The 144179-nt window shown below is 39.3% G+C and overlaps 1 long non-coding RNA gene across 1 annotated transcript; it reads left to right on the top strand.

The window, feature by feature from the left end:
• Positions 1-41987: 41987 nt before the first annotated feature.
• LOC128779500 (uncharacterized) lies at positions 41988-107463 on the top strand. The gene is made up of 3 exons (XR_008425474.1): positions 41988-42051; positions 73755-73850; positions 107239-107463. It is a non-coding gene; the product is annotated as an uncharacterized lncRNA (long non-coding RNA).
• The last annotated feature ends 36716 nt before the right edge of the window (positions 107464-144179 follow it).

Below are 144179 nucleotides of genomic sequence, written 5' to 3'. Positions count from 1 at the left end.
AAGAACATACAAACAGTAACTCTCAATCTAGAATTTTATATAAAGAAAACCTTTTAACAACAAGGATGAAATACATTTTCATATCAACAAGAATACCTTTGCCAAAGAAACTTCTGAAGAACATAATTCAGGAAGAGCAGACCTGAGATACAAGTGGGCACTGGGAGTAAAATAAAGGAACACAGAGCCCGTCAAACAAACACAGCAACACTGAGCAAGTAGGGTTAACACATCACATGCAACATAGAATTCAAATGCGAAACGATTTCAGCTGCATCTCAATGGCAGAGCCTAAGATACACAACCTAAGAACTGTTTCTTTCTAGAGAAGGAAGACATTGTGTAATTTCCAGTTAGCATTTTTAAAGTTAACTGTACATGTTCAATTTAAATAAAGAATATGTCATCTTATTTGGGAGAGGAACAAAATAGAAGTGAGAAAAAACCAAAGAACCTCAAATGAGAATTAAAAGAGAGTAGAAAAAGAAAAAAAAATAACTAAAGAAGTAGGGCGAGTAAGATGGTAGAAATAAACATAAGCTACATTATTTTTATTAAAAGTCATGGACTATCAGAGTGGATGGGAGGAAAGATAGAAAGATTAAAACAACTTTCAGAAAATAGAGGAAGGAGAACATACCTTAAGATTTTATGTGGTTAGTTTACCTTTTTAAGGAAATTTTTAAAGGGCTTCATTGAGATACAATCCACATACCATACAGTTCATCCATTGAAAGTATACAATTAAATGGTTTTTAGTATATTTACAGATATGTGCATGCATCACCATAGTCAATTGTAGAATATTTTTAATTACCTGAAAGGAAGCCCCATGCCCTTATTCCCCACCCAGTTCACCAACTCCACAAAGCAACCACTAATCTACTTCCTGTCTGTAGTTTCCTATTCCAGAATTTCATATGGCTGCGTCAGTTCATTGACTTTTTTTTTTTCTTTTTGCTTTCTCTCTTTGAAGGGTAGCAGAGTGAAATATATCCAAATGAAACCAGTTAATGACCGAGAGGCCAAAATACTCCTCTTCCTAATATTTTAAAGTCAGTTTAATTTTACACACAAAACTTAGTTATGGAAATCAATGCCCCTTCTCCCTGGCCCTCACTTCGATCTGGAGTTCCCAGGATGTGTGAGATTTTATTAGGTTGACCAAAAACATAATGGGTTTTTTTTGTAAAATAATACATATTTCTCATTTTCACCAATAACTTTATTAATTTGGATATTTTGAGTATATTGGCTATCTCCCATGTGGTACAACATTGATTGTTCTTAATTAATGTCTCAATTTGATTGTTATCAACTTCAGCTCGTCTACCCAACATGGAGCATCATCCAGGGCGAAATCTCCAGCAGGAAACTTCGCCAACCACTTTTGACTCGTTCGATCTGTCACAGCATCTTCTCCACACACTGCACAAATCTTCTTTGTGTGTTTCAGTTGAGTTTTTACCTTTCTTGAAATAATACAGCAAATATGCCAAAAGTGTTGCATATTTTCTTCCATCTTCAATATTAAAGTGGCTACACAAAAATTCACCAATTTTGGTAAGTTTTTTTTTTTAATGCACAGTGATATGACAGCTGTCACAATACAATCTAAAAAAATTCTGTTGAATGGAGTTAAAGACAAGTAAGCACTACTAGAACCATCTTATGGAAAAAACCCAAACTTTTTGGCCACCCCAAGAGTTCAGTCTAAGGTAATTATTTTTTGCCATCCTTAGTGAGGATTAAGTGCTAAAAGTTGTGCATTTGCTCTGTGGGCATTAAATAAAATTTAATTGAATGCTCATAGATTCAGACAGAATATTTCTAATAGATTTCAGCAATTTTTAACACCCTTTGCTGTTAAATAATAAAGACTTTTTTTTGCCATGAAGTGGCTGACTAATATTAGCTAAGACTGAATAAATTGTATATCACCTTCTGAGAAAGATCATTAACCTCATTTTAAATGATAAAACTAAGTTTAAAACTAAGTCAGAGAATTTAGGGGATTGGCCGAAAGTAGTAGTAAATGTCAGGTAAAAATAGCATCTCCACATCGTCTAGTTCTCTGCTTTAAATCCCTGGTTTTCTTTAGATTCACATGTATAATTCTACATATCACTTACTCCCTCTTCCCTTTTCTTAAGGAGAAATGCATATGTTTTTAAAGGAACACACATATATTTTTAAATTATGCAGAACTTTGAATGCATGGGTAATGTAGTTAGTGAGGGCTGGAGGATTTGAAATTAACCTAGTTACTTTGGGAAAAAAAGCAGCGGTTATGATTCAACTCCAATGCAGACAATGGACATTCGACTCCAAGTGATACTCCTTCATCTACTTCCACATTTCTCCCTTTAGGGTAATTTGTGCAAAAAGGCAGGAAAAGTCATCATTATCATTACACTGTTTATGCCCTAATTCCTTTTGAGAAAACTTCCCTCAGCCCCTCCTACCTCTCCAAGGGTCATTTGAGCCTTTTCCAAGTGAGAGGAGATGCACGCATTTTTCTGTGGAGGGTAATTCTACCGAAGGGCAGGCTGAGCCCAGTCCCAGGCGGCACAGGCACCTCTCTGAGCAGAAAGGGCTTCTGCTATGGATGGGAGGCATGCGGGCAGCTCTGGGAAGAGCCAAGGAAGACAAAAACTGATGGCTACCGATTCAGCTGATCATCAAAAGGTCAGCAACAAAACAAAACTGGCTCAGAAAAAATCAGGGAAGGAAATAATGGAAATCGAAATGTAAAAAGTAAAGCTTGCGGTAGAGAAGAAAATTGGCATTTGCTTCCTCAGCCTTCTATCCCTATCATGAATATACACTTTTCAGTCTATTTTTGTAAGCTAGTACAGAAACTTGGCGAAAAAGGAAAAAAAAAGAATGTAAATGATCAAATAGTGGTTTCGGGGAAGGGTGTTAAAAGAGGAGAAAAGAAATTGATACATTAAAGTGACTATTCCTGCCCTAAAAGAGTTGGATAAAACAGAATATATAAGTAAGGAAAAGAATTACCCAAGAGCTTAATAAGTCTTATGGTCACTCTTTGAATTGCTAGAGTATAAACTGAAAAGCCTTTGGGGAAATTGGGTATTTAAAACTTTATTCCAGAGATGTTGCTAGAAGTATTGTCTTGATAGATCAGCTTATAAATCATTAACTCAAATCAACTCAAATTATGTGCATTTCCAGTAAGTATAAAAGAAACAAGATGCATGGAATCAACTGTGTCTTTTAAGTGTCCTGACAATATTTTTTAAAAGCAAAACACATTTAAAACGGACACATTTATTTAGACATCAGACATCAGACCGAGAAGACAAATCAGTTCTGTTTGACCCTCTTTCACTGCTATTTCTGAAGATGGATAGACTCATCCAGTCTTAACTAGCGTTACTTAAGTGTTTCATGGCATCAACATCAGTCACTTATTTTATTTAAAAAGTATATTAAAATTGATTAATTCCAGGGGAAATTTGTCGCTATTAATGAGCATTTGGTTAGATATCATTCAACGCCCCTAGAGTAACTGCATGTGTTTTTGGCGGTTACTTCCACATGTAGATTGCCATCTATCACATTATGTGAAAACTAAAACCGGGTCTTGTGTCCAGGAGAGTTCTCGCTGTGCCTCTCTTTTCCCTACAGCCCTCATGGTTTCTGCTGTTACCCCACCTTCTGAAGCTGCGCGTGCCTCTGTCCTAGTCAGCCAGGCTGCGGTCACAAAGCACCACAGTCAGGTGACTTCAACAACAGCAGTTCATTTCTCACAGTTTTGAAGACCGGGAAGTCCAAAATCAAGGTGATGACAAGGTAGGTTTCATCCTGAGTTCTCTTTTGGCCTTCCGGCAGCTGCCGACACACCGTGTGCTCTTCTGTGTGAGTGCAAGGAGAGGGAATACCAGCTGTCTGGAATCTCTCCTTACAAAGACTCGAAGCCCTGGGAACAGGGCCCCGCCCACATGACCTCAGGTAACCTTAATCACCTCCCGCAGGTTTGATCTCCGAATACGAGCACATTGGGGGTTAGGGCTTTGACGCAGGACAGAAACATTCATTTCCTGTCAGCCTCCTAACAGAATTACCAGTGAACAGTTTTTGTCTCACTAGTTCAAGACAATTATTTCCTATGAGTTTATGCCATTTAGTTCAGCACATGCAAATGAAACCTCCGGTATTGTTTATTCTTACTAATGTAAATTAAATGGAGAAAAGCCAGTGTAACCTCTTAATTTCTACTGACCACGTGGCCCATCATCACAAGTAGAGTTGGAAATAATGTAATGTCCAGATGTCATAAAAAAGTTAGCAGCTCCACTGGGGGGAGGAAGAACTAAAAAGGTACCTGTGTTCTAAAATCAGAAAATCGGTAATATCATTTTGAATCAACTTCCTACGCAGTAGGTAATTAGTAACAGGTCTTCTTGTGCCTGGCATAGTACAAAATACTTCCGGGTATAAGAAGTCATATTGTATTACCAGTCTTTTCAGGGTAGATAATCAGAATCACAATGTGGGCAACTTTCCATTTTATTTATCATTGTAAGTTGTTACACATGTCATCTGGGCTATACTAGGAGTATTTAAAAATGAAAATAAGGCCACATGCCAACTAGCCACAGACGGATACTCATTACCATCAATTTACCATTGAGGCCTATGTTCTCTCTCTCCCCTTATTTGTCTGATTACAGAGACCCATATGGAAACATATCTATGTGTGTATATTACATATATTTACATACATACATGTATTTGAGAGAAATATAATATATACAATGCTCCAACCTGTTATTCTTACTTATTAATATATCATAGTCTTCCAAATCAAGAAATAAATATTTTCAACAGAGCTTTTTATATTATTATAGGACATTTAGATTACTTTTGACTTATCTGTAATATAAATAAAAGCGTTATGAACACACTTTTGCATATATATTTACATATTTTAACAGCTATATCCATGCAATAAATACCTAGGAGCCAAGTGGCTCAGATAAAAGAAATTAATATAAGACTGTTCGATATATGTTGCAAAATTCCCTTGAAACAAATTTCAGGATTTATTATATTGGGGTTAAACTCTCAAAATTTTAATTTTTCTACATGTGTAACAATACAACATATGTTAAATTTACTGTTTTTGTTTACCAGTCAAAAGAAAAACACTCGTTTAATTTATGTTGTTTTGACTGCCATTGCAGCTTGATACTTCCATATGATTATCGAGCATATTAGTTTTCTATTTTCTGGAATTATCTTTTCGTGTTTTTTATTACCAATTTCCTCTTGAAATATTTGGGTTTTATATTATTGGTTTTCTCCTTTGTCATTTTTAATGTCTTTTTATTATAAACATTTTCTATCAAATACAAAAGTGGAAGGAATGCTCAATTAATAATAACTGATATGTTATGCAATGCCCCCCCATCTTGAGTTTATTGATGAATTTACAAATTTTTTAATTTAATTTTTGTGTGCAATGAGAGCCCTATTTTATATATGGGGAGCTTTATTTTCCTTATGCTATTTTTGGAGTTTGTGACATACCATTGGCTCTCTGGAGAATATTAAGATGTGACCTTCAAGTTTTTAAAGGAAATCTGCTTATAGTTTTACACTAATTAATGAAGCAGATGCTGATTCACCTGCCTTCTCTAATCTCACTTCATTATCTGTCAATGCTACATACATTTTTCTTTTTCCTGCCTTTCAAAAAATATTTTTCAATACTGAATTGACCTGCGTTTCAAAAATATCTGCGTCCAAACACTGTCATTGAGTCGGGTACATGTGAAGTACTTAAAATTCTACAACCCTACTTAGGGCATTCTAAAATGTGCTGAGAAAAGAGATCTTTGTTATCTAAAGACATAAAAACAGTATGTAAGCAAAGTGAGGCTTATCCCAGATCACTCAGCAGGCAATTAAAGGAACTGATTGCTAGGGAGAAATGCTTTAAATTACATGTTTAAAAGACCTGGGAATCCTAATATATACTTCCTGCCTCTCTCCCATCATGTTGCTTGAAAAGTCCAGAGTTGTGTAAGTTGAGAAACACATGAACAGATGTGTTTACTGAAATGTTTGAGTGGGTAGCTCTCACAGCACTGGCTGTGCTTCCTCCATCATGCTATTGACTGTGTTTTTCTAAATATGTGGACTACTAGATTTTTTAAGTCGGGTTTTTTTTCTTTAAAAACTGACATTTCTAATTTATATCGATGCTAATGGAATTTTTATTATAAAACCATAATCATTAACGTTTTGATTGACACCTAGAATAGATTTTGCAAATTGATTCTCACCCTTGCATCGTCTTTCTGAAGTAGAACCAAGAATACTATGATAAAGAGTAAAGAAGATTTTTTTCAAGTAAATCAACAGTCTACCCACAAATTAAAACAATATAAACTATTTCCAGAATGTTTATGTTTCTCTCATTCTCACTTAAAATACAAAAGAGGGGGTAAAAGAGCTTTAATGACTCGGAGTTTATTCTTTGTACAGCTTTTCCACGTAGCTAACTGGTGGCTGACAGCTGACAGCAACTGGTTCAGCAGTAATACGTAAAGACTCAGAATTACACCCTAACATGTGAAATCAGTGGAAAGACCTCAGTGCATCCGGTATTCTAGAAAACCAGGTCTTTCTGATTTCACTTAACGAAGTCTTCCATGTTCTCAGGTTTTAAACATTCCCTTTTACAGAAATAAGTGGGTCAGCTTTTCAAAGGCTCTGAAGCAGTCAAGTTGATCCGCAGAATTTGTTTCATTAGGTCAACCTGAAACCGCAAGAAATGGACTAAATGATTTGGAACCAAGCATCGTTTCAGTTCTGGATCATACTGACATCTGTTACAACACATTATTAACCGTGAAACTCCACATAGCACTTGATGTAACACAAGGAAAGAAAAATGTCACAAAATGCAAACCTTCTGGGATTTGTCACAAACAAACAATATTTTTAAAAAACCAGTGGATATCGTATTTCTGTATCAAGACAATGAATCTATTAGAATGTGACAATCAGACTGGTAGTTTAATTTGGTAGTTTTTTTCAAAAGTCCTTTTTCTTCATAATTGTTAAGTACATAGTCCTGTTTTCAACATAGACACTCGCACTTCCTCCTGTAGGAAAAGATGCAATACCAGCAGAGGTTGAACACAAAAGGCCTGCAGCAAGGCGTACTATGTTACCAGCAAAAGAATATTTAGTCACAGGCGGACACATTGTCTTCTCCGATCCTTTGCTTATGTGCCTTTTGGAATTTTGTTTGTATCCAGTGAAGTCATGAAAGTAAGAATTCAAGGCAAGATATATTGGAATTTGGCATTAAGTTGTTATAATACTTCACCTCACCTTTCTATTTGATATACGTGGAATTTGGTTTGTAAGAAAACTCAAGTCTAATAGAATTAGAGGTAAAGACCTGATCTCTTGGACAAGGGTATCTGTCTACTAGAGATGCTGGAGGAAAGGGAAAGCTGGTGCACCTCTGCTAGGAACGTAAATCGGTGCAGCTTTCTGTAAGCGTAAGTGATGGAAAACAGCATGGAGATTCCTCAGAAGAGTTCAAAGGAAACCACCATGTGATCTAGCAATCTCACTTCTGGGTATGTATCCAAAAGAAACAAAATCTCTATGTGGAAGAGAGAGTTGCACACTCATGCTTTGGTAGCATTATTTATTAGCCAAGGCATGGAAACAGCCTAAGTGTCCTTGCATGGCTGAATGGACAAAGAAAACACGCTGTACGTATACAGTGGAATACTATTTAGCCATAAGCACAAAGAAACCCTGCCATTTGAAACAACATGAACGAAACGTGAGGGTATTATGCTAAGTGAAATAAGTCAGACAGAGAAAGACAAATACTGTACGATATCACTCATGTGTGGAGTCTTAAAAAAAACACAAATCATAGAAACACAACGGATTGGTGTTTGCCCGATGGAGGGGGTGGGGAGTGGGAAAAGTGGGTGAAAGTGGCGGAAACGTACACATTTCCAGTTATGCGTCTTAGGGATATATGGCATGGTGATGATGGTTAGAAATACTGTATCGTATATTTGAAAGTTGCTGAGAGTGGATTGTAAAATTGCTCATGACAAAAAAAATTTGTATCTATGTGAGGTGATAAATATTAACTAAACATATTGTGGTAATCACTTGGCAATATATACATACATCAAATCATTATGTTTATACATGAAAACTAAGGTATGTTAATTACAGCTCAATAAAACTGGATAAAAATTTTTAATAAAACATATATTTAGGGCCAAGATAAAGGCCAGATTCAGGGGACAACTAATAAGGGTGCCTCCTTTCAAAGGGTGCTGCACTTGGAAATGTAATAAGGTGGGGAAAGTTATTTAGCTGAAATCCCCCCGAGGACTAATAATCATATGAAAACATTACTGAGCCACTGAGGGTTGAGTGTGACTTCCCCATGGGGAGGCTCCAATGCCGGTGGCTGGGTACTTAGTTACTTTTAAAGAAATAAGGATCAGATGAAATCAGTTGCAGACTTTTAAAATATTCCATATATTCTTACACTGAGTGGGGTATATAAGTCTGGCCTGAGATCTAAGAGACTGGTGGTAAAGTGAAGCAGTTCTTTATGCATTTTTACTTTTCCTAACTGTCAGTCTTTCCTCTAAATAACTGTTAAAAAAATGTTTAAAGAATATCACTTAAGAAGCACTCAAAAAAAAAAAAAAGAAGCACTCAATTAATTTCGTGCCTGTGACTCTCACGTGGCTCATACTGGCTGTGGAGATATATAAAAATAAATTTTTAGTGCATTGCTATGAGAAGTGTTAAAAAATGTTGTCACTAAAATATAGGTGGAATGTCAACTCGTGAAGCACATAACGTTTTTCTGGCTTTGACATTTGAACAACCCTATGTGCGGCAGACAGTTGCGTACAAGGGAGATAAAATGGATTTTCTACGTGAACACTCTGTAGGGCAGCACTTCTGCCTGCAATGGGAGTTGGAAATTAGGCATGGGTATAAAATGCTCAGTTTGCTGGCAACTTCCATAGACACAGATAATTGAAACAGCATTCATGAGTCCATAATGCATAAAAATCAACTTACTCCTTGTCTTAAATTAGAGCAAATCGGTTTGATCTGGCAAAAAGTCTCAGGGAGAACACTTAGAAAAAGTCAGCTTTATTAACTGCACAGTGGGACAGTTGGCTGTACAACTTGAGCTGAATATAAATAATTTGTGATTATCATATTTATTATTAAAATAAAAATGCTACTGCTCAGCTGGTATTTGAAAAAGAATATAATCTTTGCTTCTCGATATGTTTGTTATATATTATTTTGATATGTTTATATACAATTTTATTATGTGTTTTTGGATCATTAGACAGTAGTTTTTCTGAGTCCTATTGTGATGTAACATACATATCACAAAATTTATCCTTTTTAAGTTTACAATCCAGTGATCTTTTGGCAAATTTTCAGTTTTGCAACATCACTGCAATCCAATTTTATAACATATTTTATTTCCTTCGAAGACCCTTCATGCCTGTTTTCAGCCACTCTCCATTCCCATTCCTCGCCCCAGCCAGCAAGGTGTGGGAATAGAGACTTTATTGAGCCTATCTCCTGTCTCAGTAAAGTCTCTTTTCTAGATATTATGCTGGGGACTATTTCTGCTCTGTCCTACATTCAAGCAGGGGCAAGGGCAACACCTTTGGGTGGTACTTTAATAAACACCTTGGGTGGGACAAACTTTCTGTTGAGAGGGATTACAGTGCAGAAGGCTTAGAGTTCAAAACGATCTTTCCAGATAACTTTGGGAAAGCAGTATGGTGGCGAAAGTTTGAGCTCTGGACTGAGGCACCCCTGAGTTTAGTTTCTGGCTCTACAACCTCTTCTAAGAGTGATCATAGAAAAACAATTTGAACTCTTTACATGTCAGTTTCCTCATATGCAAAAATAAGTTGTTGGAATATGGCATTAAGTAATGTCTGACGTTTCTTATGTATTGAATAGAAGCTATACTGATACTCATTCCTAGCTTTCTCATCACCAAAAACATGCCCAAGTGTTTGACCCTTGTGTTTGACTTCTGATTTTTTCTGCAATCCACTATGGTATCATAAGTTACCTTTGTATTTAACTCAAGCCTCTGGGGCCATTCACTAGACAATGGCTGGATGCCGTCATCTATAAGGTCATATTATTTCCTGATGCTCTTCTCGCTTCGCCGACAGCACTGGTTTACTGGTACTTGTGCTTGCTCTGTGGGACATACAATGAAGACATAGTCGGGGAGCCAACAACTCGCCTGGAAACAAACAAGTCACTGGAAATCAACAATGGATTAAGTATTTAGAGACACAAACAGTAATGCTTCTATTTGACCACCAATTTTGCTCCTGAATACTATTGGAAGGAAAGAATCTCAAACGCAGAAAAGACTTTTGAGCGGAGAAACATCAATTGCAGCTGGAAACAACAGGAGGTGGCTATTGAGCTATTCTTTGAAGGATGATTGGAATTTCAATAGGCAGAGAATGGCAAAAAAGGCATTTCAGGAGAAGGAACTTCAACTTCACCCATTCCCTCATGTTACCATTCACCAAATGCGTGAGTGCCTGCTTGTACAAATCAACTTTCCTTAAATTATTCTGGGGTAACAACCAATACAAAAATCTCAGTGGCTTATAAGAAAATAGATGTATTTCTTACTCATAATACAAGTCTCTCTCAATTTCTCTTTTTTTTCCTAACTTTTCTCCAGCCTCGTTCTTCACTCCAGGACCCAAGCTGACAGGGCAGCCTCTCTCTGGGATTTATTAATCTCGTGGCAGTGGGTAAAGAACAATGACAGACCCAGGGGCCACACAATATGTCTCAGAGTTTATGGTCCACATCGCTTTTTCTCTAACATCTCATTGGTCAAAGCAAGTTGTGTGGTCAAATATGATGTCCAGGATGGGATTGGTAAAGGTGTTCCTTTAACATTATAAGCAAATAATATAAGAAAGAATGTAAAGGAAGATGAAACTGGAAGCACTATGTCTGGTTAAATCAAGAGAGAGGTCAAACAACATGTTCTGCAGATTAGATTTAGTCTGAGAATTAGTGGTAAGTGACTAAGCTGTCTGAGTAGAACTGTGATGATTAGTTTTCTGTGTAAAATTGGCTAGGCCAGTACTAGTACATGGGTATTAAACACTAATCTAGGGTTCGCTGCGATGATGTTTAATATGTGTGGTCAACACCCACAGTCAGGTGAATCTAAGTAGATTGGCTTGGATGATATGGGTGGGTCTCATCCAATCAGTTGAAGGCTTTAAAGACAAAAACTGGGGTTTTTCTGGAGAAGTAGAAATTCTATCTCAAGACTGCAGCAGAGAAATCCTCTTAGTTTTCAGTCTGCTGGTCTTCCGTATAAATTTTAGACTCATCAGTTCTCACAATTGCATGGGCCAATTTCTAAAAATAAATCTCTTTATATATATAGATAGATAGATAGATAGACAGACAGATATAAAGTGATTGATAGACGTAACCTATTGGTTCTCTTGAGAATGCTTACTCTTATTAAAAGATTCCATTTTTATAGACAGAAGAGATATCGCAAATTAGAATGGAAAATTTTTGCTAACTGCTCCGAGGTCAGAATGAGAAGGGAGAAGTTAAAGATGAACCCTTGGCATGTTTTATTTTATAAATTAACTAATATTACTAATATTATTATTCCTTCAAATTTCTCCAAAGCCTTATTCTTACATTCACGGTGTGATACTATCCTGCTGATGGTATCCTATTTGTTTATTATGTGAAAATGCATTGTAAGTTGAAAATGCAGGTCACTTCACTTCATAACTGTACCGCTGCCCAATTCTCACTAATGGCTCTAAATTTGGATTTTCTCAACAGGTGGAAAAAAGAGGTGTCACCTAGGACCAGGATCCCAGTGAGTCACTGGGAAGGACAAGGCTTTTACTGAACTAACAAACTACTATTATTCGATTTCTTCAAAATGCATTAGAGTGCTCCAAGAAAGTGAGACAATACCATCGGGACTTCTTAGGGATTTCCACCATGATCCCAGGAGGAGTGAGACCCCTTCGCATGTGCGTGGACTGCAGGAGTAGGACAGGCCGTCTTGGTACCCTGAGTCCTTCCTGATCGATTTAATCCTCTTCATCCCTACCCCACTGCTTACCTCTATAGCCCTTCAATTTCTCGCAGTGTCACACGATCCCGATCTATAACTAGGTCAGATATGTTGGTGGAATTATTGTCATTTAGTATTTAAGACTGCATTCGCAACATTAGATGAAGTGATAAAGTGGAGAAATGTAATTCTTGCCATATCCCTGGGAGATAATTTGGGATGTCCTTTGAGTGAGGAAACTAGAGGCATGTAGTTTGACCGGGCCAAGAGAAAGTATGTCACTAAATCTATTTTCTCATGGAATTGTGAAGTGAAAAGAGTGGGTAAAGCTCTTTCCTAGGGATTATCAAACAAAATCAAACAGCAACAATAAAAAACATAGAAGCCATCAGGAAGCTAATGGTCTGGTCTCAAAGAAAATGCTAGTGTAAATTAATCCCCTAAGCACCTTGCTCTTCCATATTTCAGGCCTCCGTTTCCTCCCTGTTGCCGGTAGGGTCATGTGTAGTTCCTCAGTCGGACCTGCTGACCCGGCAGATTTTCTGCCTGCAGAGCTCCTCAGCCTGAAGGTCCTCCCCCTGCTCACACGCTGTTACAGCAGTTCTAAGACATTTTTTGATTTTTACGTAACATCCAAAACCGAGACCAGGTCTTCCTCCCCAAACCCCGATCTTCCTCCCTAAAATGTCCACCCCATCTCAGTTTATTTTTTTTCCCTAGTTTTATTGAGGTATAATTGACAAATAAAAATTGTGTAGATCTAGGCTGTACGATGTAGTTTTTAAGGTGTACGATGTGATGATTTAATATATGTGTACACGGTGAAATGATTGCTACAATCAAGTTAACTAGCACATCCATCACCTCATACAGTTACGTGTGTGTGTGCACAAGTGTGTGTGGTGAGAGCACTTAGATCTACTTTCCCCATCTTAGTTTATAACGTTGTCTTTTCAGTTGCTCTGGCCAAAAAATGTGGAGTCATCCTCGACTACTTTTTTTTCCCCATCCCATATCCAGTCTGCTTGCAAATCCAACTGAATGTGTTTTCCAAATAAATCTAGGTCCCAACCAGTGGTCATCACATTGACTACACAGGTCTGAACCACATGTCTGTGAGAAACATATATTGTGAGGCCCCAAAACAAAGAAACAAATGAATAAATGCCCCCTCCCCCAACCCAAGAGCGCACGGTTGCACCAGATGCATTCAGAGCAGGAGAGGCTAAAGTGAGGCTAAGGTATTCAAGGGCATCTGTTGAGGTATAACCAAGCCTCTCAGGCCCTCACATTTTTCTACATTATTCAAGGTTTTTTATTATGACCTCCTAAATTTGTATTATAAATCTCTCCTTTTTAAAGAATTTATTTATTAGAGAGAGAGGAAGAGAAGAGAGAGAGGGAGAGAAACATCAATGTGTGGTTACAATGTGTGGTTACCTCTCATGTGACCCTACTGGGGCTCTGGCTGGCAACCCACGCATGTGCCCCAGTTCGATTCCCAGTTCGACTGGGAATCGAACCAGTGACCCTTTGATTCTCAGGCCAGCACTCAATCCATTGAGCCACACCAGCCAGGGCTAGTATTCCAAATCTCTTTGGGGGGGGGGTCACCTCTGCATGGACCCAGCAATTTCCTAGCCTCTGGTCCTCTCAGTTGTAGAGATGTCCATGCATGTCATGATAGTAACATCCTCATAATAACAACAGCCTCACTTCCCTTGGGTAGCTGTTATGCTGCTGGTTACTGTACTGCTGGGTACTTATAGGTATTTTCTCTAATTCCCACGAGGTCCCAATGACCATTATTGTTATTCATTGTCAACATTATTATTACTGTTATTATTCTCTTTAATTGATGAAGACACTGAGACCTAAGGTGCTAAGCTGCCAGCCCCATACCATCAAGCTTCTCGCGATGGAGCCGGAGTTCACTCACAAGTTGGTCTGGCACCAGGGCCCACAGTCTTTCCACTAGACTATGCTGCTCCCAGGCATTGAGGAGGGAGCTGGAATGGGTAATTTTAGATCCATGAATACTTAAATTTACATGAATTTAGATAGTTTCTGGTGCTTCTTGGTGAAATGTTCCATGTGCATTTGGTGAAAACTGAAATGACTTTTCATAATGAGCTCAGCTGGGCAGAACCTTGGGCTTTAGTAGGCCACCAGTGTCCTCATTCCAGGGGTAATGTACCTGATGGTTTTCTGAAAGGTCACTGGCCACTCATCTAAATTTAGGAAAGTCTGAAACTTGGGGAAAAGGTCAACTTGGTTGATTCTAGAGACAGCCCGCTGGTGTGTCTGTTCAAGGTGCCTTAACACAGTGGCACAGACAATGGCTTACACAGTGGGGTGGCTCTATTTCCTCATACTTTGGAGGGTCAAAGTCCAAGATCAAGGGGTTGACTTCAGGCAAGACTCTCCTCCTGGCTTTCAGAGAGCTGTCCTATTATTCACTACATCTTCACCTGGCCTTCGCTCTGTGAGCACATGGAGAGACAGATCCCTGGTATGTCTTCTTGTTCTTTTCTTTTCACTATTTTTTGAGGTTTATTTATTTATTTGCCTATTAGGGTGTATTTTTTAAATATATTTTATTGATTATGCTATTATAGTTGTCCCATTTTCCCCCCTCTATTTCCCTGTGCCTTGCACCCCCTCCCACCTCCATTCCATCCCTTAGTTCATGGCCATGGGTCATACATATAAGTTATTTGGCTTCTACATTTCCTATACTATTTTTAACCTCCCTCCTGACTATTTTGTACCTACTATTTATGCTTTTTATTCCCTGTACCTTTTCCTCCATACCCCCTCCTTCTCCCTGCTGATTACCCTCCATGTGATTTCCATTTCTGTGATTCTGTTCCTGTTCTAGTTGTTTGCCTAGTTTGATTTTGTCTTTTTAGGTTCGTTTGTTGATAATTGTGAGTTTGTTGTCATTTCACTGTTCATAGTTTTTGATCATCTTCTTTTCCTTAGATAAGTCCCTTTAACATTTCATATAATAAGGGTTTGGTGATGACGAACTCCTTTAACTTGACCTTGGTGATGGGTCCGAGAGGGAACAGTGCCGGCTTTCAGTCACTTCTCCAGCTTCCCACAAGCAAATTGGGCCCTTCTGGTGCTAATTCCCGGGTGGGTGGGTTTGTGTACATTCTGGGACCCTGTGGGTCTCTCCAACGAACTCTCCTGTGAACCTGGGAGTTTTTCCCATTGCCACAACCCCCACAGGTGTTTTCAGTCACAGGTTTTGAGGCTTTACTTCCCCACATGGAGACCCTGGGTTGCGTGGTCTGTCTCGCTGCCCAGTTGTTCCTTTCGGTTTATCTGCATGCAAATGTGGGACTGCCTGTTCTGCCACCTGGCGTAGTCCTCCAGCTGCTGCCTCACCCACCCTGGTCCATGAGCCGCAGCCTTGCCGCTTGTCCTCGCTACCCAGCTGTCCGTCTCCACCCCTCCTACTGGTCTGGATGAATGTTTCTTCTTTAACTCCTTGGTGGTCGGACTTCCATACAGTTTGATTTTCTGGCAGTTCTGATTATTTTTGTTTTTAAATTTGTCGTTGTCCTTGTTTTGGTTGTGTGAGGAGGCACAGTGTGTCTACCTATGCCTCCTTCTTGGCCGGAAGTCCTTTTTCTTATGGTCACCAGTCACCAGGCCTTACTCTTACCTCTGTTAAAGCCCCACATCCAAATACAGTCATATTGGGGGCTAGGGCTTCAATCTACAGATTTTGGGGGGACACCATTCAGTCCATAAAATTTACCATCATCTTTTATTTTGTTTTTATTAAACTGAAGAGCTACAAACCTAAACCATGTATGAATTTATTATTCATTAAGAAGAATTATTTAGAGGCCTACTGCTTGCTAATTTCGTTCATACTTTCTGCCTAGTATACAAAATACCATTTTCAGGCATCAGGTATAAATGAATCACATAATGAGTAAACTTGAAGTATTTAATTTTAAATGATACGGTACACCTTTTAAGTATAGTAAATTTTGTTTTACTCCTCTGTATCAACAACAACAAAAAAATAAACTACTTTTAAATGTCAGTTAGGTTTTAGTGAAAATCATTTATTAAATATCGTATGCTCTGTTTAAATCTAACTGGGTAACTAAACATTAAAGTAGAGGGAGAAAGCCTATATCAGTCTAATTTGAATTATATGTTCTCCTCAGGAAGGATAATTGCTATTGACTGCCTAAAGCACCATTGTCTAAGTCATGAATAATCATAAAACATTACATTTGGCACAAGAAGAATGGAAAGAAACCCATCAAAAAAAAGCCAAACACAAAATACCAACAAACTCCCCTCCCTTTTCCTGTGCCTGAAAGAATGAAGCCATGTGAAACACAATGACTTTATTACCTGAGAAAATGTGCTACATAATAATCTCAAGGAGCCTCATTTATTATAGATAATATTTCACTTTAGGTTTGACATTTTATTCTGGAACGAAGCTCCCTTGTTACTAAGTGTGCATCATAAAAATAGAGGGTCCCTTAGTACCTCGCTCTCCTTGCTCATTAGCTGAGTCCTTAATTCCGAGAGAGTAATACAGATTTTGCTTTAGTAGAATATTCATCCAGAATGGGTCCAAATGTCACAAGTTCAACATTGAGAAGAGGAGTTAAGGTTTGAAGTCAATAAGCCTCTCGCCTGCCGGGCACCTGTAACCACTTTATCGACTGCTTCGCTGAAGTGTCCCGTAGTCGGTCGTTAGCACCTTGAGAGTGTAGTTTCCAATGCCAGGTAATATTGGAACAACAGAGAACATATGTCATTCCAGGACCTTGGTTATTAGTTGAAAAACACATAGATTAACTTGAAAGTCAGTTTCCTCTAAGTTACAATGTTAGGTTGGTATGTAAAGATCACTAAATGCATATGCATATTAACAGATATGCTAATATTATTCTGTTTCTACAGTAGTGCGTAAACCTTAGGAAAGAGTTTCTTAGGCTTAGCTTTAGCAACATTTGTGGTGGCTAATTTGTTGCTGTGTGGGGCTGTCCTGTAGGCTGTAGGGTGTTTGGCAGCATCTCTGGCCTCTATCCACTAGGTGCCACTAGATGCCAGTAGCAGTCCCCGAGTTATGACTGTCAAAAATATGTCCAGACTTTGCTGAGTGTCCCCTCAGGGTGGGGGGTGAGGAGGCAAAAATCTCCATCCACACATGCCCCTTTCCCAGCTGCTGCCCAGTCCCCTCTGGTTGAGAACAATGCTCTTTGAAGGTAAGTTCATTGCAAGGTGGTAAAAACTCAGAGCAAAGGTAAAGCCCCAAAATGGTGAGATACACTTTGCCCCACTGGGTTTCCCAGCAGCTATTTGAAGCAGCTAGAAGAGGCATCTTGATATTAAAGAGCGGCTTTTCCTGGCCCCTTTGATGGCTCCCTTCCACGACTCTGTGAAGTCCCTAGAAGACCGTTTGAACAGTTCTCCATGACCAATGCTGATTAGGACTCTGACTGACCAGGTGAACAGCAATCAAACACAGGATTTAGGGAACAAAGAATTCTTGGGCAGTGCCGGTGTAAAGGCACTGAAAAGTTAGTTGCTGGTTCCCGGGTTGTTTCTGATCATAAAGACCCTCCATTTCCAGGTGGGAAGTATGTCGTCCACCTCTGTGTTTCTCAGCGATTTTCTGATCCCCACACCAGCTTAACTATGTCACCCTGGATGGTTTGGTGAAGTGTCTCACCCACTGGGCTATGTGCTCTTGATGAGTATGGTGGGTATTTCCTACTTTTCTATTCTCCATGCCCAACATATGGGGATCCCTAAATAATTGTTGGTTAAATAAGTAAATGCTATACTTGATAATTTATTTAACAAATATTATTAAATAGTTTGACAAGTCAGAAATTACTCTAGACCCTGGGAATAGAAAGACGAATTAGTGTTGATGCTCCCTCTGAGAAGTCATGGCAAAATGAAGAAGAGGGGCCTAAAAATAAACAGTTAGAATAGAACAGCTAAAGATAAGGTGCTAAGGAGCAGAGTAAGGCAAAGTGAAGAGTGGCCACTACTAACCCCTGGTTTTCAAAGTCAAGAAAACATGCCTAACTTAGATTCTATTCTGTAAGCCATACACTTAATTTTTTGTCAGCAGAAGGAAATCCTGTATAAAATTATTCCTTAAAATTAATTACAGTTAGAATCATTAAATAAGGAGAAATAGAAGCTGGTTATTCTTTTCTTCGCAACTACTACAAAAAAACAGGAGCAGAATCGCTAAGGAGAGTGAGACCAAGTTCGAGCTCCAGGTTGGTACTACCAGGGGACCTCCCTTAGGCTCCATATTTTTAATGCTCAGCTTCTACTGTTTCTAAAGGACGGGTTTTATTGCTGCCATAACACATTACCAAAAAGTTAGTCGTTTGAAAAAATGCTAACCTAGTATCTTACAGTTGTACAGGTCAGAAGTCTGACATGGGTGTCCCTGGGTTAAATCAAGATGACCAAGGCCGGACTCCATCTGGAGGCCTGTCCAGCTTCTACCTGCTGCTCCCATCCCTCGGCTTCTGTCCCCTTCTTCCACGTCAAAGCCAGAAACACAGCATTTCTCTAACCCTGCTTTGCTGTCCCATCTCTTTTTCTGACACAGGCAGGAAACGTCCTCTAATTTTAAGGACTAATGTGATTAGACGGGACCTATCTGAATAATGCAGGATAATATCTAGATCTGAAGGCTGTATCCTTAATCACATCTGCAAAGTCTCCTTAGTCATGTAAGGTAACATTCACATGTGAGGGGAATTAGGATATGAACATCTTTGGGAGGAGGGCATTATTTTCCTTACCACGTGAGAAAATAGAATTGCCTCAGGTAGTCTTCAAAACAACCTCAGACCTGAGCAGAGAGAGGCAGAGAACTGCTGCTGCCTCATGCTTCCCCCAAGTGAGTGTGCGCAGGTCTGCCCGATGGGGCTGCACTCCTTGTAGCTCACCATCCTCAATGAGTATTAAAAAGTACAAAAAGGGTTGAAAGAAAAATTAGTTCATCACTCCAATGTATTATAGAACTGTACCCCTGAAACCTGTATGATTTTATTAACCAAGGTCACCTCCAATAAATTCAATTACAAAAAAAAGAAAAACGTGTGTTCAAAGACAGATCATGGATTCTCCCTGTCCTTGAGTTTGATGGAGAACCAGTGCAGATCCATAACAATAGCTTCTCATCCATCTGATATGTATAAGATTAAAGAGAAAGACAGTATAGATGATCTTTTGAGGTCATTGAAGGACTAGAAATCTTACCTGATTATTACCTCTGTGAAAAGAAATATTGAACACAATCAGAGTTCCAGGTCCCATATTACCAGAAGCAATTCTTGTATAATAAATACACAAAATATTTTTCAAGTTAAGAAAAAGATGTCATGGAGGAGTGGTCTTTTTTTTTTTTTCTTTTGGATCTTCTTTTTTTTTTCAGTTCTCAGCTTTTTTTTTTCTTTTTTTTTTGTTTTGCATTTAAACCGGTGATAGCAATAGCTGTGCAGGGGGTGGGATGCTGAAAATGTGCATTGCCTACAAAACACTGTTTGGATTGGGGTTAGCTTTTTTTTATGGTGACACGAAGAAAGGAGAAAAGGCGAATGATATGTTGTTTTTTCTATTTATGAAATGGCTTGAACACATAATAGCTTCCTTCCTAGAAAATAAGCAAACAAATAAATACAGTCCTCCACAGTTAGCAATTTTGTAACTGGCAAATCTTGAAACATTCGTTGTGTTTTTCTTATCCTACTCTCTATTTGACAACTTTGTGGGAATTACTATAGTTTGAGAAATATTGTTTGGATGTTTTTACTGCTATGTTTTCTCTTCACAAAAACTTACTTGTTAGAAAGCAGATTGAAGAAAAACTACTGAATCAATGAGATAATTCTAAAGTCTTAGAATTTTAGAGTTTAAAGAACCACACAGGTGATTTAGTTGAACCTGTCATGAAGTATGGATCCAAATGTGACTGGACCTTCACTTCTTCCTCCCCTTGTCAGTTTCTAGAGTCTTCCTTTCTGATGACCCTCACCTGGATGCATTCTAATTTCCTGCTGTTCTGAGCAACAGCCTGGGTGGCGCTCCAAGTTCCTACTGAGATCTGAGCTGGGGAGAGGGAAACAGGTCTGCATTACTTTCTTTATCCTAGACACCCTGGAACTCCCCTCTCTCATGTGCATTGCAGTCACATAACAGTGCCAACAGCCAGTGAGCTTGCAGCCATTGGACTCCCAACTACTTGACCACAGGACGCAGTGTGGTTGTGTCCCTTCACCACACCCGCACAGGTAGCTGGCATTAGTTTGTCTGGATTTCCTCTGTGAAGATGTGAAGACTGAGACTGTGTCATTCAATGTTTCCCATTTCTTCCAATGGGATGACATCCATCACTTGGGAAAATCACGCCTCCTGCGCCATCATCCCAGTGACCGTCCGTCCAGCTGCTGCTGGTGTCCTCGACCATGTGACTTCAAACTTGCTGATGACTGAGGGCCTCAGCGTAAACTCCCCCTACTGTGCCTGGAAGAACTTGTAAGATATGGCCAAGGGCTTGTTAAAATCAAGAAACACGTAATTTTTAGCAATATAGTTTATGGATTTATTTCATTTTTATTTTGTTATCTGGAGTCAGAATGAGAGTTTAAAATGCACTCATGAGGATAAAATGATCAACTATTAAAAGGGCAGATCCAGGTTTTTTACAGGAAAAGCTAGGCTGCTTATTCCACAGTCTGGGTTATAATTCCCATAGGGTCTCCAGCTTGGAGGAAACCCCCTGTTTGTGCAGTGATGCTTTGAATTCCTCTAATTTGTAGTTATTGCTTAATTAGAAGTAAGTTTTAGATTAATGTATGTGGAGAGTTAGCATATTGGCATGATTTGATACCAAAGAAAAACAAGGAATACCAGGTCTGTTCCTGAGCAGATCTGATTCACACGGCAAGGTGAGGGCGAGAGCGGATTGTTCTCAATTTGATTCTGGAAATAGTCTGTGACAATTCATTTATCGGCACAACTGAATTGAGTGATTCAGGGCTAAAATTAGAACCAACATAGCACGTGGCTCACAGTTCCTGAGGCAGCTTCTTCTCAGTCCTTCCAAAATACTTTTGAAGAATCAGAAAGGATGAAAATTCTCCAAGAAAATGGAACACCAAGACTGACATTCCACTAACTGCAAGAATTCTGAAGCAAATTCCACCCACCACAAAGCCGATGGAGAAGAATCAATACAGTCAGAAGCCTCCTCGGATTTTGCTGCTTGTCCCGAGGAGAAGACAAGCTGGAGCGGCACCCCTCCCCCACTGCCTGTGCGCTACCTCCAGAATCTGACGTTCCAACCGGGGAATCCACTGTCTCTGAGCTGCATGGGGGCCACTTTCTGTGTTGACCTGAATACTGTCTGCGCCCGCATTGCGTTAGAAACTTCCTTTCAAGCCATTTGTTAGTCTTGGGGGGGGGGAAATAGAAGAAAAGGATGGGCAGTGGTATCTGGGTGCAGGGGAAATTAGCTGCAATTAATAAAGCGGAGCTGATGGAGAGGAACCTCCAAACTCATTGCTCAACAGCGCCCTCCCAGGGATCTGCGGCAGGATGTCATCTATACCACCTTCAGTGCGCTCTGACTCCATTTCTGTGTGTGCATTTCCCCCAAACTGTGATTTAGTCAAGCTGTACAGAATTTAGTTTTGAGTGTAAAAAACAAGAATCACATGAAATATGATTTTTTTGAGCAACATATTCCCTCCCAAAGACTAGACTAAATATGCAGTTGTCCCCCATCCTTACTGTCCAAATATAAGACACGGGCCTGGACTCGGAAAACAGGGCTGAGCACTGACCTTATCAACCTGTTGTCTAGGTGTAGATCTGAGACCCGGAGGGTCCTGTTGATGTCCTTGGGCTTAACGATCGTCCTCCTACTAATTTTTCCTGGATAGTAAGTAGGAAGAGCAAGGATGAATTAGACACTGTGTTCAGTGAGAAACATAAATGCTGTACACACATCCCCTTGTTTTGGAAAAAAGAGAGAGATGTATATAACAGGGAGGAATTGGTACATCATCCCTAAAAATATCTCTGGAAATGACTTTGCAAAAATATTTTTAATGTACTAAGTGTCTTTGTATCTTCCATAAAAAAAACTTACGAGCTTCATAAATTAAGAAGGGTCTGGATGAGATAAGAAAGAATAGCAATTATAAATCCAGAATCAGTGTTGAAAGCAATAAAGAACAGAACTGTGGAAAGTAGAAACATGAACCATAATTCTGAGATGCTGAAGGAAAAAGATAAATAGAAACAAAATAGTGAGAGAAGATGGTAGATATGGAATATAGAAGAAAAGAGCTACCTTAGATATAACTAATGTGCTTGAAAAAAGGATAAGACAAAACTTAACTAAAACAAATAACAAACTCTTAGCAGTAACTTCCTTGGATTGAAGATATATGTCTTTGGAACCAATAAACTCGGGTAACAATGAATAAAAATAGATTCACCTCTGGCCATATGAGGCTAATTATTCAATGTAAAGACAAAGCGTGCTGAAAACATCTCACATTGTAGAAAAGAAGGCCGCCTCTAAAGGAATACAGCAGCGATGACTCAGATTTCTCTTCTGCAATTTCAATGCCGGAGAACAATGAAGGAATCACTACAGAGATTTGGGAGGGGAGAAAAACATCCAAGAGCCGTGAACCTAAGCAAGCAGTTTCCCACGTGTGATCACACCGGAGGAACTTTTTAGATGTGCAATTAGAGAATAGGGGTGATAGTGCACACTTCACACAACCATTGTGAGAATCACACACGGTCTTAAATGTGAGAACACTTGACCGCCCCGAGTGCTGCATAAATGCAGGTTTCTGTTGCCTCAGTGAGGATCATAGACATTTGTAAAATTGACCAGGAAGCAGGCATATGAGGGACCTGACGCATAACAGGTTCTCTCCTTTATCTTCCATGAGCCTGAAAGGCGGACAACGGGCTACGACCAGAGTCATCTCGTCCTGAGCTAGTGACGTTTGCTGGTGCAGGGACCGACTTTCTGAACTTTTGATTTCCATTTTGTTTCATGAGCTGCTGGGGCTAAAATTTTCTCCTCACTCTACTAATCTATGCCATTTAGAATTTTAAGGGAATAAGCAAGACATTATACTAATAAGGACTATAAATTAATATTCTTTGTTTTCTATGCCTACTTTAGAGACACAAAACCCATTTAGGTAGACAGGCTGGAAAGGTGGGTAGTGGGTTTCAAATAAATAGCATTTTGATTTTATATGTCTGGTCAAAAAGACCAGGGAATGGGCTTCCTTAAAACTGCAAACATTTAAACCAATAAGTTCTGGATGCATATACGCCACTTTGGAAAGTATATTTAAGGCCGGATGAAGGTTTGAAAGGCTCCAACCCACAATACTGTGATTCTCGGGGTGAGGGAGAGGAGATGTGACTGGAACGGGGTTAAAGAGGAGCACCACAAGGTTTGTTAATGGAATCTCTATGTGGACTGCGTAGGAACTTAAAGCTCATTAATAATAAAAGCCCTGCTTTAAAAACTGACCTTGTAGTTGAAAGATATGCACTTGTATCATTACCAATTAATGTGTTAGGTAACATGGCTTGTACTTGGAAAGCAACAAGGAGGAGTATCTAAATGATATTCACACATCTTAATTAGTGTCATTAATAGTTCTTTTGCCATCTCTCTTGAAGGCAATGACATTACATTGCAAGCATCTTGTTAAAAGCCAAACCGGGAAGTCAGATTTCAAGCCAAGTCCTTAACAGTGGTTTTAAGTTATGGTGCCTACATGACTGGAATGTTACTCTGGGGTCCCTTCTTAGCCGCAGGACTTCTGCAAGCAATCAGCAATAGAGCCAGACCTGAAGGTAACGGTGGCTCCTGGGCCACGTTACAGAAGCCCTGTGAAATCAGGATGTGAAAATGTAAGGAGAAATACACAAACCAAATTTGTTCTTACCGGGCCCTCCCCCACGATTGACCAGCGATTTTAACATTGTTGGCGAAGAAGTGTAAATGTTTCCTCTATGGATTCAGTACGCTGCTGAATAGCTGAAACAATTTTGACAACTAGGTTCTGAAAATTACTGAAAAAGGAGGCCCAGGAAATAGCCTTATTATTGAAAAATGTTAGCGCAGTAACTTGCTGTGGGGAACTACCGAACTGGTAGACTTTAGGGCCCATCCTATAAGGTGTGTATCTTAAATTCTTTTGCCTTCTCTGAACACTATGATGTACACTTAGATTCTGTTTTGGGGTTTCCTTCTGACCGTAAAAATACTACATCTTTTAAGTGGTGTTGGAAAGGGACCTGGCAAAGTACAAAACAGATTTAAGAAGAAAAAAAGAAAAAGGTGATGAGCTTACATTCAGTTTATATATACTTTCTTTTCTATATAAATATAATTATTAATACATATTCATAAATTAAATATTTAGTTTAAAAGTATAATTTTTGTCATTTTATATCATGAAAATGTTCAAAGGGATAATAATATAAAATAGTGTACTTTATAGATAAGACATAACTTATTTGACCCATAACTTATAATTGGACATTTGAGTTATTTCTAATTTTCACTACTGAAAATAGCCCTGTGTTAAATATATTTGTTCATAAAATTTATTTACATCTCTATTTTATTAAAATAGATTCCTGGAAGCATCATTACTAAGCCAAAGGCTGCTATGATTCTGAAAAGGTTAAACTGATTTGTCCTCCTACCAACTGTGTATGAAGGGGTCCACCTGGCTAGCTATTTCCTTTTACTCTGAATGTGACTCTTCATTAATAGTGAAGATGAATGTCTGCAGATTTATTCGTTCTTTGTGTTTTCTCTTCTATTAATGATCTATTTGTATCTTTTTTGGACATGAGCTTGTTAATAGTAATTATCTCTTGGAGTCAATTAAGTGTATGTGCATTAATAAGCATTTAAATTTAGGATTTTATAATGACAATAGAAAGATCGAGATTTCATCACACTGGAAAATGAAAACTACGTGCTTAAGTATGAGTCTATAGACAATTAGCCACAAATAACATGAGTGTGGTGGGATCTGCTGACAGTCTGAACAGTGCTGCCTAGCGTTTTGTTGTTTAACCATTGCAGGCCCATTTATTTGTGGGACGCATTAGCGCAGTTTTTAATGTTCAACTGATTAAATCTGCAGAATTAACACGTTTTTAAAATATCATATAAAGGACAAAAATAGAGTGATTATAACGAAGGAACTCTTATAATACTAACTGTGACAGCACTACTTTTTAAAGACAATTTTAATGGCTTTTACATTTATTTCCTCATCTCCTCTGCATCCAATTGGTTTGTAAGTCTGTTTTTTGTTTTGTTTTTTTCAAGTAGAACATTTAGATTTGTTTTCAGGCAACTCTTTTTTTCTATTCCAATTTAAGCCTTCTAGAAACTTAAAATTTTTATAAAAATATTTTTCAGTGTTAATAAAAATACAGAACCAAGTTATGAGGCCTCTGATTCTTTTTGCAGCAGAAGAATGGTTTCATTGCTGAAACCGAACATAACATTACAAAGCTTCATTGATATTTATTTCTTTGACTGGGCCTATTAACCTAGTTCACAACTGAGACAAAAATAATTTCAACTAATAACATTTACACATCTCCTTTAGTTTGTGCATGTAAATGCAGAGTTAACTTTTAGGGTAGTTATTATGGCATAGTTCTATACCACCATGTGGAAATTTTCAGAAACTAGGGCAAGAATTCACTCTTGGAAACAACTCCCTCCAACGAAATGCAGACCCAGTGGAGGAACTTCTAAGGTCAGCGTAACTTTGTGCCTCTAAGTGTGTAGAGTTGAAATTTTTTTCTAAAAACATTTTGAAGTTTACTGAAAATTTGCTTGAAAGGCCCTCAAGGACTAACTGATCTGTTATTGTCATTTTTATTTGCTTGCTTTAAAATATGCCTTTATCACAATTGCCTTTTCTGAGGCCCAGGCCGTCCCCGATGTGAGTTTTGGTCCTAAGGTTCACACAATTTAGCATCAGGAAGTGTTCCTTTCTCCTATTCTGCCATGTACAATGGAAGGTCTAACCTTCCATATATTAGGAAGGCATCTTATTTTTTTTAATTTACACTACTTTCATTATGTAGCAGAAATGAACCAATTTAACAAAATACAAGAAATCTAAACAACCTCATTTTATTACAATTCCAATAACTGATCTTGAAGACATTCTAATTTGGCCACGTCTCTCAGATCTGTTAAGCAGAGCAGACAATTTCAGGAAGAAATGCCATATATAGGACTGAGAATTGCAAGCAGTCTGCCTGTACCCCACACAGAAAAAATTCCAGACAGCTGAACTATATATGAACATTTGGAAATGTGGACTGAGTAGTCAAATGCATTCTTAAGTTGTTTAATTTGTAGTTTACCATATTTGCGTGTTTGAAATTCAGACATTAGGTTTACATGTATGTGTGTGCATGTGTGTACGTGTGTGTTTGCATTGCTTTCTTCCACTTCCACGTTATATGAGGACGATTTACTCGGCTCTTTACCAGTATGGTCGACTTCAATGACCAGCTTCTTTGCTCTTCGTTAGCACTGATTTTTGAACCACCTAACGAAGTGTGCTGGGGGTTTGCTCTTCAAACTGGGGTCCTAAGACCCCCATCGCAGGCCCTGAATTGGCATGACACGTCCCAGGCCCTGAATCAGGGTCTCCATTGTTAGCCAGATCCCCAGAAAATGAGCTCAGGCATTCAGATTTGGGAGGCATCACTGTAGGGCTCGTCAACCTCCCTTCTAAGTACAGCTTCTGCTTATTCCCCTCATCTGGGCAAGGGCTGACAGAGTTCTCCCTCAGGTTGCCAGCGCCTTCCCTTGGCCATTAGGAACATCTCCCCCTTTATGCTGTCGGAACAAATGCATGATCCACACAACAGGACTTACTTTACTTTTTAAAATGCAGTTTAATTGACTTACTAAAACACCTAGCCCTAGAGACTAGGAGAGCAAGCCTCCATGAATAATGTCTAAATCTGTATTAAATTTTTTTTAAAATGTTTTAAACTTTTTAATCAGCTGATCTTCGCAAGCATCTAAAACTAGTACTGTGTGGGATGGTTTGAGGGGTATTGTCTCCAAAGACTGCTCAGTTGTTGAAAAGTCACGTCCTCAAATCAGATGGCATGCCGGGCAATGCCCAACGGTGAAGACTTTGTAGAAATTTGGATATAGGAAGAGTTCATTTGGGGGTGGGTAAGAGCCTTGCCTTATGTTTGGAAATAGATGATTCTTGCTGAACACATTCAAATATAAATACTTGGCAGAGCATTTTCTCTCGTGCTCTGTGTTAGGATGTTCAAAGGTGGTGTATCCCTGAAGTCCCGACGGGCATGAAAAAAGTCTTTCCTTCATTCCCAATAGAGTAGCTGGAGACATATACACCATAGATACGCACCTATGCAATGCAGATGTCCAGTCAGCTAACACACGCACACACGCACAGACGTGCACACAAAACAAACATACGAGAAGCAAACACCTTATAATGGGAAATAATGCTTCTGAAGGAGTCCAGAAGCCTCGAGAACCTACTTTAACATTAATAACAACTTGACAGTGAAGGTTTCAAGCTTCACAATGTGGCTCTAGGATACCTTTGTGTTTCTGTTGTTTTTTCTCCATCTTGCTTGCTACATAGTATAGCAAGCCTAATAAATTCAAATAAAACCTCTGGCTGGATTGGCAGCAGTTTCACGGTCTAGAATAATTTACCGATCTCAGCGACTTCATGTGAGTCCAAATGTTTAGGCTAGAAATAATAAAATGCATTCAATTGATTAAGCTGTTTGCAGACATGTCTGTATTAGCATATTGCATAATTGCAATTATTTTATAATTACTAAGCGAAGCTGATAAAAGGGTGCAGCGTTGTTGATGGCTGGACTGATAACCTTGGTGAGAGGAGAATCTCAATGAAAGGGGAATTCTCTGTGGGTCGAATTCAGAGACAGCCTGGGGCCTTTCATGCCCAGCTTCCTATTGCTCATTCCTGAGTGTGCTGCCGGGGTGCCCTGAAGCCCGGGCACGGGGACCTGAGTCTGACAAAATGCTCCAGTGAGGCTGTAGACCACCCAAGAGTGTACGTTTTTCCTCCTATTCCTCCCAAGAGGAACATGTGATCTTTAGAATTCAAATTATAAAAGCAAAGTGTGGAAGACAGATTGGAAACCTGTCACCCATAATTTTCTAATGAAATCTATTGTGCTTTGGTTTGTTTTTAAATAATAAGTTCCTCATGGATTTCTAGGTATTTTTTGAAGACTTCAATGTAATATTGTTGCTAATACTTTTACTTTCCCAAAAGTAACACATTAAAACCTTAAAACCTCTAATGTTGATCAACTCAATAAATGAAAAGTATAATTACTCACTTTCACCCTAGTCGCAGTTTTCAGAGGCAACTATTTTAAAGTTTTTGTTCATAGTCTTTGAATTTTGTAACCCTAAATAATATGTTTTTAACCTTATATAGATATGTTTTTTGTTTTATAGACTCTAGGCAACAACTACAGTTCTCCCTTTCAAGCTCCCTTCCTTTTTTATTTATTTTTATTTATTTATTTTGTTCAGTTACAGTTGTCCCACCCTTTTCCCCACTGTTCTCCCCTGCCCTGTCACCTCCCCACTCCCACAGTCAACCCCCCTTCTTAACTTTTATAAATTAAAAAACCAGCTTTAGTCCTTTGCTTATTTTTACATTTTAAAGTAATATAATTTCTCTCCTAATTCTTCATCTGTAAACTTAGGGAGGTTTCTTGATTCCCCACCATGTAAGACAGAGAGAATTAATGCCTACAGCGTCAAATTGTGCAGTCACATTTAGTCTGTACGTGTAAGCAAGTCTTCTGTGCCTTGCCTATGGATTTATTCTATAAACTTAAAGCCAGTATAATTAACAAAATTTTAACAACATAATTATACAAATACAATTTATTGTAGATCCATGTTGGGCCACTTCAGGAAACTAAAATCTGAGGTCACTAAGCTTAGTCTTTTGAGTAAAAATATTTTGAGTATCAAAGTTCTTAACATTGTGACATTTCTTAGTTTTCTACACATTTTGATCATTGTTTTTTATCTATGGCTATTTGCTCGCCTAGGGTTTCTAATCATCTTCCATTGTGCCCAGTTTATAAAAGACAGATATGGCTTTTTTCCAAACCACAAAGATATTTCAGATTTGATTTTGTTAGAAGCAATTCTTACCATTTTTCTTCATCTATCAATTTTCACTTGCTGTTCTCACTTGACCTGATTATTTCTAGGCCTCTGTATGTCTGATAGTCTGTGATTTCATTTTATTATACGCTTCAGTTCTACTGTCTCTTTTTTAAAACAACTTTATCGAGATATAATTCACGTGTCATAACATTCACCCATTTAAAGTGTACAATTCAGTAGTTTTTAGTTTATTCTGAAATATGTACCATCACCGAAATCTAATGTTAGAATCTTGTCATCATCCCAAAAGGAAGCTTTGTAATGTACCCATTAGTAGACACTCACAATAACCTATTCTCTCTAGCCCGAGGCAATCTCTAATCTATTTTCTGTCTCTGGTAAGTTTGCCAATTCTGGGCATTTCATACAAATGCAGTAATATAATATGTGATATTTTGTGACTAGTTTCTGTTACTTAGCCTGTGTTTTGAAGATTCATCCATGTTGTAACTTGTGTCAGTACTTCATTCATTTTGATGGTTAAATGATATTCCATTGTATGGGTATTCACTTATTGTGTAGTGCCATTCATCAATGGATGGACATTTGAATTTTTCCACTTTTTGGTTATTATGGATAATGCTGTTTTGAATATTCACATGCAAGTTTTTGTGTGAACATATCTTTCCCCCTTGGGGGTGGTCTGTACCTGGTAGAGTCAAATGGTAACTCTGTTGACATTTTGAGGAACTGCCAAACTGTTTTCAAAAATGGTTGCATTGTTTTACATTTCCATAAGCAATGCATGGTTCCAATTTCTCCGCATCCTCGCTGACAATTGTTCTTATCTGTCTTTTTGGTTTCAGTAATTCCAGTAAGTGTGAAGTAGTGTATCTTGTGGCTTTGATTTATATTTTCCTAATGATTAATGGTATTGATCATTTTGTATGTGTTTATTGATTGTGTGCATTTGCTTTGAAAAAAAGTCTCTTCAGATCCTTTACCCATAATTTAAGTTGTTTTTTTTTTATTACTGAGTGGTAAGCGTTTCTCACAAATTCTGATACAAGTCTCTTGTCAGCTGTATGATTTTCTATCATTTCCCTCCACAATTTGGTTGTCTTTTCACTTTCTTGGTAGTGTCCCTGAAAACACAAAAATTTTAAATTTTGATGAAGTCCAATTTATTTATTTATTTTGTCACTTGTGCTTTTGGTATTATATTTAAGAAGCTATTGCCTAACCCAAGATAACAATTGGTTTATTTGCTTTCTTCTAAGGGCGTTATAGTTTTAGCTTTTACATTTAGGTTTACAACCCATTTTGAGGTAATTTTTGTGTATAGTGTGAAGCAAAATTTTGACTTCATTGTTTTGCATGTGGATATCCGGTTGTACAGTATAATTTGTTGGGAAGATTATTTTTCCCTTATTAAATTACGTTGGCATGGTTATTAAAAATCAATTAACCATAAATGTTTATATCTGGACTCCCAAATTTATTTCATGATTATTATGTCTATTTTTATTCTTTTCAAAAAATATATTTTATTGATTATGTTATTAAAATTGTCCCATTTTTTTCTCCCCTTTATTCCCCTCCACCCTGTACCCCCACCCCACCCACTAGCATTGCCCCACCTTAGTTCATGTCTGTGGGTCATACATATAAGTTCTTTGGCTTCTCCATTTCCCATACTATTCTTAACCTCCCCCTGTCTATTTTGTACCTACCATTTATGCTTCTAATTCCCTGTACCTTGTCCCCCATTACCCCCATTCTCTTCCTCGCTGATATCCCTCCATGTGATCTCCATTTCTGTGATTCTCTTCCTGTTCTAGTTGTTTGCTTAGTTTGTTTTTGTTTGACATTTTTTTTTTTAGGTTCAGGTGTTGATAGTTGTGTTTGTTGTTATTTTGCTGTTCATATTTTTGATCTTTTTGTTTTCCTTAGATAAGTCCCTTTAACATTTCATATAATAAGGGCTTGGTGATGATGAACTCCTTTAACTTGACCTTATCTGCGAAGCACTTTATCTGCCCTTCCATTCTAAATGATAGCTTTGCTGGATACAGTAATCTTGGATGTAGGTCCTTGCCTTTCATGACTTTGAATACTTCTTGCCAGCCCCTTCTTGCTTACAAGGTGTCTTTTGAGAAATCAGCTGACAGTCTTATGGGCACTCCTTTTAGGTAACTGTCTCCTTTTCTTTTGCCTTTTTTAAGATTCTCTCTTTATCTTTAATCTTGGGTAATGTAATTATGATGTGCTTTGGTGTGTGCTTCCTTGGGTCCAACTTCTTTGGGACTCTCTGAGCTTCCTGGACTTCCTGGAAGTCTATTTCTTTTGCCAGTTTGGGGACGTTCTCCTTCATTATATTTTCAAATAAGTTTTCAATTTTTTGCTCTTCTTCTTCTCCTTCTAGCACCCCAATGATTTGGATGTTGGAACGTTTAAAGATGTCATGGAGGTTCCTAAGCCTCTCCTCCTTTTTTTAGGATTCTTGTTTCTTCATTCTGTTCCAGGCGAATGTTCATTTCTTCCTTCTGCTTTAAACCATTGATTTGAGTCCCAGTTTTCTTCCCTTCACTGTTTCTTCCCTGTACATTTTCCTTTATTTCACTTTTCATAGCCTTCACTTTTTCCACTATTTTGTGACCATACTCAAACATTTTTGTGAGCATCCTGATTACCAGTGTTTTGAACCCTCCATCTGATTGGTTGGCTAGCTCTTTATCGCTTAGTTGTATTTTTTCTGGAGCTTTGATCTGTTCTTTCATTTGGGCCATATTTTTTTGTCTCTGCTCACCTGTTACATAATAAGGGGTGGAGCCTTAGGTATTCTCCAGGGTAGGGCAACCCACTCAACTGTGTTGTGGTTCTGTATGTGGGGGAGGGACCCAAGAGGGAACAGTGCTGCTTGCTAGGCTCTGGGCTGGCTTTCAGTCACTTACCCTGCTTCCCACAAGCAAATTGGGCCCTTCCAGTGCTGATTCCAGCTGGGTGGTGGTTTCTTGTGTACTTCTAGGATCCTGTGGGTCTCTCCAGTGAACACTCCTGTGAGGCTGGGAGTTTCTCCCACCACCACAACCCCCACAGTTTTTTTCAGTCAGAGGTTTTGAGGCTTTATTTCCCCACACTGGAACCCTGGGTTTCGCGATCTGTCTCGCTCCCCAGTTGTTCCTCCCAGTTTATCTGCACACAAATGTGGGACCACTCACTCAGCCAGCCACGGCCTCCCCCTCCCCAGTCTTCCAGCTGCTGCATTGCTGTGAGTCTCCGCCCCTCCTACAGGTCTAGATGAATGTTTCTTCTTTAACTCCTTCATTATCGGATTCCATACAGTTCAATTTTCTGGCAGTTGTGGTTATTTTTTGTTTTTAAATTTGTTGTTGTCCTTCTTTTGGTTGTGCCTGGAGTCAAAGTGTATCTACTTACACCTCCATCTTGGCTGGATGTCCCAATCTCTATATGTCTGTTTTTATTCTAGTGCTACAGTATCTTGATTCCTGCAGTCTTTTAGTAACTTTTGAGATTGGAAAATGAGTACTTTAACTTTGTTCTCTCCTTTCCAAAATTGTTTTGGATATTCTGGCTTCCTTCTACTTCCATATGCATTTCAGAATTATCTTGTCAATTTTTTTGGGGGGAAGGCAGCTGGTATTTTGATATAAATTGTGTTAAAACTGTAGGTTAATTTGATATTAAGTCTTGCATTCCATAAATATAAGATGTATTTTATTTATATTTTCTTCAATTCCTTTCTTTTTAAAAGCTGCATAAATTTCTTTTTTAACTTAATTTATTGGAGAAACATTGGTTTCAAGTGTACATTTCTATGATACATGGTCTGTATATTGCATTGTGTGTTCACCTCTGACTCCTTTCAACAATGTTCTATAGTTTTTAAAACTATAACTATTGCACTTTCTTGTTTAATTTATTCTTAAGTATTTGATTCTTTTTGATGCTATTGTACATGATATTGTTTTTTATTTTATTTTATTTTTGAATGGTTTATTGCCAGTGTATAGAAGTACAATTAATTTTTGTATATTGATCTTGTATTCCGTAACCTTTTCATACTTGTTTATTACTTCTAGTGTGTTTTTAAAATATTCCTTAGGATGTTCTATATATATGGACATGTCACTTTAGATACAGTTTTACATCTTCTTTTCCAATCTAGATGTCTTTCATTTCTTTCTTTCTTTCTTTCTTTCTTTCTTTCTTTCTTTCTTTCTTTCTTTCTTTCTCTTTCTTTCTTTCTTTCTTTCTCTCTTTCTTTCTTCTCTCTCTCTCTCTTTCTGTCTCTCTTTCTTTCTTTCTCTCTCTCTCTCTCTTTCTTTCTTTCTTTCTTTCTCTCTTTCTTTCTTTCTTTCTTTCTTTCTTTCTCTCTCTCTCTCTCTCTCTCTTTCTTTCTTTCTTTCTTTCTTTCTTTCTTTCTCTCTCTCTCTTTCTTTCTTTCTTTCTTTCTTTCTTTCTTTCTTTCTTTCTTTCTCTCTCTCTCTCTCTCTCTCTCTCTCTCTCTCTCTCTCTCTTTCTTTCTTTCTTTCTTTCTTTCTTTCTTTCTTTCTTTCTTTCTTTCTTTCTTTCTTTCTTTCTTTCTTTCTTTCTTTCTTTCTTTCTTTCTTTCTTTTTGCCTAATTGCTTTGGCTAGAACTTCTATTAAAATGTTGAATAGAAAGAATGAGAGCAGATGTCCTTGTCTTGTTCTTGATCTTATGGCATACTCCTTTGATCTTTTGACATTAAGTATGATACTAGCTGTGGGTTTTTTGGTAAATGGCCTTTATCAGATTGAGGAAATTCCCTTCAGTTTTATCTTTTTTTTGGAGGGGTGTTGTATTTTGTCACATAACTTTTCTATGTCTAGCAAGATGATCATGTGGGCTTTTTGCCCTTTCATTTGTTAATATGGTATATTAATTACATCATTGTTTTCAAGATGATAATCCAACTTTGCAACTTGTTTGTCCCATTTGGTCATGGTGTATAATCTTTTTTACATGTTGCTGGATTTGGGTTGGCAGTATTTTCATGAGGATTTTTGCATGTAAGTTCATAAGGAATACTGGTCTGTTGTTTTCTTGTGATGTCTTTCTGTTTTTAGCATCATGGTAATAATGTCTCATAGAATGAGTTGAGAAATATCCCCTCCATTTCTATATGTAGGAAGAGACTGTGAAGAATTGACATTAATTCTTCTATATATGTTCGTTAGAATTAGCTAGTGAGGCCATCTGGAAACTGGGCTTACTGGGAAGTTTTAAAATTATGAAGTTAATCTCTTTACTTGTTCTATGTTTCTTATTATTGTAGAGGTAAGGACTAAGATTATACAAATCCATCCAAGATCAATTTCTTTTCACCACAAACTTTTCAGGAGATGTTTGGATAGCTCCCCAGTTACATTGTTTCATTGATCCGGAGCCTCAGACTTCTACTACCTTCACCAAGCACTTCCTAAGCAGCAGGAGGGATTAGGCCTCCTATGGTACTCAGTCACTACCACATACAATCCTGAAAGAACCAGAAGAATAACATCATGCAATGGGTTCTGCTAGCATGGTTACTTGGAGAGCCAATGCCTGTTCTTGCTAGGCAGCCATACTTTAGAACCACACATACCTGGGCCAGCTATTTCTTCCTGTAACTCCTCAGTCTTTTGCTTATTATTTAAAATGTTGTTGTAAAAAAAAAGGGGGGGGACTTTATGGTAAGAGAATCAGAACCTAAAAGTTGAGTTTTGGCCCTGGCTGGTGTGGCTCAGTGAATTGAGTGCTAGCTTGAGAACCAAAAGGTTGCTGGTTTGATTCCTAGTCAGGGCACATGCCTGGGTTGCAGGCCAGGTGCACAGTAGGGAACGCAAGACAGGCAACCACATATTGATATTTCTCTCCCTCTTTTTCTCCCTCCCTTTCCCTCTCTCTAAAGATAAATAAACAAACTCTTAAAAAGTTAAAATTAAAAAAATAAATAAAAGTTGAGTTCTGGTGAGTGTGGGCAAGAAGAAAATCCACGTTTAAATACTCATTAAAATATAACTAGTTATATATTCTAAAGATTGGGAACAGTCTATTGTGGATTCTAGTCCAGACTAAAATATAACTCTCTTGATGGAAACTTTCAGCAGAAAAGCAGATGATGATCAGGATTAAATGCTAAGGACATTGGCAGAATGGGAACTCTCATGAGTTTTTATTGTCTGAATACTTAGACAGACATTGCATACTAAATCTTCACTCTCAGAAGTATCAGAGCCATGCCAAACTTTTGTGTAGCAAAATATGCAAGCTAGAATTGTGGATTCTGTGACCTGAATTTATTTCTGGATACATGTTTGACAGACAGAACAGGCAGAACACATGTGTTCATCCATTCTGAACTCATTAACAAAGCAGGAACATTAGTAAAATATGTCTTTTGCTGGTTTCTGGAATGGAAGAGGGAACAATTAAGCTGTAAGACACTCCAGGGTGGGTATTATGACCTAATAATGACATGCCCTGGTAGTTTTCACTGAGTGCCATTAACTGCAAAGGCATATCATTGCTCGTCCATAATATGCACCCTGGAGAGTCTTATCAGGAGGATATAAATGTTAATTCCTAAGGAAACTCATTCAGCAAGAGAAGAAACCATTGCTCTACAATGGGAAATATGTCAAAATCTCCATGTTGAATTCAGTTTTTTTGAGGCAGATGGGGTCACACTCTTTATGCATTTATCCGGCAAAAAGCAGTGCAGTAAGGTCCGAAGCAGCGGGCAGGAGTCAGGGGTGTGGACTGCGTTCCAGCTGGGCCAGTTCCCACTGACCGTCCCTGTGCTTGCCCCTCTAACACTCATGTTCCCCGTTTCCCTCTCTTCACTAGGCTAGTGATTCTACCAGCTTATTTTAGAGTGCATTTGGGAAATCAAATAACATAGAATACTTTAAAAGTCTTTATAATACGCTATGAGCTGCTCAACAAATGCACAGTATAGGACAAAGTAGGTTTACAGTTGTTCATGTGAAAAATAATACAATATTAATAAATGATAATATAAGAATAAACTCTGTTTCATATGCTCACAACTGTAAACCTACCTACTTTTGCCCTACTCTGTATAATAAGCCATAATAAATAGCATACAACCTAAGAAAATTTAAGACCGCACTATGAGGTGGATGAAGGTTTTATGTCTATGGATGAATTTGATGTGTGTAAAGATTCGGCCCTGAGTTTTTGGTTCAGGTTTGCCTTTGCAATTGGAACTCACTCCCTGGGGTTAGTGCTAGCCTTCCTATTGACATTAAACCTTCCTTCTCAGCAAGACACAGTAAACAGTTCAAGACCACACAGGCATTTTATGAGTAGGAGACAGTGCAGAATTGCTGTTTCCCTTGAAATGTGTCACTTGAGACCCAGGGTGAATATTTTGGTCAAACTAAATCTCTATTTCAGCTCTGCAGCTCAGTTTTTGCTTTTCTTACTTATCTAAATTTTCGTTCTACCGTGAAGGCATTATCTCATTTTCATAACTGTGCGAATGTAATTCTGTCACTTTTAAAGGATTTTAATGAATATTGTCCAACGTGGGTAGATGGTACGGAACAACATGCCTGCACTTTGTAAGGTCTCTCCATTTCCTTGCCTGTGCGGGCTGAATGCATGGCATGAGGAAGCAATTACAGTGTTTATTTTGATCTATTAGCCTTGGTAATATCATTGATAGTAACCCTATCAGTGGCATTAACTTTTACAGGAGATAAATAATAATATCCAATGCTTATGTGCACATGATGTGAGCACAATAAATACAAGATTATTATATATCTGAATCCCTCATAAGTACATGCACAGAAATAAAAGTAAATGGTTTGTCCATTGTTTGCAATTGAGACTTCTCTGAAATACATAAAACAGATGTTATGTTAATGGATAAGAATTTTCTTGGTAGAGATGATGATTTTGTCAACTTTGGGATAATGAAGCAACTTTATTTAGTTTTTGTTTTCCCGTGGATCAGTTGTCTTTTCCTATCCTGTGAACAAACCATGTAATCTTATTGTACTTCTGCCCAGCTATTATGCAAATAGACTAAATGGAGTAACAGGATGAGGCAGTGTGAACAGATTAATGCAAATTTATCGCCGCCACTAAAAACAAAGCAAAACAAGGAGAGTTTCAAGAAAGTGGCAGGCACGTCTCAGGATGGAGTTGGCTAAAACACAGCTATCCTGGTGCATCAGAAAAAAATTGAGAGATGACGATGGGTGCATACGATGGAAGAAGTGACAAGGAAGGTTCCAACAGAGAGGCTGAAAATGTCTGGTGAAAATGGCCAAGTCCCAGTGATAGTGCTGCGTGCTTGAGATCCCCAGGGCAGGAACTCAGCAGGGGGCGCTGTTTGAACGTGTAGGCAGGTGACCAGCACTTGGTAAGCCTGATGGAGGGGACACTGACAAGCATCAGAAGAGCCTTTCTAGACCCAGGTGGCCATGACGCTGAAGCCTTCAAAGATCTAAACACAAAACATAAACTCAATTACTAAGATTGGGCTAGACGATGACAAAGCTGGACTTCCTGATCTAATCTTTATTTTGATTTCTCTGTGATGCCCAGAGATGGGAAACACGAGATCAGTGAGGTGACAGACAGGTAGATCAGGGCTTATGGATGACTTGAGAGTATCTGGTGCATGATGTTTCCTGGTAATTGAAATTACCCTAAAACTTAATGATTTGTTTTTCTAGGTCTTATCAAAAATATTCCTAACAGAATATCACTCTATCAAAATAATCATATTAAAACATCAGGTACCCCAGCATGTGACCATAGTAGAAGCTCTGTTTAGCTGGAATAGAGGTTTATGACAAAAATAGCAGCAATGTCGACTTAACCTGAAATCTCAAAGTGTTAGCTGGATTAATTTAAATCCCTCTTGCCTAGGTAAAGAAGGTCCCCCACATAGGAGCAGAGCTGAGGCTCCCCATGGGCTTCAAACAAAAGCTTCAGTTATAAGCCATTGGTGACTCTGGTTGGGGGCATGTAGCCTAACACCCAGTCAAACCTGAGGAAAAGTACAATTAGGATAAGCCTTGAAAAAAAGCCAGAGTTTATCCCCAAAAGAAAACTTTAAAGAAAAATGGGAAAAGAAACAAACATTTCAACTTCTATGTTCTTATCTCTACAGAGTACAATTTTTAGGTTTTAAGGCAGTATATGCATGAAAAAGGAGGCAGCACTTGTTTCTACCACAATTTTTTGTCTTCTAAAATAATATTAAAGTAAGGAAAAGCACTTACTTCATGAAAAGAGGTTAATACTGATGGAGTGTAGAAATCTCATAGGAATTGGTGAAAACGTACAAGACCTCAAAAATAATTGCTTAGGAACAGCACAAATATATACTGAGCTAGCTGCGCACCAGGAGCTCTGCTACACAGTGCGAAGGGAGACTGACATGACCCATGACCTTCTGAAATATATAAATTTAGCCAGCATACTATGTAAATGGACATTTTACATAAGAAATACAATAATTAAACAAAATATAAAAAGTTTATATTTCTGAATACTAAAATATGAAAAATTTTACCTTAAAAGATATAGTTCTTTTGTGCCAACAATTTGTAGAAAAATAGTGTACTCATATATTATTGGTGGCAGTAAAAATTGGTTTTTTTTGAAAAAAATTTGACAATGTACATAAAAAACCATAACAATTTCATATCTTTGGCTTAAGTCACTCCTGGAAAGTGATCCAAAGGTAATAAAATTTAAGGAAAATCTTATACATGGAATTATTAATTGCATCATTATTTAGAGTAGTTGAAGATTAGAAACAACCCAAAATTTCTAAACATAGATCGAAGAATGGTTAACAGAATTATGGCACATCTGCTAGATGGAAAATTATGCAACTATTAAAATGAAAACTATGAAGATTTTGTGGCCAAATGGAAAGAGATTGTATCTGGAATGCAAAAATATATGCAAAATTGACTCTTAACGAAAATACATTCATGGAACAAACTGATGGTTGTCAGAGGAGAGGCGGGTGGGAGGGTCTGGAGAAAAGAAACCGAAGAGGTTAGCCAAAGAACATCTACGCATAGCCCATGGACACAGGCAACAGTGTGGTGAAGGCCAAGGGAGGGGGACTGGGTGGAGGTGAGCGAAGAGGAGCTAACAGAGGACACCTATAATAGGTCAACAATAAAGTTTTAAAAAATTACATTCATATACATAAGTAAAAGAGAAACACTATAGAAAATTGAAATAATTATATTAGGAAAATAAGATAACATAGTTTTATTTCTTCTATTATTTTTTTCAATAAATTAAAATGGTTAAAGATTCAACAACTTACGTGAAAGAGTACACCAAATCAGATAAAGGAAGCATGGGTTCAGGGACGTGGTACAGGACCAGTGTTAGTTTGTCTCAATCACAGGGTATGAACCGACAAATAGAATAGGTGAATTTATAATGTTATGTTGAATTCAAATTATTGAGAGCCTTCCAACTCTGGCTTAGGAATTTTGATGCCATCACAAAGAAATAATCAAGAGTATAATTCTGTGAAAGCAAATAACAGGATGAGAACTGTAAACCAGAAAAGTCAATTTGACCAGCACTGCAAAATGAATGGAAGAAAAAAGAAGCTGGTGGCTAGGACACTGGAGAAAAGGCCATCTCGATAATTTAGGTGATTGCAATTGGGAAGTGGGAATGGGAGGTGAAGGACTGAGATAAGTATGAATGACATATGGAGGAATTGATAAGCTAGGTTGTGACTGGACACAGGTTTCTGCAACCCGTAGCAGGGAGGATGGCAGTGGCACGAGCAGATGTAGATACACAGAGCAAATGCAGCATCACCAGGGTCTAATACATAGTGTTAGATATGTAACTAAAATATGTTTTCAAATATGATTTCACCAGTGAACTGTGACATTGAAAACTGACTGAGTAGAGATGCCCTTGTTGCAGAGGGAAGTCAGAGCCAGATTGTTTGTAGGTGTCCCTGAATCGCTTGAGAAACCTTCAAATCATGGTGTATCTCTGTTTCCAGAAATGCACAATATACACACCTGTATTTTATGTGACTTTGGCTCAGTGGTGCTCCCAGCTGCCTCTTTGAATATGACATCTCACGATTTCTCGCAACTTCTCTCTCCTTTCCTGTACTAAGCACTACTGGGCCTTCCATGTTTTGACCCATACCTTAGTTTAAATGCAGAGGTCTGTCCAGAAGGCATCCAGCCATGTAATATGAAAAATAGAAACATTTATTGAAGAAGATACAAGATACAAGAAACATTGAGCATAGGACAATGACACCTCAGTCCCCTTCAAAGTAGGCACCTTGGGACCTCACACAGTTCTACCAATCACTGCCTGCTGCCCTGTCATATTTTTCTGAATCTCATCGATGGTCTGAAATTTCTTCTTCTTCAAAGGTGATTTTAGTTTGGGGAAAAGCCAGAAGACACAGGAAACCAAATCTGGGCTGTAGGGGGACTGAGACACCTGGGTAATTTGATGTTTCACCAAAAAACTGCAGGAGACATGATGCATGAATGGGCACATTGTTGTGATGAAGCTGCCAATCACCAGTTGCCCATAGCTGTGGATTTCTGAATCATCCCAATGGTATCTGCAGAGGAATGTTCAAGCTTAAATGCAAAATTTGACACTCATTGCTCTACCCGTTCAGTCATTTTTAATGCGATGGCCACACAATACACAAGCTCGCTCAACAGTGTCTACCACCCACTGACTAGTACAATGAAGTCACATTGTTCATGCACGCACATTCCAGTCCACTCTCCAGTTCACTCCAGTGGCACATAAACCATTCTTGTTATAGTAACAATGGTTGGATTTTTTCCGGACAGACCTCACATGTTCCCTTGTGAGAGCTAACCCCAGAAAGCTCAAAGTGGATCTCCCAGATCAACTGAATCAGAATCTTTGAGGAAGAGGGTTCGAGTGTGACCGAGACACAGGTGAGAACCTTCTAGCCCAGCTCTCCTCTTCCTTCACAGACAAGGATATCAGGGCTGAGTGGTCACTGGCCAAACTCAGGTTCCCAGACTCCTAGTTCAGTGCTCTCTCCATTCAGCTGCCAACACCACAGATATCTCTGTCAGTGGAAATCAAAACCAACAAAGTGCACTGGGAGGGGGATTTCCTTTTCTTTTTTCCTCCAATAATAATAAACACTATTGCACAGTTACTCATAAAATGTTAATTATTCTCTCCTCCCGACATCACCTTGAATTTTAAGCTATTAGCTTGAAGCATTACGTAGTTCAACAATAAAAAGCTATTCCCTTTTCAATATACCTTCAATTTTTTATTTCTTATAAATATTCAATTGAATATTTCCATTTGTGGTGTGAGTTTGCTAATTTACTGGAAGTTGATTCTTTTCCCCGGAAATGTCACTTGGGTGGCCCTGCTGCGCTGCAATGGAAAGGCTCAGTCCTGATTTTTGAACCCGTAATTCTGCACAGGCTTTAACAGCTGTTTGCTTCCTCTAGGGCATTTGAGAATTAACTGCAGCTTCAAGAGTAATCAGAAAAGTCTCCTCTTTGAAAACAGAAGCTGTCCTGAAGGTAGGATTCATATTTTTAAAACATAAAGAAGTTCGCTCTGATGAGATGATTACCTATAATTTATATTTTATTGGTAACCCAGCATGGGACAGTCTTTCATTAAATAAAGCTACAGCATGTTGGTAGATTAAAAACCCACTGTAAGCATTGTGTCGCCCTAGTCAATTATGTAAGGACTCGGCCAACAGCACATTTGTGAGATTGTGTGTTAAAGATATGCTTGCTCTCATTCACCTCTTGTCCGTGAACCCTCAAATAGGAATTAGAAAAACACAAGTGGCGTTACTAATGATAAAGAAAACAGTCTCATCTTCACAGGCACAGGGCCAATCAGCTGACAGTGAATTCTGAGCACAGGAAAGGCATCCCATTCCCTTCTAGAGAGAGGTTGAAGAGCCTGATAGAGAGTTAGGAAATAAGCTCTCAGGAGGTCTGCAATCAGTTTGGAAAGAACAGGCTTTACCTCCTCCAGCAGATAAACCCACCCCAAGAATGACTGAGAGTCCTCTTAAACTCCACACCGTGGAGAAGGCAAAGTTCAATTTGTAAATCACCAGAGTTCTTCGTAATCCACCTAAGAAATTATTAAAGTATTTTTGTACATGCATAAACATTGCCCTGGATCCCAGGGAATATTGGTCAAAGATGAATTCACATCTACTAGCGATTCCTTTGCTTTGACCCAGCACTTCTGAAATGCCAGCAGCCCTCAGCCCCTGGACCTCCAGTTAGAAGTGCAAGGACAGCGGGTCATGAGGCTGCAGGCACCCCGAGTCCCAGTGACCTGGGAAGTGCGGTGAATCTAAGAGCAAATGGGGCGGGGCACCAGCTGTCCGGTAGGGGGACAGCAAGCTCCTGGTTTCTCTCATCTTACGCCAGCATTTTGGAATCCTAGGGAAGGTTTACGCAAGACTCCAGTGAGGTCCTGGGGACACAAGCGTATCTAGAGAGAGTGGGCTGGCTGGGGTTCACAGTCATACACATGCTGGACCTCCAGGGAGCTGCGACTGAGCCGTTGTGGGAGAAGGCAGTGAACGCCACAAATCTGCACTTTAAAACACCTCTGTAGGAGGTTTTCATAGGGCAGCCAGCACCCCTCTCCCCCACCTCGATACACCCTTTTGTCCACAAAAATAAGACTTATTTTGGGTGCAATGTATCCTTCAAAGCGCATTGTCCCTCTTGAGTGTAGAGTACATAAGCTGTTTTTCTTTGTTGCTTAGAACATTTTGTTAAAACAGGAAAATCCCTCTTTATAACCTATTGAGAAAAGTACTTTTTCCTCATGAATCAGCCCATTAATTCTAATTAATGTTGTTTCAAAGAAGAATTAAGACTGTGGTTCTCAGCCCTCACTTCTAGAATTATTTGGGATCAGAAACTTTTGGGAGGAGCCTCAGATACAGGACATTTGTCAGAAATACTCTTAGGTTTGTTGGAATTGCCAGCAGCGCTGGGATCCTCAGCCAAATAATGCCGGCTTGCTGCATTTTCCTTTAGTATCAGGTGGTTTCTTTTTATTATGGCATACCGTTTAGTAAGAATTTTCATTCCACTGTGTTCAGTCCAGGGAACTAGGATGTGGAGGGTGGCTGGCCCGGAGGGCAGGTCCATGTTTCGCATAGGTGACCCATTGCCATTACTGATTCCCTGTGGAGTCTAGAGTCCCACGCGGGCATTTTTGCCTCCGTGTGTAGCCTGCACCCTGTTCTTTCTCACAGTTGCTGTAGTAACAGTAATTTGCCACCTTATTTTAAAGAATACAATTGTGACATAAAAAATAAGGTTCCGCTGTAGGTGTGCAGATGGCTGGCATCTGGGGGAATGAGAAGTTCCGCTTCTCTTTCTGTCTTGTTGAAACTGTATTTGCTACAGGCTCCCATTCTTTTGCCCACCAGTTCCAGTTTTTTATTTACTGCTTTCTGTGAGATAAACACGTATCGGATGAAATCAGAGCGGCTCACCCTACAGGGCAGAATGAGTGACGTAGCTGTAACTTCATTCAAATACTGCCTGAGGAGAATGTGCCTTTTTTTCCGACTGTGGGGCGTGTCTCCATTGTAGAAACAGATGCACAAGTTTTGTTTTGGTTTGGTTTTTTGAGTCAATTACAAGTTTAATCATTGTTAGTAATTATTGTTCATTTATCATTCAGTAACCTGTGATCCAATATCTTCCTGAAGACTGCTCTTGTCGAATGATGATTCTGTCAGCTTCAGCCCTGGGTGCTGAGTGCAAGGGCACTTAGCCATTGTGATGAGGACGCAGCCTGAGCCAAATACAAATATAAAACAGGGCTTGTACCTGAACTTGTGACAAGGGACCAGATGTATGCTGAAGGTCAGGGAAGCCTCTGCAGCCAGATTGTCGCAGCAAAGTGAGGTGTGTGGGACCATGTGATGGTGATTACTGTTAACCTCCCTAGCACAATTATGTGACCGCCACTGCCACCAGCGAGACCCCCTGCAAGTAGAGGTTGAACACCAACTCTGGCTGGACAGTGTCAAATATCTTACTTACCTAATCTCTTTCCCTGCAACTAATCTGTACAAGCAGACGTGGTTTGCATGTTTAGCAGATGGGGACACTGAGGCTCAGAGTGGAAAGTGAGCTCAGGGCGGCCCCCCTGCCATGCTGCCCTGGCAGGATTGAAGCTCAGCTCTGAGTTGGGAGCCCACGCTCTCAGTCACTGCCCTGTGCACTCCAATATGTTTATCTTGAACTCCTTAAGATTCTCTTGCAGATTTTTTGGGGGATAAACATGTGACAAAGTATAATATTTGAGATCTGCTGTAATGTTCATTGCAGTGATTTAACTGAAGAAATTTCTGTCTTCTTTTGGAACACTCACAGACACTTGAGTTTGAAATGATTGTCTTCCTTAAGAAGCACATTCCATTATGTGCTGGGCGGTCAGGGTTTCCTGCAGCCAGGTCCGAAGAACACAGGGCTAATGAGTTCTTTTAAGAAAGGGTAGGAAATTTTTAAATTCCTTTGGAGCTCTGTATATGTCAAAGAATTCAACATACATAATTGGAATTAGAAACTGGATTGGTACAAAGTAAAAGGCATTTACAATTGCTGGGTTATATACCTGCCATTTCACGGAGGTGGAATTCAAAAGCAATCCATGGGAGATCCTCTTTCTTTTCGGCCTTTCTCATCCTTGCTGCCAAGTTTCTTAGGGATGCCCTTTAAAAGCCCTTCACATTTTGTTTTATTCTGCACTGGGCCCTGGCGACTACTACCACTTAGCATCTCTCTGTATGACAGTGTTTCTGTGTCTGTCCCTTGGTCTGACTGTCTCTCTACAGGTCTCTTTCTGAATCCTAAGCCTTTCACATCATAGTTTTTGTTTATTTTTATTTTGTTTCACTCTACTCTTCTAATCTTCACATACCCTGAAATTTCTTCCCTATTATTCTTTGGACTTTTGGACTACTTCATGTTTACACACTTTTTTCTTATGTTCTCATTCGTGACACTACACTCTTCCCCTCCAGCCCCCCGGCTTGTAGTTCCATTTTTAAGATGAACTTCATGTCTGAACAGAGTAGAATTATTTGGAGACTCCTAGAAGGTAAGCCCCATGGGGGCAGGGACCACCACGGTCACCACCGAGTGCTAAGTGTGTGTGATGCCTGCCCCCAACTCACACCTCAGGAACAGTGATAGGATGAGGAAGTGCTCGTGGAGTGATGTACACACTTGGAGTATAAAATAATACCGTTTTCGTGGTCACTCATTGTACCAAAGTTCTTTGGAAGTTAAAAAGATAGACTCTACGATTGTTTTTGAACAATGGGAGTGCTGTTAAAAGACACATTTAGTCTTTAGCCAAACTCTTTTAAAAAGGGTGTCATTTGCTTTCAATGTGTAAGTTTTGGCTAAGCAGTTTTTGAGTAGCAAACTGTTTCAAGCAGCTTGTTTGAAAACATTTGTGTAATCTGGATATGAAAGAGGCTTTCTTTTAAATGTTATTTTAAAGTCGGAGTTGATTAAAATCTACAGCAAAGTAAACAAAAATAATATATAAAATATTCATGTATCTACCAAACCAGATTTAAAAACTATCACCACACTTTCTTCAAATTGGTATTTTTTTTAAAAAAATAAGTGTTTTATGTAGCTAAAGCTCTATCCAATTCTTTTGCTCTCTTCTCAGTGAAGCTTACATTCCGAAGCTGTAAAATACATTTTCTTTCACATTTTGGACTTTAATTTTTATATGCCATATATAGGACATAGTACTGCTCCTTCTGAATATTTTACAAAAATAGTGTCAGATTCTACATTTCCTTTACAACTAACTTAACTTTTTACTTAATATTTTAGGTAGTTAGCCATGTTGTCATGTAGCTATAGTTTACTTATTTTATTTGTATATAGTATTTCATCTTATGAATAAACCAAAATTTATTCCCTTAATTTTTAGATTTTTTATAACGACAATGTTGTCATGAAAATCTTTCATAGCTTACTTATTTATTTATTATGTATTTATTCAATTATGTTTGCATCTAAGTTTTTTAAGGTGAATTTCCTTGGTCCTAAAATATGCATATATTCAGCTTTACAAGGCTCACCTTGTTTTATTTATATTCTTTTTTCCTATACTTTCTAAGTTACCTTCTATTTCACTTATTCTAAGAATTACGGTGAAATTTTTAATCTGCCAACTTGAATTTTAAAGGTTTAATTCAAACAATGAAAAGTGTTCAGACACTTTAAATTCCAAATATTCTTCTCTCTTTTTAAACGTTCATGTCTGGTATTTGAGTTCTGTCCTACTTTTTAACTCCCAAAGGTAATTATTACCACTGTTGCTTTAATCACTCAATATTTGTTTCTATTTACCAAATACATATTAATTTTCTAAGTTCAATGTTTTTCTGGAATACTAGTACTTCATTCATTTCTTTTCTTTACTTTTGGTAAAGAACTGTAGGCCGTAAAGTGTCACAGTTTTTATCTTAAAAAAATATGAACCTCACATAATAGTTATGCAAAGTAGAGAATCCGGTTTCCCTCAAAGCTTTCGGCACGACTCTGGTTTTGGAATCTGTGTTGTGTCTGTTGGCACGTCTAGTTATTCTAGTTCCTAATCTATTAGATGTAAACTGTCTTATCTCTGGTTATTTGAACATATTTCTTTCACTGTTTTGAGAGTTAAGTTTATTTATCCTTTTCAGGACTTAATATGATTTTTGAACCTGATGATTCATACATTTTAATTCTAGAAAATTTTCAGAACCATGCCTTTGAATATTATCCCTCCTAAATTTTTATTTTTATATCATTATAAAACTCATTAGCTAGGTTATGAACTTTCAGTTCTGTTTTCCATATCCTTTAACCACCCCCTCTTCAATATTTTCTATATTTTTTCTTGTGTTTTGTATTTTAGGTAATTACCTCAAATTAATCTTCTGGATTAGCAATTCCTTCCTCATTTCTATTATCTACTGAAATGCCAATTCTTTACATTTTGCTGGTGACAGTTTAATTGATATGACAATACATCTTATCGGCAATATATTTTTAAAAGTTTTGTGGCAATATATATTTAAAATATATGTGGTAATATATATTTCAAAAATTTAATGTTTTTATCTATTTGAATTATGCAAATAATCTTTTAGAAGTCTTCTAGGGAAGTCATTGGACAATTCACTTATTGTATTATTATCACAGCAGCATTCACCTTAGTGTCTCTAACTGTGTGAAATGGAAAATGCCTCTTAGGAAGGAATAGGCAATAAGTTAGTCACTATCCATGACATTAGATACCATTTAAACAATAATGTTACCCAACACAGTATTATAGAAAATATTTCATATATTTAAGTAAGGTAAAACATTAAAAGGAATATGTATAATACAAACACAGTATTGTGAAAGGAAAACATTATATTAGCAAATAAAAATGCTTTTAGAATATAAATCATCCTGCTAACATCGATCATTTCTGGTTGATGGGATTAAGAATAAGTTTTATCATCTTTTTTACATAATTGCTCATTAAAATTTCATACAATACTTAAAATTTCTTTATAATAATAAAAGAAAACAATTTTTTTAATTGGGTTTCTCTTTTGATAGGACACAGAGTAATTTTAAGCAAAGCAAAAATCAAGCTCATTGAAAGAAGCTAATGTAGCAATTAAGACATTTTATAGTACAGTTTCAGTGCAGGTAGAGGCACGCAATTTGAAAAAATGAAAATAAGATTTATTGCGAAAAAAGACAAGTCTCCGTTTGATTATGTGGAGGGAGAATCCAAACCAAAAGATCCCCAAGTTTTGTGACTGGGAGAACAATGGCACAAGAAACTGAGAATAATAGAACTATATTTGAGGGTACATAGAGCTGAGAAAAAAACCCCACAGTATTCCTTAGCCTTAAGGGTCTGCCCTCCTATGAAAATCTGCTTCAAAAAGTCAACGGCAAAGTGACCTCCTTCCTCGCTGGCATCCTTTGATGGCTAAAAAAGAAAAAAACAAAACAATCATTTATTCAGGGCGAAAACAAACATGCATTCGGCTAATCTCTGGCACAAACTGTTCGGTCCTAGGATGCTCTCTATAAACAAACGTTTTAACAATACTCATGTAGTCATAATTCACCCATGAAATTATCTGTTCTCTGGTCCAATCTTCTTCCTTCAGCTCTGTCAAATTGTTATCAAAACTGACTTTCTGGGGAAACCTTCCTTTATCACCAACAGCTCCTTAGTAGATTCCATTTCTAATGCTGAGTATAATCAGCTGCTAGGGGCTGTTGGAAGCTTAATGAGCAATCTGCTCTTGGCTCAGTGGGAAATGATGCCCCTCTTGATTGGCTAGACCTCCAGAGGGCGGAGCCTCAGCTGCCGCACTATCCTCCCACCGCCTCCAGCCAACCGCAGGTGCAGACTACTTTGATTAATGATACACTTTTCAAAGCACGACCTAAAAAATGTTCCCCCCTCACAGGGTACCATATTCAAAATAATACAGACATAATACAGGTGGACTGAGAAATACTGCATTCGTACTTTATTTTCTGAGAGCATTTAAGAACCCAAACCTCTTAAGAACTACAGTGTTTCATCTTACGCCTTTTTCTCTGTGAGCATGAAAAGGGATGATGGATAAAAGACTACGTATCCTATAAATGTTCTCCCGATCTGTCAGGTTGTCTTCTGTGGTCACTGGTAGTGGAGGCTTTGACACAGGGATCTTGGCTGAGGCTCCAGATGGTTCTTCCATTGGTCTCCGCCTCCTGGGCCTGACCCGGTCTCAGGCAGGACTGCTGTCACTCCTTCCCTTCCCGTGAGCAGGCTGCAGCTCGTAGATGAAATGGCTGATGTGCGTGTGTGCCAGTGCCTCTGTGTGCCTGTCGTGTGCGTAGAAGGGGAGTATTCTGAGACTTCATGAAATAAAACTACTGTTTTGCTATTATAGTGAAGTTACATCAAATGTAACCTTTTGGAGAAGGGGGGAAATTGAACCTCCCTCTTACTATCTTTGCAACGTCATGTAAATCTATAGTTATTTCAAAGTAAAAAGTTAAAAGTAACTACATAAATAAGAACTTTTTAAACACTTTGACCCTTTAAGTACCAGCGTCAATGGAAGAAAAACAGGGGCTCTCGGAAGAACAACACGGGTTTGCAATGACCCTCTACAGAGGGAAGCTCCTGACACGGGCCTGGGGATGCAACCCCACATTCTAATTCTGTGCTGCAAAAATAAAATACATCAAAGAGAGGGGCTAGACATTCCAACCCATTTTTCTTCTTTAATCAACTCGTGTAAAAGTGTTTGTCTACTGTCTCTTTCTAGTGACAGAAAGAGTTGCCAATCTCAATGCAAAGATTCAATGATACCTCAGTTTTCTCTTTGGAGTTTGAAGAACCTATGAAACCTTCACTAGCTCGTTACTACGAACACGTTCTGCATTCCTCTTCACCTCTACACGGTGCACAAGACCCTCTTGAATGTTGCAGAAGTGCAAGCTCACTTATGTCAAAATGTGTGCATATTTTTACTTCCACAAACCTCAGTACATTTTAGTACTGATTAGAGCCAAGGTCACCGTCCATGATTTCCCTCGTTTTGATGGTACAGGTATCAGAGGTTCTCCGGAAAAACGTTTATTTTTCCTCCTCCCCTCTCTTCCTCTGTTATATTACACACTATTTTCACAACATTACAAGTTGTGAATTGATTTTGTTTAACCCTCCAGTGATCCTCAACTCTTACTAACAGCAATGTTGATTGAGAACTTACTAAGTAGCAAGCGCTGTGCCAAGCACTGAACAAGGCTTTTGTCGTGCAATCCTCAGCCACACTTTGAGGAAGGCGCTCTCTCATGCCCATTGGACATCTGCGGTAGCTCAGGGGTTGAGAGGTTCAGTGTCCTTCCAAGGCCCCATAGTCAGCCAGCAGAGGAGCCTTCCCCATGTCTCCATTATTCTCTTCTTCTTACTCTTAGGGGACCGTTTTAAAAGTTAGTATAAGTTTTGAAGAGTTATGACATCATTTCCCCCCTGGTCTCCCGGTGAGGCTCCCTGGCTTCATGGGAGCCGGTGGAAGGCCTAAAGGAACGCAGAGGGGCTCCCTGAAATTCTGCTACTCCTCGTGTGCAGGCCTTCAGACCTGGTGTGTGCGTCCCCATGTTAAACAGCAGCAGTTCTGCTCTGGGAGAGAGCTGACTACAGAGTGGGGAGCTGGGGGCTGAATTCGAAGCTGACCAATAAAAGCACACAGCAGAGTGTGTTTGCACACATGGCCTTCTCATCACTGTATGAAGTTGTAGCTGAAAGACCAGATTCACCAGAATTTCATATCCACCACTTCCTGCTAACAGATTTGGAAAATACTAGTTTCTCTCAATCTTGTGTATTAGTTTTCAAAACTCAAAATGAATATGCTTGGTAATGCGAGAAAGCCCTGTGGTCAGTACAGAGGCGGGTGGGTTGGGCACATAAATATTTAAAATCTTCAGGCACAGCCTCCTGCTGGAGCGCTGCCCCTCTCGTCCTCCAGCCCTTGAAGTGCATTTCAGGACCCTCTCACTACCTCTGGTTCTGACCTTCCTGACCCCTGCCTTAGCAATTCTGCCCAATCAACTGTGTCCCACCCTCGCTTCCTGCTTCTGCCTCTGCTGCAGGCCAGGACCCCGCCACTGGCCTTCCCATCAATCTAGGTAATGCACAAGCCTCTGTAACTTCAGGACTTCTTGGTCCTCGACTGAATTCCGTGTTCCCTCTGACCAGAGGAACCTCCCCCTGAGAGGCCTAAGATACTCCCCTCAACGCCTGAAAGAATGCAGAACAAGAAGAGAGTTAAGTTAGAGTAAGAAGAAAAAAAAAAATCTCTTACGTTTCCCCATGCCGATTCCAGTAAGTCCCAGTTCTGATTCGGACATTTTTGTTTGAGAATCTGGAGGACTCCCTTCTCCGTGAACTTCTGAGACTCTGCAGCTTTTACTGTGGAATACAGGACTAAAAATACTTGAGTCCTCCTGGAAACATGTTTCCAAACGTCTGTTTCCAGCCCCGTGCAAATCCATGGGAAAGGAGCCCACCTAAATAACAATGTGGGAGAGGGAGAGGAAGGGAGAACCAAACCCGAGCTCGGCAGCGTCTGCTCGTGCTCTGCGAACTCTCCTCCTATCAGGGTGCTCCCCTTCCTGGGAGTATAGGCGTTTCCTGGGCTCAAGGAGATATATTAGAAAACGTATTACCAAGAGAAACGTCTGAGACCTCACTCAGGGGTGCGTCTCTGCTGTATGTGGCCCCTCTAACCTCTTTGAGAATTGGCTGTATATTACATAAAAGGCTAAGCTTAGGAACAAATCCAATTCTAAAGGCTTCTTCAAAAATTTTTATTGAAATAATTTTACATTGATCTTAATTTCCAGCACTAATGTATAAACCTGGATTATTTCATAACATAGTGGAAGCACTGTCAAACTCAACCAGTTTAAACATTTTGTAATGGGGCGGCCTGGCCGAGACTGGTGCTAATAGCTTTCTTTTGCTTATTTACTCATCTGTCCATTCATTCATTCAATGTTCATTGGGTGAAGTGGACAGAGTGTCCATTCAAGGGGCTTATGGAGTAAAACAAGAGAAAAGGCGTGCCACGAAAAACAGGGTGTGGATGAGGAAACTGTGGCACAGAGAGGTTAAGTAAGTTACCCCAGGACACACAGCTAGGAAGGTAGTGTGAATCCTTATTCAAACTCAAAGAAGTGGGTTCCAGAATCTATGTTTTTAACCATTATGAATATGTGCTGCCTTTATTTCATGTAATTCAATGTGCCATTTTATGTTTTTATCTCTTATTAATTTGCTTCCACACCATCTAAAACATTCTGTAGTCTTCTTGTTAAACCATGCCCACCGAATTCATCCACCAATATATAGCCAGTAACCAAAACGGACACATTAATTACCCCCCTACAGATGGCATGATTTTTAAACAGTTGCTACGGGCGGTCAAGAGCACGTGGCTCTCTAATTGAGCAGAGAGGTCCATACAAAGCCGGGGGAGCACATGGGAAATCATGGATGAGTCAAGGAGACTCGGTGACTTTTGTGTTCAAGCTTGGAAGTGTGAGTACAATGTCGCCGACGGAGGAAGTGAGGCCTCCCTGCAGAGGGCACAGCTTGGTCAAATGGAAAATACTCTTTGGACCCAATGTCTTCTCTCATGAATATAGGAATAAACCACGTAGGGACGCCGCAGGGACCAACAGAAGCCTGTGTCTGAGCACAGTGAAGAGAATGCTGATGCAGAACATCTCAGGGAGATTATTAATGAGTGTGTCGTAGGAGCCAGGATCTACACTTTGCTGAAGTCAAGATAGATTATGCCCATTGTTTCTCGTCAATCCAGCAAGCCCTGCCATCCTGTCATAGAAGATTAGCTCAGTCCAGACCAGTTCATAACAATGCCAGTGACCTGTTCTTCTGTAGATGTCTTCAAATTGATTTTTGGATGATTAATTATGCAGTCTTTTCTGTGTACAAACTACTAGCTAATAATTCTTTGGGTTCCCTTTTCCCTGCTTTTTAAAAAAGAAGCATTATAGGTTATAGTAGCGCCTTCTTGGTGTAGGACATCTCTCTAGGAATTCTTCACCACGGCAGCTACAGGTTTTAGGGTGACATTCACCAATTCTTGGAGTTCCTCGATGGCACGTCGTCAGGGACTGTTAATAGAATAGATGGTGCTTATCGAAGTAATATGCCATCTGTTTTTATCTAGACTAACGTGGTTTCTTGCCCTTCAATCTACACACTACCATTTCTGTCCAATAATGCCTTGCTTATAACTATCAGTGCCCTCTGTTAAGATCACCATTATGATCAATGATACCTATCATGCATCAGCAGTCAATTTGAGGAATTTCATGATTCCTACCAGTTACTATGAAAACATCAGAGAAGGAAGCCTTGTATTCAGCTATATTCTAGGGAACAAATAAAGGAGGAGGAGAGCCAGCAGTAAATTAAATAGGAAATGTGGCATTAGAGGTGACTTGACTTTTTTCTCAGGGAAGTAGAAGCATGCAAGAGAATGATTTTGAAACAGGGAGAACTGCAGGCCTTACTGATGAGTGAGACAGAAGGAGCTGTCATTCAAATTATCCGAGCCACAGTCTAGCTACAATCAGGAACTGCCTTTCCTGTTCATCACCGGTGTCACACTCAGGACAGTGTCATAAGACTGAAAACCTGGCTGGCTGTCAGCAAAATTGCAAGGCAGGTCAGTTTTGTCTTTAATTCTAAAACACCACCCATATTTGCAGCTCCCCCAGATTCACGCTCCCCACGTTCACCCCTTTCCCCTTCTCTTTCCTCCCCAAGTGATTCCTCTCCTGACCCTTTGGGACTCTGTTTGTTTATCTAATGCTCCAGCCCCTGAGATGTGAATGAGTAACAAATGAGATTTCACCGGACATCTCTGCATGTTTTTAAGCTCATGCAAAATCTTAAGTCAAAGGAATAATGTCAGCTAACATTTTTCATTGTTAATATGAGACAGTCTCTATTTTAAGTACTCATGCATGTTAACTCATTTAATCCTCTCAGCAACCCTATGTTGTGGGTGCAGTTGGTGACCTTATATTACAAATGAAAATACTTCTTCTTTTGTAACTTGCCCAAACTAGTCTCATAGCTGGTCTGCAGTGGGCTTCCCAGAATTCTTGTGATTGAAGAACTATTATATTTCCTTATGTCTAGGAAGTTCTACAAAAAAAAAAAAATTCTGTTGGCTGTGTTTCTCCTCTTAGCCTTTTAAAAATGTTATCTTATCAATTTTTCCATGTCAGATTTTTATTTCATATAGAACTTTGCTACAATAATTTCTCCAAGTATGGTTATGTTATGTTCAAAAATATTTCTACTCATCATTTTCTCGTTTGCATCCTACTTATGCCAAAGGCACACACGGTCATATTTTGGGGCTACCACCTTTGGCTGGGGCCACCATTGCTCTAAACTTTGGGAAAAAATATAGATCCGCTCAGGACCTTCAAATATGTTATTGTTCTAATGTGGTGGAGTACACCGCCATCTTCCTTCCCCACTGATGTGCTGATATGATCAAACAGAGAAAGCTATCATTATTATCCACAAATGGTTACTACGGCACAAAAAGAGAAATCAGACTCATCGGTTGAAAAGGCCTCGCCTACTTGTCATAGTCATATTTTCATCTTGATAGGTGGTACATGGCATTTATATGAGAATGATCTGGTGAAAACCTCATTTGGTCTTATTCAGTCCACATCTGCATTCATGCCTTTGAGAAAGGGTAGCGCAACCCTAACTTGCATCTATGCCATTTGGTGTCAGTGGTATGGGATTAGAGCTAGCTGGACAATTTCTGTGAAGGAGCATTTATCCTCTATTAGTTACTTACAATTAGAGTTTACATAGAAAAATAGTAAAAATGCTAATTCTTCCTGGAATTAGGATTAAAGAGTTGGTGCTCCATTTATGTATCATTGGTATGTAATTGTAGGTATGGTTTTAGAATCTTTTTTTGTTTTTTTGCTTTCTTTCTCTTTTTTATCTGAACACATAGGTTTTTGTGTAGTTCTGGTGTTTCAAGCAATTGAATTTATTATTTTCATTGATGTTCAAACCGTTACAACTTCGGCCCATGGGAGGCCCTAAATTTATTTTTTACGTGACTCGTTACTACTTGAAAGCCTTCTTGCTTTGGGGCACAATAAAAGGTCCCAGGATCATCTTATACTTTCCCTGCCCAAACCAGATGAGACCAGTCATTCCTCCAAGGAGGCCTCGATGTTTTAGGGGAGAAGTGATCTTCAGAATCCAAACTCTAGGTCTGGTTAATTACTACTGGGTTGTCAATTTCTTTCCTCAAGACTTTCAATGGACAAAGCTAGTGTTTTTAAAAAGAAAATAAATGACTTTATTGTCATATTTGTATCTCAAATTTAATATTACAAAAATTACTTTTTATAATCATCTTTTTCCTCATGATAAAACATTATATTACTAACCACATTAACTTAATTTTGTATTTGCATTATTCTATAGTATATATTTCAACTAAAATAATATTACCATTATTATCACTAGCAATTACACTTCCAAAAATACCTCAATTTCTCTTGCATCTATACAAGTCCCTAAAATACATATGACTTAGGATATACGGACTGCTGTGCTTTAAAGTGACTTGGAATAAGCATTTTCTCGGTGGCTGTGACATTAGTTCGATGCGTGCTTATGCTCATTTATTTCAGGTTTTTGTAAATTTTAAGAGACTGCTTTTCTCCTTTGGATTTATTTCTTTTTAAAATGGGCTAAACTATGTAACAGAGGGTTTCTCCTTCTGGCCAAGTTAGGAGAACAGGGACTGGATTTCCTTCCTCCCAGAACAACTGGAAAAGAGTCGACACTCTGATCAGATGCTGCCTTTACACATGTGCTGTTTATTGTGGGTTAATTATACCTCGGTAAAGATGTTTCAAGCCAAAAAATAATTGATTATTTCCAGAAAAGTCTCCTTCATCCAAGTCCCCTCTACTCTGTTCCAGCCTCCTCCTGAAGGTAGTCGTTTGTAACCGTTTTTTTGTGTGTGTATTTTCATGCTCCTTTGCACAGATATAAGCAAATGTGTGTTTTTCCACCTACTTTACTCCCCAAATGCCATCCTTAATATACTTTTGTGCATTTTTCTTTCTTCCCTTAACCAAATATCCTTGGAGATCATGCCTCATTGGTGCACAGAGATTTTCATTGTCCCTTCATTTTACATTGGTATACGAAGATTTGCATCGTTCATAGAATTTCTTCTCAGGGTTGTACCAGGGCTTATGGATTAATGTTCCATGGAGGGGCATTTGTGCTCTTTCCTCTCTTTCACTGATAATCGTATCCACAAATCATTTTTTATTTTTGAAGGCTTATCTTTGATAGAGATTCCAAGAATAAGGATTGATGATAAAGGTAAGAGGTAAATGCTTAGCTAAATGTCCTAAATATCGGTATTGGCAAACATAACATTCTTGATTTTCACTATTCTGGGGTAACCTCAAAAGAGTATAATATAATCATTATTTTGATGCAGCTGACTGTTGAACAATGCAAACGCTTAGGTTTATGTCCCTGGGCAAATATATCAGTATAGCCTGTCTTACCAAACTGTATCAACATAGTTTTATAGTCCATGTGTTGCAGGATTCAGGAACAGACCTCAAGGGTCCTGAACCTGGGCCCTCTAGCAGGTACTTCACCTTCAAAATCAAGCTCAGACTAATCTCAGGAATGTGCTGGGGTTGTTACCCCCTAATTGTGCCTAGTGAACAGGCAAACTGTTAGGCAGAACCCCTAGGAGAGTTTCCAGCTGACAGCAGAGTGTGAAGGTCCTGGAGACAGTGTTTAGATGAACATTTTTTTAAAAGATTTTATTTATTTATTTTTAGAGAGAGGGGGCAGAAGGGAGAAAGAGAGGTAGACAAACATTGATGTAAGATAGAAACAGAGATTGGTTGCCCCTTTATGTCCCCAGCTGGGGACCTGGACTGCAACCCAGGCATGTGACCAAGCTGGGAATCCAAATGGCGACCCTGTGGTTCCCAGGCTGGCGCTCAATCCACTGAGCCACCCCAGCCAGGGCTAGATGACCTTCTTAAAGGACCAGATAGGATCATTGCCTTTGTGGGATCCTTGTGGGAACTTAAAGGAGAAAGAAGCTTGCCCCAGAACCCATGAGAGTGCTCCTGGATCCTTTACTCTCCATAGCTGTTGGTGCCCGAGTACATTTTCATCTCCTTTTTCTATAATAAGGAAAGTTTTGTTCTTTTCGTGAGTCTGCGGGTAACTTTCTGGCAGTGTGTGGTGGGCGAGAGTTTAGCATCTGAGGTAGACTGTGTGAATTTGAAACTGGCTCCACCACTCTCTAGTTGTATGACCGTGGGCACATTACTTAACTCATGTAGAATTTTCTCTTTTATAAAATGAGAGTAATCATAGTACCTACCACACAGGGTTGTTGTGCACATTAAGTAAAATATACAAAAAAATGCTTAGAATAAATAATGCCAGACACATGACAAGCATTCAATAAATCCATACTATTATTTTCATAATGAGCATAACCTTGGGACAACTACTCATTGATTATGTATTATATAAATTTAAAGATCATTTTTTAGGGATGTTTGAAATTTATGGCATTGTCTAAGCTTGTGAAGAGGCATCATTAGAAGTGTAGGAGCCCTATTACACACACAATAAATATGAACATTGAATTATGAAGGATGTACAGTGAGTCTGATATTAGACATTGTTTCTCCTTCCCTCGGGGGCTACATCATCCTGAGTAAGTGGGGCCTGTCCCTACCTGTGGCAATGTAAAGACTCTTTTCATGGCTTTCAGCAGAGAGAGTAAATACCTGCTTAGCATCTTTCCTGAAAATGTAATTCTGCACTGTGTAACACCATGGCACTTCCTGTTCAACCCCATTAAACATCCCTAGCAGCAGTAGCGTGGTGGGTTGCTGCTAAATACTTAATGTCCCTGTAGGTAACCCATTATTCTCAGAGAGGACAGCCCACTGGAGACTTGAGAAGATTATGGTTAGTTTGATCAGAAGTGTATGTGTGAGTGTGTATGAGTATGTATGTGCAGGTAGAATACTGATTAGGGTCCAAAGACTGGATAGATAGGTAGATAGATAGACAGATAGACAGACAGACAGACAGGTAGATAAGCTACTCCATTTAAAAGGCCTCTTTTTAGGTCCTATTAAATTCTAATTAAAGATGGTTCTATTGTTTTCACTTAAGCATTCCACTCTGGTGGAGTCAGCAAGAACTCTCTGTAAGATGGAAATTTTAATACACGTGTGATGCATTTTAATCAGTTCACTTTTAAATACCTGCAAAATATGTAAATGAAGGCTGGAAAGAAGAGGTAAGTGCATGCAGACTGTGAATACTAACACAATGCTCTTTCTACTACATGTCAAGAATCTTAATTTTATTTTAGGTGTCTTAGAGACACCACTTGTTTTGGAGGAACTGAAGCCTCAGTTTATAGTGGAAGTTAACAGGAAAGTGATCTATCTTTAGAACGATGGCAGGCACAGAGTAAACACCGGAAAAACGCAAAATATAATAGTTTCTGTAATAACCATCACCTTGGGACAACTACCCATTGAATATGCGTGATATTAATTAAAAAGATATTTTTTCAGTGTTTCTGAATTTGGAAAAGTGTTAATTCATAGTAATTTATATTGTGTACAAACTTATAGGATTTATCTAATGATAAAATATAGAATAAAATTGGAGTGGATATCATAAAACCTAGGTGGAGATCCAAGTCTACCACGGTGTGTGACGTGGAGCTGCCTGGCGCTTTCTTCTCTCATCTGCACTGGCAAGTTTAGAAGAAATGACCTCTATGGTTGTTTACATCTGAAATTCTGATTATTTGTAAATTGGAGTCAATCTGCATCCGGAAACCAAGACTCCTACATGATTCATTCAAAGTCTCTTGTTTTAACTACAGACCTCACCCTCATTCTCATGAATGGTCCCAGAAAAAAATCCTTTGTAATACAGATACGTGAAACCTACCTCCGCAAGCTCTTTCCCAGTGAGTCTTCCTGTATCATGTTGCATGTTGGATACTGTTCAATGACTCTCTTACTTGGGGCCTAAGGAGAGCTGAAACTCAGCTGGAGCAGGGGCTGCATCCTGTCTGTTGTCTGCTCCCAAGTCATAACTCTGATGTAGTTTGGCATCACCCCAAAGGAAAGAATTCCTCCTTCCTCCATATAAGCTAATAGAGATCCTGTTTTTCCCCCAACACCAACCCCAACTTAGGGAACCCTTAGGTTGTTCAATAAGCTAGGTGCTTCTTGTTTCCGCAGGAGTACGCAACTTGAATTCATAAATTCAACCCTTCTTATAAAGTATGCAAAGTTGCATGAAATATTCAGAATGATTTTCAACCCACAAAAAAGATTTAATTATACCCACATCAATGCTTTTTCCCCCAGCTTCTTAGTTCCCCTTTCCTACTTGGCTTTCACAGTATGGCCAACCAAACACACTATAACCTGCACCTTAACCCCTTCCTTTTGTCCTTCAGCTGTAGAATTCTCACAGAGTCCAGCAGCCCCATGGAGAAAGCCAGGGTTTGTGGATGCAGAGGGAGATGTACAGAAAATTTGAGCAACCGGAACGTTCTAGCTACTAGAGAGCTGTTCTGTGTAGTGGAACAGGAACGATGCTTTTGACCCCAGCATAGCCTGAATGATTTACACATAACACTTCTTTGTACACCAGAGAACCTTCACACCACTGAGGTGATTTCCCAGGTACTGCGAAATCCCGAAAGAGCTCACTGTAAATACAGGAACTGGGCCCTCTGGTCCCCCAAAAGGTAGAGTTCTCCATTGTAAATCTATAAATGAGAATTTTGTGATTATGCTTCAGTGAATTATGAATTTAATTAGTGTCTCTCAGTTGACTTCGATCTAAGTAACCCTAAGGCTCCGACAAGCTTAAGTCTTTGGACCTGAAAAGCTGAGGATTAGACCCAGAACCATGGTCAATTCAACAAGATAATGTCACATTGGAGGTATTTTGACAGTCAGCTCCTCTTAGCAATACTTTTATCTTCACAGAACCCCAAAATGTGGGGAGTGAGGGCCACCAAGGTAGGAGTTCTATTGTTGTGGTTTCTTGAGCAGTTTTAAGCACCGTCCCACACCACTGTGTTGTCCAGTATTGTTGAGGACCCTGTAAATGGTTTAGGGGGCTAGGGTATCTATTATTAAAGTAATGAAATAACAATACCTCTTTACCAACTCTCTGCCGATGCCCTTTATAATAACAAAACATGCATTATTCCATCTCAGTCTAATTAATATCACGCTTAATTGGTATTTCACTTCATGCTAGGTTCCAGCACTCTTTTCAAAAGCAGCAAGCTTAAGAATTTTTACTAATTTAATTGAGAGCAGTCTTAAATTAATTGTATAATTAATCTTGTCAAATTAAGTAACATTTCATATACTACCTTATTAAAGAAACTTGAATATTTCAAATTACCATGCTATTAGGCATTAATAAAGAACTTCTCCTTCTGCATTGTTCTGCTTTATAACACCAAGGAGGTAATTGCAATATAAATTGCAATATAAAAGCTAATTTCTATAGTATATTAATAATTAGATACACATTATTCCCCATTATATCTTTTTTAAAAATTAAATGGATGATCTTTTTTTAAAGAAAAATTATCCCCCAAATGCCAGGATTTAACTATTGTATTAATGATTAACTTCAAAACTGGACCACGGAACGCTTTTAGAAGTGGTCTTGTTAAACCTAAACCACACTGGCTGCAAACAGCCACCGTGTCTGCTGCCAAAAATGTGAACGTCTGGAGCAACTGGTGGCTCTGATGTTTGCAAGTACGCAGCAAAGCTACTTCTTAGATGTAAGTCAAGAGCTCTGATCTTTGACAAGTCCTTGTGGGCTCAGAAAACACAGTTTCCTCACATCTGAAACCGGAGATCTCTCGTCCAGAGACAGTCAGGTGTGACCACGGGGATGGCGTGTAGACACGGAGATGCTAAAGTGGTGATGAGTAGTGGGGTGGGCAGGAAGGAAGGAATGCATAATGACTTAGCATCAATATTTCATGAAAAGATAGAACTTATTTCAAGGTCAAAAACTATAGCTTCTTAACTACTGTGAGCACACACATTTTCATAACTATTGGTTCTGAATTTTAAGTTTCTGACACAAGTGCCAATAATAACCTCAGTGAGCTATGCTCTGAGTGTATACCTTACACTGGGAATCTATGCTAAGTAACCCGGCTTTCGAATTTCAAAATAAAGCTGGCTCATGCACATTTCCAGGCATATTTTGGTTGCATCTTATTTACTGATGATGCTTAAATATTAACATTGGTCACAAGGGTTCAAGGGTTAACATGGAATATCTGTGCCTGGCAAAATCCACAGCTCTTAGTAGGTTCAAAACTACTTTGGTAAAGTCAATAAATATAACGAAATAAATGAACCAGATAAATGAAAATATTCCCCAAAATCTTGTTAATGGCAGTACTCTGGTTGAACCTAAAGAAAATCATTTTTTTTCTGTAATACTTTTGTACTTTTACTTGGTAGTGGCTGATATCTGAAAATAGCTAACTGCTGTTCTCATTTTCTTTAGAGAAAAGTGAACTAATATCTGTCAAGTTCCTTTCTTAAGAACAACAGTTTTGGGGCACTAGAAAAAGTATATATCATGCAACTTAAAACAAATCCATTATGTGAAAAATGTGATTTTAATGAGCTAAATTCATTGGACTCCTACGGATGGCAGCTGTTTCTTATCCTATGATTCTGACTATGATTGACATTAGTTTTGTTCATCCAATGTCCTTGGCCTTTCTTCTACAGAGAAAATAGTAGGATTTGATTATTCCATCCCTTGGTGGCTAGGTATGGTCATTTGACTTCCCTTCACACAGGAAATGTGGGAGGAAGTGACTCAGGCCGCTTCTGGAAGGAGTATTTAAAATCCAGTAATGTGACTCATCACCCTCCTTTTCCCCAACAAATGTGGAAGCTCAGAGGCGGAGCCTCCAGCAGCTCGGGCTCCTGAGTGAAGAGGAGTTGGGGCAGAATTCTAGGAAACCATTAGTGGGCATGTAGCATTGACTAGAAATTCATGTGTGTTCTTTGAAGCGACTGAGATTGAGGTTGCTCCTTATAAAACCCTAGTTCAGCATGTCCTGACCGTGTGGTCACATCACTGAACTACTAACTGCGAACCGCAAATAGCTAGGATATTGGGGAGGAAGGTGGGCTCACGTGTTATCAGTTAAATAATGGGGAAGTGAAAGATATTTTTAAAATTAGAAAGATGTTTCTAGTCTGTTCATAAGTTTGGAACAAATCTCTAACATTTCTATAAGCCCTTTTGATATCTTGGGTTTATCTAATTTTAAAAAGTTTGGGATAAGAACATGTGTAGGATGGAATTTGTAAAATAAACTTAGTTCCCAATAAAAATGGAGGTGTTCTATAATAAAGGTATTATGGTGTATATAAATTTATTCCATTCAACAATAATTTTAATAGTGTTTTGAAGAGTTCGATTTATTTACTGTGTAAATTTTGGTAATAGAAAATTTTGGTAACACAAAGAAGAAGATAATATTTAATCTCATCTTATCAGACTAAGAATCAATGCTAATATCTGACATACATAATTTGGCATTTGCTTCCCTGTTAACAGAAATGATAGGTGCGCATGTTTAGATTTAGGATGGGAAGTATTTCCTTAAATTATGAAAAACGGAAGGCCTTCTTTCCCCTTCACATTCCCTGCAAGTCAGCCACTGTCACCATAAGTTCCTTTACAGTTGTTTTCCCTGTGCTTGAACACACACACACACACCTCAATCTACATAATCTATATGTCTATGTCATCATATATATACAGATAGATTCACACAGAATTATTTTTTGTTTGTTTTATTTACTGGTGTTCAGTTATAGTTGTCCTGCCTTTTTCCCCATTGCTCTCCCCTACCCAGTCCCCTCCACTCCCACAGTCAATCCCTGCCCCCCATTGTCCATGCCCATGAGTTCTCTATTCGTGTTCCTTTGCTGGCCCTGCCCCTTTCTTTCTCTGGTTACCCCCCTCCCCTCTGGTCATGGTCAGTTTGTTCTTTATTTCAATGTCTGGTTCTATTTTGCTCACTTGTTTGTTTTGTTGATTAGGTTCCACTTATAGGTGAGATCACATGGTATTTGTCCCTCACTGCCTGGCTTATTTCACTTAGCATAATGCTCTCCAGTTCCATCCATGCTGTTGCAAAGGGTATAAGCTCCTTCTTTCTTTCTGCTGCTTAGTATTCCATTGTGTAAATGTACCAGTTTTGGGCCCACTCATTTACTGATGGGTACTTAGGCTGTTTCCAGCACTTGGGAATAAATAACGCTGCTATGAACATTGGGTTGCATAGGTTCTTTTGAATTAGTAATTCAGGATTCTTAGGGTATAGTCCCAGCAGTAGGATAACTAGGTTGAAATTATTTTTTAACAGAAAGTGATTCATTTAGAACACAATGCTCTTCAGACAATATAAAGCTATTAGGCAAAATCATGCCAATATCTAAAGAGTTGTCTCATTTGTTTTAATGGTACATAATACTACATATTTATACACTGCCTCTAAGTTATACACTTTATATGAAAAGTGTCTCTTTTGTTTTTTATTTGTTTTTTTTTACTGAGTGAGATTATGCTTACCATGCTGCTGTTTGGCTTTTTTTTTTATTCCACTTAATAATTTAGACTTGCTCTCACTTCACTACCTATTTGAAAAGTGAGTATGCCCCACATTAAAGCCTTAGGCCATCCTGAGACCTCTGTCTACCACTTCCCCATTGATAGATCAGGTGAGACAATTCCACAGGTGCTTCCTAATTTTAAAGCGAAAGACCACAAACAAGCCTGCTGACTTTGGTCAACTCCACCTCCACGCAAAGCTGAGATGGTCATATCTTCATAGTGCTGTTGGTATTAATTCAAGATGTTTCTGGTAACAACAGCTTGTTATTTTTTATGGCTTAGCAATATTCCACTGTACCGATGGACCACAACTTGCATATTCATTCAATTGAAGGACTTTTTTCTTTCAGTTTTAGAAGTTAATAAGTGAAGCTACCATAGCATTCACATACCATAGCAGGTGTTTGCATGAACATTATTTTCATGTCTTTAATGTAAATGCCCAGAATAGGATTCCTTAATCCTATAGGAAACTTAATTTTGACTTTATGAAAACTTGCCAAATTTTCCCCACTTCAGAGTGCCGTTTTGCACCCCACCCGCAATGCAGGAGAGTTCTAGTTGTCCGTGTCATTGTCAGCACTTGGTAAGGTCATTATTTTTTTTAGGCATCCTGATAGGTGAATAATGGTATGTTTTCATGACTGAACTTTGCATTTCCCTAATATCAAATGATGCTGACCATATTTTTACAGGCCTAATAATGGGCACTTACTGACGCCCACAGCTTATATTTTTCTTCTATTTTCTTGGTGCAATGTGTCTAAGCCTTTGGCCCATTTTTTAAGGTTTTGAGAGTTCTTTATATATTCTGGATATAGTTCGTTGACTTGCAAATATTTTCTCCCACTTTGCAGATTGTTTCCACACAACAAAATGTTTAATTTTGAAGTCCAATTTATCAATTAAATTACAGTTTGTGTTTTTGTTTATGTCTAAAAGCTCTTTGCTTAACTCTATATGACAAAGATTTTCTCCTATGTTTCCCTCTAAACATTTTATAGTAATTAGACTTCATATGTTCATCTCTGACCCATTTTATGTTAAATTTTGCATGAAGTGTGAAATTTAAATGGAGGTTCACTCTTTTGCATACTAATTTGCATACCAATTTTGATTTCCAATTTAATTTGTTGAAAAGACTATCCTTCTCCATCAAATAAAATTTGCACTTTTGTCAAAAATCAATTGGCCATATTGCTGTGGGTCTAAATCTAGACGATACATTCTGTTCCATTGATCTACATCTCTTTGCCAATATCCCAGTGTGTTATTTACTTTGCTTTATAGTTAGCCTTAAAGAGTGATCTGAATCCCCCAACTTTATTTTCCTCTTTGAAATTGCTTTGGCTATTCTAGTTCTTTCACTTTACATATAAATTTTAACATCAACATTCTTATATTACAAAAAAAATCCACTGGGAATTACATCAAATCTGTAGATCAGTTTGGGAAGAATGAACATCTTTACTATGTTGAGTCTTCCAATCCTTGAAAAATGAATGCCTTTTTTTAATTTAGACCTTTTCTGATTGCAAAGATTCGTAAAGGTTTGTACAGATATTTTGTAAAAGTTTTGGCATACAGACTCCATACAGATTGTCTTAGATTTATACAACAAAAAATTGTTTGGAAATGATGGTAAATTAATTTTTAAATATTAGTTTGCAATTGCTCATTGCTGCTATAGAGAAATACCTTTGATTTTTATTGTATGTTGGACTCACAGCCTGTGCCATTAATAAACTTAGTTCTAGGAGTTTCTGTGTGGGATTTTTGTGTAGAAAATCATGTTGTCTGATAATAGGGACATTTTATTTATTGCCCTTCAGTCTGGATGCCATTTATTTCTTGTTCCTTCCTTATTGCACTAGTTTGGATTTAACTACAATGTTTAGCAGAAGTTGTAAGAAAAGTTATTGCTCTTCAATCTGGATGTGATTTATTTCTTGTTCCTTCCTTATTGCACTGGGTTGGATTTAACTACAATGTTTACCTTACTCCTGACTTTAGCAGAAAAAAAATCTGTCTTCCACCATAAAGTATCAGGTTAGCTGTGGGTTCAGTAAATACCAATTATCAGGTTGAGGAATTTCCCTTCTATTCTTGGTTTGCTGAGCTATTTTTAAAATCATGAATGGACATTCAACTTTGTCAAATGTTTTTTCCACATCAGTTTATTTGCTCATGAGGTTTTGCTTCTTTAGGTTACTAATATGGTGAATAACGTTGATTTATTTTGTTTAATGTCAAGCCATTCTTCTTTTATTAAAGATTTTATTTAATTAATTTTAGAAAGAGGGGAAGGTGGCATCGATGTGAGAGAGAAACATCTATCAGTTGCCTCTTGTACACACCTGAATCGGGGACTGAACCTGCTACCCAGACATATACCATAACCGGGAATCGAACTGGTGATCTTTAGGTCTGCGTGATGACGCCCGACACTGAGCCAAACCAGTCATGAGAGTATTGGTTTGTAATTTTTTTTTCTTGTAATGTCTTTCCTGATCTGTTATCAGGGTAATGCTGTCTTCGTGAAATGAATTGTTAAATGTTTCTTCTTCTTTTGTCTTAAAAATTATGCAGGATTGGTTTTATTTCTTTGTTAAGTGCTTGATCAAGTTGGATGTTTTCAACTATGAGCTCAATTTCTACTATAGTTAAAACGCTATTCAGGTTATCTCTTTGGTTTAGGTGAGTTTTGGTAGGTAGTGGTATCCAAGGAATTGGTCCATTTCACTAAACTTGCGACTTTATGTGCACAGATTTGTTTGTGGTATTTTTTAATTGTTATTGTAAGGGCTGCCAAGTTTAGTAATACCCTTTCTTTCATTCCTGATATTGGTAATTTGTGTCTTTTTATTATGTGTCAGTATTGGTAGATTTTTTCAATTTTATTAATTTTTCCAAAGAACCATTTTTTCCCATTGATTGGTCCTGTTGGTTTTGTATTTTCGTGTCATTATTTTCTACTCTAATCTTTAAAATTTCTTTTCTCCCACTTACTTTGGGTATATCTGCTCTCTTTTTTACTTTCTCTTTTGTTTATATGTGTTGTTTTCATTAAAACTAAATTTATTCATTTTAAAGAATTGCTTTTTTGCATAAAATTAAGGCCTTCCTGTGTTTTTAGGTGTTAAAAATCCTTGTATAAAATGATTATTAATAATAATGTTTTTACAATCCAAAAAACAGAATCCTATGTTGTCCTCAAAATATTTTCATTGTATTCATCCATTAGCATTTATCCCCCCATACCCTCTTCCACCTCTACTCACCCCTTCCCCATCCCCATAATCACTGCACTATTCTCAATGTCCATAAATTCTTTCTCTCTTTTTTGCTCAACCCCTCCACCCACTAATTCCCTCCCCCAGAGATGTCAGCTTGCTCTCTATCTATAAGCCTATCTATATTTTTCTTGTTAGTTCAGTTTGTTCATTAGATTCCACATATGAGTGAAATCATATGGTATTTGTCATGCTCTGACTGCCTTAATTCACTTAGCATGATGTTCTCCAGGTTAATCGATGCAAAGGGTAAAATTTTCTTCTTTTTATGGCTGAGTAGTATTCCATACTTTCTTAAGATGGAAATTTATTGATTTAAGACTTTTCCTTTTCTAACATAAGCATTTTAGTCTATGAATTACCTTCTACACATTGATACAGATATCACACAATTTTGATATATGTATTTTTATTTTATTTTAATATACTTTCTAATCTCTACTAAGACTTTCTACTTGGCATGTGGATTAGTTAGAGGTGTGATTTTAATTTATAAGTGTTTAAAGATTTTCTTGTTATCTTTTTATTAATGATTTCTAGTTTGTTTTTTAAAGATGAGATAACCTACTTTTATAATTTTAATTATTTCACATGTTAAAATGCTTTTTCCTCCTAGGATATGGTCTATCTTGGTGAATATTCCAAGTGTACTTGAGACAAATCTGCTGTTGTTGGTAGAATATTCTAAAAGTGTCAGTTAGATCCCACTGGCCAATGGTGATATTATTTCTTTTGTACGCTTGATGATTTTCTGTCTCCTACCTCTACAGATTACTGCGAAAGGAGTGTTGATTTAAAAACATCAATAGCCTCCTTTTAATTCTGCCAGTGTTTGCTTTATGTGTTCTGAGATCTGTTGTTGGCTGTATACAGATGGAAGACGTTATGTCTTCCTGCTAACGTAGCACTTTATCATTGTGCCAGGTTCCTCTCTGTTGCTGGTTGTTTTCTCTGCTCCAAAGTCTACTTAGTCTGATATCAACGCAACCACTCACCCTTGCTTTTGCTGAGTGGTTGCACGGTATGTATTTTCCCATTTTTTTCCTTTTTACTCACCTGTATCCTTCTATTTCAAATCAGTTTCTCATGGACCACATATAGTTGAACCTTTGCTTTTATCCATTTGGCAATCTGTATTTTAATAAGCAATTTAGGCCCTTCACATTTAATAGAAATATTTGTATGTTTAGATTCAATTGTAACATTTTATTATTTGTTTTGTGTCTGTTCATTATGGATTTTGTTCCTCTTTTGCCTTAATCCAACCTTCTTTATGTGTATTTTGAATATTTACAACATAACATTTTAATTTGTCTATTGTATTTTTTATCGTATCTTTTTCTACAGATGGTCAGTGGTTATGCCAGCTTACCTGGTATATTCTGACTCACGGTTACAGTCATCCTATGACTCAACTGAGGTAGAAACTTCTGCTTTCAAACTCATTCCTGTGGTTGTTGGCAGACTTTGGCTCATTATGAGCTGTTAGAGGGCCTCAGTTTCTCATTGCGTGGGATTATCCACAGGGCTGCTCGCAATCTGTTAGCTTTCTTCCCCCAGAACCAGTGATGAGAGTCAGACAGACAGGCAAAGGGAGAAGCTGCAATCTTTGTATAGCTTACTTCCAGAAGCAGTGTGCCATTACTTTATAACTTTATCCCTGTGGTATTGATCACACAAATTAACCTAATAATGTTTGAGGGGGACTACAAGGGTCTTTTGGGGCCATTTCGAAGGCTGACCGTCATGTAATTGCTCAGTCCACAATACGTTCTCCCAGCTGATATAAACATTCCTATCCCAGGCCAAGTCAGTTTACTTACCACAAGATTAACACTGTACCTGTAATCCTGGAACTCATCCTCCTGGGAAAAATCGTGTGGTTTATAGTTATCTAAGGTTTCTCAGTCATTCAGAAAAGTCCAACCTTGAAGCTTACAAAATAATGAGAAACTAAAAAGAGTAAAAGATTTACGAAAATTGTGGTATACTTTAAATGTCTATATTTAATTGCTTACTTCCTAAAACAAATGCACATAAATGTAAAGATTATATTTGTCACCTCCTTTGAAGATAATCTGACAAGTCTAAATATGAAGATTTTCATGACTGTAAAAGCCAAAAGAAACAGCCATATGCTTTGCCCTCCTCACCACCCATAAAGTCATTGGGAAGCCACTCTACTTCTTAAAGTCTACCAGCGAGGCTCACAGATTCATTGGTCTGGAAGCCACAGCAGTTCTGGTTTGGGTGTCCTAAAAAATGTGGGATCTAAGAGATGAACTGCTTTGCAGCAGCTTTTCTAGTGAGCATAAAACCCAGGTGTGCTTGTCTGAGCCAGGAGCTCAGCGTGGAAGTGGGACCTGGCAACTCACCGGTCCCTCGGCTGCATTTGTTGAGTTCAGTCCATTCTACTGGAACTTCAAATAAAAATAGAAGGGAAAAAGACAGTCATTAAGGTTTTGGGTCACAGTTGGTGACATTCATGATGCTGTAGCAGCGCATTTTGGCTCCTTCCCATTTCATTTAAGCCTTGTTATACGGCATGCTTGAATGAGATGTTTATGAATGAAGTTTCTCAGGCCTTAGTACCTAAATATTTACACTCTTTCTGAGCAAATGCTTTGTTTATACAATGCATTCTATGAACTCAACATCGGATTGTATTTTTCTGTTAGTTGCAGAAGCATGTAACTCAGAGTCCAACTGCAGCCTCACTGCGCTACATACATGTCCGAGACCCCGTGCCTGGCTTTTTTCTTACTAAGCCAACCTTAAGATTCATCTTATTTTCCCTTGTTCTGTTCTCTTCTCACTCTTATTTTGTCACTTAACTTCCAGTAATTATTTTCTTAAATGACTTCAATTTATATTTGGATAAAGAAGGTTAAGATGGAAAGAAGAGAGGAAGAAAGGGAGGAGTCACATTCATAAGCCTTGTAAGAGAGACTTCAAGTAAGAATATATTTTGAATAATTAGAGTTATCCAAGCTGGAAAGCAGTGTGTTGAGTTGACGGGTCGTCCACCACAGCAAGAGAGGCTCTGTGGCCGATGTCATTTGGATTTTAAACAAGGTTCAAACTTTGGGTAGAAAATATGTGTCCATTTATCCATTAACTAAGGCTGTGACTCACTTTTAAGGATCTTAAAAGTATATTAAATGAACCCCAGTGATTTCCTATAGTGAGAAATACCATACACATGTTATTTAATTTTCTAGAATTTGGTTGATCTAATCCTAGTGAGGGGAAACTTTCACACACTTCTGTGTGTAATAATTCCATAATAAGCAGTGAAAGACCCAATATACCTTTTGAGTCAAAAACCAAAAAAACCACAAACCCCTAAACCAAATGTCTAGTGTGGTCCCAAGTACCTTTTAATCATCTACTTAATTAACATTAGTGATACAGTGCATTAACATTAACCTGAGTGTCCTTGCTCAACTACTGTTATAGATAAAGTAGGGTTTATAGAATTACATGTCAGAGTTAAAACCTCGTTATGATTGTGGGTGATTTGGTTTTGTGTATGAAGAGCAGATATGTTTTTCTAAATATCAAACTGCTCATCAGAATCTCCTTTTCTCTATTCTGGGAGCAATAATGAAAAGCTTTTGGGGAATGCATTTAAAATGTAATATTGGGCTTCTGAAATGGATGAATACCTGTCGTGTAAAATAGACATTAAGAGGCTACTCATGGAGTAGTGTATTCTAGTTCAGTGACACATGTCACTTGTACTGGCATTTCTCCTGCCTCTTTTCTGAAAAGAAGGCATTTCACAGGAGTTAGAAATTTCACTGTCTTTTTTTAAAGTCAGTTCCAGTTATTGTGTTCATTTTATATATTTTCATTATAACCACAGTTTCATGAGCTCCGAAGGGTTGCAGTTCAGTGAAGATTGCTCATTCATTTCTCATACTTGACATGTCACCGGCAATTAAGGAAAGATCCAATCTGTCTGTCATTAGACATCACAGAGTCAACACACCTCAAAACCCAGGGACACAAGGAAGAGCAAAGAGGTGCCAGGCTAGAAACAGATCGAGGTGAAATGCCATGGTGCCAGAGCTGCTCCTTGATTGCAGCACCCACTGCCAATCATACCGTCACCATCCGGGTACTTCCTCAAAACTGGATAGCAGGGTTTGCTCTCTTTTGACTTTGGGCCTGGTTATTTTGTTATTGTTCTTATATAGTGTGTGTGTTTATAGTGGAATAATAATAACTTACATATACTTCTGTGGTATTTTAATTGACTTCAAGAGGCGAAGGAGAAATTATTCTTACAGACTTTTTTCTTTCCTCTGACAAATCTTTTCAAGACTCTAATGGACCAAAAGAGAAGTTCTATTACCACTTCTCTTTGCGTTAGAAACTAACAAAGAAACCATGAAATGAGTTCATACATGCTCAGAAATTCTGGAAGATTTGTGAAAGGCCATGAAAATCTCGTGCAATGAATACTTCTGATCCCTCATACTCTTGTAAGGAGAGTTTTGAGGTTACAGATACTAGGAGAAAACCAGGTTGGAGTGAAATTGGAAGCTGCATTTCATAACTATTTTGCACATGACTATATTCTTAGTATCCCTTGCATATATGATACAAAGACGCTCAGCTGAAACAACAGAAAACTTCCAGCTTCTGGGTTCAGTTTTCTCTGAAATCTTTTGGCAAAAGAATGAGACTACCGTTAGCAATGTAATAATTGACCTGTATGGCCCCCGAGCTTCTATGGGAGACAGCATTTGACAGCAAACATAATTCAACAACAGGACGAGAGCTATACAACTATTTGGGCTAGGATTAAAAACTATAACAAAACATATACAGATAACTTTCTACATAAATGTTATTAGAAGGAGTAGAAAATTGCCAGATGTATGAGAATGTTGTGGACTTTTTACTTTCCTTATATTTTTGCAGATTTGATTAGTAATCGTAAGTTACATGTCTGAAGGAATTTGGAGTTCCTCACATAGGACCTAATTTGATACTTACAATTCTGCGTGAGTAGGTGTTATCATTACAATTTTACAGATGAAGTGAAACAGTAATTTAAGAGACTTACAATGATAAAATTGTAGGCTCGCATGGAATTTAGAGACCATCGCAGAGTTCTCAAATACGTTCTCCTTTTTCTCCTTTTGTTTCTTACTGCACAAGCAAGATGTTTTTTGTAACCACAATGTTCATGCAGAACCTCATCTATGAAACAGCTTAAAGTGTAATTTTATTTATTTTGAATTCAGATTTATAGCATTTTCTATTTATAAATCAATGTGAGACGACTTTGACAAGTCCAAACTTTCAAACTGGTTATTAATGACAGGAAGCATATGATATTTACAGAATCCTCTTTTAGTTCCTCTATTTGTAAATGAAATAGAGGAAGTCAATTTATTTTCTACTTTGTTTATTTCTGTATTTGTGCTTTAGTTGTGCAATACTGGAAGTAATTGCCATTCATATTAATTAGTACTGTATCTAGTAACATGTATTTTTCTTTTAAATACTGCCTTGTGATTTCAGTGTATCCATAAATTAAAATTATACCAAAATCCAGAATATGAGTAATTGAAAAACTGTATTTTAAAGTTGAATCACTAAAAATTTCTAACTGCTGCTTTAGTCTTTATTATCAATATAAAAATTAGACAGAGCCTCCCAAACTTACAGTAAAGTTTATAACCATGCATAATTTGATGGAATTATAACACCGTTATCAGTTGCCCACTATCACACAAGTTACTATTAAGATCACATCACTGTACAAGTTACTATAAGGTCCTACAATAAATAGATACCCCCTAAGCCTCTTTTGGCAATTAAAAATATGTGCTGGGACTGCCAGTAAAAGATGGCCAATTGAGCACATGTCTTTACATATATTCTTTCATGGAACTCCACTAACATTACAAGTAGATAATTTTTTAAAGATTAAGCATTCAGAAACAGAGAATAGAGGGTATTGGTTTAGAGACAAGAACCATTAAGAGATATCACCAAATTCGGAGAAGATACTGAAGTTTAGCAATTGACATAGCAGAAGCAAACACAGGGAACCCTATTATTTTACAGAATAAAAATCAGGATGACCCACTCCCCAGGCACAGATGGGTTTGGGTGAGGGAAGAACCACGTGAACTGGGAAGTGGGGGGAAACTCCAGGCTGAACCTAGAGAGGCTGACTGGACATCTGCGTACAGAATGGTTAGTTACTCAGATACCTTTTCCCCCTTGACACATTCAGTAACAAACATGCCCTGAACACTGTGGCAGATCATAACTTTACACCTGGGAAAATGGATCTCCTGAGAGCCTGGATTTGGGGACGACCAGTCTTGCGGAGTCGGGACCTTCATACTAGGTAGCAATGATTCTTCTTGGAGAAACTGAATTGCCTCAGAGTGGACCTACAGAAATCAACATGTATATGCCTCCCTGGAAGTATCACCTTGTTTTTTCTAAATTTTCTTTATTGTATTTTATTTTTTAATCTTCACTTGAGGACATTTTTTCATTGCTTTTAGAGAGAGAGCAAGAGAGAGAAACATCTATATGAGACAGAAACAATGATTGGTTGCCTCCTGTTTGTGCCCAGACTGGGGATGGAACCCATAATCCAGGTATGTGCTCTGACCGGAGTCAAACCTGCAACCTTTCACTTATGGGACAACGTTCCAACCAACTGAACCGAGACTCGTCGTCAGTGTTTATCCCTCTGGAGCACAGCTCCCTGATAACAAACTCTGCGTGTGTAAATAGACTTTTCTGGTTATTTTTAGGGCCTTTTCTTTAATATGAATGGTGGTCAGGATCATCATGGATTGTACGGACGGCTTCAACATGAAAGACAGAGAACAAAATAAACGAACACTAGGAAGGGTCTCAAGAAACAGACAATCCAGAAACCAGAAAAAAAGCTTCTAATATACTCACTACTTTGGAGTAGGAAAAGAAACTACAATCCAGAAACCAGGAAAAAAAAAAGCTTACAATATCCTCACTGATACTGGAGTAGGAAAAAGAATATTAATTCATTGAATGAGAAAAGTCTGATAAAAGGAATATTCAGAGAAAATTTATAAATAGTCATTTAACAGATAGGTTGGGAAATAATTTTAATAAGTGTACAGAAAACTAGAAAAGTTAAAAAAAAAAACCCATAACCAAAGTAATTGCTAACTCCAGCAGGATAAGAGGAAGTAAGAGGAAAAGGCAGGTGAGAGGAAGAACAGCAAAAGGAGACCCGGAAGGCCCAGGAGAAAGAGCGCAGGTGATAATAGTTCCACAAGAACAGAAAGTAGTACACTCCTTGGCTCAGTGGGAAACAATATCTCCAGGCCAAAATAAATTAAACCTTTAACAATGTTTCAAACACAAATAGTGATTGGAACTGTTTAGAAGAAAAGATAGGTAACTGGAGAGAGTATTTTTCCTCTTCTTGTAAAACAAGTCAGTAGTAATGTCTAAAATAAATAATTATAAAACAGAAACAGTATTTAAGGTATGCTTCTAGGGCATCGTATTTGGGTCTGGGGAAGGGTGACGCAGAGCTTACTCAAATTTGTTATAAGATTTCAGTGCTATTTGTTTTCCTTCCATCTTCCTTTTAAAATTACATGCATGTATTGCATATAGACACATAAACAAACTTCCAGATGTGAGGGCCAGTTTGGATGCTAAAAATGTTCTCTTTTCTGAGACATTTATGTGCTCGTAGAGATTGTGAAACAAAATATTGGAGAAGAAAATGTTTGAGAAGTATAGTAAACAGAGTTACTGAAACCTATGAACAGCATCTGGTACAATTAGAATCTTCGTGGTTCTTCTGTACCCAACATCCTTCCTTTATCTTGTGTGCCAGCCTGGTGGTCTTTCAGCTGCTTACAGGGGGGGATGGAAGATTCTAAAATGTTCCATGGACCACTGTTCTTGTGCTTACAAACTCACAACCTATTATAAAGATTCTATATTAATGCCACGTCTTAAGGCAAACGCCCTGATTTTAGTCTCTTGGCTGCAGGGCGGCAGTTTGCACTGGACATGAATCAGCAGTCCTCTAAGTATCAGGCCTGTGGACTCAGACATAAATTGTGACAGGCAGACTCCAGCTAACTGCAATAGAAAAGAGTATGTGTTATTTGTTGTTACATTATTATAACGGACGAATCTGTCCACTTAGCTGGTAGGAAACCAGCACTGTAAGAGAACGAGGCGAAGCATTTCTGAACATTGCTATGCGGGGAGATCCTGGCCAATTCAGTGGGAGACTGGACTAAGTGCAGGAAGAAGGAAGGCGATAGGGCATGTGGAAGGAATGGGGTTACTGAAAAGCAAGACAGGAACTCAAAACAGAAGTACGATCAGGTAGAACCCAAGACAATCTCCAACTAGTTTCTAATTTCTACTAAGACTTGCTCTAAACAGCTAATTCAAAACAAAATTTTTATAAGTCTGGGTTTTCATACTAAATAAGCAAGATAAGTACACTATTCCAAACCCCAAAACGTGCCCGCCAAGCCTGCGTGTCAAATATCAGAAGCGTACACCGGGAGGGGCAAGAGTCGCTCCAGGCTGTCCTCTGAAGCATTATCCATTAGTACGAGCTTCCTGTACTTGCAGTAAATTGGGTCATTCCCAGGGGCTAACTGAACAATTTCCTGGAGAGGGGGAGAAGTTGACAATAATAATGAGCTATAACTTCTCAAGAAAATGCATTTCAACATTTTGTCGAGAAGACAATCTGTTAGTAAATAATAGAAATAATATAAGAGATTTAAAGTGAGGCTGAAAGGTGTAAATTATTAAGATTTGTTCTTGATTTTTCAGGAAGCCACACAAAGAGAACAAATGACAATTTGCCCAAATAGTCCACATTTGCTCAAGTGGACAAAACTGATGTGCATGTCCAGATCCCGGGTGGACGGGAGCGTTGAAGTACTGGGCTCAGGGCCAAGGGTCCTGCCAGCATCCCCTGCTCTGCAGGGTGCTGCCTCTGGGGGACCTTGGGCATAGCGTTCCATCCAGACAACCAATAAAAGTTTATCCCATGCCTTGACCATCAGATGCATTGAAATCCCACCTTTATATTTTATTGTAGTTCCTACAACTGGAAATTTTGATCTTTTGCAACCTTCCTGTTTCGAAAAATTAACGAGCTATTTCTGACTGCTCCTAATTCTGGAATGGCACAGCCGTTAGACTAAGCCTCAAGACTCCCACCAGAGTGATTGTCTTAGCTCCCAGGGAAAGCTGTTACAGACACTTTGCTTCATTAAGTGTACCCATTCGGTAGCCCAGAGGACTAATCTCTGATCCAGTACTCTTTACTGTACTTTTGCATGTGCTGTATAATCTCAAATACTTAGGGGTCTGTCTTTTGTCCCTATCTGACTTTAGCTTTGGGAAAACAGAGGCAGTAGGAAATAATTATAGATTCCAACTACCTAAACCCTTATTCAGTATTATTGAGTAGTACCAGACTCAGCAAATTTAAAAAGGAAACATGAATTGTTCAACAGCACCAACCGGGTGCTTTTTCAAATGGTTGTCCTCACAACCCAGGGGGGTGTCATTGTCAACAGTGAACATGGGTCCCATTCGCTACCATACTTTGTCACATTGTTGCGTTCCAAGATTGTCTGGGGCCCAGGAGCTCTGTCCCCTAACAAACCCCATGGAGGCTGAATGCCACGTGCAAGATGTGGACACACAGTCTTATTGGTAGTAAATTTTAAATTTTAATGCTGACTAGTTTGCCCATACTTCTAACCCTATTTCATCAGATCTAAGAAATCATTCAATATCAGAGTTGTTAAAACGTGTTGGGGGAAAAGCCTCTGAAAATTGCTAAAATACAGTATGTGAAAACAGTTCTAGCACATGGCGCCCCACTCACCATGGGTCACTAGTGGTCTTCTTCAAAAATGAAAATAAAGACCAAAACATGGCCACCTAAATTCTTTGGGATTCAGGACTCTTATGAATGACTTTAGCAATGGCTCAGGCAGATGCCATTTTAAGATTTCTCTACTGTGACAAATCTCATTTCAGTTTTAAAACGCCTGGTGATTACACAGTGCTTGCTATTTGCATGATGACCCTTTTAGCTTTTAGGTCACTTTTATTTTGTCAGTCAGTCTGACAGTGTTATTTATTTATCTATCGCTTAATAACCATGCATCAGAGAATAATTTCTCTGGCCTAGCATGGCAATTTGTGCTATAATTTCACCCCTGCTGCTGTAAACTTGAATTCAGCCACAGCTTTGATTGCTAAAATTAAGATTTCTAGGTCAGTTTTCAGCCTCTGCAGTTCCTGTCTTTCATCATTTCATCCCACTGCGTCTTCTTCGGTTGAAGTTCATCAAACATATGAGCAATGAAGAGATGTACCAGTTGTTTCTTTCAAAATGTGGCGTGTACTTGACAGAGCAGATCACATTGACGTGCTTATGCAAACTTGAGTTTTATGGAGCGGTCCTGTGAACTCTGAAGTTAAATTCAGGGAAACGTGAAAGGGAATATTTTTAGAATCACAGTCAGTTTACCTCCTAGAAGCTTTCACACTAAGGAAAACATAAAGAGAAAGAAATCAATATTATTAATTGGGAAAACCAAGTACATTCCAGCAATAAATAGCTGTTGTCTGTTGCAGGGTTTCTCAATGTTATTTTTGTAAAATCCTATGAAAAGAAGTATTTTCCTTTTTTTTTTAAAGGAAATAATCTTTGAATTTTGCCAAATGAAGTAGAGTGTGGATAGTGGTTGGCCAAGTGGGAAGAGTCTTTTCAAACTCATTCTTATGAATATTTGAGGGTCTGGGAGCTTCAGTGGGAGTTTGTAAAAGAATTCACCCCCAAGATGGGGACACAAGCCTGAAATATCTAAGCCGTGTCCTCTGTTTTTCTAGGATCATTAGTTTTCAGTTGGTATTTTAAAAGTAACTCTGAATACCCTTCTTCTCAAATTCTTCAGTATGGTCATGTATTTCTCCTTATTGTTGGTTTTTCTCTTTTGAACCAAGTCTTTAATTGTTTCCACCATTGTGGGGTTTTAACTGGTTGGAATAACTTTATTATGAGTCAGTGTTCTTACCCAAAGAGACAGGAAACTCATCTGTAGGGTAATTGAAAATAAGGGACATTTCCTTCTTTAAAGTCACAGTCATGGTTTTTATGAACTCCTTTGCTGTGGGCACATAGAGAATGGAGTGAATCAAGTTTTTTTGGGTGCGTTTGATGCTAAACACAAAGACTTGGACCAGAAAACCCTGCCATGTTGCCTTTTTATAAGTTGCAGATGTTGGGCATCTTAAAAGCTACCTCATGACTTAGAGACAGCCCACGCGGGATAGACGCAACCCAGCAGACTGAATTCTGAATTAGAAACTTAGTTTCAGCACTTCTGAATGTGATTTTAGACAATGTCCTCACAGTTCCTAATATCTGTTTTCTCATCTGAAATATGGGAGAAATAATGCCCATCTCTTAAATATATCAGAAGAAGTAAATTTTTTATGCCTACAGCCTCCTTGCTCTGGAAGTGCACGTAGTAAGCATACGATAAAGGCTGGTTTCCTTCTCCCTAAGTAAGAAAAACTGCTTAATGAATTATAAAGGCTTCATGTGAATTCAAGACATTTTTATTAATATTGTGTTGCTTAAGGATTCAGGTTTTTACAAAAGAGTTTGATAAAGGGAAAAAGAAAACTAGCTATTGTATTACAATTCCTGGCATAATACAAGTACACAATAAATCATCTTTTTCACCATTTTCCAAATTTTTTGGCACTTATTATCACAGACATGGTATGTTGAACAAAGGATTTTTTGACATCAAAGCAATTTCTCTTTCTGTATTTTGTCTTTTTCATGTAGCATCAAAAATATCCTCGTGTGGGGTCATAAAAATGGTAGAAAAGAAATACTAAATCTAAATCTCTTCTTTCTTAGACAAGAATCAAAATGTAACCATCTGAAATACAAAGGAAATAATCAAAAAAACTGTTTTTATCTGTCTAGTGGAATCCCTAGCCCATGTGTGCACTTTTCAAAGTGGGTATGCGTCTCTGTGTCTGCAAGTACTGGTCATGTTTTCATTTCCCCTCCTTATAGGACTTATACAGGGCCGGGCTACAGTGACTACCTTGTGCAAAGTTCATGTGGGTGTATGTGCTCTTTAAGCTATTGTCTTGGCTCTACATCGCTGTTAAGATCATAAATCTAAGATTCCCAATCCACGTTAATCCTTTGCTGAATTATTTTAAATCAGTTATTTGACCTTCAAGTTACAGAAACAAAGAAGTTACTAGGTGTAGTTTTCAGGTAAATCTATCCATGTTTATTTTGTGTACTTTTTATGTTAGCATTGTAGGATACATACTTTCAAAACAAATATTTAATTTATTATTTATCAATTGGCTTGCTCAATGGCTTTTTATAAATGGAGATATTTTAGACGGATATACACATGTAGTCTTTACCTCGCATCGGCCCTTTCCACATAATTCCCTTGTAATTTCAGCCACCTGCTCCGAGATGCAGCATTGGGTTTCACTCTCCTCAAGGACAATTGCAAAGTTTTAAAGTTGATTTAAATTTAGAAAGTTAGACCAGATGATTTTTTCATTAATTATGGCTCAGAAATTTATAGCCATGATAAAATCATAGAGATTTTTATCTAGATAAGATATTTAAATACTTAGTCTATCACCATATACTTTTAAGTAAAAAAAAAAATATTCAGTGTCAAGATGCACTTTTCATGTGTAAGTTATTTTGATTTTAGGAACACTCACAGAATATGTCACACAAATTGCAAGGATAACAAAGGTAAATTAGGATCTTATGGGACTAAGAAGTACAAGAAATAAAAATGAATTATAACTAATCTAGACATATTATCATTTATTAGAACATCTATGGGATATACCAGCTATTGATCTGGGAAATTCAAGTTATTTAGAAAATCTACTTGAAACCTAGGACAATGTTTAAAGTAGATTTTCCTTACAGAAGAGTCTTCATATATTTTTACAGATTTTTCAGAATTGCAACATGAACTGAAAAACTCATATATAAACACTTTGGGTATAATAATCACACTGCCCAGCTAATTGATGCATTTTAGCTTATTGTATCACATACCTCCCGCATAATAAAACATGAGGTTTCATAAATGCTTTTATTGTATCTGAAATACTTCAAGTTCTTCACCTTTTGTTAGTGACTATATGAGCCGTGAAACATGATATTAAAGCAAGCAGCCACGAACCTGCCACCTGACCGAAGGAACACCTACGCAATGGTCTCACGGGCTCCTTCCTCAACTCACTCTCCTGCCTCCTTTTCCAAGGTAGCTGCTCATCTGAATTTTGGCTTATTAGCATTCTTCAGCTTTTCTTTAAAATTTCACTGCATGTATGTATAAACCTTTGCCAGTATATTGTTCTGTTTTGAAATTTAATAAAAATGTGGTATGTGCTCTCAGCATCTTTTCCACTCAATATTATGTTTCTAATATTGTTTCTAAATTTATTGAGGTCAATCAGTGTGAGTACAGTTGACTAATTTTTCACTGTGTGTAGAATCGCACTAAATGACTATATCACTATTTATTTATCCATTTTTCCATTCATGGCTTTTAGTTGTTATTTTTTTCCTTACCACAATTCATGCTGCTAGAAACAGTGCTGTAACTATCTCTTGGTACAGGCATACACAAATTTCTCTAGGGTATGTATCTAGGAGAGGATCTGCTAGATCCCAGGATGCTGTAGTTTGGATTCCACCAAACCCATGTCCAGAGAGAAGGATTTGTGTGCATGAGTTTATCTGGTTCTTTCAGAGGCACAGTGAGGGCATGGGGACATGAGGGAAGGAAGGGATGCCAATGAATGGTGTGTGTGTGAGTGCTGTTTGCTGTAAGCAACTGCAACACAATTTCTACTGGGGACCAACAGACTGACAGTTGTCAGAGGGGAGGGGGGCTGGGGACCGGGTGAAAAAGGTGAAGGGATTAAGAAATACAAATTGGTAGTTACAGACTAGTCACAGAGATGTAGATTACAGCATAGGGATACAGTCAAATATCATGATAACCATGTGTGGGACCCGGTGGCTACTTGGAGCATAGAGGGGACCACTCTGCAAAGTACATGATTCTCTAACCACTTTTCTGAATATCTGAAACTGATACAGAATAATATTGAATGCAAATTGTAATTAAAAAATAAATATTTAAAAAAATTTTATTGTTATTCAGTTACAGTTGTATGCCTTTTCTCCCCATCCCTCCACCCCACCCCAGATGAACCCCCCTCCCTCCCCCACCTCCACCCTCCCCCTTGATTTTGTCCATGTGTCCTTTATAGTAGTTCCTGTAATCCCCTCTTCCCACTGTCCCCACCCCACTCCCCCCTGGCTATTGTTAGATTGTTCTTAACTTCAATGTCTCTGGTTATATTTTGTTTGCTTTTTTCTTCTGTTGATTATGTTCCACTTAAAGACTATGGTATATTTACACAATGGAATTCTATGCAGCAGAGAGAAAGAAGGAGCTTATACCCTTTGCAACAGCATGGATGGAACTGGAAAGCATTATGCTAAATGAAATAAGCCAGACGGTGAGGGACAAAGACCATATGATCTCACCTTTAAATAAATAAATTTTTTAAAAGACAGAGAGACAGTTAAACCTACCTCAAGTTATCCCTTCAAGGGGCAAGTGAGAAAGCTGGGCTATTTATCTATTGCTCAGGGCTGTTTTGGGAAGAAGGAACACATTGGGGTTTCCAGCCTGACCCCAGAACAGGATGAGCAAGTTCCTCGCTGATACTTAAGAAGCCACCAACATTGGGGGAGGGAGGTGAGTTTGGCTGGGGTAGGGTGGAGGGATGGGGAGAAAATGCAGACAACTGTAATTGAATAACAATAAAAATTAAAAAAAAAAAAGAAGTCACCAGCATGTCTGGAGCCTGTTCAGCTAGTCTGCACCTCACCTCCAGGGTTGGCCAAGGGGAGGAGGGAAGGGCACTGTCTCTACTACATGAAGTATATACCAGTTTAACTTTGCAAAACCATGACAAATGGCTGTGTAAGGCAGGTGTATTGGGTTAACTTTGCATCAGCGGAGTATCAGGCCTCCCCTTGCTCATCGTTCCATTATATTGTCAGAGTTTTAAACTTTGGGTAATCTGATGAATGTTACATGGTATTTTTAAAAAGCACTGCATTTCTTTGATTGCTAATGAGGTAAAGATGTTTATATAAACTAATTATATGTTTGCACTTTCTCTCCCCCTACATGCCTCGCTCTTGCCTTCAGCTGTTTTAAATAGCATTTTATAATTTTTAGAAGTTCTTTAAATATTTCTAATACTAAATCTAACAGTTATATATGTGTAAAAAGTTCCTAATTTTAACAAGGTTGAGTTTACCAATCTTTTATGGGCACTACTTTTTACACTTTGTTGAATGAATCCCTTTCTACCTCAAGAATACAAAGGAATGTTCTGATGTTATACTTTGATCTTTTAATATTTTCTTTTTCATATATATTTAGTTCTTCTGGAATTTAACTCTACTGATGTTGTAAATAAAGGTCACATTGTGTGTGTTTCCTATAAATACTCAGATTCCCCAGCACTGCTTCTGAAATGATCCATGGTTGCTATCACCTGCCGTGCTGTTCTGTACCACGCTGTTCCTTGTCTGTGGCTGTTTTCCCTGCATAAACACCTCATTGTTTCCATTACCACACCTTGGTAGCTACTAAGCCAAAATCTCTTACCTTTTCCTTCTTACAGAATGTTTTCGCTCTTATTCTTTCCTTTGTTCTTCTCTACCAACTTTAGAATATGCTTTTGAGGCAGAAAGAGCTTTGGTGAGATTTTGACCACAATTACATTGAATCTGGAAATCAATGGAGGATAATTGACATCACTCTGTGTGAACAAAGATTCTCCATTTTTCTTATTGTCTTTTAAATAAAGTTTTATCATGTTTGCTATGCTTTTCTTTTTCCTTCTACACATCTTATGTCAGTTTAAGAAGCTTTCTTTCTATCCTAGTTTACTGGAATTCTTTTTATCATGAATGGATGTTCAATTTTACCTGGTGTTCTTTAGTCTTGAAAGTGATCATCATATGGGTTTTCTTTTTTTATTCATTAATGTGGTGAATTGTATCAATAGATTTTCCAATGTGAGACAACATTGAACTTATTGTGGTAAACATAGTTTTTCTAGGTAATAAGTTTATAGCAGCGAGTAAAACAGCAAATGTCTTTGCTCTTATGGAGTTACATTCCAGTGTGAGTCTGGGAAAGAAAATAGTGATAAAAATATGAACACCTGGATGTAGTACAAAATATCACATACTTGTATTCAGGAAAAGACATACATATCAATCACCCATATGCCACAACACCAAAAAGGTATCTGCTAATCAACTGAAGTTAAAACAAAAGGGAAAAATCTTGCACATGTATATGAATACGACACTGTGCTAGAAATCACTGCACGTGGCATGCCTGGTCTCACAGACCATTCATTATAAGTGTGGACGAGCATAAAGAACACAGAGAAACAACACGACAAAAGTGCCTGAACCAGGAAAATAGGAGTAGGAAGAGTTGCACATTTTATCCTGTGACATGGTGGCCAAACTAAGTCAGAATTCCTGAAGTTACTTTTTGGCTTCATGCTTCTTAAAGGTGTTCTTTGGACATTTTTCTTCACAGTTGCAGTATGGATATAAGCAATATTACATAAAAATCTGTTGCATTATTTTCATGATATCACTTTTTAAAACAAACCTAGAGGGGAAGTTATGTAGTCTCATTGAGAGTACTCAGTAACAAGACATCGTTATCTATTAATATTTATAAACAAGTTTATCCAGCCAAAATTAGCTATAAAATAAGTATCCCTGGGGCTCCGCTGGCTGTGGTAGACAAACCCAGCATATCTTTCTGCGCCGGGGCCCAGGATTCTGGGGCTGCCTTCAGAGTAAAGAGCAGCAGTTCACCACAGAATATAGCCAAGCAGTCTTGTAACAGGGTACAGAGCATGGGTCCCCTGATAATAGGAGAACGTGCCTTCAGGCAGGATTGGGGGGCAGGAAGGGGGCAGGAGGGGTACCCATGAAGCTGAAAGTACAGTATTTAAGACGCATTGTACAACAAAGGCAAGTTAACAGCCCAGGTCTCCAAAGCTGCAGGATTGTGTGCGTGACTGTGGGAATGTGCAGTGATTCGTGCCATAGCGGAAGGCGGATGCCCTGCCCGGATGCCCGTGTGTTGCTGGGAACTTGTGCTCTGACTAAAGCTGGCAGCAGAAAGAGGGCCGCAGACACTGGGGAGCTGACAGAAATGGCGGACATTAACACACCGGATATTAGATCACACAGGCAGGTCTAAACTGAACGTCTACATTAGAGTGGGCTGCCATGAGGTCTAGAGGTAGGAGGTCTGCCTGTAGATCTGTCTGTGGATCTGCCAGGGAGTCAGCCACGGGGTCTGCAGGGAGGTCTGCAGGGAGGTCAGCCATGGAGTCTGCCTGGAAGTCTGCCTGGAGAAGATGGCGGCAGAGCTGGCGGTGCATCAGGGACCTGCCTGGCCGAGCACACAGAGATGTGAAAGATGCTTGGAGCTGAACTGGGACCGGGAATGCTGAGCTGCAGACTTCTGCTTTTCTGAAAGATGGTGCCTCTAAATGGTGTATTCTGAAACTGGCCTGGTTTGGCAGAAGGAAGACAGGAATATTTGTTTTGGGGTGTTTTTAAAGGGAGTGGGACTTAACGGCAGAAATCTGCCATTATTCTAAACCTGTATAACCTTTAAATAAACAACCCCTTTCCTTTTTCACTAAACTCTTGCCTTGGGAGTCATCCTTCTTGGCGGCGGGCAATCGAACCCCACAGCTGTTCCCACAGAACACCATTGGTTGGTTCTGCAACAGTCCCCCTGAAGAAAACGTGAGCATTTGAACACATCTACTCACATGGCAGAAACCTGAATTTCCAGGCAGCAAGGCAACATGCAGTTGCGACAGTGGAAGTGGACCCAAATGGAATTCCACCTACAGCTGCCTGTCTCCTCAATAAGGAGTGAATCTGAGTGCCTTAGTGACAAGGGTCTCCTGCCTTGGGGAGCACGGGGGTGACTGCAATGTCCTTCAGAGGTGGTCTGTGGACGAAGGCACAGCTGAAGGTTAGCTCTGGCTGGAGTGGCAGAGATGGCTACCACAGAGAAGGTGAAAGGAGGCAGCACTGAGTGTCTTGTCTTCAACCCATGGGCCTGAGCTGCCAGAGCCCCTTGGAGAGACAGTACGGTTTGGACAGCTGTGGATGCTGCTGGTGGCTGGGAATTAGATGCAACACTTGGACAGAGGTGCTTGGAGTCTTCTGACGACTAAGCAGGAGGAGTATCAGCAGTAGGGAGAAGGGCGGTCCGTGTTGGGCCGGGACAGAGAGGAGGCTGGGGAGGGGCTTAGGAGCATAGTGCGTTCTGGAGCAACTCCCGAAACCCTGAGAGCATTCATCGGCCACCGTGGGGTATTATTATACGTGTTATTTTGAAGTCAGACCAAACTGGGAGTAGATATTTGCTTTGCTTTTTTGCTAGTGGTGTGGCCCACCATGCATTAGCCAGCCTTCAGCCTGCTTCCTGGTCTGTAGAATCCCACCTCCTTGGGTAGTTTGGGAGTATGAACTGAAGCAATTCACATCTCATGCTTGACCACTTCCCATAATCCTCAGCAGAAAATAATAATTAAACATTCAGTCCAGGGTAGCTCATGGTCATCATCTCAGCTCTGGAGGCAGGAAGGGTGCACACTGAGATGTAGAGGTATCCATGAAACGGACGGAGAAGTGGCCAGGGGACTTGGGATGTGGTCCCTGGGTCTGCAGTGCAAGGTACGCTAGGGGAGCACTGAGCCAAACAAACATCCATCTGTATACTTCCCCTTCCCCTGGCCCTGCTTCATCAGCAGCAGATGAGGCTGCTGAGACCTGAGAGAGGTGAGGTCCGTTCAGATTAGGAAAAACAGTCCGAGGTCCCCTAGTCTGATCCCTAACTCAATGTCAGGCCCTAGTGCCCGGGCTGTTTCTTCTCCTCAGTTTGGGTGTCTCTAGGGAAAGGGAGTTTATAAACTTATTACACAGCCATCTCCTACTGATATCCATCTTTAATTATAGAGATAGTTCTTGTTTAGATGAGCTAAATCCACTCTCCCATTACTTAGTTCAGCCTCCCCGCAGCAAAGGCAAATAAATAATCTTCCTGCTTCTGCACATGCGCTGAGTGCGCGCGAGGCTCTGTCCCTGATTGTCGGCGATCATGAGGAACTGGATCACAATAAAAAGGAAACCGTGGGGCATACTCTTATTACTGGCACTGTTTAAATTGATTTATAGGGGACATTTAATGAGAGTAGGAAGTGAAATTACCCTTGACTCAATTCAGAGCAGTGAATTTTTATTAAGCAGCCAGAGGTGTGCAAGATACTTTAAAGAATAAAGAAAAGATGTAAGCCCTGCCCTTGAGGAGCTTAAAATCTGATTAATTTAGCCATGCTAATAAGAGCGCAAGAAAGTCTGGATGAGCAAAGAACACAGTTCAGGTACAAAAAAAAAATCTTTCCTGAAAGTCTACATTTATGAAAGGTAAAAGGTAAATTTTTTAATTAATGTGATTATGTCATTTTAAAGCAATTTATAGCCATAGTAAAAAATTGAGAAAATTAACAAAAAGGAGAAAACTACAAATATGTATACCTCCACTACCCAGTTATAAGCAGAGTTAATTTTGTAGATTTAAACCAAAGGAAACTGTTTTACAAATCTATGTATATTTTTATATGGAATTATACTGTGCATGCTACTCATAAATTGCCTTTCTCTAAATTTATTATGAGTATTTTTGTTGATAAATATTAATTTGCAAGGTGTTTAATGGCTAATTGCTATTTTATTAAGAGACTATCATCTTTTGCTTAATAAATTGCCTATAGTTTGACATTTTGGTTGCTTTCAAATTTTGATAGTGTAAACGGCATTTTTGTGGCTGAATCTTGGCCTATTTATTTCCTTAAGACACATTTCCAGATGTGGAATTGTTGGGTCAAAGAATATGCACATTTTTAAGACACAGAATTCTAGAAATATTATAGTCCAACAAGGTTATGGTGCTCATTTCTCTATCACTTGCCACTGATGTATTATTATTGTTTTAACATCTGCCAGCGTCACAGGTGACAAATCATATGCCATTGTCTTAACCGGATTTCTTTGATTAGTAAACGGTAAAAAGTCTTGGAAAGTGATCATCAGTCACCTTCCTTCTTACTGAAATGTCTGTTTTTACATAGGATATTAATAATTTTCATTCAAAAAATATTGTCTGAACATCTCTTAATGTGCCACAAAGTGGTCTAGGTGCCGGGCATACATTAGTGAACGAATCAAGTCGACGAATCAAGTCAAACTCCTTGCCTCCTGGAATGTACTTTCTAGCACGAGTCTGTGTTCTAAGAGGCTGAACTTGGAAAGGATGCTGACAATTTCATCATAGTGTGTAGCTACTTTTCGTCCCCCGTTTTTCATTTGCCGGCTGATGTACGTATTCAGAAGGGACGAGCAAGTGGGACCAGAGTGGGGCGGAGTATTAGAGGTGGATTAGACCTCTAGAGTGAAAGTCCTCTGCTTCATACACGAGGAACCAGAGGAGGACCAAAGAGAGAAAAAAACTCGTCCAAGCTCACAACAGACTAGTACCCAAGAGAGAGACCTGATACCAGGACGGTATCTAGTTCAGATAACTGGAGGTAAAGTCCACTTTACTTCACTATCTTCATTTCGTTCTTCGATACTAGGCTATAGAAATAACAACTAACATTTACTGGGGTCTTTTTGTGCACCAAGCATTGTGCTAAGCACTTTATGTGCATAAATTCTTTGACACCTCCTGTGAGACAGGTGCAAGGATCATCTGATGCAGATCCCAGCCAGTGGGATCCGTGTATTGTGGCAGCAATGGAGAAATTCATGTGTACTACGGAGTCCTGTGGAGGAAAAGGGACCCCGCGGCTACTCTCTCAAGAGGAGAGCTCTCTGACCCTTGCCTTGACAGGCTTTTATTGCTTTTCTGGGCACATTACATTGAGGATGGTCCTCATTTACTATGCACTATGCTTTAGGTGGTTACAGAAAACAAAGGAGAGGATGTTGCTAATTACATCAAAAAGGAAGGATATTTACAAATGCAAAGGGAAAAGTGGTTGAACTGGTTACACTCATCCTTGGAAGGTTTAGCATAGATTTTTAGGAAGTTACTTTAAAGATATGCAGTAAAGGTTTGTTGTCTCAGTTCAGAGTGGGGGAGTTTTAGCAAAAAGCAAGTCTCAAAGCGGCCTAGGTACAATGCAGGGCTGATTCCCCACAGGAGAATCAAGCGGTGGGCGTGGGTCCTGTGTGTCAGACCTCGCTCCCCACTGGCTTTTCTAGAGCTGGGTCCAAAGCGGTCCCATATAGAACAGTCTCCTATATTCTACTACTGAACAGAGAGGTAAACTGAGGCTCAGAATATGTAAGTGAACCAAGGTCTTAATAACCAGTCCTTGGCAAAACCAGTGTGCCAGTCTCCAAAGGCCACCACTACCCGCATCTCTGGCACACTCTCAGCACTTCTGCTGATTCAAGAAGTGTGCAGGGAATGGAGGGAGAGGTTCAAGGACAAGGAGAAGCAAGGTGGTCACTTCTGAGATGCTTCAGATGGTGGCTGCTGTTTCAGCAGGGGCGCTTCTGGTGATGGAGGAGGTGGACGTTCAACCCCAAGATAACATGTGAAAAGACGGGAGCCTCTTCAGTGACCTCACCACTTCATTCTGTTCCAACTCTGTTCACCTTTCAGCTGCCCAGTACCCCCAACTTTTCCCCTCCCTCCACCCAAACTGTCTTTCTGATTCCTGTGTCATATTAAAGTGGAAATGACGTGACGATAAAGTACAGAGTCATTCAAGCAACCCACATGTGACATTTTCATTTTTAAACAAGTCAGGATCTCAGACTAAAGGGATTAAGCACTAATTACAATTCGAAGCATCCCCTTAGTTTCATAAGAGACTTGCACTTTCTTTGTTTTTGTTTCCTCCACCCTCCCTGTCTCTTTTTGGAGTGGAGCATGTAACTGAGACCCAGGTCTACCTTTAGGACTAGTCCTTTTGCCAGAATTTTGATGTTAACTGGCATACATGTCCAAATGCGGACAATGCAAAGATCAGGAGAGTGGGCAGACCTGGGACATTAGAGACCATCTCTTCCTGTCTAAAGACATGGAGGAGTGCCTACCTGTCTTCCTTCCCATTTATGTCTCTTTTCAGGCCAGGACAAGGGAATGGGGGCTCCTTCTGTTCTCTTAGTCACCCAGTCCTTCACTTCTGTGTGCCACCTGGCATGGTAGAACCCGCAGCTCTCAGTGATGGACAGGAAGAGTGGCCCTTCCTAGTTACCTGTCCACAGAAGTATGCAGTCAGAATGGTCCCCCTGGGAAACCAAAAATCACAAAGGCCTCAGCCCGGAGGACTGGAACCTGTCGTTAACGCTGACCTCCTTCACACCAAAGGGAGAAGAGAAGGACCTGTTGGGTAATGGAATTGCACACAGATTTGTCAGTTTTACCACAGTCTTATAAAAAGTTATTATTTCTTTAAGCTTAATTATTGGCCTTATTTTGTTCATGGTGCATAAAGGACTTTTGGAGCTTATAAAACCTAATGTTGATAAATATTTTAGTGTATTTTTATCACTATAAATAAGTATTTATTAAGCGCTTAATTACCTGGGGTATGTTCTCGGGTCTTGTGTGTGAGGTGAGTCAAACTGATCCATTCCAGGCACTCAGAAAGGGATAATTTTAAAATGCACTAACTCAGAGGACATTCAGGCAGTGGAATAAAAGTGGAGAGAGGCCAGGGCGAATGATCTCGAGCACACATGCAACTTGTATGCGATGAGGCAGAAAGGACTGAACTGATGGAAAAGTGCTGAAACCCCATGTTGCCTTGAAAAGCAACAATTAATGTTTAAGGTAGTTTTTGCTTATTGATGTTTCTTGGGAGAAGAAGGACAGTTTTATATTTTTCTGAGTCATCAGAAAGAAGGAGAAGAAGGAGAAGGAGGAGAAGGAAGGGAGGGAGGGAGGGAGGGAGAGAGGAAGGAAGGAAGGAAGGAAGGAAGTTACAGAAAAAAATTATCTGTTCTTAGAGGATAGTGTCCTAGGGGGAATATCATAGAAATTAGTCTGCCTACTCAAAAATCTTGAAGGGGCCGTCTACTCTCTCTCACAGTGTCAGACAACCTTCTCAATGGAGCCTGATGGCCAGGGCATCAGAGAAGACGACTAGACCGTCCATGGCCATTATGGTTAGTTGGAGCTCATGGAACTGAGAGGGACAAAAGGAAAATGCGGCCAGAAGGAAGTTCACCAAAAGAATGACATGAAGGTAGAGGTAGAGTTCCTAGAACAGAAGACAGGCTGGCCAAGTAGTTAATAAAAAATATGGGCTTGATAAAAGCAAAAAGAAAAAAATAAAAGACCCAGAGGGCAACTTAACACAGTGCAAATGAGAGAACGTGCATGTGGGACAAGCCACAGACTAGGAGCAGGGATTCTCCAGCGCAAATTTTCAGGAATTTGTGACCTGAAGATATAAAGAAGCACTTTAAACAACATTAATAAAAAGACAACCCAATAAAAAATAGACAAATAATATGAGCATGCATTTCACAGAAGAAGAAATCACAGTTCACCATAGAAAGAGAAAGTTAAGAACCTGGAGCAGCTGCAATGCTTGTACACAGCTGGTGTGAGTTTGAATTGGTAGACCCATTGTGGAATGCAATTTGGCACTATATTTTTGAAGTTATATAGATGCACACCCTTGACCCAGGAATTTCCTTCCTTAGTATATAGCCAATAAAAACCCAAACCTGAACATGTGAACATGCGAGTCAAATGGATATCAAATAGATATTTATTAGAAGATCCTACATTGTTCTTTATAGCAAACATTGGGGGGAAACACCAGCAAGAAATGAAAGTATATATATAAAGCTGTGAAATATACATGAGATGGAATATTAAACAGGAGTGAAAATCAATAAATAATAGCTATATGCAACAACCTGGATGCATCTTGGAAAAATAAAATTGAATGAAATAAAGCAAGTTGCTTAAGTTTCCATATTGTATGGTACTATTTTTTAAAAGCTCAAAAACAAGCCATGGATGCATATATTGTAAAACCATTTTTTTAAAAAAAGCATGGGACTATCCTGAAGCTTTTTGATTTAGAGGAATAACTACCATGGGCTTTAGAGAGAGACAGACTGACCTTAAAACCTAACGTGAATATGTAGTCCCCTTGTTTCTGTGAGCAAGTCCTTTAATTCCCCTGAACATCCATTTACACATAACAAACATAACATGACATAACATAACACAACATAACACAACAACATATAGCACAATGTAACATAACAAAACTCAACAGTTCTAACAACAGTTGTTGACCCAATTTAGTACTTAAAACTCATTAGTAAATTATGTTGCTCACTGTGGAATCATTACCATAACACAGAAGATGGCCATTTGGCTGCAGCATCCAAGGACAGCATGAAGAAGACCTAGAAGAGGACTGAGAACTTGCTCGTGGACACTGGGGTTATATGCATTTCCCGGTCCTCTGGTGGAGCGGTGCCCATGACCGAATTGAATCACCCCGAAGTAGACATAATGTAGTGGTAGACGTGAAGGCATTTCCTGGATGGAACACTCTAAGATATGTTTCCTGTGGTATTATCTTAGTGCCCAGTCTTTTGTTTACAGGGTCCCAAGTTAAAGACCTCCACTGAGGGTGAGAACAGAGGCACTAAAACCCAGGTGGATCAAAAGACCACCTGGTCACAACTTTGGAGCCAAGACTGAGTCTGTCACTTCTGGGGTTTTACAGCCCGTGTCCAAATGGAGAGTATTTATGATTTATGTGTTGTCAGGTAATTCATAATTACACAAGCAAACAAAAAATTCAATATAATGTAACTCATATTGATTTTGGGGCTATGCTGTAAGAGCTTGATGTTAATATATAGGATAGAAATTCTCAATATTCCCCAAACATTTTGTTGTTCTAATAAATGGTTCTTAATATTTTGAAATCACCTGATTGTTCCCATAGGTCTTAGGTTGTTGAAATCCATTTTTATTAGGAATTATGACTCAGGGTCCTAGTAGACAGTTTTGTGAGCATAATGACCTCTATAATTATTACTGGCTGAGTCAGAACTAAGTGGAAGAAATGAATAGACTTGTGGTTTTCTCCATAGAGACTTTAGAAAACTCTGGGTTTTATATTAGTCTAATTATAGATTTTGACTTTTTTAAGGTACATAATCAAAGTTTACTCTTACAGCAAACAAGCAGAGCCAGGTCTCAAAGGCCACAGACTCAGGCAGGTCATTTAAAGTGCCCCGGATTCCACGAGTGTAGGTTCATGTACCTGCGCAGGCCAGCAGTACTTTCTACCCAGTGAGGGCCGGAAGCGATGAGGTGTCACAGACACAATGAAAGTCTGATGCCAAGAGGATCTGAACACCAGCTAGTCTAAGGGAAACATATTGATAGTACAGTCTCAGGTGAAGAAACGAACAGAAGAGCAGAAACAGTAATCACCTTGCACTGACAAAAGAAAACAACTCTTAGGATTCTTCTGAGAGTAAAGCAGTCCTGGGACCCTAAAAAGCTGGTCCTTCTGAATCACACCATGGTTGACGGCATGATAGAAAAGCAGGTGTTTGGGCCCAGATGGTAAAACTCAGCTGTCTGGGAACATAAGGCCTGAAGGCAAGGGGGGAGGGACATTGGTGATGAGTTCTAGTTTGGGTCAGGGTATGACTTTTAATTCTAGTAACTTGACTTTGAGGAACTTGCATATACATATGTTTTGAAGTAAAATAGAAACATATAAATTATATAGTATATAATAAGATAATGACACATAATACATAATGTATAAGGTATAATGTTCAAGGTATAACGTATAGGCATAATGTATAAGGTATAATGTACAAGGTACAATGTATAACACATACATAAATCACCATGTGAAGAAGACACAATTAGGAGTACTTAACATCTCTTAGGCAGGTTGTGGGGTTCTTTAAAGGCTTAGTTTCTCACATAATTCATATCTATTTAGTGAGACTTTACTAATTTTCTTTTGTTTACAATGTCCTTTATTCCCCCTTTAGCAAGTTAGGCTACATCTTACTTTTCTTTTTCTTACCATAATTGAAGTCACATACCAAAAATTATTTTGTGACTATCACCTAGATTCTATAGTTGTCGTCAATAGCTTGTCACTTTCTGACAAAACACGTGTTCAGGAGCAGCCTCTCCCTTTTTGGAAATGAGCCAACATACTGTTGTTTTAGACCGTTGTTTATTCAGCATTTCCCTCAAAGACGCAAACCTAAAGGTTCATTTATGATACTAACCATAGTTGATATCAACGATCATAATTTTTTATTCAAACGGTTAGCTCTGCTGTCCTTCAGGCAGAATGACTTTCTTTTAGACGATGGTAAGTGAGCGAACAAAGTTGTCAAGAAAACTAAAATCTATCCTGTCCAGACTCCGTGGGAGAAACGACGCTAAGAAAGAACTCTGCGCCTTCCACAGAGGTAAAGAGAGCGAAGCTCCCTGTCTTAACCCAAATCCTCTGAATCATACCTCGTTTTCCATAATTCATAGACGTGCTCTGTAGCGTCAGATTTGTGGCCATGCACCAAAGGTCAGAGCTAGAAGAGTACACAATGTGTAAATCTCCGGGTGGAAATTCTTTTTCCCTATTTATTTATCAAACAGGTTGATGGCAGATAGAAAGCCTGAGTATTGTTTTGCCTTTGTTTCTCTTGGGCAAATCATCATCCCCGTGTCCTACCTTGTTAACCTTTTCTGTTTATTCCATTTCCCTGCGATTTCTTATTACAGTTGCCAGTTAATCACAAACGTATTAGAAGAGTTCTTTGTAATCTAGCAGCCTTCGTGGCTTTGTGGCGTCTGTGCGCACAGTGGCACCGCTGCTGAGGAGCGTCCAATTATGCTCGCGGCAGGGAAAACCGAGAGTTCGGCAGTCGACTTTGCTTTTGTCTAAGGTATCAAAAGTGAAAGCAAATTAGGTATCTAAAAATAAAAATTAAAATTAAGACTAATAAAATGGAGCTTTGACTTTTCTCATCACAGACTCATTTATACTTAATGACACAGACCGACTGAATAGGTAATTATTATAATCTCTCCTGAAATGGATTTAAAAAAATGGCTGATCCATCCCTCCTTTCAGGACAGGCAAATGGGCATCCAGACAATAGAGAAATGAGAGCCTGTTTACTCTGTTATACACTAATTTGTTTGTAACATTGGCTTGCACCAAGGTTAGAGAGAGAGATGCCAGCCAGTGATGCTTAAGACGTGTCAGCATATAAATTCAATTGTGCATTATTTGGATCACAGGGTCCTGCCAGATCAAACATGTGAGACATCAACACCTAAGTTTTCTTTCCAAAAAACAATCCATTTTACTTTCACCAGAAAAAGACGATTTTAGTAATGCAGTTTATAGAACCTTCTCTCTCCTTGGATATTGATATTTTCTCTCTCTGTTTACAGACACTACCCCAAGTTCCAACATACACTTTGTTAATATTTCCTATCGGATGAGTACTTCTTACCTTTACCTTCCTCTCACCACACCTGTTTCTCTTTCTTACCCTCACACTCCCCTCCTTCAGCTCAGAGCTACAACCAGCTGGACAGGAACTTAATTCTGAAGGGATCACAGCGCCACCTGAAGGCTGGTCCAGGAAAGGAACTTACCCATTGTCTTCCTGCCATCTCTTCTTCCCTCCTCCCAGGATTCTGTCTCTAAACATATTTTAACATATTTTCTAAGCTCTTTATCATTCAAAGTTGTAGCCCTCCCCACTCACAACTCGGAACCAGAAGGAACTTTAACAATCACAAGAAATAGAACAATTTTATTCACGGAACATTTCTTTTTCTTGCAGAGGCTCTAAGCTATATTTCAATTATGCCTTTTTTGTAGTAATAATAATAACACTTTACACTGATTAAGTGGTAGATCTTCTTACACTTTAAATATGTTAATTTACTCCTTCAAATGAAATTATTTAAATGAGCAATTTATATAATTCATGTAATCTCCCCAAATTTTACATATGGGTGGATAGTGTATTTGAATTTATTACAAATTTTGGTGAAAACCAAAGATAAATGCAATAGCTCAGGAAGTAAACATAACTTATAACATGACGCACACGCAGAGAAAACTGTCTACTGCGGTGACATAATTTGAAAGGCCACCGTCTTCTGTCTCGCAAATAAATAGGTTAACAGAGTCCTTCGGTGGAGTGAGTCAGCTCTGCAGGTCTGTCCTTGGTTATTCTTCAGGTCCAGCTCCAGAGCACTCAGATCTCTTTCGACAAGTGTTTGTAGAGGAACCACAACCAGCGTGTGCATGCAATCCCACAAGCAGAAGCCCCACCCTAGTTCCCCCGCAGTGATTACACGGTGGAAGAGCTCTTCCTGCCCAGCCCCCACCGGCACGCTCACCCCCACCACACACTCACACCTGCCACAAGCTACGGTCAGTACCTCCTCACTCACACCCAAACACAGGGTGTGCTGTGCCGCCATGGCATTTGAATGTTGACTTTTAAAACTCTAAAAAAAAGACACAAGTAAAATCTTACCAACTCTTCCACATGATTGTATTATTTTCTTTAAAAAACATTTATATATACATTTGATCTATAAAACACTATCCTAAGAATTACAGTTCTGTAAAGCTTGCATTTGGGCAAAAGTATAATCTCTCAAGAAATGGCATTCCCCTAATCTAAAAACGAGAGAGAATTTAAAATGTACTTTTGAAGAGAGACGAGTCTCAAGTTATGTGCTTTAGTGGCAGGTTTGTTTGAAACTGGATCATCTCTGTGGGTCCCATGATTATTTGTGTTGTGTCAGGTTTGGGGGCAAAGCCCACGTGGGGGGAAGGGGAGACTCAGGGACACTCCTTGGAGTGTTGCAATTGTCCTGACTACTGGATATGCAGGGGGCCAGGGCTGTCCCTTGTCAGAAAGCATGCCTGGGGCCACCCGTGCCTGTTTTCTGCAGAGGAGGAGGACCAGGCAGTCCTCATCTGAAGACACGCACCCCTGATTGCCCCAAGGGTCTTGGATGGGAGGAAGAAGTGAGCGAACCTGAGTAGACTGGTGTGAATGTCTCCTTTCAGACGGAGGCCAGAAAAGCATCGAGTGGGGATCGCGCTGCCCGACGCCCCATTTGGAAAGCCGCTGGTAATCTGCCGAACACTCAGGGTTGTTCTTGGGGCTTTACCCTTCGTGTAATGTAAGAAATCAGTTCATTGTGTTCCGATATTTAGATTTTTTCCTTTCAATTCCTTATTTTTTCTCTAAAGTCTATTCTCTGTGAAGAGCACAGTTGGACCTGTTTAGATGTTCATTGGTGGCCTCCAGCTTTGTTGTTCTTGGTGATGCTTTATAAAAATCTACCCTTTTCTAAAGATGATTCTAGAACATCACATCTCTTTTAACATAGTTAAACTTTTGGAAAACTATATTATTTTTCTTTCAATTAGTCTAAGTTGTACAACAAGATTTTTTTCTCTCTCTATAATTGGTTTTAACTGAATAAAAGTTTCTGCTCTAAAAAAAAAGAAAAAAGAAAAGAGAAAAGGAAAGAGATGGATACAGTTTCCAGTAATTCCTATCCATGCTATCATTTCTCAAGAAAATGCACAGACGTCGGGATGTACAGCCACAGCCTTGAATGAGAGGTTCTCTGGGAGGCGCTGTGTACAGCTCTGAAGCCGCCCACAGCCCCCCCATGGTTCCAAAGCCCACCAAGATAGAGCTGCTGTGGGGAACCACTGCCACAAAACCATCAAACATTTACCAGCCTGCAGGAAACAGACCTACATACACATGTCTTTCTTCATGAAGTGTCTATCTAAGAATGTTCTCCCTCTTTTCTTTAACTTAAATATTTCTAAAATTTCAGACTCATAAAAAAGTTGCAAGAGGAGTATATAGCCCTACTCATAAGGGCCAGCCTCTTGTTGGACTTCAGTCTCCACTCTGGCTACTCGGAAGTTTAGATCTCCCAGCTCTGTCCGAAAGTTAGATCTTTATTTTTCTAGTTCGTAGTTTCCAAATAGCTGTTCTCTACTAAATCTCATTCCACACATGCTCAGCTCAGCCTTTGGCTAAAGATTCAAGGGAACCCATGCAGTGTTTGGAGGTTCCTTCTTCGTGCGTCTTCCTTCTCTCTGGGAACCTGCCCCTTAGCAGCTACCTCGCCTCCCTCAGGACCACTGTCTGATTCCTCCACCCAGAGACGCCATTGCTCTCTGTCTGGGCTTCAAGCCCCGAGCTGGGTTTTCAAAGAACTCCTAGAAAGAAAGCTGCAGTTAGTGTTGAGTTTACCTTATGTTTCCCTTTTCTCAAATATCACAACCGTGCTTTGCCTGAACACAATTGTTCAGTATATGTTGTACAGTTTTATAGATTTTTTTAATGGTAGGTAAGTTCTATGACCAACTTCCTAATACAGGTTGAAGTTATTTTTTTTTAATGAGTTGGCCTGTGTGTGCTTTGGATTTGGTATTGCCAACTAAAAATTTTATGTTATAAAATCTGGAAAAATGAACAGAAAAGCGTAGAAAAGAAAATAACTGGTAATTCCAACATTCAGAGATAACTACTATAACACTTTTATATCTCCGTCTTTTTAATGTGTGCATGCAATATATATGTATGTATATATATATATATATATATATGTATATAAATAAAACTGGACTCACATAATACATATTGTTTCTATAACCTGTTTTTACACTCCAGCTTTATTATGAACACTTTTTCATGTCATAAAATAATTTTCCACAACCCATAACCAGTATAGTTTTAGACTGCGAAATCCTTCCTGAAATGCAAATACCACCAATAGAATCATAAGTGGTTATAATCAGATATTGATTTGACAAAACTCTGAAGCTGTCCTTCAAAATTTAAAAGACAAAATTTCAAGTAAATTAATGTAAAATTTACACATACCTGTTTTGTTTTTTTCCTCATCTGATCTAGTCCTTCCTATAAGCCATGCATTCTAATTGCATTGGGAAAATTAAGTTAAAAACATTGTAATTGGGGAGCCTCTGATGCCAGGCTGGTAAAGCTGCAGAGGTTTATGACACACGGCTCTACACATCAAACAGCCTGGTTTGGGTTCATTGCCTCAGTTGCCGTGGTATCTTTCAAAATCATAAAAACCTGCAATATAATTGAAGCTTTAAAGGGAGGAAGCTGTCCTCAATTCAGAAGTAATAAAAGGTTGATCTGTTCCATTGCTGCCTCCTTTAAAAATCCTTCAACTCTACTGAAAAGTATCTTCTCTCTCCCTTTCTCCTCCTCTTCCTCTCCCTTACACACACATACACACAGACTTAGATGCTGAAATCTCAGCAAATGGGTTTTTACCTGAGTCCACATTTTCCCTTGTCTACAGGGAAGTGCAAAGGAAAGAGAGCTGAGGGTTCGCTGTGCAGAAGCCACCTCGGCACTGATTTTATAGGCAAGACCACAGCTGCCGCTCACCCAGCTTTGAACGGGCCCAATATGTCCTGTCTGTTTGGGGGGATGTTCCTGACTTGCCGCATTTGTCTGTGCTAACAGGACGTTTTTGAAGAAGGGCAAAGAGGGAAGGAGAGCAGATGGAAAAAAAGAAGCAGAAGGAAAAAAAATAGTAATTTGAAATTGTTATCCAGATCCAGCAGGTCGTTCCCATTGGTGTGTCTGTTTCAGTTCAACGTTCGGGCCATTCATCTGTGTGGGTTTCCTGCACCAGACGCTACTGATTACCTTAAGGAAAACATTCCGTTTCGCTTGCAGGGACATACCCCGTGCCCCAATCGGTTCATCTCTTTTACCTCAGTTGAGGTAATTTGACTCACATTTAGGTTTCTATTCATTCAATGTTCACTCATGGCATTTTGTTCCTAAGCACATTGTCATAAAAGGCTGCATATTTCACCATTTAATTTTGCTTTGCACAAAGAAAATATCAACCCAAATTACTGAAAATGACAAGGTGCATTATCTAAGTTTAAAGAAGTCTCCGTTGACTCAGGCAAAAAGACCCATATTTTTGTGGTGAAGATTAAATTTGTCAGATATTACTGTCTTGTTCAATCATAAATCAGATGATGACATGCACAAGGCTGTCAGATCGATAACATCACCCTAATTCCCATTTCAAGCTATGATGTAAACCCAATATCTCTAAACATCTTCTATGGGCTCTAATTAATTCCTGCAGTAGAATCAAGTGAACCACAATGGATCACTTTTCTTAGGCTTTTTATTTAAACTTGATATAAATATTTTGTATTAGACAAATGTACACGCACGTTATAAAAAGGAAACCAGTAACCCCATACTTGGGTCACTGAGATGTTGACTAGAATGACCTGCCCTTTAGGACAGACAAGAGATGGATCAAATTTTATCTGGTGTAATTTGGAAGAAGTCCATGCATTTCCTGAAAACTCTGCCAGTTCCCAGGAACGTTAGGATGTTATGACCACCTCTGTTTTGGTGACTTGGGCTTATTTGACCACTTTCCCATTCCACACAGATGGCATCACACACTTATGGAAGCCATTTACCAACCCATCTCAGCTCCCCTCTCCTGTTTCTAGATGTCCGATGCCCCGAAACTCCCTGTCTGATCTCTTCTCCATCTACACTCATTCCCTGGTGATCTCATCTAGTACATGCCCTTAAACATTGTCCACATGCTGATGTAGTAGGGTCCTATGTCTGCTGTAACAAATTAACACACGTTTGGTGGTTTAAAACAACAGAAAGTTCTTTCTCACAGTTCTGGAGCCCAGAAATCAAAGTCAGTATCACTGGGCTGAAATCAAGTTGTTGCCAGGCCTCTGTTCCCTCTGGAGGCTCCAGGGGAGAGTCCATTCATTGCCTCTTCCAGCTCCTGGGGCTGCCAGCATTTCTTTGCTTGTGGATGCCTCCCTCCAATCTCTGCTTCCCTAGCCACACTGCCTCCTCCTCTTCTGTGTGCATGGGAAATCTCCCTCTGCCTCTCTTGTAAGAACACTTGTGATGGCATCTAGGGCCCACTAGATAAGCCCTCCATCTCAAGATCCATAATAACATCTGGAAAAAACCATTTTTCCTTAAAGGGTGACATTTACTGGTTCCAGGAATTAGGAACCAACATTCTGAGGGGCATTTTTCAGCTTCCTAGACCTGACAATTCAAAAGCATGTATCTACAACCCTGTGTCTCAACCCTCAAGTTAGAATAAGCTGTAGCTCACCAGGTGTCTTGGGACGCCTCTGACCTCATTCCCCACCATCCTCCCATCTGTCCCCTGTGCTCCAGCTGTGCTGGGTTCTCTGCTTTTCTATTTACAGGGACTTAGAACTTGACTTCCTCATCTTATTCGGGTCTCTGCTCACGATGTTACCTTCACTGAGAAGCCATCTCTGACCACCTACCTTCTCTCCCTCTTGATCTCCCTCTCTGTACCTCCATATCTCTCTGCCTTCTTTTCCTCTCTCATCCCCCTCTTTTCCCACCATCACTCTGCACCTGCTGTGCACACCATCTTCTACAACATCACTTTCATCTCTAAAAGGAAACATCTCTTGTTAGATTGTTCTTAACTTCAATGTCTCTGGTTATATTTTGTTTGCTTTTTTTCTTCTGTTGATTATGTTCCAGTTAGTGAGGAGAGGGGATTACAGGAACTACTATAAAGGGCACATGGACAAAATCAAGGGGGGGAAGGGAGGTGGGGTCGGCTGGGTTGGGGTGGAGGGATGGGGAGAAAAGGCATACAACTGTAATTGAATAACAATAAAAATTAAAAACAAATAAATAAAAGGAAACGTCTCACTTTACAGTAAGCATTTCACAATACGCCAAATACACAAAAGTTATGTGACCATGACCAGAACAATTGGAGGTAGGTATTACTGGCTAATTAACAATTTAATTAGCATATAACATTAATGCACTTATAAAAGTGAAATACATATTCCAAAAAAAGTCACAGGCATCATTACAAGAAATAATTAGTCTCTCAAGTTGATTTAAGGAAATATTTCTCTCTTAAGAGAGCCACTCCTGGGCACGGCGGAGGTAGGCAGGAATCGAAGGGTGCCGGGGGTGCCTCCTTTCACCTTTCTCTGGGCTCCTTTTCGGTTACAGGGCTCTTCTGACTGGGGACTCTGTTGGCTTCCAAGGTCACACGCCCACAAAGTAGACCTGGACGACAGGCTGTTTCAGGTTGTTTTCTTAAGTGTTACATTTTTTATGCTGTTTGGGATTTTTTGAACTTTTTTATTTTGAAATAGTTATAGAGTCATGAGAACTTATAAAAATAGGACAGAGAGGTCTCCCTGTAACCTTCACCTTATTTGGTTTTTAATAGGATATTTTTAAAAGTCAGTATCTAAGGGAATGATTCTCCTTGTTGTTGAGTGTAGGGCACCTGGAACTTAGTGAAGTCATTTTCATTCCCACAATGCATCAGGCTCAGGAGGCCTTCCACAAGCAGCACACAGCGGTGCCCTTGCTCCGTGCGTCTAGAACGTTCTGAACTCACTTTACCAAAGCATTCAAAAGGCTGCGGCACACTCGCTGATTTGCTCCCCTCCATCATTGGCACATTACTTATGTGGGGAGAAGGAGCGTGTCTGTTCTTACCTCAGACAATTTCAAGACTCTGGCAAATGCCTGGTGCATAGAAGGTGCTCAATGAGCAGACACCAGCAAGCAAGTTACCCGTCTAGCTGGCTATTGTGAGAGGCCAGGAAAGGCCCAACGTCGTGCTGCTTTTCACTGTTCTTGCTTTATGGCAGCCCAGATTTGCAAGCATTCTTCCTAGGCAGTCTATACAAGTGAGGCTGGATGTATGTTAGTAGTGTGAAACTCACAAATGAAGAGACCTAGCGGGTGTTCAGAATTTGGATAGTGCAGGGGGCTCTACTGTCCATATCAGGTCCTAGTCACCAAGCTCAACAGAGCTTCTCTTGCCGAAGCCTGCCGTGATGGCTCAGCGCAGACTGGGGCAGGTGCTAGGAGTAAAACAAGATCTGTGGTTCTTTCGGTGGCTTAAAAAGTACAGAAAACCTGATTGAGAAGCAGGTTTTGAGGTTTGTAAACTGTTGTCATGCCTGAGCAGGAAAAACGACTTTCACAAGACGTAGGTTAACTTCCTCTTATTGTGAGAGAAATAAATAAAAATTCCATATTCTCAAGGTGAATTCATAGTCCTTATCTACCTATTATCCAGAATGAAGCCCAGCCATCTCACTTTTGCACGAGTCCTAGGAGACCCACGTGAGCTGGGTCAGGTCCCTGGCTGAGCCCCACACAAAGGAAGCACAGGGAACAATCACAGCTGCCGTTGCGGGAGAATCACTGCGATCTTTTGTCTTTAGGTCAGTGCTGTTTTGGCTAATCTTGCAGCTATCCTTATGTGACTTCCAGCCGGGCAAATCTGAGTTTTCAAGAATTGATTGTTGCTTTGACGTTTTAGAGCTATTCATTTCTAAAACCCAGAGCAAGACCCTGTAGTTACAAACTTAAGTGAATCAGACAATTGGATAAATATACACACAAAGAACCAGACCCACTGGGAACTAAAATGGCTACATTTTGAAACAATATAATTTATAACTTGTATGGCTACCAAAAGAGGCAGTGGATCCTAAATTATCCTTTAAAAAAAATATATCAGTGCATGGGTCATTTCTTATACTGAGAAGAAAGTGAGTGGCTGACGTTACTTTTTCTGATGTCAGGGAGAGTTTTTGCCGAGATTGCTCTGTGACCTCCTGGCCCTCACACTGCTTCGGGCCTTATCCGCCCTTTGCTGAAGCTCTGTTGCCACTCCCAGCCGCTCATGGTTCCTCATTCCTGCTGCATGATCAGCATGAGGTTTGGGGGGAAATGAAGCCACCCTATGGCTGATTGCTGGGCACTGGCACCTCCTATCAGCTCCACCGCCTCCCAGGTAATGACAGCTATGCCACCCTTCCCCAGACTGCGTCCTTGAGGCCCGTTTCCTGCTCCATCCGCAGCCACAGTGCTCCTGCTGGTAGGGTCCTGGAGGCACAGCACTGGGCAGCCAATGGCACGCTTCTTCGTTTGTGACTGTACGTGTCTCCTGCTCTTTTTTTCTCCACCGACTTCCTAGTTTATAACAGGGCTGTGTTTCAGAGTGAATTTGTGAATCTGTTGGAACATCGACAAAATTTTTCTCCAGAAACAAGGTAAGAAACTTTGGTTAAGAAGTCCTCAGTTCAGCCTATAAAAAGGGCAGGTGGTAGACGTGAAATAATATAGATCGGCAGTGAAAAAAAGGTCCTGACATTGATACAAATGTATCATAGCTCAAGCTACACGTGATGGGTTTGGAGCCCCAGACCCTCCAACCCCATTCACAACAGCCGGGTGGGAGCTGGGAGGGGCCAGGGGGAAACTTTCAAATCTCAGGCCCATAGGCCCACAGAGACTTGGGAGAGAGTCTAGTGAGCCTGAGAGAATGCAGTATGGTATCATATCTGGAGGGAATGAGAGAGCTGTACGGTCCAACATGAATTACTCTGGCCGCGCCAAAGATGAGGATGCCACAGACCCATAGATGACCTCAGGCCAGCTCCTGCCTGCTGACTGCACACGCGGTGGCCAGCGATTGGAGCAGAGTAGAAATGGCGCTGGGTGCAGAAAGGGTTGGTGATGCAAGAAGTCCACCCCTCAGTGGTGACCCCTTAGAAAGCCAGTGTATTCTTTCTGGCAAGAAACATTCTCTAGTCCAAGCCTGTTGTGAGTGCGACCTTGCCCAAACTTTCCCGATCAGAACTGTTTGAAGCACTTGCCAAAACACAGATCAGCATGTCTTCCTTTGAGACCTCCTGGATTAGAACCTCATAATCAGGAGAACTGCCCCTCGGGCACAGGTGTCCCCTGAAATGCCGACACCCAGCCTATGCCGCAAAAGTAGAGACGAGACCTGTCTACGTGATGCTCACAGAAGCCTTGGGGGAAGACCACAGAGCAGCGGAGCAGACCCTGGAGGGGTCAGGGAGTGTGCAGAGATGCGGTGTGACAACCTCCTCTGCAGTGACAGGTGGAAGGTGTCAGAGACAAGGGAGCACTCATTCAGTTCTTCCTGCAGTGAACAGTTTCCAAGTTCTTCTGTGCAAGATATGTGTGTGTCCCCCGATGGGACTTTGTAATGATCATCTTTCTGTGTTAATTACTTCCTGTGGAATCCCCAGGTTTTGTTTTTTTTTTAATGTTTAATCTGGGTTGTCTGTTTTTACATTGTAATTTATTCTGAATGACATCATGTCACTGTTTCTGCTGAGTTAAATATTAGCACAACAGCACACCAGTCAACAAACATTTACTGAGCACCTATTATGTTCGAGCTCTGGACTGAATGCTGATGAAGACAGCAATGACTAAGAACACAGATATTATGGATTTTGTAATTCATGTAGAAGAGAGGATAGAAACTAAGAAGTCAAAAAGGGGCAAAGGAAGCGTGTGATAACAGCGACTGATGGACCAGGAGTTCAAAGCCAGGAAACACCACTGGGTTGTGGCAGTCAGGGACGACTCAACAATCTATGGGGACCCTTTTCAAAAATTAAGAATTCCAAGACAGAGACAGCAGCATGTCCAATCAAGCATGAGCCTTTCTAAAGGAGGAGCCCTGTGTGATGGCACAGGTCACACACCCATGAAGCTGTCCCAGGCTGCAGGTGACAACTCTCTCTGAGAATTTGAAGACTTCAAACTGGTCTTTGAAAGAAGGATTGAATTAATAGAAGAGCAAGAGGAAACGAGGTCGGCTCTGTTTAGGATGTGCGAGAGACTAGGCAGAACATGATAGGCCAGGATTCTCTACTTCGGCTGCCTAATGGGATCATAACAATCAGCTGGGAAGTCAAGGCTGGAATCAGCAATGAGAAGTCATGTTGATAGAAGGTAGCTTTGACGTGCTGTGATGAAAATGCCACCTTACTTTGCAAAACTATCAAGGTTACCCAAAGCTAGGGGAGTCTGAGAAACCGGTTTCTTGTTGACAGCATACAGTTGGATCTTGTTTTTTAGCTCACTCTAAGGATCTCTCTCTCTTTTTGTGTACTTAAACCATTCACATTTAAAGTGGTTGTTGTTCTATATCTATTAATGCCTATCATGCTTGTAACTTTTTTAATTCATTTATTTGATCTTTCATTTTGCTCCTCTCTTCTTCTATCTTCTCTGGTTTTAATTGAGCATTTTCCATGATTTTATTTTATCTCCTCCTAAGTATATCAATTAGGCTTGCTAGAATTTTTAGAGAAACTTCATTTCTATGTCTGCAAAGTGGAATTCTTTTTAGATTATAGGCTTTTTGTGAAAATTAGAATAATGTATAGGGTTATAATTGCTGTATTCCAGCCTCTGGTTCCTTTTGTTATAGATAATGCTTCTCAGCATTGGGTGCGTTTAAGCGGGAACTCTGTGTTGGCTCACTTTGTCTACCTAAAGCCTATTGACAAAGATACTAATTCCTTGTAAATAAAAACATAGAGGCACAGAGAAATTAAGTAACTTGTTTCAGGTCACATAGCTCGCAAATAATATCGGAGCGCACTTTTGAATCCAGGCAATGAGGCCCGGTACCTACAGCGTCTTCTGCACACTGAGGGGATTTCCACAGTGTTTGCAGGAGGCAGCGAGTAGGCTGACTTTGTGGCTACGTGGTTTGTGTCGGGCTGACGTTGGAGAAAGCTAGCCTATTTCACAATAAATTAAGTGGAACAATAATAAAGGATAGAGATCTTTCTCCTTAGAAGTTATGTCTGTATGAACTAAACGAGCACAGCCATTTACAAATCTGTGGATGTGGGACTTACACTCAGGTGAAATGAACTGACCTCCAACTGGAAAATTTACATGGCATACAAGTTTTCCCCAGTAAATCCAATTTGGGATCCAGACTTCTGTGCAATTTTTCTTATATAATCTTATGTTTGTTAGAATAAATTGTGTGTTGAATTTGCTTAAAATACTCTAAATCTGATTAGCTTCCTTTATATAACTATTTAACCTGAATACCTGGTTTGAATACATTACTTAGGGAAAAATATTTTATTCTATTTGGTCATTTTTCCTGATATAATAGCAATAAGTCATTTGAATTAGTTAGTAAGTGTTTGAACCATGAGGCTATCTTGCAAAGGGTAAATGATATAACTTATGTAAGGCTAATGAGTAATTCTGGCTTTTAACTAAATATTTAGAAACCAACTACACAAAATCAATTAATTATACCTCTAATTTCAGTATTAGCACATGACAACACATTATTTGCTGCTTATATAACAGTATCTAATTATCTATTCATTATTTGTTTAATAGTTTATTGAGGTGAATATTTATTATTAAAGCATTCTCTAATGGAATCCAAAACTCAAGACTACATGATTTCAAGAACTACCTTAAATGCAAAGAAGAATTTTATTAAATATTCAGAATGAAAAACTATCTGGCAACAAATTGCCAAAACTGCAATTCCCTTGCAGTGGCTGTTTACATTTTATTTGCTATCCCACCATAAATTACGGCGAAGCCAAAGCTAATCAGATGGCAAGAATAATAATGTATTTAATGTGTTTGGATTCGAAGTATGTGAAGGCTAAAATAGGTTTCAAAAGTACTCTGAATAATTAGTTAAAATCAAAATGCTTTTTGTGCTTAATGGAATAACATTCTACTAATGGAATCTTTTGATGTTCCTGCCGAGGAAATTCCAGAAGACTTTCATATGTCCAGAACACTATTGGAGTTCCTTCGTGAGACCTGGGGTCCGGTCTGTTCAGATACCTTTATTACACAAGCGTCGTCGCTGCAAAATGGACAGCTCCATCATAACCTAATACGACACAGAGATTTGCAATATGGTGATTACCACTGCGATTTGATTCATTAATTCTCAGTAACAGTTGTTAATCAGCTCATTAAGCAAGCATTGTACAGAAGCTTTCAACCAGGGGAAAACCTCTTAGAAAACCGCTAAATATCTTCTTTTGTAGGGAGAGGGAAAAGGAAACAGGTTTAATGCCAGAGGAGCAGTCTATAAATATGGCAGTTTTTCAACTATGGCAGTGTTTTAAATAATTATACTTTTATAACACTATAAACACTATAACACTGCAGACTCTGTGCCTTTTCTAAAAGAAAAAAAAATAAGTTTGCAGTCAGAAAACTCCTCTTATTTGGCCTTTCTGGATGTTGCAACTATTTTATTATTAAGATGTAGAAAGGAATTCCGGCCGTGCATCTCACACGTTAACAATATGCTCACCCTTTGTTTTGCTTTTACAGCACATAATTCAATAATGCATTTCAAATATTTGAGATCTTGAGGATTAAACTTAAATATAATTTTAATATTGCATTAGTTGATTTTCAGCAACTTATTTTATATTGAAATATGCCACATGGAAATGCCTATGAGTGATAAGCAAGTTAACGAAAACAAAACTTCACGGCCTCCTTCGCAGTTTACAAAGACATTTCAAATGCATGACTTAACTCGATCTGCACAAAAGCTAAAAGGATGTTGCTGTTAGCCTGAAATTACCCACAAGAAATCTGAAGCTCAAGTTCAGTGACTTGCCCAAGGTGAAAAGTTTGTATGTTCAGTTTCTGCAGGGACAAATCCATGCTTTTTCTATTCAAACACTGATTTTCTCAGGAACTAGCCAAACATTAGCAGCCACCCTGTGGGAATTTGTCTTATCCATACCTAGCAGGAGGTTTAAGCACAAAGGTGAAGGATATCTGGTTCACGCTTAGAAGTAAGTTGTATAAAATCAAAGTTCAAGAAAAGCTTCTATGCAATGGCTGCTTTTGGAAACACAACTGCATCCACATCTTCCCAATACACTGTAAGTCATCTGTCTAGGGCCATGCAAACTAATGACTGGGCAGGCTCATGGACTTAGAGCCGACCAAGCATGTGCCTGAGATTCGTGCCTGAGAAAAACTCCGAGACCAGTGTCTTCTGCCATGCCAGGCGCAATGGCTTGTGAGGCATGATAAGCACTTGAAGTGTTTCCCTGCTGAAATGAGAAGACAGCCCTTTCCAATGGCTCACCCATGCATGCCGCCCATATGTCCTTCCTAATCCACCTGGCCTCTTCCATCTCCTAAGTGGTCCAAAGACTGACACCAGAAATAAGCTGATGACATGCATGAAAAACAGGATATTGATGACTTCCAAATCAACCCACCCTCTTATATAAACCAATCCAAGGAGGCATTTACTAATTCAATTTCATTTAATTTCAAGTTCCCTTGCATTGATTGAATTGATCAGTATTAATTCAGAGTTGTCTGGTTGGAACTACTTTGTATTAGTTCTGCTCTTTGTTAGCCTGTTAATTTCAGTAAATTGTGCCTCAGACATTGCAAATGGGGAAATTAAAGTATTAATTGGTAGTGATATAAATATGCAGTGTTATTTTTATAATTGCTTTAAACAAACAAGCAATATCACATTTATAAACTTATATACATTCCCTTTTTATAAAAAACTTTCACCCTGCTGATACAAGGCACAACTTTCCGGTTAATACCGTGGAACTAGGGACAACATTGTCGGGAAAATTAGCCACTCTGTGTTGATGAGGACCATGTTTCTACCACCTTTTGAAATCATACCATGTTCAACTCGATCCTCAAAAATAACTTTAATGGAGCAATGAGACCATGTCTTCTTACAAGGCCCCGATTTCTAAAGGGGGAAAAAAGATAGTGTAAAAATGTCCTGAGTGGCTCCTGTGCATTTCCCCTGTATTTCTGTATTCCATTTCTGTGCTTTTACTGCAAGTTATGTTTTGCCCTCCACCTTATAGGTATGTTGTTCTCTTTTACTCCTGATCAAACCAAAAGCTAGCATGCCATGCAGTGTACTTTGGGAAATTCTGTCTTAGAGAAATAGTTCATCAAGAAACCTTTTTTTTTTTTTTTTTTTTTTTTTTTTTTTGCTCCGTATGGTTATAGAGAAGCTGCTGGCCCCAGTTCTCGTGTGCGGGACACATGGAGCTGCTGAGCACGTGGAACAGATAGAGTTCTGAGGACTGCCACATTCAGAGCAGAAACCTACACAACTTTTTCTGCAACCCAGTGAATGGGACAAAAGATTAAAGCATTTTTTTTATTATTCTGGGAAATTAAATCAAGGGGGCTTTATGAATGTAAAGGCTCAGAGATAGTTTTTCCTCACATGGACGTTCAGCGTGCTTTCCCCTTGAATCGGGACAGGAAAAGGATTAAAGGACAGGGAGTCGGAAAAATTTTCTTTAGTTTACTTTAACCTCTATCTCTCGAAGGCAAATCTTGTCGCCTAAATGATGCTAGTGGGAAAGATGCATAACATTCTGAGCCTTTTCCTGGCACCTTGCAGGAGAGCAGTCCTTGTCATCAAGAGCCATATTCCAGCTTGTCTATCACCCCTAGAAAGATGCCATGATTTGACTTACCAGATAGCATTATAGACTCACATAATATAATTATGTATTTATTGCAGATGCTTGAGTAATACCACTAAAACTTGCAGGCCCATGTCACATGAGCTGTTATTCAGGGTCTGGCAGAAGTAAGGTCTGCGTAAGTGTGGTTGGTAGGGTACATGGATGCCTCACACAAGATGGACAGCAATTTGAGCATTTCACCTAAAATGTGGCATGCTTGAGTGTGAAATTATTATGTTACAGAATTACATGCTTATGATTTTGTAATAAAAAGGGGTGTTATTTGTGCCGGACCCTGTATATCACAACTGACCACTTTTTATTATTGTAAATCTTTTAGACCAAGCTGTGTGCAAAAGGCCAGTTTAAGCCTCAATGGACAAATGGCATACTGTTGCTAGAGATCCTGGGTTTGAACTTGGGGGACAAAAAGCCCAAGGATCTTAGACTCAAGAGCAGGATTTAGAAAACCTCACTCTATAGAAGAGATTAGAAGTACTATCCATTGCTGAGATGGAGATTGGCCAGATTACACCAGGGAGAAAAAGTTCTCACTCAGAAGGATCCTCAGGGTGGAAGGTGTAGAATAAGTAACCAATAAAAATGTTACTCAGATAGTGTTATTGGGGGGGAATCTAGTTTAATCTAGGCTCCAAATCAGACTTCTCTGGTGTAACCTACTTGTCAAGTAGGCTCCTTCAGGCTTCAGCGAGTCACACATAGGTCATGTAGGACCACGTAATGATACCCGCCTCAATGTCAGAGAAACAACTAAGTATTGCTTAAACGTATCTAGTGCGTTTAGTCATTTACTGGGATGGTTATATGTAGGAAGGGATTTATCAACTAAAACCTTCAATGAATCAGAATTCACTGTGCTTCCACTTTTATGAAAAATAGGACACTCATAAGAAAACAAGTTGAGATCAAAGACTTAGTTAAAAAAAAACTTTTAGAATTTACGCTATGTTTTTCTAAATCGTCAAAAAAGAATTCATTTATACCAAAGTATATTTCTCCTCAGACAACAAAGTTTCCTAACATATTTTGAATGATTTTGCACAAGGGAAGAAGCACGATGTTATGTTAGTGAGGACCCTTTTGGATGCAAGTCACAGAAAACCCAACCCGAATTGGCGCATGTAACTAAACTCCAGGTGTCCAGGAACAGTTGGATTCAACTCATCAAGACTTACCCTCTACCTCTTAGCCCAGCATCTATCCATTTGACTTACTCCTCAGACTTTGCATTGTGACAAAACCTGCTGCCAGCAGCCCCATAACCAGATCCTCCCCCCAGGTTCTGCCTCGGCAGTCCCAACAGCCCAGATTACATCTGATTGGCTTTAATTGAGTCCTTATGCCTTGCACATCGTGACTTCTTATGGGCCCGGCCTGAGACAGCAAAACAGTAAATGTCCACTGAAGTTACTGTTCTTTGGGCCTAATGATAAAGGAGCTCATGGTACTTGGTTCTCAGGGATATTTTTTATCACTTACACCATTTACACAATTTCTGACCCATTGTAAATACCCAATCAAAATCTCTCGTACTAAAGTGAATTTGAATTTTTTCGTTAACTCATAATTATCAATAGGCTAAATCTATGGGGAAAAATTTTGGACTTTACCGTTGATAACAGTAAATTCAAAAAGAAACTAATGAAACACAGTGATTGCACGGGATCAGCGCACTGCTCCTGAAGGTGTTTTCCACGGAGCTCTGGGTCTTTGAAAGGCTGTGTGAGGAAATGAAAAGGGGGAGGGCAACTGCCCCATCCCTCTCTTGTTTATTAAAAAAGAATTCTAGCCACATGAAGAACTCTAAGAACGTGGGTAACAAAGACTGCCTACTTCGTTATTTGTCTTTGCCAAGTTTACATGCCAAACGGTCTGTTTGTCATCTTGGGAGGCAGCAGGGTGGAAGTGTCCAAAGTCGGGCTGTCGGAGTGGTTGCTTGGGTGGGAATAGTGGGTTTTCAGACACGTGATGCCATTAAAGAAACACTTTCAAGTAACATAAATGTCCCTACGTAGGGAATTGTTTAAATTAAGTATTAAAGAATGGGATACAATAAAACTGTACAAATTATAAACATCTATATTGAATGACATGAAAAGAAGTCAGTGATATATGATGTATATAAAGCAGGTTGTAAAATAAATGCCTATTGTCACATTGCATTTTCTTTATAAAATATAAAAAGTTGGTATTTTTATGCAAAAATATCTTTAAAGTTGTACAACAAAAAATTACAAGTGGAGGTTCATGGTTGATTTTTATTTTCCTCTTTGAACCTCTTTGCATTTGCAGGATGTGTCTCAGCATAAAAAATTTTTTGTTATTATAATTTTTCCAAAAACTTACTGTTAAATCTTATTGTACAACTTTTCATGCCCTTCCCTTTCTAATTTGAACATTAGTTGATGCACTTTTAACATCATGTAAAATTTCAAACTCATAAGCCTTTATTCTTTTCTCAAAAATAAAATTATTTCTCGGGACTACAGAAGTCAAAAAGAAAGGCTTGTAGGCAGAGCACTTCAAAAAGCCCTCGACTGATTCGTATTTCAGCTGCCTCATTACTAGATTTCAATAGAGCACATGAATCAGGACAACTTGACATTAACATCAGTCCAATAGAGATGTCAAAAGTATAGGGTGCAATTAGGAGCTGAAAAATAACAAAGTGATGGAATATCATCAAATCATAGCAGAAATTATAATAGCACTTGACACCAGCCACCTAATGAAGCTGATTGAACTACTCAACAGCTTTTATTTCAGGAATGAAGGGGTGGGGGTGTGGTGGGAAGGACCTTCCTGGGCAGTGGGAAGATGGAATCACTAATAGGATACCCTTAAAAGCAGCACTCTGCGAACTGCTGAGTTGGAATAATGCTGTCACGTTCTGTGGTCAGCATAGGCCCGAGCTGTGCATTATCAGGCCCAGGATGCTGCAGGCAGCCAGACTAGACGTTCGCATCTAGACCTGGGAGGTAAGGTCAGTTCTTCATCATCCACTGTAATGGACAGTCCCAGAGAAAATGGACACTCCCCCACCCCTGTCTCAATCTTTTTTCTCTATCTGATGTTGTATCTGGATAAAGAAAGAATTCCCAGGTATGAGAGATTCAGGCAGATACTAGCATGGAAGTTACCTTGGATTCATTCCAAAGGAAAAGAAAATGACAAAGCCTGGATAGGAAGCAGATCAGCAAGTGTGTTGGGATCCATTCTTAGCTGGAGGTGTGATGGCTGTTGGGTGGGCAAGTGCTAAAAGGGTTTTTTACTTTGATCTTTTATTGAGAAAGTTTTCAAACATATAGCAAACTTGAGTGGATATTATAATGAACATTCACACAGCCATCAACCTAGATCCAGCAATCATTTACATATGATATGTGACATTTAGACAGCTATCAAATCTCTGTATATTTCTCTGACTCACTTGAAAATGGGTTACAGTATGCAGTTCCAAAAAGAAAAAAAAAGGTTTTTAAGTAAAATATGATCATTAAACTTGCTCAAATTAACCAAAAAAAATCCCAATATTACATAATCTTATTCCCTATATAAATTTCAATTTTTTTGCCTTAAAAATTTTTTTAAATCTGGTCTTTGGAATCCAAATTCAATCAAAGTTCTCACACTGCATGTGGTTACATCTCTTTATTCTCTTTTGATCTAGAAAAGGCCCCTGCATTATTTACCATCATGAAATTAACTTTCTGATGAGTCTTGACCAGTTGTCTTGCAGAATGTATCATATTTTGGATTTACTCCATTGTTTCTTTCTGATATTTAACTTGTTGGTGTCCATTATATTTTTTGTTAGCTGGCTAAAAGTTAAATTAGATTCAGATTAAATATGATTTACAGAATACTTTTAGAGATGAAACTGTGCTTCACGTCATATCAGGAAGCATATAACATTGTCTCTCATTGCTGGTGACACTAGTTAGACAACTTGAGTTAGGGGTGAAGGTCATTTCATTGCAAAGTCCATTTTTCATTTTGTAATTAGCAAGCAATCTGTAGGCCTCTATATAAACCTATGCAATTATTTTAATACAACAGATCTATCATCCATTGATGATTGGTTCCTGAATCACTTATTTATTAGGAGTTGCAAAGAATAATTTTCTAATTTTATCATTATTTATACAATTATTGGATAATGGAATTTAAAAATATAACACACCCAGGGTCTCTACAATGTAGCAGGAACACTGCCCAGAGCATAGTTCAAAATTAGTTGATGTGTAGAAACAGAAAATGTGACTCAAACTTATGAGGAAAGGAAGTCATGGAGATCATCCCTGAGATCCTGTAATTAGCAGACAAGAATTTTAAAGCAACTAATATAATTATGTTAAAAATATAAAAAATTATATACTGATGATAAACAACTAGAGATCTCAGCAGAAAAGTCATAACGATTAAAAGAATAAAAAACCAACAGCTCCCAGTTTCAGACCTTACTACAATCAAGAAAGTAGGGTAGTGTCATGTGACTGACACAAAGGGGGTGTAAGAAAAGGTAGAGTCCAGAATGAAAGCATTCCTTTTATGGTCAGTTTTTCAACAGATGTGCTGCAGCAATTCAATGAGGAAAGGACAGTCTTTTCAACAAATGATGCTGAGACAATTGGATATCCACGTGCAAAAAAATAGCTAGAACCTTATCTCATAGAATAGACACAAATTAATTCAAAATGAAACATAGATTTCAATGTGAGCACTAAAGTCTTAGACAAAAAATAGGAGTACATCTTCATCACCTAGAGTTAGGCAAAACTTAGATATGACACCAAAATTACAAGCAATAAAAGAAAAATGTTAATAAATTAGACATAATCAAAATGACAACTTTAGCACTTTAAAAGATATTATTAAGACAGAAAAGATATGTCACAGACCTGGGGGAGGGAAATGTTTGCAAATTATATATCAGATAAAAGACCTGTATCCAAAGTATATAAAGAACTCTTATACCTCAATTATAAGACAAATATCCCAATTTAAAATGAGGGAAATGTTAGGATGGATATTTCACTGAAAACAAGATGTATGAATGGTCAATAAGAATATGAAAAGTGTGTGGGGGCTCCACCCGCAGATCCCCCCCAACCCCGTCCACCATGGATGAGAATAAGTTTATCAAGACATGATCTGCTTGGGGAGGAAAGATGGCCAATCTCTCAAAGGAGAAGGGCCAGGAGCCTGTTCTTCAATGGGCTTTTATTGGGTTTAATTTGCATAGGAATACAGGTAAAGCTCATCAGTCATTGTCAGGCAGTAATGATCAAACAATAGATAACATTCAAAGAACTCTGAGGGTTTATTCTGAGTCAGGGTCAGATAGCTAAAGGGCCATAAAACTTTGGGGAACAAACTCATTTCATGCTTGGACCCTTATCATTTAAATTGAGGGTATTAGCAAAGTAGGTTTCACAGGATTTTATGCATTCTTTCTTAGGCCTGATGCCCCAGGGATCCCGCCCTTTCCAGCACAGGGCCACACCCACCTGCAGCCTTGTTTCAGGTTTACAGCATTGTTTCAGGCTTAAGTCAGGCAACAGAAGTAGGCAGCCAAGAGATTAGGAGACTTCTTGCAGACAGAATGAGGACTCAGGCCATGTCAAAGCTGAGGGGTGAGGGTCCATCATCCCCTTTTTCTATAGCCCCCCAAGTCCTTCCCTGAGGGCCTTTTTGTGACCATGCCTGTCTTAGGTCATCCCTCCCTTGAGGAAACTTAACCATCATTGGCTAACCAGTCATACACTGGGGGCCAGGCAGGGTGAAGTAAAAGGGGGCAGAAGTGGTCCCCCTGCCAGGAAGATAAACTTTGTCCCAGTGGCTTATGGTCCTAAGGTCTCTCACTCGGCCTTAGCCATGGGGGATTACAGCTTCTGAAACCAGGCAGGGCGGTTCCTAACAGAAAAGATGTTCAATATTATTAGCTATCAGGGAAATGCAAAATAAAACCATAGTGTAATATCACTTTGCATCCACAAGAATAGTTGTAATTATAGAAAAACTGATAATATAGCAAGAGTTTGAGAGGACATAGACAAATTATAAACTTCACTGTGAATGGGAACAGAAAATGGTATAGCCACTTTGGAAAACAGTTTGACAGTTTCTTTAAAAGGTTAAAAATAGATATACCATATGGCTCAGCAATTCTACTCCTAAGTATCTACTTCAGAGGAATGAAAACATATGCCCACAAGAAGAGCTCAAAACAATATTATTCATAATAGCCAAAGAGTGGAAACAACGCAAGTGTCCACCAACTTGAGAATGGATAAATAAAATGCAGTATGTACATTGGATCCTGTTTAACAATCAAAAGAGATGAAGTACTGATACATACACAGTGTAAATAACCTCACACCTTACGTTCAACCAAAGAAGCCAGAGACAAGAGACCACACACCATATGGTCCCATTTTTTCCAAACGTCCAGAATAGGCAAATGTATGAAGACAGGAAGATTAGCGTTCACCTGGGGATGGGAATGGAAGCAGGAGTAGGCTGCAAACGAGCACCAGGTTTCTTTGGGGGGATGATGAAATGTTCTACAATTAGTTCGTGGTGATAGTTCCACAACTCTGTAAACTTGCTAAGAAACATTATCTTGTATTGCTCAAATGAATGGATTTTATTGTCCACAAACTGTATGTAAATAAAGCTACTTGAAAAGTAACTAAATGTAAGTTTTAGAACTAAAAATGCAACTTAATAATTGATATATTGGTAATAGCAAAAGACTTTGAGATTGACCAATAGCAATTATCTAACCGAATAGTAAGAAAGGAAAAAGTTAAAAAAAATGAACAGGGATTCAGTAACCTGTGGGATAACAGCAAAAGGTATACTTGGAGTCTCAGAAGTGGAGGAGAGAACAGTGGGTGAAATTATTTTTAAAAAGCCATAATTTTATAAATATGATAAAAGAAATAAATATACAGATTGAAGAAGCTGAGTGAATCCCAAGAAGGCTAGAAGCATAAACACAAAGAAAGCCACATTACATCCTAGACACATCATAGTCAAACCACAGGGAAGCACAGAGAAGAACTTGAGAACAGCCAAAGATAAAGGACATATTGTCTAGAGAAGAGCAATAGCAATGAGCACAGTCTTCTCACTGGAGCCATTTCCAACTGGTGTGCCGCAAGAATTTTTCAAAGCATGCAATGCCTAACTGTTTAGTTAGGACCTCAGCCTCTTTTCCCTTCAATGGTCACAGAAAAAAATGACAATAGTCAACAAAACAATAGCTGTTTACTGTCAATAAATCAAAAGTATACCTATTTTTTGTCAGATCAACAAAAAATGTAATACATTGTTTGCGGTGTGCCACAGCATCGTAGTCATTAGTTTTTGTGTGCCATGAAATAAAAAGGGTTGAAAATCGCTGCATTAGATGGAGAAGGCCGGAACACAGTGGAATGGTCCGTTCAAGATGCTGGAAGAGTAGAGGAGGCATCATCAACTCAAAATTTTATGCCCAACAACATCATTCTTTATGAATGAAGAAAAATTTAAAAAATTGCAGATAAACTGGGGCTAGGAAAATTCATCACGAGCAGACATGCACTACAAATAATTATAAAAGGAAGTTGTTCAGGCTGAAGTGAAAGGAAGGAAAGTTACACTTTCACGCACTCACACAAATGTGTCTAAACGTCAGCTACCCACACTGATTTCAGTTATTAAAGGATTAGCTAAAACATACAACGAGAATTTATTCCTCCAAATCTCAATGTTGCTTCTTGAGATAAAAGGGTAGTCTCTCGAGAGCGTATGGAACCCAGAGAGGTCTAGAACAAAGTAATGTATTTCCGAACTAATTCCACTGTGAGTATCATCTTAGTGATTAAATGCTGAGAGGCACTGGTTTTGCTGAGATTTTATTCCCACAAAGTCTGCACTGAGAAGACTGCATCCTTTTGAGTCTTTTCTCCATTAACAGCTCTCTGATTTTTAAAGGCGAGTATCTATTTGTATGAAAATATTTTTACAATTATGTAAAAAAATCTTGTGGGACTGTTCTAGAAGGTATTACACTTACATTTCTAATCAAGGTGACAGTATTACTGGTTACTTAATAACTAATTTTTATTCACTTCCATCCTTGAGAAAGTACATTTAGACTTGGTTGAAAATTATCATTGATGCCTTAAAATCTACTAAAAGTATCAACTCTGTCGACAAGGGGCCTTTCCATGCACACAGCAACTCATTTAACAAGTATTTGTGGAGAGCACTGAGCCAGGCCCTGGGTTCTAACTCTGACCCCAGACACTTACCACCTGAGGAAGTGGTAAGAAGGAGCATGGCGGCAAATAAACATAATGACAATAATAATGCAGTGAATGTTACAGCAACTAAGAAATTTGGGTTTTTTTGGTTTGTTTCTTTCTTTGTTTTTTTGTTTTTGAAAATACCATCTAAATAGTTACCTCTAACATAGCAGGAATGATCTGGCCAACAGCGATAATTTTCTTATAAATGGGGTGACTCATAAATTTTCTTCTATTAAATCTCCTACATTCTCTAAATTCCCCACGTATGGGTAATGGTTGTATTTCATACTCTCAGAGAAAAGAGAAACAAATAATTACTTCTTGTCATCCTCAATTCCACTAACCCACCTGCATCAGGAGCCAGATAGCCCACCCTAAATGCATGCACTGGAATCCAACCCCTCTCCCTTCCTCTCCTGCAACATCAATCATATCATCTTTGCTAGATCCTTCCCCAGGACTGCCAGTCATGTCTTATCCATGAGCACCAAAATCTACCTTATTATATTCTCTTTCTAGATTTTACATATTCTGTGTCTTTCACTGTTGTAACAAAATTCCTCAAAAGAGTTAACGAACTCACTGCTTTCTCTTCCTTACCTCTTATTATCTTAATCTATTTTCATTGGTCTTTTGTCTCCACCACAATACAGAAGCATCTCTTATCAAGGTCACAATAACCTGCATCTTATTAAGTCATAGCCTTCGGTTACTTCTCAGCATCAGGTGACATTGTTGACCACTCCCTGCTTCTCTGGGCTCCCCGACACCACAAAACCCCTTTCTTCCTCTTCACCAGTCCCTGCATTTATTCTCCTTTGCTGGTTTCTTCGGTACCATCTTCCTAAATGTAGTAGTATCTAAGGTTTGACCCTTGCTTTGCTTTTCTGTCTACAGCTTAAGTAATCTCATTAATTCCTATGGCTTTAAATGCCACCTATATGAGTATGTATATGACTTTATACCATGACCAGCCATCTCTCCTGCATGCCAGACTCTTGTATCCAACTTTTAACTTACTGTGATCACTTGGGTATTCATTCACCCCTGCAACGGATGAGCAGACAGTCTCCAGTTCTAGTACCGCCCCACTGGGATGAACATCACTGTATGTGTGTTTTCTGGGCCTTTGCGAGAACTTCTGTGGGTTGTATATTCAGGAGCGGGATTGCTCCATCATGCGGTTAGTGTGCCCATTGTTCTGCAGAATGGCTACATAGGCACCTGTGCCCGTGAGAGGTTTTCTGTTTCAGTGGAGCTCAAGCCTGGCTGCATATACAGGTAATGTGCAGCCAGGCTTGAGCTCATATTAGCTATATGTGCAGCCATAATCCTTATTAATTAAATCAGAATCATCTGGAGTGGAACTGAGGCAGCTGCTGTACTTAAAGCTTCTTGGGTGGTTACAATGGGCAAAGAAAATCGAGAAGCACGGCTCTATTTCCACATCCTCCTGATCTTTCCCCAGCTTCCTAATTTTGTCAATGCAATAGGTTACCTGTGGCATTATTATTATTTGAATATGCATTTAATCTGTAGGAATCTTTATTATTTTTAACATAAGGAACCAGTTCTCCCAATACCATCTTCTGAACAATTAGACTTTTCCTCGTTGATTTACGGTTCTGTAGATTGCCAAGCTGCTTGTACCAGAATCTAGGAAGTCCATTTACTTCACACTCTCTCACCAAACATTTAATTCTGTCATAACTGTTAACATATTGGATACACATACTATGTGTGTGTATTGTGCATACATAGGCAGTGTGTTTATGTACATTGTAGCTTTGCAGTGAAATTGATTTGGAGATGGTATCGTCCCGTGTTTAAGAGCTCCCCCTTTAGTGTCCAACAGACCAGACTGAATTCCAGCTTTGCCATTTACTAGTTCCGTGACTTTGGACACATTGTTGAATCTGTCCCTGAGTCTCAGGTTCTTGCTGGTAGAATGATGATGATTACTTAGACCTCATATGTTTGTCGTGGAGATTAAATGAGAAAATGGAGATAAAGCATGAAACACAATGGCTGACACATTATGAAATGCCCTGTAACAGGTGGTTTTTGTACTAGTTCTTCCTCATTTCTAATCCCCTTGCTGTGTTTGGTGCTGCATTATAACTCTGGGAGTTTGGGGCACTTGCTTATGCTGTTGCTGGAGCACACTGGTCCTCTCCTTTTGAGGGAAAAATAACGCATACATATTTTGCCAATACCCCTGAAGCTCATTTTGGTTGACAGCAACTTGGCATTCTATTCAGGTAACAATAAAAACACAGTCTTACATTTTTCACACCAGTATGACAATTGTGCAACTTGCATGTCTCTGATCTATAAACAGAAGTTACTTCTGGAAAACAAGTGTTAACACTTGGAGACCAGCAGAGAATTTTCCCTCATGTGAATCTGCTCCACGAATACCACAAGTTGACTGGAGAAGAGTGTGGGAGACCATCCAGGACACGGGTTTCCAACCCTAGACAATGCACACATGCAGCCGACGGCTGTGTGGTCCAGGTCTTCTGATTTCCAAAGAAGCCAGAAGGGCAATTTTTAAATAATTTTTGAAAGTTTAAATGGACCAAAAAATGCTAAGTCATTGTGTGAGCAATGATTGGCCCACTGAGCATTGATTTTCAACCTCTTCTTTGTTGTCTGGATCTAGGCTAGTACTGCTCACTTACCGGGAAGGTTGTAACTGAACTATAGATTTTAGCTTCCATTGAATCTTATCTTAAAACATATCCTAATGTGATAGCCTGAGTTATGGTCCATGTTTCCCAGTACTTTATTCTTTTTTATTATTATTGTAGCTCTCACATTTTATGGTAATATCCATCTCATGAGTTGTCCTCTCACTAATCAGAGAGTTCTTTAAGGAGAGGGACTGCGTCGAGGCCTCAGCACCTTGCATAGACCCTGACGCATGTTAGGCACTTAAAAAATTCGGTGAGATGAAGGAATGACTAAATCTGTAATGTCCTTGATATCCTTTCAGGAGGTATTTAGGAAATGACAACTGGCAAAACATGTCAATGTCTTTTGCAAAAGTCATTAAAGAAACTAGCAATTTGGTTTCTTGAATATATATTAAGTTCACATAAAAGCTCACATTAAGGAGCAAATAAAAATTTTTACAGGTTTTATTTTAAGAGAAAATACTACTCTTCCGGTGACGTTAAATGCCTTCCCTTTTCTTCAACACCAACCATAACTTCTTTTTTCCTTGGCTGCCAGTAAGCTCAGAGGTATATTTAAAACTCAATTGTAATAATTAACTCATCGCTGAAAGTATATCTTTCCATATCCTTCTTTTTTTCCTCTACCATTTTCCATTTTGTTTTAATTGCCCTGCTTTATGCTTGTTAGTTGCGTCACTCCAATAAAATATTTTATGGAAGCAAGCAACATAGAAATCATTAGGAAACAATTATAAAGTAAAATATACAGCCATTTGCCTCAGGACAAACACACTCCAGAGGCTTCATCCAGTTGGCAATCAGCATCCAGCAGGTTTTAGCACCCATTCGCCACCTGTTCAGAGTCTTCACTTGGCACTTCGGAGCACTGCCTGTTCCAATGAAGGCTTGGTTTCTACTCGAACAGTGAGCCAGGTGCTGGGGCTTGGAGGACAGATAAGAAAAATACAGTATAAGGACCCTGCCTTCAAGGAGGTTACCATCTCATTGAGTAAAACAGGACATTTATACAAAACAATTAATAAGGAATCATGGTAGGTATGTGAGTTCCCTAGGACTGCTACAACAAAGCCACAAACTTGGTGGCCTAAAACAATAGGAATGTATTCTCCTGCAGTTCTGGAGGCCAGAGTCCAAAATTAAGGTGTCTGTAGGGCCGCGCGCCATCTGAAAGTCCCAGGGAAGAATCTGTTCCCTGTTTTTCTCTTAGCTTCTGGAGTTTCCAGCCATTCTTGGGCTCCTTGGATCATTGACTCACCGCTACAATCTCTGCCTCCGTCGTCACATAGGGTGCTCTCCCTTTGTCTCTCTGTGTCTGTCTCTGTGTCTCTTCCCTTCTCAGAACACAGGTGGCAAACACAAGGCCCACAGGCCGAATCTGGCGCTCAACCTTGTTTTATCCAGCCCGGCACCTTGTTTCGACTTGGTGGCAGCACCGAGCTTTCTGTTAACTGTTAAGGAGTAGTCACATTTATGCAGTCCTAAAATTACATTCGGCCCTTTGAAGGCAACCATGAGGCTGATGTGGCCCCCGGTGAAAATGACTTTGACACCCCTGTCCTAGGAGGACACCAGTCACAGTGGACGAAGGGCCAACCCTACTCCAGTATGGCCTCTTTACTTATGTATTAATTACATCTGCAAAGGCTCTGTTCCCAAATGAGGTCACATCCATAGGTTTCAGGGATTAGACCGTCAACTTATCTTTTGGGGGACGCAATTCAACCCACACAGTTCGCATATGAATAAGTACCAAGAGGTGTAAAATTGGAAAGATTCTCAAAGTGGTAAGTTGTGTCTTGCTGAGGAACCCTTCTGACTGGTTTGCATCTTAGCGTTGCTTCAGAAGCTGGCCCCGTCGCTGGGAACTTTCTGATGTTTGTCTCTGTGTTGCTTTTCCAATAAGGACACTTTCCTGTTATCCTGCTCGCTCACTGTGGCTCAACCCCTGTTACAAACCGGCTCTCCTGAATATCACTGTCTGGGGAGCAATCTCATTTCTGCCCTCAGCATCCTTGGTGAGCTCCGCAGGTAGAGGTGTTATCAGTTTTGTGTGATGAGAAAATTCTAAGGCACTTTGTACGGTAGGGCCTTCCTTCACTCATGTTCTTATCGCTCACTGCTATCGCCAAGCCTGTGTGATAGAGTTTGCCGGCCTTAAATTCGCCGGTTCTCTGAAGTAAAGAGAAAATATACACACTTGGTTTTGTGTGTGTGCCGCTAATAGCATGTGGGCAAATATAGAGAGACCATCAAATTGTGCTCCCAGCTTTCAGTCTCACTGCAGTTTATGTGGGTTTGAAACAAGGCTTTATCTCCCTTTCCTATGGGGATTTTTAAAATAGTCCTTGCTGGTTTTCTTTCAGGGATAAAATGTCCACCTTCTCCTTATAAGGTCTCCTAGTCATCTCCATTCCCTTACCTGGCCAGAGAGAAGAGCCCTAAAAAGTGCTTCATCTCTCCCCATGCCATGTCTGATGAGCAACCTAGATTTGGAGATTTTCCTTACTGTCCCCCTGTCAATGGAAATAAAGAAACTAGAGCATTATTAACTTATTACTATTTGGGGTGCATTTCAGCTAATTTTAATCATGAGAACCTTGTTAGAATGAGTATTTTTGTTAGACATAATCACAGTTGTCATCAATTAATATTTTATTGAATGTTAGGTGTGTGGCGTTTTTCTACACAATAATTGAACAAATTATGACAAATGGCATTATTATATGAGATACCAGCTAATGCAGAGTCACAACTTTATGACCTGAAGTATATTTTGAGATTAATAAATGAGAAAAGATATTTGCCGTATTAGCTGGAAACCAGAATTTAGAATACAGCAAGATTACATAATTCATTTCCTATATCTAAGTTTTCAGTTCCACTCATGTTGTTAATAAATGCAGTCCAGGCCCTTGTCCCCTCACACGTGAATGCTCTTAATGACTGCTTCTCAACCTTCTCTACTCCCATCAACACTGTAATAATAAAATACTACTACCTGATGTGCTTGTAGTGATTTATAGTTCATTAGACACTTCTACAGCCTTTATTCACATTGCTCGATGCCAAGGTATTAGGTAGCTCTTCCTATGGATTCTGGTCCTAATGTCCAAACATGGAGGACCATTCTGACTTCGGGATTTAAGTCTGGGATTGGTCCCATGACTCTGCTTTTCCTCCTTCACCCACTGTCATCCTGTTTTTCTCCTACTCAAAAATCTTCCCAGAGTCCCTTTTACTTCTCACATCAAATCATGTCCTTGGCATTCAAGGTCCTCCTAACATTTCTTCTCCAAAACCTCTACCTCTCCCACCCTTCTGCAGCATCAGTACGCCTCCCTCACGCCTTCATTACCACCCCCAAAAGCTGTCCAGGTAAATGCTCCCCCTCCTCCTCCTTTCCAATTCCAATCTTGCCATCCTTCTGGGCCCTTTAAATCCTTAGTCCTCCATGACACCCTCCATGACAACTTTAGGCCTTACTGACACCTTCTTTTTTAGAATTTATGTCCCTTTAGCATTTACATTTCTTACGAGACTATTTAGCACTTAGGCTTATGCCTACCTCATTATCATTCAAATGTTGGCTATGAGTGTTAATTTTATTCTCCTCACCAGACTGTAATATCTTTGAAAAAGGGATTTTGTGATATACTTCTTTTCTATTTTTCACATTTAAATATATGCTTTGACGATTGATAATTCCTATTTCTTAAGTTCCTAACCTTTTGGCTTTAAAATGTAGGTGAATACCGTGAGGAGTAAAACATTTCATTGCAAGCCATGTTCTCATAATTACGCTAGGCTAATATTAACATTCTCATCTCCAAAATTTGAATTGAAGTAACACTATGAAACTACTAATGTTAGTATGTTTTTGACCCCATATTTTAAATAGCATTTAAGACAGAGATAATTATAGGTATATATACCACCCAGGGTATTTTTTTCACAGTTTTATATAGAAGAGAATTGTTGTCCTTGCCCTTTCTGCTTTATCTGACTGAACATTTCCCATAATCATTAATCTTTACGAGACTGTATTTACGGGTGGTCCAGGAAAGTCTAGGTTCGGCATATTTTCTCTGCTCTTCATGCATTGTTTATCAGGCTCTCCCATTTGGGATTGCACCATTCTACTGAGGCAAGAAATTGAGATCTCTGTTTTGTTGATGCCTCTGAGGGGTAGTGAGGAAAAGGCTCTTAAGTGGAATGACCTTAACGAGATCGGAGTTCTTTGGGCACCAAAGGGGAAAAAAAGTTAGTTTCTACCCGAAGCATCATTAAGCGAACTCTTTGTAGGAAAGGCTAATGAAAGTATGGTGATCCCATTAGATTCGGGGGAACTCCATGCTGCAGTGCCTCAGACAGAGCTGTTGGTCCTGCTTTATCAGTAAAGCATCTTCGATGCCCAGTTAAATGGGACTTCTTTCTCTGGCTGTAATGGCTGCTGTAGGGATTTTAGACCATTACCCAATGGCTGACTAGCTTTATGGGATTTATGCACCACTGCAGGCACAAAATCAAGTTTCACCCTCGGAATGTGTGGAAGGTCCCTAATAAATTAAAGTTTCTTCTTTCCCCTGTTCCTACAGTCTTGACGATGTCAGTCTTCAAATATTAACATTTGGAAAACCATGAAGAAACAAAGCTGTGTCTGGATATTGGAATATGGTCTCAGATAGTTTCCTTTAAAGTCCATTTGATGTTTTCCTTTATTTTCCGCTTGAAGTCTGGGTTATACCCAGTGAAATGCGTTGGTCAGTTAGTCTGATAAATGCCCACACACCTATCACAATCTAGAATTTCGAGAATTTCCTTCTGACCTTTCCAGTTCATACCACCACTGTGTCCCACCCCCCTCCCACACACTCGTGTCTCCAGGTACATAGGACTAAGGGCTTTCGGATTTCAGAAGAGGATCTGCAGGCTCAGTTAATTCATAATCCACCTGCAACAACGTGTTGATGTCGGAATGCTTCAGCAAATAATTTACCAAGATAACTTCCCAACCATGCACTGAAAGGTTATTTGCATTTTTGAGAATGACATACTGCAGATCTGACTCCCCCCTACATGTGTATCTACCCTGACTTCCTTATTCTAACAGCTAGATAAATGAGTATGCAGATAAGTCTTCTTCTTATTTATCATATTACTTTGAAATAGTGGAACATGTGATGATTCAGCTTCAGATTTATGTTTCCAGCAGCCATATGCCGCAAGAACCAATTCTTATTGTCAACAAGCTACGGCATATAAGTTTCGAGTTTTTAAACTACACTGTAAGTCTGCTTATTTTATACATGGCATCATCAAGTTGGTCTTTTGTTAAGAAGTCCAAATGCTTATATGCCTAGTGATTAAAAATTTTTAAACATCGAAATGCACATATACTTAGATACAAAATACCATGTCTATGGAAGGCCTAAAGCAGGCACGATCCTTAATTTAGCAAAGGGCTTATACAAAAGCAACAGAAAAGTAGCCTTTTTGAAAGACACCCTTATGATGGTTAAAAAGAAAAAGGAGGAAGGGCTAACCCCATTCCTGGCTCCCTGCAGTGTGCAGGAAATCAGAAGAAGTAAAAGGAACACCATTGAACCACAGCCCCACAAACCGGGGTCATGGGAGCTCTCTCCAAATATTTGCAAGACTGTCATGTGAAACAGGAGTTAATTGGATTTACTCTGTTTACTCCACAGGACAGCACAAAGAGCAATAAAAAGAAGTTTTAGGGGAGGCTAATTTTTTGCCTTGATCCAGAGAAGTCTTGAACAGTTAAAATTCTTTTTATATAAAAATGGTTGGACTGAACTGCTTTGCTAAGTAGGAAGCTCCCAGTTTTTAGAAGTGTTCAGACAGAGTCGAGGTGACCTCTATCCAGAATAACGTAGATGGAATGGTTGTTCTAGTGCAAAGATTTGCTTCTCTGTCCTCATAAATTCATTCCATTCCAAGATTAAGTGACTCGTTGTACTTGGTTGATGAGAAGGTATAATAGCTTCTAAATCAGCTTGTTTATTTTTCAGATTCTCTGGTGGTTAAGAAAGAATTTTACTCTTATTTCTAGCTGCCCTCTATATTCCCCCGAATAGGAAAAAAAATGAATTTCAGAAGAGCTCTTCAGTATTTTCTGTGATATGATTACCTCAGGCAGTGTTACAAATGTAATTAAAATTCTGTTTGCATCCCTTGAAATGTAGATAAGCGCTGCCGAGTGTGATCACTCTAAAACAGCAGATCCGGGTAGTTATCCAATCCGGCCTGGTGAGAGTCTGAGTTATTTTGGATCCGTGATTTTGAGATGAAGACTAATTTCCTATAATCACTGTTAAACTTCAGGCTACAGGATTACACAGGTTCTAGACCAAACTGGTGGTCTGGCAGAAAAAAAATAAAATAAAGCTGAGGAGCTTGTGGCAAGGACTTAGCTATTTACTGTGTGTAGATGCTTGTTCTAACAAAGCAATCTGGATTTTATTTTAAAATAAACATTACGAATGCATGTTCCAAAGTCAGGCAGAGACCCACTTCCATAAAAATTGAGTAAAACACAGCTGAGAGCTGTAAAAAAAAAAAGAAGAAGAAGAAGAAGAAGAAGAAGAAGAAGAAGAAGCAGCAGCAGCCTATTGCTGACTTCCAAGAGTCAGTAAGAATAATAACTCACATTATTAGAAAGGGCAGAACAAAATTACTCGTGCAAAGGACAAGTAAAGACTCGTGCTCTTCCTCTTTGGCTTTCTTGCTACCAATTTAAGATCAAGATCTTAGAAGGATTTTAGGTAGAACTGACAGAAACACATTTTCAATTACCAGCAGGTGACAATATAACCGCAATGTCCGTGGTTTTTAAACAGGGTTATTTCTTGCTTTGTACAGGTGACTATAAATTTCTGAACAAGATCTCTAACAAATAATATTATTCTTTTCAAAAATATATAAATGCTATCTCTTTGGGTACTGGTACATTGAATTTGTATTTTTCTGGTTCTTCAGGGTTCCAAAGGGAGAACAAGTCACTCTAACAGAATTATTTCATTTAAAAATATTAAATATTAAGTACAACCCAAGGGGACTTATTATGATAAAGATAGTTAACATTTATTTCTATTTTAGGAAAGCAGAGTTCATGATTTCGTTTCATTGTTGCTATCATCACTGTTGCAATGGTCACAATTCTTAGGGCATTTATATACTTGGATGTGAATGAATGAATGAATGAATGAATGAGTGAAATGTAAATAAAATGATGAATGAAGTCAATATAACTAAATGATGCGGGTTCTATGATGCAGCTTCAGGGCCTAACCCCATAATTTTATTTCTGAACCATTTCCATCTCTCATTTCAACAGCCCTAAGTAATATCCAGAGATATATTTCAATGATTCAGATGAAAAAACTCAGTTTTTCCCAAGTTAGTCTTCAAATTGGACTTGTACTCATATTAGTACCAACTCATTTTCTTTGTGTAGACTTGGATTTTCAGTCGAGTTATTTGTAAGTTAAAAGCAGATTCACCAGAAAAGGACTTAATTATCCTTTTAAAAGACATGTAGAAAAACTACTCTGTGCTCTTCTTTGTCTTGGAATATTTTTCCTAACAACTCCCAATTGTTTGGAGCATTTTAAAATATGAGTTAATGTTCACACAGTTAACTAAGATCGCCTCTCATCTAAGATGAAGATTTTAACGATGCCAAATTATCTCACCACTTTTTCCCTCCCTTGATTCCATTAACTTTAGGATTTCAAAGCAATCTAATTTTGGATAAATTGCTTTCCTGTGTTTTGGCTGCTAGCTTTTGACAAACGTGTTTTATGTTTCACTCAAAGGCTAATTTTTTTTAAATTTTAAACACTGAATGCTTTACAAATTATGCTAGCAAGATGTCTTCTTATTTCTCAAGTTTTAGTTAATTACTCAGAAATTATAATTTTCCAAAAATAAAAAAGCTTGAAAACTTGATACTGATCTAAATATCATTGACTTGATTAAACTGTTAAGAATTTATTATTAGGAAAACTTGTTTTGAGTTATTTTTTAACTGATAATGCTCTAAAATACTGGCACATTTAATTACATTTTGTTTATTGGTGAGAATGACCAATCTTTAGAAGAATTCATATTTTTGCTATAGAACTGCAAAGGTAGCTGACTTTCCTTTCTAGAAGTTGTCTACCACTCATACACACTAGCACAGACACACATTTGGGTAAGAAAGGAAAATAGTTGTGTTTCTTTATTCTTTTCTTTTTTTTTAACTTTATAAATAGACATTTATGGTACTCACAAAAGAAGCTAACAATTAAGAAATATTTATTAAGTACCATAATATCGTACTATACATTGTGATGGACAAAAACAAAGATATGTAAGATACTGCTTACCATAACCATCCTGTTAGGAAAATAGACTTGTTCTCTCCCAAATAAATCAATTTGTCATGGATGAAATGTGAGGAGTGAAAATGTAACACCTACTAATCTAGAGCCCTTTCTACTGGATTAATACTAGACCAAGGCATAAGCTTCTTATTTGATAGTCACCACAGTAATGGGAACATGGCTACTTCCATCTTACAGACGAGAAAATAGAGTCTGAGAGGTCAGGGAGTTTGCCCAAGGCCATATAGCCAGTGCTCAGCTACAGTTTCAATCTAGGTCTGACCTCAAAGCCCATGTTGTTACACTTTTTGCTAATGCTACATTTCAGAGTATTCAAAGTATAGCCTTTTGTAGATGAGAGACATCACCGTCAGGGACAACTGCACAAAGAAGCTGGTATTTGTGCTGAGAAATGAAGGGCAGGCATACGAAGAACCATGGTAGGCACAGATCCTGGGGAAAAAGTCTGTTACATTTTTCTGTAGGATGGCTCTAGTAGCGCTTAGTTGTCTTTAACTTCATTTGAAACAATTTTGTTAGATTGTATTGTGACAGCTGTCACATCACTGTGCATTAAAAAACACCGAAATTGGTGAATTTTTGTGTAGCCATTTTAATATTGAAGATGGAAGAAGATATGTGACATTTTCAGCATATTATGTTTTTTTTTATTTCAAGAAAGGTAAAAACACCAACTGAAATGCCAAAAAAAAAAAAAAAAAAAGATCTGTGCAGTGTGTGGAGGAGGTGTTGTGACTGACCGCACACATCAAAAGTGCTTTGTGAAGTTTCATGCTGGAGATTTCTGGCTGGACGATGTTCCGTGATCGGGTAGAACAGATGAAATTGACAGCGATCAAATTGAGACATTAATTGAGTATAATCAACGTTTTACCACGTGGGAGATAGCCAACATGCTGAAAATGTCCCAATCAATGAAGTTATTGGTGAAAATGAAAGATGTGTCTTTTATTTCATGGAAAAAACTAAACAGACTTTTTGGCCAACCCAATATTTCAGGCAGCTGGAAATACACACACCGAAGCCTGAGGTTAGAAGTGGAGAGCTGTTCAGGGCCCCACAGCTGGGCCAGGGCGGTTAGAGTGCAACAGACTGGAAAACCAGAATGGGACGGGAGGAAACACAGCAGGTAGCTTCTCACGTGTGATGTGTGCTTGTTTATTAGGAATTTAAGAAATTAGAGATAGGACATGAAATATAATTAATAAAAATGTAGCCCTATATAACTGGGGTTTAGAGAAATCTGTTATCCTCCGAGGCCAATTATGTTTTTAATGTTCTTTGTTTTTCTTCTCAAGTGAGCAGTCATTACTGTAAGGAGAGATCTCCAAAGTAATTTGTATTCTTTGTTAAGAGAATATAAAATTTTTAAATGCTTTAGTAAATCAATCAATTCTTAATTGTGTACTATTTTAGAATATTAAAAATGTATTTAATACACCTAAAAATATGGCACTAGAATGAAAAATAGATTGTTTTTTCACATAATCTCATTATTTATAATTGCCCAGAAAGAATTTGTTCATTCATTTAGTACCATGCTTTGTTTTCTGTTTTAAAAGGTTTACATAAATACTAGGGAACAGTATTTTATTCACGGCAAGATTGAAGTCAATTCTTAGTGACTGTGTGGACCTCTTGAATATTCAAAGCCACTTGGAGCTACGTGATTGCCCTGTTTGGCCCCTACAAAGACATGGTTTTTTTCAAGTGTTAACATTGCGGTGGTTCCGGCCAAGATGGAGGCATAGGTAGAGATTCTTCCTCACACAACCAAAGGAGGATAACAACCAATCTAAAATCAATAAGCAACCAGAAGTGCCAGAAAATCAAACTGCATGGAACTCTGACAACCAAGGAATTAAAGAAATAGTCAACCAGACCAATCAGACCCGTGTTCCAAGACAAAGAACTGTGGATCAAATGAAAGAACAGAGCAAAACTCCAGAAAGAGAGGAGGAGATAACCAACCTATCTGATGGAGAGTTCAAAGCCCTGGTAATCAAAATGCTCACAGAACTGATTGACCTTGGTCACAAAATGAAAGAACAAATGAAAGATACCCAAAGTGAAATAAAGCAAAATATTCAGGGAACCAACAGTGACAGGAAGGAAACCAGGACTCAAATCAACGATTTGGGACAAAAAGAAGAAATAATCACTCAACCAGAACAGAATGAAGAAACAAGAATCCAAAAAAATGAAGAGAAGCTTAGGAACCTCTGGGACAACTTTAAACATTCCAATATCCAAATTATAGGGGTGCCAGAAGGAGAAGAACAAGAGCAAGAAATTGAAAACTTATTTGAACAAATAATGAAGGAAAATTTCCCCAATCTGGCAAAGGAAATAGACCTCCAGGAAGTCTAGGAAGCCCAGAGAGTCCCAAAGAAGTTGGACCCAAAGAGGAACACACCAAGGCACATCATCATTAAGTTACCAAGATTAAAGATAAAGAGAGAATCTTAAAAGCAGCAAGAGGAAAGGAGAGAATTACCTACAAAGGAGTTCCCATAAGACTGTCAGCTGATTTCTCAAAAGAAACCTTGCAGGCAAGAAGGGGCTGGAAAGAAGTATTTGAAGTCGTGAAAGTCAAGGGCCCACATACAAGATGACTCTATCCTGCAAAGGTATCAATTAGAATGGAAGGGCACATAAAGTGCTTCCCAGATAAGGTCAAGTTAAAGGAGTTCATCATCACCAAGCCCTTATTGTATGAATTGTTAAAGGGACTTATCTAAGAACTTGAAGAAGATTGAAAACTGTGAACAGTAAAATGACAACAAACTCACAACTATCAACAAATGAACCTAAAAAAAAGAAAGAAAGAAAAACAATGAAAACAAAAACTAAGCAAACAACTAGAACAGGAAGAGAATCAGAGAAATGGAGATCACATGAAGGGTTTTCAGTGGGGAGGGGGAGGGGAGGAATAAGGGGGAAAAGGCACAGGGAATAAGAAGCATAACTGGTAGGCATAAAATAGATGGGGAGAGGTCAAAAATGGTATAGGGAACAAAGAATTTGAAGAATTTATAAGTACAACCCATGGACATGAACTAAGGGGGGGAAATGCTGCAGGGTTGGGGGTACATGTCAGAGGGAGGAAAGGGGGGAAAGCTGTAATAGCATAGTCAATTAAATATACTTAAAAAAAATAAAGTGTTAACATCGTTAGCCTCAGTAATAGGAGGCTGTTGTGATAGGAATCACAAATATACAGATGGTTTTGTATATACAGGGTCCAGCAGAAGTAACACAGTGTGGTTGGTGTAGGGTATGTGAATGTCTCACACGAGATGGACAGCAATTTGAACATCTCACCTAAAATGTCATATGGCATGCTTGAATATGATGTGATGTTACAGAATTACATGCTTATGATTTCATAATAAAAGATTTTTACATAATAAAAAGGGGTGTAATTTGGGCTGGGCCCTGTATTATTTTCTCAGTGGGTTACTGGTGATTGTTTCAAAATGCTAAATTATACCTAAGAATTTATTCGTTCCTAAAGTGAAAAAAGTCTGCATTTTTGATACTTTTATCCTCCTCTTTCCCCACTCTGAATTACTTAGAAATTATTTTGTGAGGATACAACTTGTTTGCCATACCACCAAGTGAAGGACAGATTTTAGATATATGTAGTTTGATCAGGAATAAAGAACATAAACAAGCTCAATCATGCTTGAAAGCCTCTAATGGAATTCAAATATAAATGCAATTTACTGGCACCAGAAGTGCAAAGTCTGTGTAATTTGCATGGCGATTGCAGGGTTAATAAACAAAGGAGAAAGCAGGGAAGCAGCTTTCAGAGAGGAAGAGATGCAGGCAGGAAGCATTTCACTGAGTCTCTCAGAGATTGGGCTTGATCAAGCAATTAATATAGTTAAAAACACAAAAGTACGCTTGGATCTTAATCTACCTAAGGAAAGTGATCCAAACCAAATATGTAAAATTGATTGACTAAGACGACTTCCCAGTGAGGTGGAAAAGTCTCATAAAAACCCAGACATGGAACAGAAGGAGCAAGGTCATTTGGCTCATCTGGTCTGTCCTTGCTGAACTACCTCGTAGCGATTAAACTCAGTTCCGTCGACCAGGGAGGTAGTTCGCTTGCACTGATGAGTCCACATTGCAACTCTGGCTACAGCAATAAACTTTCTTTTCTTAAAAAAACCTCTTTTATTCAGTCTCCCTTCCCACCCACCCGAGCCAACCCAGGCGAACATGTGTTGTGGTGGCGGTGTGAGACTGAGTCCTATTACCGATTGGAAAGACCATTGAATGGGTGGTTTCAGAAGACTCAAGTTTTTTAATTTTCTGAGCTTCAGCTATTGGAATTACAAAATGGCATTGTATTGTGTGATTCCAAGGAGACAACACTAGCCTTACCTCAACCCCTCGTTGTGGGCGATGCTAGACTATATACTATACAGGCTTTGGGACTCTTGGAACCGGCTCAGCGTTCGCTCACTTTGCATCCCCAGGGCGCTCAGCGTGTTGCCTCCAGACAGTCAGTGCTCAATTAATACTCCTCGACTTTAGACATTGGGTGTACGTGTTATATAAAGTCGCAGGATAAACATCTTTCTTGAGGATCAAATTTCCTGAATGGCTTGAGAGGAAGGTCAAGTAATATAATGGGGCTAATTAAAATAGATCTACATGAAAACCAATCTGGATTATTTATGGAAAGAATGCAAAATTCATGAATTTATGAGATTAACTTGAGACTTCAAAGCAATTGCACCAGGTAGCTGCTTCCAGCGTTGTCCTCAGATCTCTTCCTCCACCACAAAACAACCTTTGGGGGGAAGTAGCCTGGGCCACAGAGTAGATGAACATCGTATGAGACCTACGGTGAGAGACTCAAAGAAAACGGATTTACAATCATTTGACAGGCGTTTGATAACCCGCCACACATTTCAGGGTGGAGAGCCGATCTTGCTCGAGCATCCGGTAACCTGGCAACAGCTTGCCCTTGTCCATGGAAGCCCCCAGAGGCACCAGGTTACGTGACTTGGGAGACAGTGCAGCGAAGGAATGACATTCTTGTTCCTTCTGCCTCGCTGGCTAATCTGGTCTTGTAAAATTAGACGGACAAAGGGCAGATTAGTAAGAGAAAAACAGCTGATGAACGTGGCAGTGTGTAGCTCGTGGGACAAACCTGATGACTACCTCACGTGGCGGTTGGAACTTGGGATTATGCAGCAGTTTAGAAAAAATCTTTAGAAAGTTGACGAGACAGAGGAAAGCGTGTAGGCTTCCCGGTGGCACTCTGCAGAAAGGTAACTGGGTGGGTGGGGATCGGATAGAGCAAGGCCTGTTTTTGCAGGTCCATCACGATGTCAACGTGCCGTTTTCTCTCCCCGTGGCTGTAAAGCTTCACCTCCCCCCCCCCCCGGGGGATGAGTTTTATGGCAGTCTCCAGTTTTCAGAAGTTTCTGCTTTTATCGGATAGGGGAAACATTTCTTGATTTTCACTTGCCACCAGCTCAAAATAATCCTTATGCTAAAGTGGCGTATTTGGGATGGCATCCAGGAGGAGCAATGGTATGAGTTCAGATAGGGTTTGAGGGCTGGGATGTATCTAATATAAAATGGACCAGAATATGTGTGTTTAGTGGGAGTCTTAAAGAAAAAGCTACTCATTCTTGCTATTCCACTACTGGGCCTCGGCAGGTACCACGAGCCTGGTGGGGGAATGTCCACCTTCACAGTCTTTGTCATCCGAGTGCTGAGCACACGTGAGTTTACAAAAGCAGTACTACCTCCTGGTAGCGTGAAGGGCAGCTGGGACAGGGGTGACAAAGTGCCAGTGAAGCCCAGGCATGCTGGGGCTGTGCTTCTGTTTGGAAAAACTGAATGCCTAAGGACAGAGAAAGTCTAGTTGATTCTTGACAGCTGGGTGCTCATCATGCCCAGCCTCCCCTTCATCAAAGCCCCTGGAACAAGAAACTAGTCATATTTAGGAGGGTCTGTTAGGTGGCTGGGAAAGCTGGCGATGGAGCGGAGAATGGGCAGTGAGCCCGTGGGAGGCTGTGTCCTGTCCTGGCTGCGGCAGGATGTGGAGGATGCAGAAACCGAGCACTGATCGGAAGTCTAGGTATAACCAGCTCCTAGCGGCTGCTGGCTGCCCTCGAGATGAGGGGGCACTGGCTGTGAGGACTAATTCTCACTGGAACCCAGAAACTCGGCTGGGTTCTTAGGACACGCGACCTGCACAGTTGCACAGGGCACTTGCTTAGAACGCCCCCACATAGCCTGATGCTCTGCAGTTGCTGTTGTAATTCCTCACAACTTTATCTTTGAACTTGTGTCTTGTAAGTGAAGTCTGATGGGACAACGCAGCATGGGTACCTGTGGGGGACACACGTGCAATATGCGTGTGTGCTGTTGGCATGGAGCATTCACAATGTCCCATGAACATGGAGTTCCGGTGGACCCGTGGTGGGTGGGAGTTGGGTGATACTCAGTGTGAGTACAGTCAACCTGTTATGTCCATGAGTAAGTAAGTGGGGGCTCTGACTGTCCTGAGAGGCCACTCCTTCCATCTGAACGAGAGCTTGCTTCAAACACAGAAAGAAGATAATGGTGGTCTCTAAGAAACACGGACCACCAAAGAACTCAGTCATAGTCTCTACTACACATATTAATTCCCTATATTAGCCAGCCATGTATGGTGGCATAGAAGGACAAGGAAAGATTGGGCAACTTTTAGTTCCCCTTCTCCTTCAGTCCTTCTTACTCAGCTGTGAGCTGAGGGTAGAACGCCGTGGAAGATTCATACGTCCAAAAAGAGGTGACTCGCTTTTGTGCAGAATTTGTACTGTTCTGGTAAGAACACAATACATATGCACGTACGATTTTTATAATTTAAGTGATTTCACATACTATTTAAATGCTCTTATATTTACATTTAAAACTGGTAAGGCACAATATAAACAGTACATGATAATGATTTAAAATTTTAATTTTTCTTCACTTAGAAAAATATTAAATAACAACAACAAAAAAAAACCCACCATGACAAGTTGAGAGACAGATCCTGGAAGAACAGAAAAAGCTGTATATTTTAGGACCTTCAGTGGCACTTTTTTCCCCTGTTTTTTGAACAAGGGGCCCCACATTTTTATTTTGCACTGAGTCTGGAAAATTCTGCAGGCAGCCTTGTCAGGAAGAGACAGTGAGACACCATCTAGTTATTCCTCCATGGTGTAGTAAAAGATGCAATTATATAAGGGTTCTCAATAGAATGAATTCATCAGTATTCTTGCCAACCCATAGGTACCAGGGTATAAGAATAGAAACTTATAGATGTGGCACAGAGGAGCTAAAGTTCAAGGCCAGTTCACTGAGTTCCCTTTAATTTTCTTGAGCCTTTTCCTGAAAGATAGATTATTTTATTTCTCTCAAATTTACAAATGTGATTCCAAATACTTTTAGATGTTTATATTTTCAATACAGAACTGTAGGTATCTCAGCAGTGATGTGCAAATAATCATAGTTTCTCCTAGCAGAACTTGTAATCTTCACTGATACCTAGTAGTCAAAATGCATCAGTGGGAAGCCCGGGGCCCTGGAGGAGAAGACAGCGTGAGCGTTTCCTGCAGCATGCAGCTGCTAACCTCGTCCAGGCCTCTATGCACAGCAACCATCTGCAATCTTCTTATCAGTTTCTTGTCTGTGTTTAGAGAAAATCTGAGCCTTGTACACACATATATTAATTTCACAGATAGCTCTTTTCAGTTCCTGGATTTCTGTATGTAGAAATGTTTTTAATGTTCTCAGTCTCTTGTTCTGACATTTCTCTAGATAGTCAGTGTTTTCTGAAACCACCCTCAATGGCTTAGCATCTCTAAGCGTAGTTGCCCAAACTGAAATGAATGCCCCCAAACCAGAGATAAGATTCTGTTTACTTCTCCTTGTAACGGGAATGACTAGTAAAGCCACCATTCATCTTGATCAAATACCTTGTGGTTTTTTTCCAGCTTTTGTTTTCAGTCTCCACTGGAACTGTGGAATTTATTTCAGAGCTATCAGAGTTCCTTTCTCCTAAGAGTTGCAAAGACCAGCGGAGACAGATGAGATCTTAAAGATCTCTTCGCCCTTTCTATAGATGATATTTAAGAAAAATAGTGGCTATGTCTTGCCTCTGTGGTTTAAAGCAGGAGTCAGCAAGCTTGGTGTAAAGTGCTATAAATATTATGGGCTACATAGGCCCCCAGTCTCTATCACAACTACACAACTACTCAAATCTGCCATTGTAACATGAAAGCAGGCACAGGCAACTTGTAAATGAATGAACGTGGCTGTGTGCCAACAAAACTTTTTTGTTATTATTATTATTTTTACAAAAACAGTTGACAGATCCACTATCCCTAGTTTTCTGATCCCTGATCTAAAGCCATAGAGAAACTCTAGAATTTTATACCTTGGAAAATTGCTTCTCAGTCTTCTTTACTCATTTCTCTTCTTTCTCTACTCACCTTACAAACATGTCTCCAACATTCCCATTCTCTGTATTCCCAACACCCTTCCAGTTGCTTTCACCTAAATGCAAGGCCTCAAGGACATCCCATGTGCTTTGATCTCTGTCACCAGAGCCAGAACCACGTATCACATCCACCCACTGGGGGTCAATACATGTGTTTCCCAGAGGCATCCTACACTGTCCATATTCAAATTATAACACATTGTATTTCTCCATATTAAACAACTTCTCTAGCGGGTGAGTTGTATCACCCAGTTTCCCAAACAGATTCCGTTGCAATCACATTAAGCTCCATTGACTGAAATGTGTCTTCCTTTGTCCTCCTCTCCCTCCCTGGGGTCCTTACCATCTTTTACTCAATCCTCTGCCTCTTGCATCACTACCCCACCCTGGCACTCCTCACAATCTAGTTTCATTACGCTGCCCAAGTGATCTCTTGGGAACACTTATCCAATTGTGCGGATTAAAACCCTTCAGTGGACACCTACAAATGTCCCACGGCGTGACATATAAGGCCCCCTTATGACATTGCTCTTGCTGGGTGCACATGCAAAGAGAAAGAGACAGACAAACAGACATTGTATGATTAGGAAACGGGAGCATCCAAGTTCCGAAATCACAGCAACCACTCTCTGAGAGTCCCCCAAGAAGAAACACGTGAACAGAGACCGATATAATACAAAAGCATATTTTACTACTAGCAGGGACTCTGGCCAAGACACTACTGTGGAAGTAGGTGAACTGGGACAGGCAAAGGAAGCCAGGAAGGGTTCTGTCACCTAGGTTAGGTAGGCTGAACTCCTTTCCCCAGTCTCCTCCATCTCCTGCTTACGCATCTGCGAGGGTGGAAGCTGTGCTAAGAAGAGAGGCATATGGTAGTCAAGGAATGCCTTTCTCAACGAAAGGACTGTGCTCTGGGTCCATCAAGACCTCCAATCCTGCAAGAAGAGAGCCAAGGAAGACAAAGAGTGTCAGGCTTAAATAAGGACATCTTTCTATGGTAGTTATAATTTTGTTGCTCTTAAGCATTTATAAATAATGTTATTTACATGCTTCCTTAATAATTAACTTATTCATTATTTATTCAAAATATTATTAGGTACTTATCATACCTAATTCAAATAGGCAATAAAATGATTAAGTGCATAAACTCTAGAATCCAGTTTAAATATCCAGGTCTCTACTTCCTAGGTAGGTGTCTGTAAAATGAGAATAAATCATCCCGGGTGATAACTTCGCCACTTACAGGATGATTGGGAAGGTTGAATGGGAAGAGACCTGCAAAATGCACAACACAGGCACCGTGAGCTCTCAGGATGCATCAGCCATCGTCCACATTGCCGGCTGCTGGACGGGATGCACATTAGTTTCTCTTTCCTCTCCTTTGAGGACAAAATCCAGAAATCAGCATTTTGTTTGTTTGTTTGTTTAAGTTCAACAGCAAAGCTACTACCTAGAGGCCTTAAAATGGCCACTGTTTGGGAAAAAATCCCTTGGGCGATACAGATCCATTTCTTCTATGACTAGATTGTAGCCAATATTCTGGCTGCACTAAGTGGCACTGACACAAAGACCATGTATTCTGTAGCCCCATCCTGGACTGATGTATTGCTGGCACACTGTCTGGAGACTTTCCTCAGCTACCTACATCAGTACACGACCTTGAGTCTTGGCCTTTGAAAAGCACAATAGGAGCATCTGCAAAGCCAAGGTTCTTGGCCTTTCAGGGCAGCCATGTCTGCTGTTCACACCCCAGGGACTCACACATTCAAACTAATGACTTGAGAGCATGCTGCGCCTCTCCTGAGGGTTCCGCCAAACGCCCGAAGCCTGGACAGCCATTGAGAGCATTGCTTTTATTCAGTGTGACATTCTGTGCTACAAAACGTGCTGGTCAAATGCAGCATAGAGGCGATTTACACGATTATCGGTACACAGATAAGCCCAGGTTCTTTTCCAAGCCCTAATAACACTTTCTATAAATTCTGGACATAATGGTTACTCCTGAGAAAGAAAAAGGTCTATTTGGAGCTTGGCCATATACTACCTAATATATTCTAGGTAGATTAGTGAGTTAAATGTTAAAAAGTCTATCTTAAACAATTTTAAGTAATTAAAAAGCTAGACAAGAATTACTTTCCAATAGTTTTCTGAACTGTAGATGGGGAAAGGCTTTCTAAACTCGGAAACAATAGGGGAGATCCCCCCCCAGATATGGTCTGATGGGACTAACTATAATATGCTTTTTTTATACTTTAAAACTTTGAAATTTTTAAAGTTAGAAGAAAAATTAGAAAAGTATTTGCCCAAAAATGACAGAGAAGGTTTACTACCCTTAATTTATAAAGTGTCTTTGCAAACCTATAATAAAATTATTTTATTCTAAATTATAAATGGATTGTTCTAAACCAGAGCTAAAGAATGTAAATACTATTTATTTTCAAAATCAGGCTGTTAAAAACACCTTAGAGAACCATCAAACTAAATAAATGTGTACATTTGGGCTTTTTAAAAAAATGGAATAACTTTATTACCTGCCTCATAGAGTTTTCGTGAGGAGTGAATTAAATAATTCATGTAAAGTATAGCATCCTGCAGTAACAAGGGGATTAAAAGAAAAGTTTTCTGTTTCCTGTGATTCCAGAGCGTGTGTAATTTTAGACTTCCGAACTTTAAGGGAGTCTGGACCAAGCCCATCGCATTCCAAACAGAAGCCACCATAGCGCTTTGTAAAAACCATGCATGAAGAAATGCATGAATACCTTCTACCGGAGGATTTCATTCAGGTCGTCCCTAACCGAACACAAATGATTCAATGCCCCAGGAAGCAAGCTCTGGTATTTTGACTCAGTCAAGGCTCCAAATGAGACACATGGCAGGCCCGCCTCCCAGGCCACTGTGCCGTAATGGCAGTGGCTCATCAGCTGTCCCAGCAAGAAGCAGTAGCAACAGGGACCCCCGGGCTTGACTGAGAGCAACCCAGGATATCTCCGATGACCTCAAAGGATGACATGATGTGTTTCAGAAAACGCTTCAAAACTTATTTTAATCCACTTGTTCAAAAATTTAAATAATTTTATTTAGTACTATAAGGAGAGTCTAAGAAGGCAAAAAGGAACAAACAAAATATTGGACCCACTACTCAAAAAAGAAATGAAATCACTGGCTGAGTCAGAGTGAAGCTCAGTGGTTCTAACACAGTTTTTTTTTTTTTTTTTGCCTAATATATTCATTACATTTCTCTACATTTCCATTTTAATTATCATGAAGAAAAGGTAGCAACCAACCCTTTTGCCATGTACTGTAATTTATACTTGCTCTAGCAAGATAAGTAATACTACTCCAAATATATCATAAACAAAATATTTATTAGGAAGGCCTCATTAGCATGCATTTCATTCTGATAATAAGGTTTAGGAATTTAAATTAATATCAGCATTATTTGAGAACATGGCCATTAACATTTAATAATATTTAGCATTTATATAGGCCTTTGTGTTTCCAAAGCACTTTAGTCGTTAATTAATTAAACCACAAATGATCATTGTGAGCAGGTTCAGCTCATGGCTTGTTGAGTAACAAAACTTTTCCAACAAGGAGTTTGGCTATTTTCTAGAAAGTTCTTTCACTCACAGTGAGATTACGCACAGTGTATCCAGACAGGAATCCCTCAACTTCAATCTGTCAGTGATATTCTACCTGGTAGCTGTGGGGACCAGAGATGGGAAGCTAGCGGGAGAGCAGAGCTCTTTCTAAATCTTCTTGAAATGTCTTCATTCCTCCTCTGCACTGTTGCTCCCGGCCCCCCACCCTTGCAGACCACCCACTGACATGACACAGCCAAGGGCTTAAAACATACCTCATACGTAATATTTATCCATTTAAATTATGTCTCGAAATGCCCTCTGATTCAAAACAAAATAGCTTGAAGCAGGAAACACCCCTCCCCAGGGTGGGGGAGGACCCTTACTCTCCAATGTTTAATGGTTCCCTATTACCTATAGGCAGTAACAAGTCCAATTCCTCAGATCTGCTATGTAACCCGTCTGCAATGTCATATTTGACTTCCTGCTCCTTCACACCCCCCAGTTCCACACGGTGCCTCACAACCGCAGAACACAGTGCCATTTCAGGCCAACTTGGTCACAATGAGCGTGCGCAGGTCCCTCTGGACCAGTGTTAACAATGCAGACTTGAGGGGTGGCCTGGCTGCTCCTTGAGGACTTGTGTGTGCCCAGGAAGATCCCTGGGTCAGCGTTGGTTCCCTGGTGGAAGCAGAATGGTGTCTAAACCCACCTGGGCCGTAAGGCTGCTGTGTCCTCTGCTTCCTGACCCACCCCAGCGCCTCGCCAGCAGGGGATGCTGTCCTAAGCTTATCACGGTCTGTAGCCCAGGGCTCTCTACATGATGTAGGGAATGCTTAGCTTTGCAAAGAGTCTTGGGGCTTGTTCTTTGCTTCAGTTTGTGGAGCAGGCAGAAGCCAGCCCCCAAGGATTCACCTTGAAGGTCCAGGGCAGAGAGCTCTATCTCCTTCCTCAGAAGGATAATTTTATCAAAACTGGACTGAGAAAACTCCAGAAATATTCACACACTGGTAGAAGAAAGCATGAATTTATTATCAGCAGGGAAAAAGAAAATTATTATCATCCCTCAGAGTGGTGAGGAAGACGGGGAAAGGTCTTAGTGCGGCCACCCTGTGGGTCTCTGCTCTACCTTCTCTTGCTTCCACCGGATGTGCAGGCCAGTTCTTTAAACAGTGCCTGATTCACTGGAGAGGTCGGGATAATGGTCTACTTCCTCAGTGGTACAGAGGGCACCAGGTTGGAGCTGCCTTTTACACAAGATCCAAACCAATGTAACAGAATTTGTTTAAATAGTAAAATGTGCTCAGCTTTATATGGCCACGTAAATCCCAAACATGCTACAAAACTATCCTTGGGGACTGGATTTTCTGGCTTATAGAGATGGCTCATTTTCCATGGGGCTTTAGTATCCTGTTATTAATTTGAATATACTCTTCATATCATCAATAAATATCTACTTAAGAGAAACAGAGAGGGAGAGAGAGAGGCAAAAACTTACGTTAAGCCTAAACTTCTGATACCCTGACATACAGCAGATGTCTAAATATTCATTTCTAATCTCAGCCATCACGCTACATATTTCATGGTTCTCTATTATCTACACCTAATATAAATCCAAACTCCTCAGACCTGATATTTCACATTTTATAATGTCTCATTTGACTTCCCGACACTCGGCTTCACACATTCTCCCCCAGCCCAGCACACAAACTGTGTGGCAGGCGGGTGGGGTATATCTGACTGTTCCGTGAAGACAAGGGCTAACTTCCCATCTCTGAGCTTTTATGGAAGCTGTTTCCATTACCCAATATGTTCATCTCTTTTTCAGTCACTCCTATGCACTGTGAGGTCCTTGAGAAGACGGACTGGGTATTATTCATTGCTTTATTTCCACAGTATTTGTAGAGCTTTTTGAACATACTAGCAGTCACAAATGGGTTTTTAACAATAATTGGATTGGAAAAAACAAGTCAGGTTTTTGTCTGTGTGTTTTTCACACCTGCCACTGAGGAATGGTATCGAACTTCAACATCTTTACTCTAAGGGGAGATTTATAGCACAAAGATTTCTTTCAAGATTTTTTTATGTGACCCAATAGAAATATGATGGCTCATGGTTAGAAATAGAATGGATTCTAGTCCGAGAATCACCAAATGTAGGAAAACGAACTAAGACTTATTTTTGTATGAAATAACTTGCTGGGTTTAGGAAACTCCCTGGATATATATCTCACAATTAGAAAAGTTCATGTAATGTACACACGTGTTCTCTCCTGTTTCCATGATCCCACAAGTGGGTCCCGGTTGTTACTGCACTTAACGCAGTCAACAGGCAGCAAAAACGTAGCTGAAATATACGTACATGTGTCTCAAATATATAAAAATATATCTATTTTCATTGAAATTGCAGATAAAATGTTTAGTCTTTTTTTAAACTTGAGATTAAGTTTATGGGATATTTATAATGGAAATATGTTTGCTGGTTACTGAGTCTGTCCAGCGTCACTTGCCTTGTGCACCTGATGGAAGGTGGGAGCTCGAGGTAGGACAACACCAGGTGAGGGACTGAAGCCTTTCGCCAGCAGTCACCTGGGAATGAGCACCTCGTTCTGAGTGCGACTTGGAATGAAAAGAACGAAGAGAGTACAAGACGTGAGCCCTGGCCCTCAATCTCTGGGTTTCTTTAGTCTCTTGTTTCCCATA

This window comes from Desmodus rotundus, chromosome 11 (assembly GCF_022682495.2).
Source record: "Desmodus rotundus isolate HL8 chromosome 11, HLdesRot8A.1, whole genome shotgun sequence".
Lineage (NCBI taxonomy): Eukaryota > Metazoa > Chordata > Mammalia > Chiroptera > Phyllostomidae > Desmodus > Desmodus rotundus.
This window is presented reverse-complemented; position numbering and strand designations above follow the sequence as displayed.